This window comes from Mesoplodon bidens, assembly GCF_964165515.1.
Source record: "Mesoplodon bidens genome assembly, contig: HAP1_SCAFFOLD_35, whole genome shotgun sequence".
In the NCBI taxonomy this organism is placed as follows: Eukaryota; Metazoa; Chordata; class Mammalia; order Artiodactyla; family Ziphiidae; genus Mesoplodon; species Mesoplodon bidens.
This window is the reverse complement of record NW_027672525.1, coordinates 2,611,463-2,755,641: the sequence shown is the minus strand read 5'-3', so window position 1 is coordinate 2,755,641 and position 144,179 is coordinate 2,611,463.

Sequence of the window (144,179 nt, the reverse complement as noted above, 5' to 3'; positions counted from 1 at the left end):
GCAATGTGAACCCAAGGTTCATGGAGGATTGTGATGATAATGGTAATGGAGTATTGTGATGACAAGCGCATAGAGCATTGTAATGACAAGGTCATGTAGCATTTTGCTGACAAAGGTATGGAGCATTGTGATGACAGGTGTCATGGCGCACTGTGATGACAAGTGTCACAGAGCATTGTGAATACAGAGGTCATGGAGCATTGGGATGACTAAGGCACGGATCATTTTGATGACAAGGATCATGGAGTTTGGGCTGAATAGATTCATGGAGTATTGTGATGACATGGGTCATGGAGCATTGTGATGACTAGGTAATGGGGCATTGTGATGACAAGAGTCCCGGATCATTGTGTTGTCAGGTGTCATGGAGTGTTGTGATGACAGTGGTCATGGAGCATTGTGATGATATTGGTCATGGAGCATTGCGATGAGAAAGTCATGGAGCATTCGGCTGAAAATGTTCATGGAGTATTGTGATGACACGTGTCATGGAGCATTCAGATGACAAGTTTGTGGAGTACTGTGCTGACAAAGCATGTAACACTGTGATGAGAAGTGTCATGGAACATAGTGATGCCAAGAACTTGGAGTATTGTGATGACCAGGGCATGGAGCATTGTGATGGCAAGACCGTGGAGCATTGTGATGAGAAGGCCATGGATAATTGTGATGAAGAGTGTCATGGAGCACTGTAATGACAAGGGTTATGGAGCATTGTGATGTCAGGGGACATGGAGCATTTTGATGAAAAGGGTCATGGAGCATTTTGTTGACAGGTGTTATGGAACATTGTGATGTCATAGGTCATCGAACATTGTGATGATAAGTGCATGTAGCATTGTGATGACAGGAGTCATGGAACATTGTGATGACAGGGGTGGGGGAGTATTGTGATAAATAGTGATGTAACTTTGTGATGTCAGTGGTGAGAGAGCATATTGATGAGAAGTGCATGGAGCCCTGTGATGACAAGGTTAATGCAGCATTGTGATGACCAGATTGTGGAGCACTGTGATGACAAGCACATGGTGCACTGTGATGACATGTGTCATGGAGCATTGTGCTGACAAGCGCATGGAGCACTGTGATGACAACGGTCATGGAGCATTGTGCTGAGAAAGGCATAGAGTATTGTGATGACAAGGGTCAAAGAGTATTGTGATGAAAATTTCATGGAGCATTGAGGTTAAAAAGGTCACAGAGACTGTTGATGATGAGGGCATGGACCATTGTGATGACAAAGGTCATGAAGCATTGTGATGACTGGACTCACGGAGCATTGTGATGACATGGGTCATGGAGCACTGTGATAACAAGGGCATGGAGCATAGTGATGACAAGGGCTTGGAGCATTGGTCTAATAAGTTTCATGGATTATTGCAATGACATTTGGAATGGCGCATTGTGATGACAAGGGCATGGAGCATTGTGAAGACCAGGTCATGCAATATTGTGAAGACTGGTGTCAGGGAGCATTGTGATGACATATGTAATGGCCCATTGTGATGACAATGGCATGGAGCATTGTGATGCCAAGTATCATGGAGGATTCTGATGACAGATGTAATGGAGCACTGTGATGGCAATGGCTTGGAGCATTGTGATGACATGCGTCATGGAGCTTTGTGACGACAAGGGCATGAAGCAATGTGATGAGAGCGATCATGGATCATTGTGATGACAATGACATGGAGCATTGTGATGCCAAGGGTCATGGTTCTTCGTGATGACAAAATCATGGAGCATTTTGATGACAAGGGCGTTGTGCATTGTGATGAGAAGGGCAGGGAGCATTGTGATGACAGGGTCATGGAACAATTTGATGAAAATGGTCAAGGAACATTTTGATGACAGGGGTTATGGAACATTTTGATGTCAGGGGTCATGGAACACTTTCATGACAGGTGTTATGGACCATTGTGATGACAGGGGAGTGGGGGTATTGTGGTGACTAGAGAGGGAACATTTTGATATCAGTGCTGAGAGAGCATTTTGATAAGACGTGCAAGGAACATTGTGATGACAAGTTTTATGGAGCATTGTGATGACATGGGTCATGGAGCACTGTGCTGACAAGCGCATGATCCATTGTGATGACAAGGGTCATGGAGCATTGAGTTGACAAAGGGATGGAGCATTGTGATAACAAGTGTCACGGAGCATTGTGATGAATAGTTCATGGAGCAATGTGGTGACAAAATTCACAGAGCCTTGTGATGATGAGGGCATGCATCATTGTGATGACACAGGTCATGAAGCCTTGTGATGATTGAGTCACGGAGCATTGTGAGAACTGGTGTCATGGAGCATTGTGATGACAAGGGCATGCAGCATTGTGATGACAGGGGCATGGAGCATTGGTCTCACAAGTTTCATGGATAATTGTGTTGACTGTGGGCATGGCACATTGTGATGACAAGGGCATGGAATATTTTGAAGACAGGTGTCAGGGAGCATTGTGATGACATATTTCATGTACCATTGTGATGACAATGGTATGGAGCATTGTGATGTCAAGTGATTTGGAGGATTGTGATGACAAAGGTAATGGAGCATTGTGATGACAAGGGCTTGGAGCATTGTGATTACAAGGTTCATGGATCATTTTGATGACAACGGCAATTGAGAATTTTGATGAAAAGATCGTGAAGCATTGTGGTGACACAGGAAGGGAGCCTGCTATGACAGGGGTCATAGGGTATTGCGATGACATGTGCATGGAGAATTGTGATGACAAAAGACATGAGCACTGTGATGAGAACTGTCATGGAGCATTGTGATGACAAGGACGTGGAGAATAGTGATGACAACGGACATGGAGCACTGTGATGACCAAAGCATGGAGCATTGTGATGGCAAGACCGTGGAGCATTGTGATGAGAAGACCATGGATAATTGTGATGACGAGCATCATGGAACACTGTAATGACAAGGGCTATGGAGCATTGTGATGTCTTGGGACATGGAACATTTTGATGAAAAGGGTAATGGAGCATTTTGATGACATGGCTTATGGAACATTGTGATGTCATAGGTCGTCGAACATTGTGATGATAAGTGCATGTAGCATTGTGATGACAGGAGTCATTGAACATTGTGATGATAGGGGTGAGGGAGTATTGTGATGAATAGTGATGTAACATTGTGATATCAGTGGTGAGAGAGCATATTGATGAGAAGTGCATGGAGCATTGTGATGACAAGGTAAATGGAGCATTGTGATGACAAGATTGTGGAGCACTGTGATGACAAGCACATGGTGCATTGTGATGACATGTGTCATGGAGCATTGTGATGACAACGGTCAAGGAACATTGTGCTGAGAAAGGCATAGAGTATTGTGATGACAAGGGTCCAAGAGCATTGTGATGAAAATTTCATGGAGCATTGAGGTTAAAAATGTCACAGAGACTGTTGATGACGAGGGCATGGACCATTGTGATGACAAAGGTCATGAAGAATTGTGATGACTGGAGTCACGGAGCATTGTGATAACAAGGGCATGGAGCATTGTGATGACAAGGGCAGGGAACATTGGTCTAATAAGTTTCATGGATTATTGCAATGACAGTTGGAATAGCGCATTGTGATGACAAGTGCATGGAGCATTGTGAAGACCAGGTCATGCAGTATTGTGAAGACTGGTGTCAGGGAGCATTGTGATGACATATATAATGGCCCATTGTGATGACAATGGCATGGAGCATTGTGATGCCAAGTGTCATGGAGGATTCTGATGACAAAGGTAATGGAGCATTGTGATGACAATGGCTTGGAGCATTGTGATGACAAGGGTCAGCGAGCATTGTGCTGGCAAGTGAATGGAGAATTGTGATGACACGGGTCATGGAGCATTTGGATGACAAGCTTGTGGAGTATTTTGATGACAACGGCATGGAGCATTGTGATGAAAATAGCATGGGGCATTGTGATGATAAAGGCATGGAGCCTTTTTGTGCCAGGGTTCAAGGAGCATTCTGACGACAAGAGTCAGGGAGCATTGTGATGACAAGTGTATTGACAATTGTGATGACAAAGGTCATGGAACATTTTGATGAAAAGGGCATGGAGTATTGTGATGACAGGCATCATGGAGCGTTGTGATGACAAGTGTTATGAAACATTGTGACCACAATGATTTGGAGCACTGTGATAACAGAGGTCATGGATCATTTTGATTTCAAGGAGCATGGAGCATTGTGATGACAAGGGCATGAAACAATGTGATCCCAAGGTTCATGGAGGATTGTGATGACAGTGGTAATGGAGTATTGTGATGACAAGTTCTTTGAGCATTGTAATGAGCAGGCCAAGTAGCATTTTGCTGACAAAGGCATGGAACATTGTGGTGACAGGTGTCATGGAGCATTCGGATGACAAGGGCATGGATCATTGTGATGACAAGGGTCATGGAGCATTGGGTTGAAAATGTTCATGGAGTATCGTGATGACAAGGGACATGGAGCATTGAGTTGACAAAGGGACGGAGCATTGTGATAACAAGTGTCATGGAGCATTGTGATGAAAATTTCATGGAGAATTGTGGTGACAAAGTTCACAGAGCCTTGTGATGATGAGGGCATGGATAATTGTGATGACACAGGTCATGACGCCTTGTGATGACTGGAGTCACGGAGCATTGTGAGAACTGGGGTCATGGAGCATTGTGATGACAAGGGTCATGGAGCATTGAGTTGACAAAGGGACGGAGCATTGTGATAACAAGTGTCACGGAGCATTGTGATGAAAAGTTCATGGAGCATTGTGGTGACAAAGTTCACAGAGCCTTGTGATGATGAGGGCATGGATAATTGTGATGACACAGGTCATGACGCCTTGTGATGACTGGAGTCACGGAGCATTGTGCGAACTGGGGTATTGGAGCATTGTGATGACAAGGGCATGGAGCATTGTGATGACACGGTCATGGAGCATTGGTCTGACAAGTTTCATGGATAATTGTGTTGACAGTGGGCATGGCACATTGTGATGACAAGGTCATGGAGTATTGTGAAGACAGGTGTCAGGGAGCATTGTGATGACATATTTCATGTTCCATTGTGATGACAATGGCATGGAGCATAGTGGTGCCAAGTGTTTTGGAGGATTGTGATGCCAAAGGTAATGGAGCATTGTGATGACAAGGGCTTGGATCATTGTGATGACAAGGGTCATGGAGCATTTTGATGACAACGGCCATTGAGAATTTTGACGAAAATGTCATGAAGCATTGTGATGACAGAGGCATGGAGCTTGCTATGACAGGGGTCATGGGGCATTGCGATGACATGTGCATGGAGAATCGTGATGACAAAAGCATGTAAAATTGTGATGAGAACTGTCATTGAGCATTGTGATGACAAGGACGTGGTGAACTGTGATGACAAGGGACATGGAGTATTGTGATGACCAGGGCATGGAGCATTGTGATGGCAAGACCGTGGAGCATTGTGATGAGAAGGCCATGGATAATTGTGATGACGAGCGTCAAGGAGCACCGTAATGACAAGGGCTATGGAGCATTGTGATGTCAGGGGACATGGAGCATTTTGATGAAAAGTGTCATGGAGCATTTTGATGACAGGGCTTATGGAACATTGTGATGTCATAGGTCATCGAACATTGTGATGATAAGTGCATGTAGCATGGTGATGACAGGAGTCATGGAATATTGTGATGACAGGGGTGAGGGAGTAATGTAATGAATAGTGATGTAACATTGTGATATCAGTGGTGAGAGAGCATATTGATGAGAAGTGCATGGAGCATTGTGATGACAATGTTAATGGAGCATTGTGATGAGAAGATTGTGGAGCACTGTGATGACAGGCGCATGGTGCATTGTGATGACGTGTCATGGATCATTGTGCTGACAAGCGCATGGAGCATTGTGATGACAACGGTCTGGAGCATTGTGCTGAGAATGGCACAGAACATTGTGATGGAAAGGGCATGGAGCATTGGTCTAATAAGTTTCATGGATTACTGCAATGACAGTTGGAATGGCGCATTGTGATGACAAGGGCATGGAGCATTGTGAAGGCAAGGTCTTGCAGTATTGTGAAGATTGGTGTCAGGGAGCATTGTGATGACATATGTAATGGCTCATTGTGATGACAATGGCATGGAGCATTGTGATGCCAAGTGTCATGGAGGATTCTGATGACAAAGGTAATGGAGCATTGTGATGACAATGGCTTGGAGCATTGTGATGACAAGGGTCAGGGAGCATTGTTCTGGCAAGTGCATGGAGAATTGTGATGCACACGTCATGGAGCATTTGGATGACAAGCTTGTGGAGTATTTTGATGACAATGGCATGGATTATTGTGAGGAAATGGCATGGGGCATTGTGATGAAAACAGCATGGAGCCTTTCCTTGACAGGTTTCAATGATCATTCTGACGACAAGAGCCAGGGAGCATTGTGATGACAAGTGTATTGAGAATTGTGATGACAAAGTTCATGGAACATTGTGATGACAAGGGCTTGGAGCATTGTGATTACAAGGTTCATGGAGCATTTTGATGACAACGGCCATTGAGAATTTTGATGAAAAAATCGTGAAGCATTGTGGTGACGCAGGAATGGAGCTTGCTATGACAGGGGTCATGGGGTATTGCGATGACATGTGCATGGAGAATTGTGATGACAAAAGACATGGAGCACTGTGATGAGAACTGTCATGGAGCATTGTGATGACAAGGACGTCGAGAATAGTGATGACAACGGACATGGAGCACTGTGATGACCAAAGCATGGAGCATTGTGATGGTAAGACCGTGGAGCATTGTGATGAGAAGACCATGGATAATTGTGATGACGAGCGTCATGGAGCACTGTAATGACAAGGGCTGTGGAGCATTGTGATGTCATGGGACATGGAACATTTTGATGAAAAGGGTAATGGAGCATTTTGATGACATGGCTTATGGAACATTGTGATGTCATAGGTCATCGAACATTGTGATGATAAGTGCATGTAGCATTGTGATGACAGGAGTCATTGAACATTGTGATGATAGGGGTGAGGGAGTATTGTGATGAATAGTGATGTAACATTGTGATATCAGTGGTGAGAGAGCATATTGATGAGAAGTGTATGGAGCATTGTGATGACAAGGTAAATGGAGCATTGTGATGACAAGATTGTGGAGAACTGTGATGACAAGCACATGGTGCATTGTGATGACATGTGTCATGGAGCATTGTGCTGACAAGCGCATGGAGCATTGTGATGACAAAGGTCAAGGAACATTGTGCTGAGAAAGGCATAGAGTATTGTGATGACAAGGGTCCAAGAGCATTGTGATGAAAATTTCATGGAGCATGGAGGTTAAAAATGTCACAGAGACTGTTGATGACGAGGGCATGGACCACTGTGATGACAAAGGTCATGAAGAATTGTGATGACTGGAGTCACGGAGCATTGTGATAACAAGGGCATGGAGCATTGTGATGACAAGGGCAGGGAACACTGGTCTAATAAGTTTCATGGATTATTGCAATGACAGTTGGAATAGTACATTGTGATGACAAGTGCATGGAGCATTGTGAAGACCAGGTCATGCAGTATTGTGAAGACTGGTGTCAGGGAGCATTGTGATGATATATATAATGGCCCATTGTGATGACAATGGCATGGAGCATTGTGATGCCAAGTGTCATGGAGGATTCTGATGACAAAGGTAATGGAGCATTGTGATGACAATGGCTTGGAGCATTGTGATGACAAGGGTCAGGGAGCATTGTGCTGGCAAGTGCATGGAGAATTGTGATGACACGGGTCATGGAGCATTTGGATGACAAGCTTGTGGAGTATTTTGATGACAATGGCATGGAGCATTGTGATGAAAATGGCATGGGGCACTGTGATGATAAAGGCATGGAGCCTTTTTGTGCCAGGGTTCAAGGAGCATTCTGACGACAAGAGTCAGGGAGCATTGTGATGACAAGTGTATTGACAATTGTGATGACAAAGGTCATGGAACATTTTGATTAAAAGGGCATGGAGTATTGTGATGACAGGCATCATGGAGCGTTGTGATGACAAGTGTTATGAAACATTGTGACCACTACGATTTGGAGCACTGTGATGACAGAGGTCATGGATCATTTTGATTTCAAGGAGCATGGAGCATTGTGATGACAAGGGCATGAAACAATGTGATCCCAAGGTTCATGGAGGATTGTGATGACAGTGGTAATGGAGTATTGTGATGACAAGTTCTTTGAGCATTGTAATGAGAAAGCCATGTAGCATTTTGCTGACAAAGGCATGGAACATTGTGGTGACAGGTGTCATGGAGCATTCGGATGACAAGGGCATGGATCATTGTGATGACAAGGGTCATGGAGCATTGGGATGAAAATGTTCATGGAGTATCGTGATGACAAGGGACATGGAGCATTGAGTTGACAAAGGGACGGAGCATTGTGATAACAAGTGTCACGGAGCATTGTGATGAAAAGTTCATGGAGCATTGTGGTGAGAAAGTTCACAGAGCCTTGTGATGATGAGGGCATGGATAATTGTGATGACACAGGTCATGACGCCTTGTGATGACTGGAGTCACGGAGCATTGTGAGAACTGGGGTCATGGAGCATTGTGATGACAAGGGTCATGGAGCATTGAGTTGACAAAGGGACGGAGCATTGTGATAACAAGTGTCACGGAGCATTGTGATGAAAAGTTCATGGAGCATTGTGGTGACAAAGTTCACAGAGCCTTGTGATGATGAGGGCATGGATAATTGTGATGACACGGGTCATGACGCCTTGTGATGACTGGAGTCACGGAGCATTGTGCGAACTGGGGTATTGGAGCATTGTGATGACAAGGGCATGGAGCATTGTGATGACAGGGTTATAGAGCATTGGTCTGACAAGTTTCATGGATAATTGTGTTGACAGTGGGCATGGCACATTGTGATGACAAGGTCATGGAGTATTGTGAAGACAGGTGTCAGGGAGCATTGTGATGACATATTTCATGTTCCATTGTGATGACAATGGCATGGAGCATTGTGATGCCAAGTGTTTTGGAGGATTGTGATGACAAAGGTAATGGAGCATTGTGATGACAAGGGCTTGGATCATTGTGATGACAAGGGTCATGGAGCATTTTGATGACAACGGCCATTGAGAATTTTGACGAAATGGTCATGAAGCATTGTGATGACAGAGGCATGGAGCTTGCTATGACAGGGGTCATGGGGCATTGCGATGACATGTGCATGGAGAATCGTGATGACAAAAGCATGTAAAATTGTGATGAGAACTGTCATTGAGCATTGTGATGACAAGGACGTGGAGAATTGTGATGACAAGGGATATGGAGTATTGTGATGACCAGGGCATGGAGCATTGTGATGGCAAGACCGTGGAGCATTGTGATGAGAAGGCCATGGATAATGGTGATGACGAGCGTCAAGGAGCACCGTAATGACAAGGGCTATGGAGCATTGTGATGTCAGGGGACATGGAGCATTTTGATGAAAAGTGTCATGGAGCATTTTGATGATAGGGCTTATGGAACATTGTGATGTCATAGGTCATCGAACATTGTGATGATAAGTGCATGTAGCATGGTGATGACAGGAGTCATGGAATATTGTGATGACAGGGGTGTGGGAGTAATGTAATGAATAGTGATGTACCATTGTGATATCAGTGGTGAGAGAGCATATTGATGAGAAGTGCATGGAGCATTGTGATGACAATGTTAATGGAGCATTGTGATGAGAAGATTGTGGAGCACTGTGATGACAAGCGCATGGTGCATTGTGATGACGTGTCATGGATCATTGTGCTGACAAGCGCATGGAGCATTGTGATGACAACGGTCTGGAGCATTGTGCTGAGAATGGCATAGAACATTGTGATGAAAAGGGCATGGAGCATTGGTCTAATAAGTTTCATGGATTATTGCAATGACAGTTGGAATGGCGCATTGTGATGACAAGGGCATGGAGCATTGTGAAGGCAAGGTCTTGCAGTATTGTGAAGACTGGTGTCAGGGAGCATTGTGATGACATATGTAATGGCTCATTGTGATGACAATGGCATGGAGCATTGTGATGCCAAGTGTCATGGAGGATTCTGATGACAAAGGTAATGGAGCATTGTGATTACAATGGCTTGGAGCATTGTGATGACAAGGGTCCGAGAGCATTGTGCTGGCAAGTGCATGGAGAATTGTGATGCACACGTCATGGAGCATTTGGATGACAAGCTTGTGGAGTATTTTGATGACAATGGCATGGATTATTGTGAGGAAATGGCATGGGGCATTGTGATGAAAACAGCATGGAGCCTTTCCTTGACAGGGTTCAATGATCATTCTGACGACAAGAGCCAGGGAGCATTGTGATGACAAGTGTATTGAGAATTGTGATGACAAAGTTCATGGAACATTGTGATGAAAAGGACATACAGTATTGTGATGACAGGCATCATGGAGCGTTGTGATGACAAGTGTTATGGAACATTGTCATCACAAGGGTTTGGAGCATTGCGATGACAGAGGTCATGGATCATTTTGATTTCAAGGAGCATGGAGCATTGTGATGACAAGGGCATGAAGCAATGTGATCCCAAGGTTCATGGAGGATTGTGATGATAATGGTAATGGAGTATTGTGATGACAAGCGCATAGAGCATTGTAATGACAAGGTCATGTAGCATTTTGCTGACAAAGGTATGGAGCATTGTGATGACAGGTGTCATGGCGCACTGTGATGACACGTGTCACAGAGCATTGTGAATACAGAGGTCATGGAGCATTGGGATGACTAGGGCACGGATCATTTTGATGACAAGGATCATGGAGTTTGGGCTGAATAGATTCATGGAGTATTGTGATGACATGGGTCATGGAGCATTGTGATGACTAGGTAATGGGGCATTGTGATGACAAGAGTCCCGGATCATTGTGTTGTCAGGTGTCATGGAGTGTTGTGATGACAGTGGTCATGGAGCATTGTGATGAAATTGGTCATGGAGCATTGCGATGAGAAAGTCATCGAGCATAGGGCTGAAAATGTTCATGGAGTATTGTGATGACACGTGTCATGGAGCATTCAGATGACAAGTTTGTGGAGTACTGTGCTGACAAAGCATGTAACACTGTGATGAGAAGTGTCATGGAACATAGTGATGCCAAGAACTTGGAGTATTGTGATGACCAGGGCATGGAGCATTGTGATGGCAAGACCGTGGAGCATTGTGATGAGAAGGCCATGGATAATTGTGATGAAGAGTGTCATGGAGCACTGTAATGACAAGGGTTATGGAGCATTGTGATGTCAGGGGACATGGAGGATTTTGATGAAAAGGGTCATGGAGCATTTTGTTGACAGGTGTTATGGAACATTGTGACGTCATAGGTCATCAAACATTGTGATGATAAGTGCATGTAGCATTGTGATGACAGGAGTCATGGAACATTGTGATGACAGGGGTGGGGGAGTATTGTGATAAATAGTGATGTAACTTTGTGATGTCAGTGGTGAGAGAGCATATTGATGAGAAGTGCATGGAGCCCTGTGATGACAAGGTTAATGGAGCATTGTGATGACCAGATTGTGGAGCACTGTGATGACAAGCGCATGGTGCACTGTGATGACATGTGTCATGGAGCATTGTGCTGACAAGCGCATGGAGCATTGTGATGACAACGGTCATGGAGCATTGTGCTGAGAAAGGCATAGAGTATTGTGATGACAAGGGTCAAAGAGTATTGTGATGAAAATTTCATGGAGCATTGAGGTTAAAAAGGTCACAGAGACTGTTGATGATGAGGGCATGGACCATTGTGATGACAAAGGTCATGAAGCATTGTGATGACTGGACTCATGGCGCATTGTGATGACATGGGTCATGGAGCATTGTGATAACAAGGGCATGGAGCATAGTGATGACAAGGGCATGGAGCATTGGTCTAATAAGTTTCATGGATTATTGCAATGACATTTGGATTGGCGCATTGTGATGACAAGGGCATGGAGCATTGTGAAGACCAGGTCATGCAATATTGTGAAGACTGGTGTCAGGGAGCATTGTGATGACATATGTAATGGCCCATTGTGATGACAATGGCATGGAGCATTGTGATGCCAAGTATCATGGAGGATTCTGATGACAGATGTAATGGAGCACTGTGATGGCAATGGCTTGGAGCATTGTGATGACATGCGTCATGGAGCTTTGTGACGACAAGGGCATGAAGCAATGTGATGAGAGCGATCATGGATCATTGTGATGACAATGACATGGAGCATTGTGATGCCAAGGGTCATGGTTCTTCGTGATGACAAAATCATGGAGCATTTTGATGACAAGGGCGTTGTGCATTGTGATGAGAAGGGCAGGGAGCATTGTGATGACAGGGTCATGGAGCAATTTGATGAAAATGGTCAAGGAACATTTTGATGACAGGGGTTATGGAACATTTTGATGTCAGGGGTCACGGAACATTTTCATGACAGGGGTTATGGACCATTGTGATGACAGGGGAGTGCGGGTATTGTGGTGACTAGAGAGGGAACATTTTGATATCAGTGCTGAGAGAGCATTTTGATAAGACGTGCAAGGAGCATTGTGATGACAAGTTTTATGGAGCATTGTGATGACATGGGTCATGGAGCACTGTGCTGACAAGCGCATGGAACATTGTGATGACAAGGGTCATGGAGCATTGAGTTGACAAAGGGACGGAGCATTGTGATAACAAGTGTCACGGAGCATTGTGATGAAAATTTCCTGGAGCATTGTGGTGACAAAGTTCACAGAGCCTTGTGATGATGAGGGCATGGATCATTGTGATGACACAGGTCATGAAGCCTTGTGATGACTTGAGTCACGGAGCATTGTGAGAACTGGTGTCATGGAGCATTGTGATGACAAGGGCATGCAGCATTGTGATGACAGGGGCATGGAGCATTGGTCTCACAAGTTTCATGGATAATTGTGTTGACTGTGGGCATGGCACATTGTGATGACAAGGGCATGGAATATTGTGAAGACAGTTGTCAGGGAGCATTGTGATGACATATTTCATGTACCATTGTGATGACAATGGTATGGAGCATTGTGATGTCAAGTGATTTGGAGGATTGTGATGACAAAGGTAATGGAGCATTGTGATGACAAGGGCTTGGAGCATTGTGATTAAAAGGTTCATGGAGCATTGTGATGACAACGGCCATTGAGAATTTTGATGAAAAGATCGTGAAGCATTGTGGTGACACAGCAATGGAGCTTGCTATGACGGGGTCATGGGGTATTGCGATGACTTGTGCATGGAGAATTGTGATGACTAAAGACATGGAGCACTGAGATGAGAACTGTCATGGAGCATTGTGATGGCAAGACCGTGGAGCATTGTGATGAGAAGGCCATGGATAATTGTGATGACGAGCGTCATGGAGCACTGTAATGACAAGGGCTATGGAGCATTGTGATGTCATGGGACATGGGGCATTTTGATGAAAAGGGTAATGGAGCATTTTGATGACATGGCTTATGGAACATTGTGATGTCATAGGTCATCGAACATTGTGATGATAAGTGCATGTAGCATTGTGATGACAGGAGTCATTGAACATTGTGATGATAGGGGTGAGGGAGTATTGTGATGAATAGTGATGTAACATTGTGATATCAGTGGTGAGAGAGCATATTGATGAGAAGTGCATGGAGCATTGTGATGACAAGGTAAATGGAGCATTGTGATGACAAGAATGTGGAGCACTGTGATGACAAGCACATGGTGCATTGTGATGACATGTGTCATGGAGCATTGTGCTGACAAGCGCATGGAGCATTGTGATGACAACGGTCAAGGAACATTGTGCTGAGAAAGGCATAGAGTATTGTGATGACAAGGGTCAAAGAGCATTGTGATGAAAATTTCATGGAGCATTGAGGTTAAAAATGTCACAGAGACTGTTGATGACGAGGGCATGGACAATTGTGATGACAAAGGTCATGAAGAATTGTGATGACTGGAGTCACGGAGCATTGTGATAACAAGGGCATGGAGCATTGTGATGACAAGGGCAGGGAACATTGGTCTAATAAGTTTCATGGATTATTGCAATGACAGTTCGAATAGCGCATTGTGATGACAAGTGCATGGAGCATTGTGAAGACCAGGTCATGCAGTATTGTGAAGACTGGTGTCAGGGAGCATTGTGATGACATATATAATGGCCCATTGTGATGACAATGGCATGGAGCATTGTGATGCCAAGTGTCATGGAGGATTCTGATGACAAAGCTAATGGAGCATTGTGATGACAATGGCTTGGAGCATTGTGATGACAAGGGTCAGGGAGCATTGTGCTGGCAAGTGCATGGAGAATTGTGATGACACGGGTCATGGAGCATTTGAATGACAAGCTTGTGGAGTATTTTGATGACAATGGCATGGAGCATTGTGATGAAAATGGCATGGGGCATTGTGATGATAAAGGCATGGAGCCTTTTTGTGCCAGGGTTCAAGGAGCATTCTGACGACAAGAGTCAGGGAGCATTGTGATGACAAGTGTATTGACAATTGTGATGACAAAGGTCATGGAACATTTTGATGAAAAGGGCATGGAGTACTGTGATGACAGGCTTCATGGAGCGTTGTGATGACAAGTGTTATGAAACACTGTGACCACAACGATTTGGAGCACTGTGATGACAGAGGTCATGGATCATTTTGATTTCAAGGAGCATGGAGCATTGTGATGACAAGGGCATGAAACAATGTGATCCCAAGTTTCATGGAGGATTGTGATGACAGTGGTAATGGAGTATTGTGATGACAAGTTCTTTGAGCATTGTAATGAGAAAGCCATGTAGCATTTTGCTGACAAAGGCATGGAACATTTTGGTGACAGGTGTCATGGAGCATTCGGATGACAAGGGCATGGATCATTGTGATGACAAGGGTCATGGAGCATTGGGATGAAAATGTTCATGGAGTATCGTGATGACAAGGGACATGGAGCATTGAGTTGACAAAGGGACGGAGCATTGTGATAACAAGTGTCACGGAGCATTGTGATGAAAATTTCATGGACCATTGTGGTGACAAAGTTCACAGAGCCTTGTGATGATGAGGGCATGGATAATTGTGATGACACAGGTCATGACGCCTTGTGATGACTGGAGTCACGGAGCATTGTGAGAACTGGGGTCATGGAGCATTGTGATGACAAGGGTCATGGAGCATTGAGTTGACAAAGGGACGGAGCATTGTGATAACAAGTGTCACGGAGCATTGTGATGAAAAGTTCATGGAGCATTGTGGTGACAAAGTTCACAGAGCCTTGTGATGATGAGGGCATGGATAATTGTGATGACACAGGTCATGACGCCTTGTGATGACTGGAGTCACAGAGCATTGTGCGAACTGGGGTATTGGAGCATTGTGATGACAAGGGCATGGAGCATTGTGATGACAGGGTCATGGAGCATTGGTCTGACAAGTTTCATGGATAATTGTGTTGACAGTGGGCATGGCACATTGTGATGACAAGGTCATGGAGTATTGTGAAGACAGGTGTCAGGGAGCATTGTGATGACATATTTCATGTTCCATTGTGATGACAATGGCATGGAGCATTGTGATGCCAAGTGTTTTGGAGGATTGTGATGACAAAGGTAATGGAGCATTGTGATGACAAGGGCTTGGATCATTGTGATGACAAGGGTCATGGAGCATTTTGATGACAACGGCCATTGAGAATTTTGACGAAAAGTCATGAAGCATTGTGATGACAGAGGCATGGAGCTTGCTATGACAGGGGTCATGGGGCATTGCGATGACATGTGCATGGAGAATCGTGATGACAAAAGCATGTAAAATTGTGATGAGAACTGTCATTGAGCATTGTGATGACATGGACGTGGAGAATTCTGATGACAAGGGACATGGAGCATTGTGATGACAAGGGCATGGAGCATTGTGATGGGAAGACCGTGGAGCATTGTGATGAGAAGGCCATGGATAATTGTGATGACGAGCGTCAAGGAGCACAGTAATGACAAGGGCTATGGAGCATTGTGATGTCAGGGGACATGGAGCATTTTGATGAAAAGTGTCATGGAGCATTTTGATGACAGGGCTTATGGAACATTGTGATGTCATAGGTCATCGAACATTGTGATGATAAGTGCATGTAGCATGGTGATGACAGGAGTCATGGAACATTGTGATGACAGGGGTGAGGGAGTAATGTAATGAATAGTGATGTAACATTGTGATATCAGTGGTGAGAGAGCATATTAATGAGAAGTGCATGGAGCATTGTGATGACAGTGTTAATGGAGCATTGTGATGAGAAGATTGTGGAGCACTGTGATGACAAGCGCATGGTGCATTGTGATGACGTGTCATGGATCATTGTGCTGACAAGCGCATGGAGCATTGTGATGACAACGGTCTGGAGCATTGTGCTGAGAATGTCATAGAACATTGTGATGAAAAGGGCATGGAGCATTGGTCTAATAAGTTTCATGGATTATTGCAATGACAGTTGGAATGGCGCATTGTGATGACAAGGGCATGGAGCATTGTGAAGGCAAGGTCTTGCAGTTTTGTGAAGACTGGTGTCAGGGAGCATTGTGATGCCATATGTAATGGCTCATTGTAATGACAATGGCATGGAGCATTGTGATGCCAAGTGTCATGGAGGATTCTGATGACAAAGGTAATGGAGCATTGTGATGGCAATGGCTTGGAGCATTGTGATGACAAGGGTCAGGGAGCATTGTTCTGGCAAGTGCATGGAGAATTGTGATGCACACGTCATGGAGCATTCGGATGACAAGCTTGTGGAGTATTTTGATGACAATGGCATGGATTATTGTGAGGAAATGGCATGGGGCATTGTGATGAAAACAGCATGGAGCCTTTCCATGACAGGCTTCAATGATCATTCTGACGACAAGAGCCAGGGAGCATTGTGATGACAAGTGTATTGAGAATTGTGATGACAAAGTTCATGCAACATTGTGATGAAAAGGACATACAGTATTGTGATGACAGGCATCATGGAGCGTTGTGATGACAAGTGTTATGGAACATTTTGATCACAAGGGTTTGGAGCATTGCGATGACAGAGGTCATGGATCATTTTGATTTCAAGGAGCATGGAGTATTGTGATGACAAAGGCATGAAGCAATGTGATCCCAAGGTTCATGGAGGATTGTGATGATAATGGTAATGGAGTATTGTGATGACAAGCGCATAGAGCATTGTAATGACAAGGTCATGTAGCATTTTGCTGACAAAGGTATGGAGCATTGTGATGACAGGTGTCATGGCGCACTGTGATGACAAGTGTCACAGAGCATTGTGAATACACAGGTCAAGGAGCATTGGGATGACTAGGGCACGGATCATTTTGATGACAAGTATCATGGAGTTTGGGCTGAATAGATTCATGGAGTATTGTGATGACATGGGTCATGGAGCATTGTAATGACTTGGTAATGGGGCATTGTGATGACAAGAGTCCCGGATCATTGTGTTGTCAGGTGTCATGGAGTGTTGTGATGACAGTGGCCATGGAGCATTGTGATGATATTGGTCATGGAGCATTGCGATGAGAAAGTCATGGAGCATTCGGCTGAAAATGTTCATGGAGTATTGTGATGACACGTGTCATGGAGCATTCAGATGACAAGTTTGTGGAGTACTGTGCTGACAAAGCATGTAACACTGTGATGAGAAGTGTCATGGAACATAGTGATGCCAAGAACTTGGAGTATTGTGATGACCAGGGCATGGAGCATTGTGATGGCAAGACCGTGGAGCATTGTGATGAGAAGGCCATGGATAATTGTGATGAAGAGTGTCATGGAGCACTGTAATGACAAGGGTTATGGAGCATTGTGATGTCAGGGGACATGGAGCATTTTGATGAAAAGGGTCATGGAGCATTTTGTTGACAGGTGTTATGGAACATTGTGATGTCATAGGTCATCGAACATTGTGATGATAAGTGCATGTAGCATTGTGATGACAGGAGTCATGGAACATTGTGATGACAGGGGTGGGGGAGTATTGTGATAAATAGTGATGTAACTTTGTGATGTCAGTGGTGAGAGAGCATATTGATGAGAAGTGCATGGAGCCCTGTGATGACAAGGTTAATGCAGCATTGTGATGACCAGATTGTGGAGCACTGTGATGACAAGCACATGGTGCACTGTGATGACATGTGTCATGGAGCATTGTGCTGACAAGCGCATGGAGCACTGTGATGACAACGGTCATGGAGCATTGTGCTGAGAAAGGCATAGAGTATTGTGATGACAAGGGTCAAAGAGTATTGTGATGAAAATTTCATGGAGCATTGAGGTTAAAAAGGTCACAGAGACTGTTGATGATGAGGGCATGGACCATTGTGATGACAAAGGTCATGAAGCATTGTGATGACTGGACTCACGGAGCATTGTGATGACATGGGTCATGGAGCACTGTGATAACAAGGGCATGGAGCATAGTGATGACAAGGGCTTGGAGCATTGGTCTAATAAGTTTCATGGATTATTGCAATGACATTTGGAATGGCGCATTGTGATGACAAGGGCATGGAGCATTGTGAAGACCAGGTCATGCAATATTGTGAAGACTGGTGTCAGGGAGCATTGTGATGACATATGTAATGGCCCATTGTGATGACAATGGCATGGAGCATTGTGATGCCAAGTATCATGGAGGATTCTGATGACAGATGTAATGGAGCACTGTGATGGCAATGGCTTGGAGCATTGTGATGACATGCGTCATGGAGCTTTGTGACGACAAGGGCATGAAGCAATGTGATGAGAGCGATCATGGATCATTGTGATGACAATGACATGGAGCATTGTGATGCCAAGGGTCATGGTTCTTCGTGATGACAAAATCATGGAGCATTTTGATGACAAGGGCGTTGTGCATTGTGATGAGAAGGGCAGGGAGCATTGTGATGACAGGGTCATGGAACAATTTGATGAAAATGGTCAAGGAACATTTTGATGACAGGGGTTATGGAACATTTTGATGTCAGGGGTCATGGAACACTTTCATGACAGGTGTTATGGACCATTGTGATGACAGGGGAGTGGTGGTATTGTGGTGACTAGAGAGGGAACATTTTGATATCAGTGCTGAGAGAGCATTTTGATAAGACGTGCAAGGAGCATTGTGATGACAAGTTTTATGGAGCATTGTGATGACATGGGTCATGGAGCACTGTGCTGACAAGCGCATGATCCATTGTGATGACAAGGGTCATGGAGCATTGAGTTGACAAAGGGATGGAGCATTGTGATAACAAGTGTCACGGAGCATTGTGATGAATAGTTCATGGAGCAATGTGGTGACAAAATTCACAGAGCCTTGTGATGATGAGGGCATGCATCATTGTGATGACACAGGTCATGAAGCCTTGTGATGATTGAGTCACGGAGCATTGTGAGAACTGGTGTCATGGAGCATTGTGATGACAAGGGCATGCAGCATTGTGATGACAGGGGCATGGAGCATTGGTCTCACAAGTTTCATGGATAATTGTGTTGACTGTGGGCATGGCACATTGTGATGACAAGGGCATGGAATATTTTGAAGACAGGTGTCAGGGAGCATTGTGATGACATATTTCATGTACCATTGTGATGACAATGGTATGGAGCATTGTGATGTCAAGTGATTTGGAGGATTGTGATGACAAAGGTAATGGAGCATTGTGATGACAAGGGCTTGGAGCATTGTGATTACAAGGTTCATGGATCATTTTGATGACAACGGCAATTGAGAATTTTGATGAAAAGATCGTGAAGCATTGTGGTGACACAGGAAGGGAGCCTGCTATGACAGGGGTCATAGGGTATTGCGATGACATGTGCATGGAGAATTGTGATGACAAAAGACATGGAGCACTGTGATGAGAACTGTCATGGAGCATTGTGATGACAAGGACGTGGAGAATAGTGATGACAACGGACATGGAGCACTGTGATGACCAAAGCATGGAGCATTGTGATGGCAAGACCGTGGAGCATTGTGATGAGAAGACCATGGATAATTGTGATGACGAGCATCATGGAACACTGTAATGACAAGGGCTATGGAGCATTGTGATGTCTTGGGACATGGAACATTTTGATGAAAAGGGTAATGGAGCATTTTGATGACATGGCTTATGGAACATTGTGATGTCATAGGTCGTCGAACATTGTGATGATAAGTGCATGTAGCATTGTGATGACAGGAGTCATTGAACATTGTGATGATAGGGGTGAGGGAGTATTGTGATGAATAGTGATGTAACATTGTGATATCAGTGGTGAGAGAGCATATTGATGAGAAGTGCATGGAGCATTGTGATGACAAGGTAAATGGAGCATTGTGATGACAAGATTGTGGAGCACTGTGATGACAAGCACATGGTGCATTGTGATGACATGTGTCATGGAGCATTGTGCTGACAAGCGCATGGAGCATTGTGATGACAACGGTCAAGGAACATTGTGCTGAGAAAGGCATAGAGTATTGTGATGACAAGGGTCCAAGAGCATTGTGATGAAAATTTCATGGAGCATTGAGGTTAAAAATGTCACAGAGACTGTTGATGACGAGGGCATGGACCATTGTGATGACAAAGGTCATGAAGAATTGTGATGACTGGAGTCACGGAGCATTGTGATAACAAGGGCATGGAGCATTGTGATGACAAGGGCAGGGAACATTGGTCTAATAAGTTTCATGGATTATTGCAATGACAGTTGGAATAGCGCATTGTGATGACAAGTGCATGGAGCATTGTGAAGACCAGGTCATGCAGTATTGTGAAGACTGGTGTCAGGGAGCATTGTGATGACATATATAATGGCCCATTGTGATGACAATGGCATGGAGCATTGTGATGCCAAGTGTCATGGAGGATTCTGATGACAAAGGTAATGGAGCATTGTGATGACAATGGCTTGGAGCATTGTGATGACAAGGGTCAGCGAGCATTGTGCTGGCAAGTGAATGGAGAATTGTGATGACACGGGTCATGGAGCATTTGGATGACAAGCTTGTGGAGTATTTTGATGACAACGGCATGGAGCATTGTGATGAAAATAGCATGGGGCATTGTGATGATAAAGGCATGGAGCCTTTTTGTGCCAGGGTTCAAGGAGCATTCTGACGACAAGAGTCAGGGAGCATTGTGATGACAAGTGTATTGACAATTGTGATGACAAAGGTCATGGAACATTTTGATGAAAAGGGCATGGAGTATTGTGATGACAGGCATCATGGAGCGTTGTGATGACAAGTGTTATGAAACATTGTGACCACAATGATTTGGAGCACTGTGATAACAGAGGTCATGGATCATTTTGATTTCAAGGAGCATGGAGCATTGTGATGACAAGGGCATGAAACAATGTGATCCCAAGGTTCATGGAGGATTGTGATGACAGTGGTAATGGAGTATTGTGATGACAAGTTCTTTGAGCATTGTAATGAGAAGGCCAAGTAGCATTTTGCTGACAAAGGCATGGAACATTGTGGTGACAGGTGTCATGGAGCATTCGGATGACAAGGGCATGGATCATTGTGATGACAAGGGTCATGGAGCATTGGGATGAAAATGTTCATGGAGTATCGTGATGACAAGGGACATGGAGCATTGAGTTGACAAAGGGACGGAGCATTGTGATAACAAGTGTCATGGAGCATTGTGATGAAAATTTCATGGAGAATTGTGGTGACAAAGTTCACAGAGCCTTGTGATGATGAGGGCATAGATAATTGTGATGACACAGGTCATGACGCCTTGTGATGACTGGAGTCACGGAGCATTGTGAGAACTGGGGTCATGGAGCATTGTGATGACAAGGGTCATGGAGCATTGAGTTGACAAAGGGACGGAGCATTGTGATAACAAGTGTCACGGAGCATTGTGATGAAAAGTTCATGGAGCATTGTGGTGACAAAGTTCACAGAGCCTTGTGATGATGAGGGCATGGATAATTGTGATGACACAGGTCATGACGCCTTGTGATGACTGGAGTCACGGAGCATTGTGCGAACTGGGGTATTGGAGCATTGTGATGACAAGGGCATGGAGCATTGTGATGACACGGTCATGGAGCATTGGTCTGACAAGTTTCATGGATAATTGTGTTGACAGTGGGCATGGCACATTGTGATGACAAGGTCATGGAGTATTGTGAAGACAGGTGTCAGGGAGCATTGTGATGACATATTTCATGTTCCATTGTGATGACAATGGCATGGAGCATAGTGGTGCCAAGTGTTTTGGAGGATTGTGATGCCAAAGGTAATGGAGCATTGTGATGACAAGGGCTTGGATCATTGTGATGACAAGGGTCATGGAGCATTTTGATGACAACGGCCATTGAGAATTTTGACGAAAATGTCATGAAGCATTGTGATGACAGAGGCATGGAGCTTGCTATGACAGGGGTCATGGGGCATTGCGATGACATGTGCATGGAGAATCGTGATGACAAAAGCATGTAAAATTGTGATGAGAACTGTCATTGAGCATTGTGATGACAAGGACGTGGTGAACTGTGATGACAAGGGACATGGAGTATTGTGATGACCAGGGCATGGAGCATTGTGATGGCAAGACCGTGGAGCATTGTGATGAGAAGGCCATGGATAATTGTGATGACGAGCGTCAAGGAGCACCGTAATGACAAGGGCTATGGAGCATTGTGATGTCAGGGGACATGGAGCATTTTGATGAAAAGTGTCATGGAGCATTTTGATGACAGGGCTTATGGAACATTGTGATGTCATAGGTCATCGAACATTGTGATGATAAGTGCATGTAGCATGGTGATGACAGGAGTCATGGAATATTGTGATGACAGGGGTGAGGGAGTAATGTAATGAATAGTGATGTAACATTGTGATATCAGTGGTGAGAGAGCATATTGATGAGAAGTGCATGGAGCATTGTGATGACAATGTTAATGGAGCATTGTGATGAGAAGATTGTGGAGCACTGTGATGACAGGCGCATGGTGCATTGTGATGACGTGTCATGGATCATTGTGCTGACAAGCGCATGGAGCATTGTGATGACAACGGTCTGGAGCATTGTGCTGAGAATGGCACAGAACATTGTGATGGAAAGGGCATGGAGCATTGGTCTAATAAGTTTCATGGATTACTGCAATGACAGTTGGAATGGCGCATTGTGATGACAAGGGCATGGAGCATTGTGAAAGCAAGGTCTTGCAGTATTGTGAAGATTGGTGTCAGGGAGCATTGTGATGACATATGTAATGGCTCATTGTGATGACAATGGCATGGAGCATTGTGATGTCAAGTGTCATGGAGGATTCTGATGACAAAGGTAATGGAGCATTGTGATGACAATGGCTTGGAGCATTGTGATGACAAGGGTCAGGGAGCATTGTTCTGGCAAGTGCATGGAGAATTGTGATGCACACGTCATGGAGCATTTGGATGACAAGCTTGTGGAGTATTTTGATGACAATGGCATGGATTATTGTGAGGAAATGGCATGGGGCATTGTGATGAAAACAGCATGGAGCCTTTCCTTGACAGGTTTCAATGATCATTCTGACGACAAGAGCCAGGGAGCATTGTGATGACAAGTGTATTGAGAATTGTGATGACAAAGTTCATGGAACATTGTGATGAAAAGGACATACAGTATTGTGATGACAGGCATCATGGAGCGTTGTGATGACAAGTGTTATGGAACATTGTGATCACAAGGGTTTGGAGCATTGCGATGACAGAGGTCATGGATCATTTTGATTTCAAGGAGCATGGAGCATTGTGATGACAAGGGCATGAAGCAATGTGATCCCAAGGTTCATGGAGGATTGTGATGATAATGGTAATGGAGTATTGTGATGACAAGCGCATAGAGCATTGTAATGACAAGGTCATGTAGCATTTTGCTGACAAAGGTATGGAGCATTGTGATGACAGGTGTCATGGCGCACTGTGATGACACGTGTCACAGAGCATTGTGAATACAGAGGTCATGGAGCATTGGGATGACTAGGGCACGGATCATTTTGATGACAAGGATCATGGAGTTTGGGCTGAATAGATTCATGGAGTATTGTGATGACATGGGTCATGGAGCATTGTGATGACTAGGTAATGGGGCATTGTGATGACAAGAGTCCCGGATCATTGTGTTGTCAGGTGTCATGGAGTGTTGTGATGACAGTGGTCATGGAGCATTGTGATGATATTGGTCATGGAGCATTGCGATGAGAAAGTCATGGAGCATTGGGCTGAAAATGTTCATGGAGTATTGTGATGACACGTGTCATGGAGCATTCAGATGACAAGTTTGTGGAGTACTGTGCTGACAAAGCATGTAACACTGTGATGAGAAGTGTCATGGAACATAGTGATGCCAAGAACTTGGAGTATTGTGATGACCAGGGCATGGAGCATTGTGATGGCAAGACCGTGGAGCATTGTGATGAGAAGGCCATGGATAATTGTGATGAAGAGTGTCATGGAGCACTGTAATGACAAGGGTTATGGAGCATTGTGATGTCAGGGGACATGGAGCATTTTGATGAAAAGGGTCATGGAGCATTTTGTTGACAGGTGTTATGGAACATTGTGATGTCATAGGTCATCGAACATTGTGATGATAAGTGCATGTAGCATTGTGATGACAGGAGTCATGGAACATTGTGATGACAGGGGTGGGGGAGTATTGTCATAAATAGTGATGTAACTTTGTGATGTCAGTGGTGAGAGAGCATATTGATGAGAAGTGCATGGATCCCTGTGATGACAAGGTTAATGGAGCATTGTGATGACCAGATTGTGGAGCACTGTGATGACAAGCGCATGGTGCACTGTGATGACATGTGTCATGGAGCATTGTGCTGACAAGCGCATGGAGCATTGTGATGACAACGGTCATGGAGCATTGTGCTGAGAAAGGCATAGAGTATTGTGATGACAAGGGTCAAAGAGTATTGTGATGAAAATTTCATGGAGCATTGAGGTTAAAAAGGTCACAGAGACTGATGATGATGAGGGCATGGACCATTGTGATGACAAAGGTCATGAAGCATTGTGATGACTGGACTCACGGGGCATTGTGATGACATGGGTCATGGAGCATTGTGATAACAAGGGCATGGAGCATAGTGATGACAAGGGCATGGAGCATTGGTCTAATAAGTTTCATGGATTATTGCAATGACATTTAGAATGGCGCATTGTGATGACAAGGGCATGGAGCATTGTGAAGACCAGGTCATGCAATATTGTGAAGACTGGTGTCAGGGAGCATTGTGATGACATAGGTAATGGCCCATTGTGATGACAATGGCATGGAGCATTGTGATGCCAAGTATAATGGAGGATTCTGATGACAAATGTAATGGAGCACTGTGATGGCAATGGCTTGGAGCATTGTGATGACATGCGTCATGGAGCTTTGTGACGACAAGGGCATGAAGCAATGTGATGAGAGCGATCATGGATCATTGTGATGACAATGACATGGAGCATTGTGATGCCAAGGGTCATGGTTCTTCGTGATGACAAAATCATGGAGCATTTTGATGACAAGGGCGTTGTGCATTGTGATGAGAAGGGCAGGGAGCATTGTGATGACAGGGTCATGGAACAATTTGATGAAAATGGTCAAGGAACATTTTGATGACAGGGGTTATGGAACATTTTGATGTCAGGGGTCATGGAACATTTTCATGAAAGGGGTTATGGACCATTGTGATGACAGGGGAGTGGGGGTATTGTGGTGACTAGAGAGGGAATATTTTGATATCAGTGCTGAGAGAGCATTTTGATAAGACGTGCAAGGAGCATTGTGATGACAAGTTTTATGGAGCATTGTGATGACATGGGTCATGGAGCACTGTGCTGACAAGCGCATGGAACATTGTGATGACAAGGGTCATGGAGCATTGAGTTGACAAAGGGACGGAGCATTGTGATAACAAGTGTCACGGAGCATTGTGATGAATAGTTCATGGAGAAATGTGGTGACAAAATTCACAGAGCCTTGTGATGATGAGGGCATGGATCATTGTGATGACACAGGTCATGACGCCTTGTGATGACTGGAGTCACGGAGCATTGTGCGAACTGGGGTATTGGAGCATTGTGATGACAAGGGCATGGAGCATTGTGATGACAGGGTCATGGAGCATTGGTCTCACAAGTTTCATGGATAATTGTGTTGACAGTGGGCATGGCACATTGTGATGACAAGGTCATGGAGTATTGTGAAGACAAGTGTCAGGGAGCATTGTGATGACATATTTCATGTTCCATTGTGATGACAATGGCATGGAGCATTGTGATGCCAAGTGTTTTGGAGGATTGTGATGACAAAGGTAATGGAGCATTGTGATGACAAGGGCTTGGATCATTGTGATGACATGGGTCATGGAGCATTTTGATGACAACGGCCATTGAGAATTTTGACGAAAATGTCATGAAGCATTGTGATGACAGAGGCATGGAGCTTGCTATGACAGGGGTCATGGGGCATTGCGATGACATGTGCATGGAGAATCGTGATGACAAAAGCATGTAAAATTGTGATGAGAACTGTCATTGAGCATTGTGATGACATGGACGTGGAGAATTCTGATGACAAGGGACATGGAGCATTGTGATGACCAGGTCATGGAGCATTGTGATGGCAAGACCGTGGAGCATTGTGATGAGAAGGCCATGGATAATTGTGATGACGAGCGTCAAGGAGCACAGTAATGACAAGGGCTATGGAGCATTGTGATGTCAGGGGACATGGAGCATTTTGATGAAAATTGTCATGGAGAATTTTGATGACAGGGCTTATGGAACATTGTGATGTCATAGGTCATCGAACATTGTGATGATAAGTGCATGTAGCATGGTGATGACAGGAGTCATGGAACATTGTGATGACAGGGGTGAGGGAGTAATGTAATGAATAGTGATGTAACATTGTGATATCAGTGGTGAGAGAGCATATTAATGAGATGTGCATGGAGCATTGTGATGACAGTGTTAATGGAGCATTGTGATGAGAAGATTGTGGAGCACTGTGATGACAAGCGCATGGTGCATTGTGATGACGTGTCATGGATCATTGTGCTGACAAGCGCATGGAGCATTGTGATGACAACGGTCTGGAGCATTGTGCTGAGAATGGCATAGAACATTGTGATGAAAAGGGCATGGAGCATTGGTCTAATAAGTTTCATGGATTATTGCAATGACAGTTGGAATGGCGCATTGTGATGACAAGGGCATGGAGCATTGTGAAGGCAAGGTCTTGCAGTATTGTGAAGACTGGTGTCAGGGAGCATTGTGATGACATATGTAATGGCTCATTGTGATGACAATGGCATGGAGCATTGTGATGCCAAGTGTCATGGAGGATTCTGATGACAAAGGTAATGGAGCATTGTGATGACAATGGCTTGGAGCATTGTGATGACAAGGGTCAGGGAGCATTGTGCTGGCAAGTGCATGGAGAATTGTGATGCACACGTCATGGAGCATTTGGATGACAAGCTTGTGGAGTATTTTTATGACAATGGCCTGGATTATTGTGAGGAAATGGCATGGGGCATTGTGATGAAAACAGCATGGAGCCTTTCCTTGACAGGCTTCAATGATCATTCTGACGACAAGAGCCAGGGAGCATTGTGATGACAAGTGTATTGAGAATTGTGATGACAAAGTTCATGGAACATTGTGATGAAAAGGACATACAGTATTGTGATGACAGTCATCATGGAGCGTTGTGATGACAAGTGTTATGGAACATTGTGATCACAAGGGTTTGGAGCACTGTGATAACAGAGGTCATGGATCATTTTGATTTCAAGGAGCATGGAGCATTGTGATGACAAGGGCATGAAGCAATGTGAACCCAAGGTTCATGGAGGATTGTGATGATAATGGTAATGGAGTATTGTGATGACAAGTTCTTTGAGCATTGTAATGAGAAGGCCAAGTAGCATTTTGCTGACAAAGGCATGGAACATTGTGGTGACAGGTGTCATGGAGCATTCGGATGACAAGGGCATGGATCATTGTGATGACAAGGGTCATGGAGCATTGGGTTGAAAATGTTCATGGAGTATCGTGATGACAAGGGACATGGAGCATTGAGTTGACAAAGGGACGGAGCATTGTGATAACAAGTGTCATGGAGCATTGTGATGAAAATTTCATGGAGAATTGTGGTGACAAAGTTCACAGAGCCTTGTGATGATGAGGGCATGGATAATTGTGATGACACAGGTCATGACGCCTTGTGATGACTGGAGTCACGGAGCATTGTGAGAACTGGGGTCATGGAGCATTGTGATGACAAGGGTCATGGAGCATTGAGTTGACAAAGGGACGGAGCATTGTGATAACAAGTGTCACGGAGCATTGTGATGAAAAGTTCATGGAGCATTGTGGTGACAAAGTTCACAGAGCCTTGTGATGATGAGGGCATGGATAATTGTGATGACACAGGTCATGACGCCTTGTGATGACTGGAGTCACGGAGCATTGTGCGAACTGGGGTATTGGAGCATTGTGATGACAAGGGCATGGAGCATTGTGATGACACGGTCATGGAGCATTGGTCTGACAAGTTTCATGGATAATTGTGTTGACAGTGGGCATGGCACATTGTGATGACAAGGTCATGGAGTATTGTGAAGACAGGTGTCAGGGAGCATTGTGATGACATATTTCATGTTCCATTGTGATGACAATGGCATGGAGCATAGTGGTGCCAAGTGTTTTGGAGGATTGTGATGCCAAAGGTAATGGAGCATTGTGATGACAAGGGCTTGGATCATTGTGATGACAAGGGTCATGGAGCATTTTGATGACAACGGCCATTGAGAATTTTGACGAAATGGTCATGAAGCATTGTGATGACAGAGGCATGGAGCTTGCTATGACAGGGGTCATGGGGCATTGCGATGACATGTGCATGGAGAATCGTGATGACAAAAGCATGTAAAATTGTGATGAGAACTGTCATTGAGCATTGTGATGACAAGGACGTGGTGAACTGTGATGACAAGGGACATGGAGTATTGTGATGACCAGGGCATGGAGCATTGTGATGGCAAGACCGTGGAGCATTGTGATGAGAAGGCCATGGATAATTGTGATGACGAGCGTCAAGGAGCACCGTAATGACAAGGGCTATGGAGCATTGTGATGTCAGGGGACATGGAGCATTTTGATGAAAAGTGTCATGGAGCATTTTGATGACAGGGCTTATGGAACATTGTGATGTCATAGGTCATCGAACATTGTGATGATAAGTGCATGTAGCATGGTGATGACAGGAGTCATGGAATATTGTGATGACAGGGGTGAGGGAGTTATGTAATGAATAGTGATGTAACATTGTGATATCAGTGGTGAGAGAGCATATTGATGAGAAGTGCATGGAGCATTGTGATGACAATGTTAATGGAGCATTGTGATGAGAAGATTGTGGAGCACTGTGATGACAGGCGCATGGTGCATTGTGATGACGTGTCATGGATCATTGTGCTGACAAGCGCATGGAGCATTGTGATGACAACGGTCTGGAGCATTGTGCTGAGAATGGCACAGAACATTGTGATGGAAAGGGCATGGAGCATTGGTCTAATAAGTTTCATGGATTACTGCAATGACAGTTGGAATGGCGCATTGTGATGACAAGGGCATGGAGCATTGTGAAGGCAAGGTCTTGCAGTATTGTGAAGATTGGTGTCAGGGAGCATTGTGATGACATATGTAATGGCTCATTGTGATGACAATGGCATGGAGCATTGTGATGCCAAGTGTCATGGAGGATTCTGATGACAAAGGTAATGGAGCATTGTGATGACAATGGCTTGGAGCATTGTGATGACAAGGGTCAGGGAGCATTGTTCTGGCAAGTGCATGGAGAATTGTGATGCACACGTCATGGAGCATTTGGATGACAAGCTTGTGGAGTATTTTGATGACAATGGCATGGATTATTGTGAGGAAATGGCATGGGGCATTGTGATGAAAACAGCATGGAGACTTTCCTTGACAGGTTTCAATGATCATTCTGACGACAAGAGCCAGGGAGCATTGTGATGACAAGTGTATTGAGAATTGTGATGACAAAGTTCATGGAACATTGTGATGACAAGGGCTTGGAGCATTGTGATTACAAGGTTCATGGAGCATTTTGATGACAACGGCCATTGAGAATTTTGATGAAAAAATCGTGAAGCATTGTGGTGACGCAGGAATGGAGCTTGCTATGACAGGGGTCATGGGGTATTGCGATGACATGTGCATGGAGAATTGTGATGACAAAAGACATGGAGCACTGTGATGAGAACTGTCATGGAGCATTGTGATGACAAGGACGTCGAGAATAGTGATGACAACGGACATGGAGCACTGTGATGACCAAAGCATGGAGCATTGTGATGGCAAGACCGTGGAGCATTGTGATGAGAAGACCATGGATAATTGTGATGACGAGCGTCATGGAGCACTGTAATGACAAGGGCTGTGGAGCATTGTGATGTCATGGGACATGGAGCATTTTGATGAAAAGGGTAATGGAGCATTTTGATGACATGGCTTATGGAACATTGTGATGTCATAGGTCATCGAACATTGTGATGATAAGTGCATGTAGCATTGTGATGACAGGAGTCATTGAACATTGTGATGATAGGGGTGAGGGAGTATTGTGATGAATAGTGATGTAACATTGTGATATCAGTGGTGAGAGAGCATATTGATGAGAAGTGTATGGAGCATTGTGATGACAAGGTAAATGGAGCATTGTGATGACAAGATTGTGGAGAACTGTGATGACAAGCACATGGTGCATTGTGATGACATGTGTCATGGAGCATTGTGCTGACAAGCGCATGGAGCATTGTGATGACAAAGGTCAAGGAACATTGTGCTGAGAAAGGCATAGAGTATTGTGATGACAAGGGTCCAAGAGCATTGTGATGAAAATTTCATGGAGCATGGAGGTTAAAAATGTCACAGAGACTGTTGATGACGAGGGCATGGACCACTGTGATGACAAAGGTCATGAAGAATTGTGATGACTGGAGTCACGGAGCATTGTGATAACAAGCGCATGGAGCATTGTGATGACAAGGGCAGGGAACACTGGTCTAATAAGTTTCATGGATTATTGCAATGACAGTTGGAATAGTACATTGTGATGACAAGTGCATGGAGCATTGTGAAGACCAGGTCATGCAGTATTGTGAAGACTGGTGTCAGGGAGCATTGTGATGATATATATAATGGCCCATTGTGATGACAATGGCATGGAGCATTGTGATGCCAAGTGTCATGGAGGATTCTGATGACAAAGGTAATGGAGCATTGTGATGACAATGGCTTGGAGCATTGTGATGACAAGGGTCAGGGAGCATTGTGCTGGCAAGTGCATGGAGAATTGTGATGACACGGGTCATGGAGCATTTGGATGACAAGCTTGTGGAGTATTTTGATGACAATGGCATGGAGCATTGTGATGAAAATGGCATGGGGCACTGTGATGATAAAGGCATGGAGCCTTTTTGTGCCAGGGTTCAAGGAGCATTCTGACGACAAGAGTCAGGGAGCATTGTGATGACAAGTGTATTGACAATTGTGATGACAAAGGTCATGGAACATTTTGATTAAAAGGGCATGGAGTATTGTGATGACAGGCATCATGGAGCGTTGTGATGACAAGTGTTATGAAACATTGTGACCACTACGATTTGGAGCACTGTGATGACAGAGGTCATGGATCATTTTGATTTCAAGGAGCATGGAGCATTGTGATGACAAGGGCATGAAACAATGTGATCCCAAGGTTCATGGAGGATTGTGATGACAGTGGTAATGGAGTATTGTGATGACAAGTTCTTTGAGCATTGTAATGAGAAAGCCATGTAGCATTTTGCTGACAAAGGCATGGAACATTGTGGTGACAGGTGTCATGGAGCATTCGGATGACAAGGGCATGGATCATTGTGATGACAAGGGTCATGGAGCATTGGGATGAAAATGTTCATGGAGTATCGTGATGACAAGGGACATGGAGCATTGAGTTGACAAAGGGACGGAGCATTGTGATAACAAGTGTCACGGAGCATTGTGATGAAAAGTTCATGGAGCATTGTGGTGAGAAAGTTCACAGAGCCTTGTGATGATGAGGGCATGGATAATTGTGATGACACAGGTCATGACGCCTTGTGATGACTGGAGTCACGGAGCATTGTGAGAACTGGGGTCATGGAGCATTGTGATGACAAAGGTCATGGAGCATTGAGTTGACAAAGGGACGGAGCATTGTGATAACAAGTGTCACGGAGCATTGTGATGAAAAGTTCATGGAGCATTGTGGTGACAAAGTTCACAGAGCCTTGTGATGATGAGGGCATGGATAATTGTGATGACACGGGTCATGACGCCTTGTGATGACTGGAGTCACGGAGCATTGTGCGAACTGGGGTATTGGAGCATTGTGATGACAAGGGCATGGAGCATTGTGATGACAGGGTTATAGAGCATTGGTCTGACAAGTTTCATGGATAATTGTGTTGACAGTGGGCATGGCACATTGTGATGACAAGGTCATGGAGTATTGTGAAGACAGGTGTCAGGGAGCATTGTGATGACATATTTCATGTTCCATTGTGATGACAATGGCATGGAGCATTGTGATGCCAAGTGTTTTGGAGGATTGTGATGACAAAGGTAATGGAGCATTGTGATGACAAGGGCTTGGATCATTGTGATGACAAGGGTCATGGAGCATTTTGATGACAACGGCCATTGAGAATTTTGACGAAAAGGTCATGAAGCATTGTGATGACAGAGGCATGGAGCTTGCTATGACAGGGGTCATGGGGCATTGCGATGACATGTGCATGGAGAATCGTGATGACAAAAGCATGTAAAATTGTGATGAGAACTGTCATTGAGCATTGTGATGACAAGGACGTGGAGAATTGTGATGACAAGGGATATGGAGTATTGTGATGACCAGGGCATGGAGCATTGTGATGGCAAGACCGTGGAGCATTGTGATGAGAAGGCCATGGATAATGGTGATGACGAGCGTCAAGGAGCACCGTAATGACAAGGGCTATGGAGCATTGTGATGTCAGGGGACATGGAGCATTTTGATGAAAAGTGTCATGGAGCATTTTGATGATAGGGCTTATGGAACATTGTGATGTCATAGGTCATCGAACATTGTGATGATAAGTGCATGTAGCATGGTGATGACAGGAGTCATGGAATATTGTGATGACAGGGGTGTGGGAGTAATGTAATGAATAGTGATGTACCATTGTGATATCAGTGGTGAGAGAGCATATTGATGAGAAGTGCATGGAGCATTGTGATGACAATGTTAATGGAGCATTGTGATGAGAAGATTGTGGAGCACTGTGATGACAAGCGCATGGTGCATTGTGATGACGTGTCATGGATCATTGTGCTGACAAGCGCATGGAGCATTGTGATGACAACGGTCTGGAGCATTGTGCTGAGAATGGCATAGAACATTGTGATGAAAAGGGCATGGAGCATTGGTCTAATAAGTTTCATGGATTATTGCAATGACAGTTGGAATGGCGCATTGTGATGACAAGGGCATGGAGCATTGTGAAGGCAAGGTCTTGCAGTATTGTGAAGACTGGTGTCAGGGAGCATTGTGATGACATATGTAATGGCTCATTGTGATGACAATGGCATGGAGCATTGTGATGCCAAGTGTCATGGAGGATTCTGATGACAAAGGTAATGGAGCATTGTGATTACAATGGCTTGGAGCATTGTGATGACAAGGGTCCGAGAGCATTGTGCTGGCAAGTGCATGGAGAATTGTGATGCACACGTCATGGAGCATTTGGATGACAAGCTTGTGGAGTATTTTGATGACAATGGCATGGATTATTGTGAGGAAATGGCATGGGGCATTGTGATGAAAACAGCATGGAGCCTTTCCTTGACAGGGTTCAATGATCATTCTGACGACAAGAGCCAGGGAGCATTGTGATGACAAGTGTATTGAGAATTGTGATGACAAAGTTCATGGAACATTGTGATGAAAAGGACATACAGTATTGTGATGACAGGCATCATGGATCGTTGTGATGACAAGTGTTATGGAACATTGTCATCACAAGGGTTTGGAGCATTGCGATGACAGAGGTCATGGATCATTTTGATTTCAAGGAGCATGGAGCATTGTGATGACAAGGGCATGAAGCAATGTGATCCCAAGGTTCATGGAGGATTGTGATGATAATGGTAATGGAGTATTGTGATGACAAGCGCATAGAGCATTGTAATGACAAGGTCATGTAGCATTTTGCTGACAAAGGTATGGAGCATTGTGATGACAGGTGTCATGGCGCACTGTGATGACACGTGTCACAGAGCATTGTGAATACAGAGGTCATGGAGCATTGGGATGACTAGGGCACGGATCATTTTGATGACAAGGATCATGGAGTTTGGCCTGAATAGATTCATGGAGTATTGTGATGACATGGGTCATGGAGCATTGTGATGACTAGGTAATGGGGCATTGTGATGACAAGAGTCCCGGATCATTGTGTTGTCAGGTGTCATGGAGTGTTGTGATGACAGTGGTCATGGAGCATTGTGATGAAATTGGTCATGGAGCATTGCGATGAGAAAGTCATCGAGCATAGGGCTGAAAATGTTCATGGAGTATTGTGATGACACGTGTCATGGAGCATTCAGATGACAAGTTTGTGGAGTACTGTGCTGACAAAGCATGTAACACTGTGATGAGAAGTGTCATGGAACATAGTGATGCCAAGAACTTGGAGTATTGTGATGACCAGGGCATGGAGCATTGTGATGGCAAGACCGTGGAGCATTGTGATGAGAAGGCCATGGATAATTGTGATGAAGAGTGTCATGGAGCACTGTAATGACAAGGGTTATGGAGCATTGTGATGTCAGGGGACATGGAGGATTTTGATGAAAAGGGTCATGGAGCATTTTGTTGACAGGTGTTATGGAACATTGTGACGTCATAGGTCATCGAACATTGTGATGATAAGTGCATGTAGCATTGTGATGACAGGAGTCATGGAACATTGTGATGACAGGGGTGGGGGAGTATTGTGATAAATAGTGATGTAACTTTGTGATGTCAGTGGTGAGAGAGCATATTGATGAGAAGTGCATGGAGCCCTGTGATGACAAGGTTAATGGAGCATTGTGATGACCAGATTGTGGAGCACTGTGATGACAAGCGCATGGTGCACTGTGATGACATGTGTCATGGAGCATTGTGCTGACAAGCGCATGGAGCATTGTGATGACAACGGTCATGGAGCATTGTGCTGAGAAAGGCATAGAGTATTGTGATGACAAGGGTCAAATAGTATTGTGATGAAAATTTCATGGAGCATTGAGGTTAAAAAGGTCACAGAGACTGTTGATGATGAGGGCATGGACCATTGTGATGACAAAGGTCATGAAGCATTGTGATGACTGGACTCACGGAGCATTGTGATGACATGGGTCATGGAGCACTGTGATAACAAGGGCATGGAGCATAGTGATGACAAGGGCTTGGAGCATTGGTCTAATAAGTTTCATGGATTATTGCAATGACATTTGGAATGGCGCATTGTGATGACAAGGGCATGGAGCATTGTGAAGACCAGGTCATGCAATATTGTGAAGACTGGTGTCAGGGAGCATTGTGATGACATTTGTAATGGCCCATTGTGATGACAATGGCATGGAGCATTGTGATGCCAAGTATCATGGAGGATTCTGATGACAGATGTAATGGAGACATGTGATAGCAATGGCTTGGAGCATTGTGATGACATGCGTCATGGAGCTTTGTGACGACAAGGGCATGAAGCAATGTGATGAGAGCGATCATGGATCATTGTGATGACAATGACATGGAGCATTGTGATGCCAAGGGTCATGGTTCTTCGTGATGACAAAATCATGGAGCATTTTGATGACAAGGGCGTTGTGCATTGTGATGAGAAGGGCAGGGAGCATTGTGATGACAGGGTCATGGAACAATTTGATGAAAATGGTCAAGGAACATTTTGATGACAGGGGTTATGGAACATTTTGATGTCAGGGGTCATGGAACACTTTCATGACAGGTGTTATGGACCATTGTGATGACAGGGGAGTGGGGGTATTGTGGTGACTAGAGAGGGAACATTTTGATATCAGTGCTGAGAGAGCATTTTGATAAGACGTGCAAGGAACATTGTGATGACAAGTTTTATGGAGCATTGTGATGACATGGGTCATGGAGCACTGTGCTGACAAGCGCATGATCCATTGTGATGACAAGGGTCATGGAGCATTGAGTTGACAAAGGGATGGAGCATTGTGATAACAAGTGTCACGGAGCATTGTGATGAATAGTTCATGGAGCAATGTGGTGACAAAATTCACAGAGCCTTGTGATGATGAGGGCATGCATCATTGTGATGACACAGGTCATGAAGCCTTGTGATGATTGAGTCACGGAGCATTGTGAGAACTGGTGTCATGGAGCATTGTGATGACAAGGGCATGCAGCATTGTGATGACAGGGGCATGGAGCATTGGTCTCACAAGTTTCATGGATAATTGTGTTGACTGTGGGCATGGCACATTGTGATGACAAGGGCATGGAATATTTTGAAGACAGGTGTCAGGGAGCATTGTGATGACATATTTCATGTACCATTGTGATGACAATGGTATGGAGCATTGTGATGTCAAGTGATTTGGAGGATTGTGATGACAAAGGTAATGGAGCATTGTGATGACAAGGGCTTGGAGCATTGTGATTACAAGGTTCATGGATCATTTTGATGACAACGGCAATTGAGAATTTTGATGAAAAGATCGTGAAGCATTGTGGTGACACAGGAAGGGAGCCTGCTATGACAGGGGTCATAGGGTATTGCGATGACATGTGCATGGAGAATTGTGATGACAAAAGACATGGAGCACTGTGATGAGAACTGTCATGGAGCATTGTGATGACAAGGACGTGGAGAATAGTGATGACAACGGACATGGAGCACTGTGATGACCAAAGCATGGAGCATTGTGATGGCAAGACCGTGGAGCATTGTGATGAGAAGACCATGGATAATTGTGATGACGAGCATCATGGAACACTGTAATGACAAGGGCTATGGAGCATTGTGATGTCTTGGGACATGGAACATTTTGATGAAAAGGGTAATGGAGCATTTTGATGACATGGCTTATGGAACATTGTGATGTCATAGGTCGTCGAACATTGTGATGATAAGTGCATGTAGCATTGTGATGACAGGAGTCATTGAACATTGTGATGATAGGGGTGAGGGAGTATTGTGATGAATAGTGATGTAACATTGTGATATCAGTGGTGAGAGAGCATATTGATGAGAAGTGCATGGAGCATTGTGATGACAAGGTAAATGGAGCATTGTGATGACAAGATTGTGGAGCACTGTGATGACAAGCACATGGTGCATTGTGATGACATGTGTCATGGAGCATTGTGATGACAACGGTCAAGGAACATTGTGCTGAGAAAGGCATAGAGTATTGTGATGACAAGGGTCCAAGAGCATTGTGATGAAAATTTCATGGAGCATTGAGGTTAAAAATGTCACAGAGACTGTTGATGACGAGGGCATGGACCATTGTGATGACAAAGGTCATGAAGAATTGTGATGACTGGAGTCACGGAGCATTGTGATAACAAGGGCATGGAGCATTGTGATGACAAGGGCAGGGAACATTGGTCTAATAAGTTTCATGGATTATTGCAATGACAGTTGGAATAGCGCATTGTGATGACAAGTGCATGGAGCATTGTGAAGACCAGGTCATGCAGTATTGTGAAGACTGGTGTCAGGGAGCATTGTGATGACATATATAATGGCCCATTGTGATGACAATGGCATGGAGCATTGTGATGCCAAGTGTCATGGAGGATTCTGATGACAAAGGTAATGGAGCATTGTGATGACAATGGCTTGGAGCATTGTGATGACAAGGGTCAGCGAGCATTGTGCTGGCAAGTGAATGGAGAATTGTGATGACACGGGTCATGGAGCATTTGGATGACAAGCTTGTGGAGTATTTTGATGACAACGGCATGGAGCATTGTGATGAAAATAGCATGGGGCATTGTGATGATAAAGGCATGGAGCCTTTTTGTGCCAGGGTTCAAGGAGCATTCTGACGACAAGAGTCAGGGAGCATTGTGATGACAAGTGTATTGACAATTGTGATGACAAAGGTAATGGAACATTTTGATGAAAAGGGCATGGAGTATTGTGATGACAGGCATCATGGAGCGTTGTGATGACAAGTGTTATGAAACATTGTGACCACAATGATTTGGAGCACTGTGATAACAGAGGTCATGGATCATTTTGATTTCAAGGAGCATGGAGCATTGTGATGACAAGGGCATGAAACAATGTGATCCCAAGGTTCATGGAGGATTGTGATGACAGTGGTAATGGAGTATTGTGATGACAAGTTCTTTGAGCATTGTAATGAGAAGGCCAAGTAGCATTTTGCTGACAAAGGCATGGAACATTGTGGTGACAGGTGTCATGGAGCATTCGGATGACAAGGGCATGGATCATTGTGATGACAAGGGTCATGGAGCATTGGGTTGAAAATGTTCATGGAGTATCGTGATGACAAGGGACATGGAGCATTGAGTTGACAAAGGGACGGAGCATTGTGATAACAAGTGTCATGGAGCATTGTGATGAAAATTTCATGGAGAATTGTGGTGACAAAGTTCACAGAGCCTTGTGATGATGAGGGCATGGATAATTGTGATGACACAGGTCATGACGCCTTGTGATGACTGGAGTCACGGAGCATTGTGAGAACTGGGGTCATGGAGCATTGTGATGACAAGGGTCATGGAGCATTGAGTTGACAAAGGGACGGAGCATTGTGATAACAAGTGTCACGGAGCATTGTGATGAAAAGTTCATGGAGCATTGTGGTGACAAAGTTCACAGAGCCTTGTGATGATGAGGGCATGGATAATTGTGATGACACAGGTCATGACGCCTTGTGATGACTGGAGTCACGGAGCATTGTGCGAACTGGGGTATTGGAGCATTGTGATGACAAGGGCATGGAGCATTGTGATGACACGGTCATGGAGCATTGGTCTGACAAGTTTCATGGATAATTGTGTTGACAGTGGGCATGGCACATTGTGATGACAAGGTCATGGAGTATTGTGAAGACAGGTGTCAGGGAGCATTGTGATGACATATTTCATGTTCCATTGTGATGACAATGGCATGGAGCATAGTGGTGCCAAGTGTTTTGGAGGATTGTGATGCCAAAGGTAATGGAGCATTGTGATGACAAGGGCTTGGATCATTGTGATGACAAGGGTCATGGAGCATTTTGATGACAAGGGCCATTGAGAATTTTGACGAAAATGTCATGAAGCATTGTGATGACAGAGGCATGGAGCTTGCTATGACAGGGGTCATGGGGCATTGCGATGACATGTGCATGGAGAATCGTGATGACAAAAGCATGTAAAATTGTGATGAGAACTGTCATTGAGCATTGTGATGACAAGGACGTGGTGAACTGTGATGACAAGGGACATGGAGTATTGTGATGACCAGGGCATGGAGCATTGTGATGGCAAGACCGTGGAGCATTGTGATGAGAAGGCCATGGATAATTGTGATGACGAGCGTCAAGGAGCACCGTAATGACAAGGGCTATGGAGCATTGTGATGTCAGGGGACATGGAGCATTTTGATGAAAAGTGTCATGGAGCATTTTGATGACAGGGCTTATGGAACATTGTGATGTCATAGGTCATCGAACATTGTGATGATAAGTGCATGTAGCATGGTGATGACAGGAGTCATGGAATATTGTGATGACAGGGGTGAGGGAGTAATGTAATGAATAGTGATGTAACATTGTGATATCAGTGGTGAGAGAGCATATTGATGAGAAGTGCATGGAGCATTGTGATGACAATGTTAATGGAGCATTGTGATGAGAAGATTGTGGAGCACTGTGATGACAGGCGCATGGTGCATTGTGATGACGTGTCATGGATCATTGTGCTGACAAGCGCATGGAGCATTGTGATGACAACGGTCTGGAGCATTGTGCTGAGAATGGCACAGAACATTGTGATGGAAAGGGCATGGAGCATTGGTCTAATAAGTTTCATGGATTACTGCAATGACAGTTGGAATGGCGCATTGTGATGACAAGGGCATGGAGCATTGTGAAGGCAAGGTCTTGCAGTATTGTGAAGATTGGTGTCAGGGAGCATTGTGATGACATATGTAATGGCTCATTGTGATGACAATGGCATGGAGCATTGTGATGCCAAGTGTCATGGAGGATTCTGATGACAAAGGTAATGGAGCATTGTGATGACAATGGCTTGGAGCATTGTGATGACAAGGGTCAGGGAGCATTGTTCTGGCAAGTGCATGGAGAATTGTGATGCACACGTCATGGAGCATTTGGATGACAAGCTTGTGGAGTATTTTGATGACAATGGCATGGATTATTGTGAGGAAATGGCATGGGGCATTGTGATGAAAACAGCATGGAGCCTTTCCTTGACAGGTTTCAATGATCATTCTGACGACAAGAGCCAGGGAGCATTGTGATGACAAGTGTATTGAGAATTGTGATGACAAAGTTCATGGAACATTGTGATGACAAGGGCTTGGAGCATTGTGATTACAAGGTTCATGGAGCATTTTGATGACAACGGCCATTGAGAATTTTGATGAAAAAATCGTGAAGCATTGTGGTGACGCAGGAATGGAGCTTGCTATGACAGGGGTCATGGGGTATTGCGATGACATGTGCATGGAGAATTGTGATGACAAAAGACATGGAGCACTGTGATGAGAACTGTCATGGAGCATTGTGATGACAAGGACGTCGAGAATAGTGATGACAACGGACATGGAGCACTGTGATGACCAAAGCATGGAGCATTGTGATGGTAAGACCGTGGAGCATTGTGATGAGAAGACCATGGATAATTGTGATGACGAGCGTCATGGAGCACTGTAATGACAAGGGCTGTGGAGCATTGTGATGTCATGGGACATGGAACATTTTGATGAAAAGGGTAATGGAGCATTTTGATGACATGGCTTATGGAACATTGTGATGTCATAGGTCATCGAACATTGTGATGATAAGTGCATGTAGCATTGTGATGACAGGAGTCATTGAACATTGTGATGATAGGGGTGAGGGAGTATTGTGATGAATAGTGATGTAACATTGTGATATCAGTGGTGAGAGAGCATATTGATGAGAAGTGTATGGAGCATTGTGATGACAAGGTAAATGGAGCATTGTGATGACAAGATTGTGGAGAACTGTGATGACAAGCACATGGTGCATTGTGATGACATGTGTCATGGAGCATTGTGCTGACAAGCGCATGGAGCATTGTGATGACAAAGGTCAAGGAACATTGTGCTGAGAAAGGCATAGAGTATTGTGATGACAAGGGTCCAAGAGCATTGTGATGAAAATTTCATGGAGCATGGAGGTTAAAAATGTCACAGAGACTGTTGATGACGAGGGCATGGACCACTGTGATGACAAAGGTCATGAAGAATTGTGATGACTGGAGTCACGGAGCATTGTGATAACAAGGGCATGGAGCATTGTGATGACAAGGGCAGGGAACACTGGTCTAATAAGTTTCATGGATTATTGCAATGACAGTTGGAATAGTACATTGTGATGACAAGTGCATGGAGCATTGTGAAGACCAGGTCATGCAGTATTGTGAAGACTGGTGTCAGGGAGCATTGTGATGATATATATAATGGCCCATTGTGATGACAATGGCATGGAGCATTGTGATGCCAAGTGTCATGGAGGATTCTGATGACAAAGGTAATGGAGCATTGTGATGACAATGGCTTGGAGCATTGTGATGACAAGGGTCAGGGAGCATTGTGCTGGCAAGTGCATGGAGAATTGTGATGACACGGGTCATGGAGCATTTGGATGACAAGCTTGTGGAGTATTTTGATGACAATGGCATGGAGCATTGTGATGAAAATGGCATGGGGCACTGTGATGATAAAGGCATGGAGCCTTTTTGTGCCAGGGTTCAAGGAGCATTCTGACGACAAGAGTCAGGGAGCATTGTGATGACAAGTGTATTGACAATTGTGATGACAAAGGTCATGGAACATTTTGATTAAAAGGGCATGGAGTATTGTGATGACAGGCATCATGGAGCGTTGTGATGACAAGTGTTATGAAACATTGTGACCACTACGATTTGGAGCACTGTGATGACAGAGGTCATGGATCATTTTGATTTCAAGGAGCATGGAGCATTGTGATGACAAGGGCATGAAACAATGTGATCCCAAGGTTCATGGAGGATTGTGATGACAGTGGTAATGGAGTATTGTGATGACAAGTTCTTTGAGCATTGTAATGAGAAAGCCATGTAGCATTTTGCTGACAAAGGCATGGAACATTGTGGTGACAGGTGTCATGGAGCATTCGGATGACAAGGGCATGGATCATTGTGATGACAAGGGTCATGGAGCATTGGGATGAAAATGTTCATGGAGTATCGTGATGACAAGGGACATGGAGCATTGAGTTGACAAAGGGACGGAGCATTGTGATAACAAGTGTCACGGAGCATTGTGATGAAAAGTTCATGGAGCATTGTGGTGAGAAAGTTCACAGAGCCTTGTGATGATGAGGGCATGGATAATTGTGATGACACAGGTCATGACGCCTTGTGATGACTGGAGTCACGGAGCATTGTGAGAACTGGGGTCATGGAGCATTGTGATGACAAGGGTCATGGAGCATTGAGTTGACAAAGGGACGGAGCATTGTGATAACAAGTGTCACGGAGCATTGTGATGAAAAGTTCATGGAGCATTGTGGTGACAAAGTTCACAGAGCCTTGTGATGATGAGGGCATGGATAATTGTGATGACACGGGTCATGACGCCTTGTGATGACTGGAGTCACGGAGCATTGTGCGAACTGGGGTATTGGAGCATTGTGATGACAAGGGCATGGAGCATTGTGATGACAGGGTTATAGAGCATTGGTCTGACAAGTTTCATGGATAATTGTGTTGACAGTGGGCATGGCACATTGTGATGACAAGGTCATGGAGTATTGTGAAGACAGGTGTCAGGGAGCATTGTGATGACATATTTCATGTTCCATTGTGATGACAATGGCATGGAGCATTGTGATGCCAAGTGTTTTGGAGGATTGTGATGACAAAGGTAATGGAGCATTGTGATGACAAGGGCTTGGATCATTGTGATGACAAGGGTCATGGAGCATTTTGATGACAACGGCCATTGAGAATTTTGACGAAATGGTCATGAAGCATTGTGATGACAGAGGCATGGAGCTTGCTATGACAGGGGTCATGGGGCATTGCGATGACATGTGCATGGAGAATCGTGATGACAAAAGCATGTAAAATTGTGATGAGAACTGTCATTGAGCATTGTGATGACAAGGACGTGGAGAATTGTGATGACAAGGGATATGGAGTATTGTGATGACCAGGGCATGGAGCATTGTGATGGCAAGACCGTGGAGCATTGTGATGAGAAGGCCATGGATAATGGTGATGACGAGCGTCAAGGAGCACCGTAATGACAAGGGCTATGGAGCATTGTGATGTCAGGGGACATGGAGCATTTTGATGAAAAGTGTCATGGAGCATTTTGATGATAGGGCTTATGGAACATTGTGATGTCATAGGTCATCGAACATTGTGATGATAAGTGCATGTAGCATGGTGATGACAGGAGTCATGGAATATTGTGATGACAGGGGTGTGGGAGTAATGTAATGAATAGTGATGTACCATTGTGATATCAGTGGTGAGAGAGCATATTGATGAGAAGTGCATGGAGCATTGTGATGACAATGTTAATGGAGCATTGTGATGAGAAGATTGTGGAGCACTGTGATGACAAGCGCATGGTGCATTGTGATGACGTCATGGATCATTGTGCTGACAAGCGCATGGAGCATTGTGATGACAACGGTCTGGAGCATTGTGCTGAGAATGGCATAGAACATTGTGATGAAAAGGGCATGGAGCATTGGTCTAATAAGTTTCATGGATTATTGCAATGACAGTTGGAATGGCGCATTGTGATGACAAGGGCATGGAGCATTGTGAAGGCAAGGTCTTGCAGTATTGTGAAGACTGGTGTCAGGGAGCATTGTGATGACATATGTAATGGCTCATTGTGATGACAATGGCATGGAGCATTGTGATGCCAAGTGTCATGGAGGATTCTGATGACAAAGGTAATGGAGCATTGTGATTACAATGGCTTGGAGCATTGTGATGACAAGGGTCCGAGAGCATTGTGCTGGCAAGTGCATGGAGAATTGTGATGCACACGTCATGGAGCATTTGGATGACAAGCTTGTGGAGTATTTTGATGACAATGGCATGGATTATTGTGAGGAAATGGCATGGGGCATTGTGATGAAAACAGCATGGAGCCTTTCCTTGACAGGGTTCAATGATCATTCTGACGACAAGAGCCAGGGAGCATTGTGATGACAAGTGTATTGAGAATTGTGATGACAAAGTTCATGGAACATTGTGATGAAAAGGACATACAGTATTGTGATGACAGGCATCATGGAGCGTTGTGATGACAAGTGTTATGGAACATTGTCATCACAAGGGTTTGGAGCATTGCGATGACAGAGGTCATGGATCATTTTGATTTCAAGGAGCATGGAGCATTGTGATGACAAGGGCATGAAGCAATGTGATCCCAAGGTTCATGGAGGATTGTGATGATAATGGTAATGGAGTATTGTGATGACAAGCGCATAGAGCATTGTAATGACAAGGTCATGTAGCATTTTGCTGACAAAGGTATGGAGCATTGTGATGACAGGTGTCATGGCGCACTGTGATGACACGTGTCACAGAGCATTGTGAATACAGAGGTCATGGAGCATTGGGATGACTAGGGCACGGATCATTTTGATGACAAGGATCATGGAGTTTGGGCTGAATAGATTCATGGAGTATTGTGATGACATGGGTCATGGAGCATTGTGATGACTAGGTAATGGGGCATTGTGATGACAAGAGTCCCGGATCATTGTGTTGTCAGGTGTCATGGAGTGTTGTGATGACAGTGGTCATGGAGCATTGTGATGAAATTGGTCATGGAGCATTGCGATGAGAAAGTCATCGAGCATAGGGCTGAAAATGTTCATGGAGTATTGTGATGACACGTGTCATGGAGCATTCAGATGACAAGTTTGTGGAGTACTGTGCTGACAAAGCATGTAACACTGTGATGAGAAGTGTCATGGAACATAGTGATGCCAAGAACTTGGAGTATTGTGATGACCAGGGCATGGAGCATTGTGATGGCAAGACCGTGGAGCATTGTGATGAGAAGGCCATGGATAATTGTGATGAAGAGTGTCATGGAGCACTGTAATGACAAGGGTTATGGAGCATTGTGATGTCAGGGGACATGGAGGATTTTGATGAAAAGGGTCATGGAGCATTTTGTTGACAGGTGTTATGGAACATTGTGACGTCATAGGTCATCAAACATTGTGATGATAAGTGCATGTAGCATTGTGATGACAGGAGTCATGGAACATTGTGATGACAGGGGTGGGGGAGTATTGTGATAAATAGTGATGTAACTTTGTGATGTCAGTGGTGAGAGAGCATATTGATGAGAAGTGCATGGAGCCCTGTGATGACAAGGTTAATGGAGCATTGTGATGACCAGATTGTGGAGCACTGTGATGACAAGCGCATGGTGCACTGTGATGACATGTGTCATGGAGCATTGTGCTGACAAGCGCATGGAGCATTGTGATGACAACGGTCATGGAGCATTGTGCTGAGAAAGGCATAGAGTATTGTGATGACAAGGGTCAAAGAGTATTGTGATGAAAATTTCATGGAGCATTGAGGTTAAAAAGGTCACAGAGACTGTTGATGATGAGGGCATGGACCATTGTGATGACAAAGGTCATGAAGCATTGTGATGACTGGACTCACGGCGCATTGTGATGACATGGGTCATGGAGCATTGTGATAACAAGGGCATGGAGCATAGTGATGACAAGGGCATGGAGCATTGGTCTAATAAGTTTCATGGATTATTGCAATGACATTTGGATTGGCGCATTGTGATGACAAGGGCATGGAGCATTGTGAAGACCAGGTCATGCAATATTGTGAAGACTGGTGTCAGGGAGCATTGTGATGACATATGTAATGGCCCATTGTGATGACAATGGCATGGAGCATTGTGATGCCAAGTATCATGGAGGATTCTGATGACAGATGTAATGGAGCACTTTGATGGCAATGGCTTGGAGCATTGTGATGACATGCGTCATGGAGCTTTGTGACGACAAGGGCATGAAGCAATGTGATGAGAGCGATCATGGATCATTGTGATGACAATGACATGGAGCATTGTGATGCCAAGGGTCATGGTTCTTCGTGATGACAAAATCATGGAGCATTTTGATGACAAGGGCGTTGTGCATTTTGATGAGAAGGGCAGGGAGCATTGTGATGACAGGGTCATGGAACAATTTGATGAAAATGGTCAAGGAACATTTTGATGACAGGGGTTATGGAACATTTTGATGTCAGGGGTCATGGAACACTTTCATGACAGGGGTTATGGACCATTGTGATGACAGGGGAGTGGGGGTATTGTGGTGACTAGAGAGGGAACATTTTGATATCAGTGCTGAGAGAGCATTTTGATAAGACGTGCAAGGAGCATTGTGATGACAAGTTTTATGGAGCATTGTGATGACATGGGTCATGGAGCACTGTGCTGACAAGCGCATGATACATTGTGATGACAAGGGTCATGGAGCATTGAGTTGACAAAGGGATGGAGCATTGTGATAACAAGTGTCACGGAGCATTGTGATGAATAGTTCATGGAGCAATGTGGTGACAAAATTCACAGAGCCTTGTGATGATGAGGGCATGCATCATTGTGATGACACAGGTCATGAAGCCTTGTGATGACTTGAGTCACGGAGCATTGTGAGAACTGGTGTCATGGAGCATTGTGATGACAAGGGCATGCAGCATTGTGATGACAGGGGCATGGAGCATTGGTCTCACAAGTTTCATGGATAATTGTGTTGACTGTGGGCATGGCACATTGTGATGACAAGGGCATGGAATATTTTGAAGACAGGTGTCAGGGAGCATTGTGATGACATATTTCATGTACCATTGTGATGACAATGGTATGGAGCATTGTGATGTCAAGTGATTTGGAGGATTGTGATGACAAAGGTAATGGAGCATTGTGATGACAAGGGCTTGGAGCATTGTGATTACAAGGTTCATGGAGCATTTTGATGACAACGGCCATTGAGAATTTTGATGAAAAGATCGTGAAGCATTGTGGTGACACAGGAATGGAGCTTGCTATGACAGGGTTCATGGGGTATTGCGATGACATGTGCATGGAGAATTGTGATTACAAAAGACATGGAGCACTGTGATGAGAACTGTCATGGAGCATTGTGATGACAAGGACGTGGAGAATAGTGATGACAACGGACATGGAGCACTGTGATGACCAAAGCATGGAGCATTGTGATGGCAAGACCGTGGAGCATTGTGATGAGAAGACCATGGATATTTGTGATGACGAGCATCATGGAGCACTGTAATGACAAGGGCTATGGAGCATTGTGATGTCATGGGACAAGGAGCATTTTGATGAAAAGGGTAATGGAGCATTTTGATGACATGGCTTATGGAACATTGTGATGTCATAGGTCATCGAACATTGTGATGATAAGTGCATGTAGCATTGTGATGACAGGAGTCATTGAACATTGTGATGATAGGGGTGAGGGAGTATTGTGATGAATAGTGATGTAACATTGTGATATCAGTGGTGAGAGAGCATATTGATGAGAAGTGCATGGAGCATTGTGATGAAAAGGTAAATGGAGCATTGTGCTGACAAGCGCATGGAGCATTGTGATGACAACGGTCAAGGAACATTGTGCTGAGAAAGGCATAGAGTATTGTGCTGACAAGGGTCCAAGAGCATTGTGATGAAAATTTCATGGAGCATTGAGGTTAAAAATGTCACAGAGACTGTTGATGACGAGGGCATGGACCACTGTGATGACAAAGGTCATGAAGAATTGTGATGACTGGAGTCACGGAGCATTGTGATAACAAGGGCATGGAGCATTGTGATGACAAGGGCAGGGAACATTGGTCTAATAAGTTTCATGGATTATTGCAGTGACAGTTGGAATAGCGCATTGTGATGACAAGTGCATGGAGCATTGTGAAGACCAGGTCATGCAGTATTGTGAAGACTGGTGTCAGGGAGCATTGTGATGACATATATAATGGCCCATTGTGATGACAATGGCATGGAGCATTGTGATGCCAAGTGTCATGGAGGATTCTGATGACAAAGGTAATGGAGCATTGTGATGACAATGGCTTGGAGCATTGTGATGACAAGGGTCAGGGAGCATTGTGCTGGCAAGTGCATGGAGAATTGTGATGAAACGGGTCATGGAGCATTTGGATGACAAGCTTGTGGAGTATTTTGATGACAATGGCATGGAGCATTGTGATGAAAATGGCATGGTGCATTGGGATGATAAAGGCATGGAGCCTTTTGGTGCCAGGGTTCAAGGAGCACTCTGACGACAAGAGTCAGGGAGCATTGTGATGACAAGTGTATTGACAATTGTGATGACAAAGGTCATGGAACATTTTGATGAAAAGGGCATGGAGTATTGTGATGACAGGCATCATGGAGCGTTGTGATGACAAGTGTTATGAAACATTGTGACCACTACGATTTGGAGCACTGTGATGACAGAGGTCATGGATCATTTTGATTTCAAGGAGCATGGAGCATTGTGATGACAAGGGCATGAAACAATGTGATCCCAAGGTTCATGGAGGATTGTGATGACAGTGGTAATGGAGTATTGTGATGACCAGTTCTTTGAGCATTGTAATGAGAAGGCCAAGTAGCATTTTGCTGACAAAGGCATGGAACATTGTGGTGACAGGTGTCATGGAGCATTCGGATGACAAGGGCGTGGATCATTGTGATGACAAGGGTCATGGAGCATTGGGATGAAAATGTTCATGGAGTATCGTGATGACAAGGGACATGGAGCATTGAGTTGACAAAGGGACGGAGCATTGTGATAACAAGTGTCACGGAGCATTGTGATGAAAAGTTCATGGAGCATTGTGGTGACAAAGTTCACAGAGCCTTGTGATGATGAGGGCATGGATAATTGTGATGACACAGGTCATGACGCCTTGTGATGACTGGAGTCACGGAGCATTGTGAGAACTGGGGTCATGGAGCATTGTGATGACAAGGGTCATGGAGCATTGAGTTGACAAAGGGACGGAGCATTGTGATAACAAGTGTCACGGAGCATTGTGATGAAAAGTTCATGGAGCATTGTGGTGACAAAGTTCACAGAGCCTTGTGATGATGAGGGCATGGATAATTGTGATGACACAGGTCATGACGCCTTGTGATGACTGGAGTCACAGAGCATTGTGCGAACTGGGGTATTGGAGCATTGTGATGACAAGGGCATGGAGCATTGTGATGACAGGGTCATAGAGCATTGGTCTGACAAGTTTCATGGATAATTGTGTTGACAGTGGGCATGGCACATTGTGATGACAAGGTCATGGAGTATTGTGAAGACAGGTGTCAGGGAGCATTGTGATGACATATTTCATGTTCCATTGTGATGAAAATGGCATGGAGCATTGTGATGCCAAGTGTTTTGGAGGATTGTGATGACAAAGGTAATGGAGCATTGTGATGACAAGGGCTTGGATCATTGTGATGACAAGGGTCATGGAGCATTTTGATGACAACGGCCATTGAGAATTTTGACGAAAAGGTCATGAAGCATTGTGATGACAGAGGCATGGAGCTTGCTATGACAGGGGTCATGGGGCATTGCGATGACATGTGCATGGAGAATCGTGATGACTAAAGCATGTAAGATTGTGATGAGAACTATCATTGAGCATTGTGATGACAAGGACGTGGAGAATTGTGATGACAAGGGACATGGAGTATTGTGATGACCAGGGCATGGAGCATTGTGATGGCAAGACCGTGGAGCATTGTGATGAGAAGGCCATGGGTAATTGTGATGACGAGCGTCAAGGAGCACCGTAATGACAAGGGCTATGGAGCATTGTGATGTCAGGGGACATGGAGCATTTTGATGAAAAGTGTCATGGAGCATTTTGATGACAGGGCTTATGGAACATTGTGATGTCATAGGTCATCGAACATTGTGATGATAAGTTCATGTAGCATGGTGATGACAGGAGTCATGGAATATTGTGATGACAGGGGTGAGGGAGTAATGTAATGAATAGTGATGTAACATTGTGATATCAGTGGTGAGAGAGCATATTGATGAGAAGTGCATGGAGCATTGTGATGGCAATGTTAATGGAGCATTGTGATGAGAAGATTGTGGAGCACTGTGATGACAAGCGCATGGTGCATTGTGATGACGTGTCATGGATCATTGTGCTGACAAGCGCATGGAGTATTGTGATGACAACGGTCTGGAGCATTGTGCTGAGAATGGCATAGAACATTGTGATGAAAAGGGCATGGAGCATTGGTCTAATAAGTTTCATGGATTATTGCAATGACAGTTGGAATGGCGCATTGTGATGACAAGGGCATGGAGCATTGTGAAGGCAAGGTCTTGCAGTATTGTGAAGACTGGTGTCAGGGAGCATTGTGATGACATATGTAATGGCTCATTGTGATGACAATGCCATGGAGCATTGTGATGCCAAGTGTCATGGAGGATTCTGATGACAAAGGTAATGGAGCATTGTGATGACAATGGCTTGGAGCATTGTGATGACAAGGGTCAGAGAGCATTGTGCTGGCAAGTGCATGGAGAATTGTGATGCACACGTCATGGAGCATTTGGATGACAAGCTTGTGGAGTATTTTGATGACAATGGCATGGATTATTGTGAGGAAATGGCATGGGGCATTGTGATGAAAACAGCATGGAGCCTTTCCTTGACAGGGTTCAATGATCATTCTGACGACAAGAGCCAGGGAGCATTGTGATGACAAGTGTATTGAGAATTGTGATGACAAAGTTCATGGAACATTGTGATGAAAAGGACATACAGTATTGTGATGACAGGCATCATGGAGCGTTGTGATGACAAGTGTTATGGAACATTGTGATCACAAGGGTTTGGAGCATTGCGATGACAGAGGTCATGGATCATTTTGATTTCAAGGAGCATGGAGCATTGTGATGACAAGGGCATGAAGCAATGTGATCCCAAGGTTCATGGAGGATTGTGATGATAATGGTAATGGAGTATTGTGATGACAAGCGCATAGAGCATTGTAATGACAAGGTCATGTAGCATTTTGCTGACAAATGTATGTAGCATTGTGATGACAGGTGTCATGGCGCACTGTGATGACAAGTGTCACAGAGCATTGTGAATACAGAGGTCATGGAGCATTGGAATGACTAGGGCACGGATCATTTTGATGGCAAGGATCATGGAGTTTGGGCTGAATATATTCATGGAGTATAGTGATGACATGTGTCATGGAGCATTGTGATGACTAGGTAATGGGGCATTGTGATGACAAGAGTCCCGGATCATTGTGTTGTCAGGTGTCATGGAGTGTTGTGATGACAGTGGTCATGGAGCATTGTGATAATATTGGTCATGGAACATTGCGATGAGAAAGTCATGGAGCATTGGGCTGAAAATGTTCATGGAGTATTGTGATGACACGTGTCATGGAGCATTCAGATGACCAGTTTGTGGAGTACTGTGCTGACAAAGCATGTAACACTGTGATGAGAAGTTTCATGGAACATAGTGATGCCAAGAACTTGGAGTATTGTGATGAACAGGGCATGGAGCATTGTGATGGCAAGACCGTGGAGCATTGTGATGAGAAGGCCATGGATAATTGTGATGAAGAGTGTCATGGAGCACTGTAATGACAAGGGTTATGGAGCATTGTGATGTCAGGGGACATGGAGCATTTTGATGAAAAGTGTCATGGAGCATTTTGTTGACAGGTGTTATGGAACATTGTGATGTCATAGGTCATCGAACATTGTGATGATAAGTGCATGTAGCATTGTGATGACAGGAGTCATGGAACATTGTGATGACAGGGGTGGGGGAGTATTGTGATAAATAGTGATGTAACTTTGTGATATCAGTTGTGAGAGAGCATATTGATGAGAAGTGCATGGAGCCCTGTGATGACAAGGTTAATGGAGCATTGTGATGACCAGATTGTGGAGCACTGTGATGACAAGCGCATGGTGCACTGTGATGACATGTGTCATGGAGCATTGTGCTGACAAGCGCATGGAGCATTGTGATGACAACGGTCATGGAGCATTGTGCTGAGAAAGGCATAGAGTATTGTGATGACAAGGGTCAAAGAGTATTGTGATGAAAATTTCATGGAACATTGAGGTTAAAAAGGTCACAGAGACTGTTGATGATGAGGGCATGGACCATTGTGATGACAAATGTCATGAAGCATTGTGATGACTGGACTCACGGAGCATTGTGATGACATGGGTCATGGAGCATTGTGATAACAAGGGCATGGAGCATAGTGATGACAAGGGCATGGAGCATTGGTCTAATAAGTTTCATGGATTATTGCAATGACATTTGGAATGGCGCATTGTGATGACAAGGGCATGGAGCATTGTGAAGACCAGGTCATGCAATATTGTGAAGACTGGTGTCAGGGAGCATTGTGATGACATATGTAATGGCCAATTGTGATGACAATGGCATGGAGCATTGTGATGCCAAGTATCATGGAGGATTCTGATGACAAATGTAATGGAGCATTGTGATGGCAATGGCTTGGAGCATTGTGATGACATGCGTCATGGAGCTTTGTGACGACAAGGGCATTAGGCAATGTGATGAGAGCGATCATGGATCATTGTGATGACAATGACATGGAGCATTGTGATGCCAAGGGTCATGGTTCTTCGTGATGACAAAATCATGGAGGATTTTGATGACAAGGGCGTTGTGCATTGTGATGAGAAGGGCAGGGAGCATTGTGATGACAGGGTCATGGAGCAATTTGATGAAAATGGTCAAGGAACATTTTGATGACATGGGTTATGGAACATTTTGATGTCAGGGGTCATGGAACATTTTCATGACAGGGGTTATGGACCATTGTGATGACAGGGGAGTGGGGGTATTGTGGTGACTAGAGAGGGAACATTTTGATATCAGTGCTGAGAGAGCATTTTGAAAAGACGTGCAAGGAGCATTGTGATGACAAGTTTTATGGAGCATTGTGATGACATGGGTCATGGAGCACTGTGCTGACAAGCGCATGGAACATTGTGATGACAATGGTCATGGAGCATTGAGTTGACAAAGGGACGGAGCATTGTGATAAGAAGTGTCACGGAGCATTGTGATGAATAGTTCATGGAGCAATGTGGTGACAAAATTCACAGAGCCTTGTGATGATGAGGGCATGCAACATTGTGATGACACAGGTCATGAAGCCTTGTGATGACTTGAGTCACGGAGCATTGTGAGAACTGGTGTCATGGAGCATTGTGATGACAAGGGCTTGCAGCATTGTGATGACAGGTGCATTGAGCATTGGTCTGACATGCTTCATGGATAATTGTGTTGACTGTGGGCATGGCACATTGTGATGACAAGGGCATGGAATATTGTGAAGACAGGTGTCAGGGAGCATTGTGATGACATATATCATGTACCATTGTGATGACAATGGTATGGAGCATTGTGATGTCAAGTGATTTGGAGGATTGTGATGACAAAGGTACTGGAGCATTGTGATGACAAGGGCTTGGAGCATTGTGATTACAAGGTTCATGGAGCATTGTGATGACAACGGCCATTGAGAATTTTGATGAAAAGATCGTGAAGCATTGTGGTGACACAGGAATGGAGCTTGCTATGACAGGGGTCATGGGGTAATGCGATGACATGTGCAAGGAGACTTGTGATGACAAAAGACATGGAGCACTGTGATGTGATCTGTCATGGAGCATTGTGATGACAAGGACGTGGAGAATAGTGATGACAACGGACATGGAGCACTGTGATGACGAAAGCATGGAGCATTGTGATGGCAAGACCGTGGAGCATTTTGATGAGAAGACCATGGATAATTGTGATGACGAGCGTCATGGAGCACTGTAATGACAAGGGCTATGGAGAATTGTGATGTCATGGGACATGGAGCATTTTGATGAAAAGTGTAATGGAGCATTTTGATGACATGGCTTATGGAACATTGTGATGTCATAGGTCATCGAACATTGTGATGATAAGTGCATGTAGCATTGTGATGACAGGAGTCATTGAACATTGTGATGATAGGGGTGAGGGAGTATTGTGATGAATAGTGATGTAACATTGTGATATCAGTGGTGAGAGAGCATATTGATGAGAAGTGCATGGAGCATTGTGATGACAAGTTAAATGGAGCATTGTGATGACAAGATTGTGGAGCACTGTGATGACAAGCACATGGTGCATGGTGATGACATGTGTCATGGAGCATTGTGCTGACAAGCGCATGGAGCATTGTGATGACAACGGTCAAGGAACATTGTGCTGAGAAAGGCATAGAGTATTTTGATGACAAGGGTCAAAGAGCATTGTGATGAAAATTTCATGGAGCATTGAGGTTAAAAATGTCACAGAGACTGTTGATGACGAGGGCATGGACCATTGTGATGACAAAGGTCATGAAGAATTGTGATGACTGGAGTCACGGAGCATTGTGATAACAAGGGCATGGAGCATTGTGTTGACAAGGGCAGGGAACATTGGTCTAATAAGTTTCATGGATTATTGCAATGACAGTTGGAATAGCGCATTGTGATGACAAGTGCATGGAGCATTGTGAAGACCAGGTCATGCAGTATTGTGAAGACTGGTGTCAGGGAGCATTGTGATGACATATATAATGGCCCATTGTGATGACAATGTCATGGAGCATTGTGATGCCAAGTGTCATAGAGGATTCTGATGACAAAGGTAATGGAGCATTGTGATGACAATGGCTTGGAGCATTGTGATGACAAGGGTCAGGGAGCATTGTGCTGGCAAGTGCATGGAGAATTGTGATGACACGGGTCATGGAGCATTTGGATGACAAGCTTGTGGAGTATTGTGATGACAGTGGCATGGAGCATTGTGATGAAAATGGCATGGGGCATTGTGATGATAAAGGCATGGAGCCATATTGCGCCAGGGTTCAAGGAGCATTCTGACGACAAGAGTCAGGGAGCATTGTGATGACAAGTGTATTGACAATTGTGATGACAAAGGTCATGGAACATTTTGATGAAAAGGGCATGGAGTATTGTGATGACAGGCATCATGGAGCGTTGTGATGACATGTGTTATGAAACATTGTGACCACAACGATTTGGAGCACTGTGATGACAGAGGTCATGGATCATTTTGAATTCAAGGAGCATGGAGCATTGTGATGACAAGGGCATGAAACAATGTGATCCCAAGGTTCATGGAGGATTGTGATGACAGTGGTAATGGAGTATTGTGATGACAAGTTCTTTGAGCATTGTAATGAGAAGGCCATGTAGCATTGTGCTGACAAAGGCATGGAACATTGTGGTGACAGGTGTCATGGAGCATTCGGATGACAAGGGCATGGATCATTGTGATGACAAGGGTCATGGAGCATTGGGATGAAAATGTTCATGGAGTATCGTGATGACAAGGGACATGGAGCATTGAGTTGACAAAGGGACGGAGCATTGTGATAACAAGTGTCACGGAGCATTGTGATGAAAAGTTCATGGAGCATTGTGGTGACAAAGTTCACAGAGCCTTGTGATGATGAGGGCATGGATAATTGTGATGACACAGGTCATGACGCCTTGTGATGACTGGAGTCACGGAGCATTGTGAGAACTGGGGTCATGGAGCATTGTGATGACAAGGGTCATGGAGCATTGAGTTGACAAAGGGACGGAGCATTGTGATAACAAGTGTCACGGAGCATTGTGATGAAAAGTTCATGGAGCATTGTGGTGACAAAATTCACAGAGCCTTGTGATGATGAGGGCATGGATAATTGTGATGACACTGGTCATGACGCCTTGTGATGACTGAAGTCACAGAGCATTGTGCGAACTGGGGTCTTGGAGGATTCTGATGACAAGGGTCATGGAGCATTGAGTTGACAAAGGGACGGAGCATTGTGATAACAAGTGTCACGGAGCATTGTGATGAAAAGTTCATGGAGCATTGTGGTGACAAAGTTCACAGAGCCTTGTGATGATGAGGGCATGGATAATTGTGATGACACAGGTCATGACGCCCTGTGATGACTGGAGTCACGGAGCATTGTGCGAACTTGGGTATTGGAGCATTGTGATGACAAGGGCATGGAGCATTGTGATGACAGGGTCATGGAGCATTGGTCTGACAAGTTTCATGGATAATTGTGTTGACAGTGGGCATGGCACATTGTGATGACCAAGTCATGGAGTATTGTGAAGACAGGTGTCAGGCAGCATTGTGATGACATATTTCATGTTCCATTGTGATGACAATGGCATGGAGCATTGTGATGCCACGTGTTTTGGAGGATTGTGATGACAAAGGTAATGGAGCATTGTGATGAAAAGGGCTTCGATCATTGTGATGACAATGGTCATGGAGCATTTTGATGACAACGGCCATTGAGAATTTTGACGAAAATGTCATGAAGCATTGTGATGACAGTGGCATGGAGCTTGCTATGACAGGGGTCATGGGGCATTGCGATGACATGTGCATGGAGAATCGTGATGACAAAAGCATGTAAAATTGTGATGAGAACTGTCATTGAGCATTGTGATGACATGGACGTGGAGAATTCTGATGACAAGGGACATGGAGCATTGTGATGACCAGGGCATGGAGCATTGTGATGGCAAGACCGTGGAGCATTGTGATGAGAAGGCCATGGATAATTGTGATGATGAGCGTCAAGGAGCACAGTAATGACAAGGGCTATGGAGCATTGTGATGTCAGGGGACATGGAGCATTTTGATGAAAAGTGTCATGGAGCATTTTGATGACAGGGCTTATGGAACATTGTAATGTCATAGGTCATCGAACATTGTGATGATAAGTGCATGTAGCATGGTGATGACAGGAGTCAAGGAACATTGTGATGACAGGGGTGAGGGAGTAATGTAATGAATAGTGATGTAACATTGTGATATCAGTGGTGAGAGAGCATATTAATGAGAAGTGCATGGAGCATTGTGATGACAATGTTAATGGAGCATTGTGATGAGAAGATTGTGGAGCACTGTGATGACAAGCGCATGGTGCATTGTGATGACGTGTCATGGATCATTGTGCTGACAAGCGCATGGAGCATTGTGATGACAACGGTCTGGAGCATTGTGCTGAGAATGGCATAGAACATTGTGATGAAAAGGGCATGGAGCATTGGTCTAAAAAGTTTCATGGATTATTGCAATGACAGTTGGAATGGCGCATTGTGATGACAAGGGCATGGAGCATTGTGAAGGCAAGGTCTTGCAGTATTGTGAAGACTGGTGTCAGGGAGCATTGTGATGACATATGTAATGGCTCATTGTGATGACAATGGCATGGAGCATTGTGATGCCAAGTGTCATGGAGGATTCTGATGACAAAGGTAATGGAGCATTGTGCTGACAATGGCTTGGAGCATTGTGATGACAAGGGTCAGAGAGCATTGTGCTGGCAAGTGCATGGAGAATTGTGATGCACACGTCATGGAGCATTCGGATGACAAGCTTGTGGAGTATTTTGATGACAATGGCATGGATTATTGTGAGGAAATGGCATGGGGCATTGTGATGAAAACAGCATGGAGCCTTTCCTTGACAGGGTTCAATGATCATTCTGACGACAAGAGCCAGGGAGCACTGTGATGACAAGTGTATTGAGAATTGTGATGACAAAGTTCATGGAAAATTGTGATGAAAAGGACATACAGTATTGTGATGACAGGCATCATGGAGCGTTGTGATGACAAGTGTTATGGAACATTGTGATCACAAGGGTTTGGAGCATTGCGATGACAGAGGTCATGGATCATTTTGATTTCAAGGAGCATGGAGCATTGTGATGACAAGGGCATGAAGCAATGTGATCCCAAGGTTCATGGAGGATTGTGATGATAATGGTAATGGAGTATTGTGATGACAAGCACATAGAACATTGTAATGACAAGGTCATGTAGCATTTTGCTGACAAAGGTATGGCGCATTGTGATGACAGGTGTCATGGCGCACTGTGATGACAAGTGTCACAGAGCATTGTGAATACAGATGTCATGGAGCATTGGGATGACTAGGGCACGGATCATTTTGATGACAAGGATCATGGAGTTTGGGCTGAATAGATTCATGGAGTATTGTGATGACATGGGTCATGGAGCATTGTGATGACTAGGTAATGGGGCATTGTGATGACAAGAGTCCCGGATCATTGTGTTGTCAGGTGTCATGGAGTGTTGTGATGACAGTGGTCATGGAGCATTGTGATGATATTGGTCATGGAGCATTGCGATGAGAAAGTCATGGAGCATTGGGCTGAAAATATTCATGGAGTATTGTGATGACACGTGTCATGGAGCATTCAGATGACAAGTTTGTGGAGTACTGTGCTGACAAAGCATGTAACACTGTGATGAGAAGTGTCATGGAACATAGTGATGCCAAGAACTTGGAGTATTGTGATGACCAGGGCATGGAACATTGAGATGGCAAGACCGTGGAGCATTGTGATGACAGGTTCATGGAGTATTGTGAAGACAGGTGTCAGGGAGCATTGTGATGACATATTTCATGTTCCATTGTGATGACAATGGCATGGAGCATTGTGATGCCAAGTGTTTTGGAGGATTGTGATGACAAAGGTAATGGAGCATTGTGATGACAAGGGCTTGGAGCATTGTGATGACAAGGGTCATGGAGCATTTTGATGACAACGGCCATTGAGAATTTTGACGAAAAGGTCATGAAGCATTGTGATGACAGAGGCATGGAGCTTGCTATTACAGGGGTCATGGGGCATTGCAATGACATGTGCATGGAGAATCGTGATGACAAAAGCATGTAAAATTGTGATGAGAACTGTCATTGAGCATTGTGATGACAAGGACGTGGAGAATTGTGATGACAAGGGACATGGAGCATTGTGATGACCAGGGCATGGAGCATTGTGATGGCAAGACCGTGGAGCATTGTGATGAGAAGGCCATGGATAATTGTGATGACGAGAGTCAAGGAACACAGTAATGACAAGGGCTATGGAGCATTGTGATGTCAGGGGACATGGAGCATTTTGATGAAAAGTGTCATGGAGCATTTTGATGACAGGGCTTATGGAACATTGTGATGTCATAGGTCATCGAACATTGTGATGATAAGTGCATGTAGCATGGTGATGACAGGAGTCATGGAATATTGTGATGACAGGGGTGAGGGTGTAATGTAATGAATAGTGATGTAACATTGTGATATCAGTGGTGAGAGAGCATATTAATGAGAAGTGCATGGAGCATTGTGATGACAGTGTTAATGGAGCATTGTGATGAGAAGATTGTGGAGCACTGTGATGACAAGCGCATGGTGCATTGTGATGACGTGTCATGGACCATTGTGCTCACAAGCGCATGGAGCATTGTGATGACAACGGTCTGGAGCATTGTGCTGAGAATGGCATAGAACATTGTGATGAAAAGGGCATGGAACATTGGTCTAAAAAGTTTCATGGATTATTGCAATGACAGTTGGAATGGCGCATTGTGATGACAAGGGCATGGAGCATTGTGAAGGCAAGGTCTTGCAGTATTGTGAAGACTGGTGTCTGGGAGCATTGTGATGACATATGTAATGGCTCATTGTGATGACAATGGCATGGAGCATTGTGATGCCAAGTGTCATGGAGGATTCTGATGACAAAGGTAATGGAGCATTGTGATGACAATGGCTTGGAGCATTGTGATGACAAGGGTCAGGGAGCATTGTGCTGGCAAGTGCATGGAGAAATGTGATGCACACGTCATGGAGCATTTGGATGACAAGCTTGTGGAGTATTTTGATGACAATGGCATGGATTATTGTGAGGAAATGGCATGGGGCATTGTGATGAAAACAGCATGGAGCCTTTCCTTGACAGGGTTCAATGATCATTCTGACGACAAGAGACAGGGAGCATTGTGATGACAAGTGTATTGAGAATTGTGATGACAAAGTTCATGGAACATTGTGATGAAAAGGACATACAGTATTGTGATGACAGGCATCATGGAGCGTTGTGATGACAAGTGTTATGGAACATTGTGATCACAAGGGTTTGGAGCATTGCGATGACAGAGGTCATGGATCATTGTGATTTCAAGGAGCATGGAGCATTGTGATGACAAGGGCATGAAGCAATGCGATCCCAAGGTTCATGGAGGATTGTGATGATAATGGTAATGGAGTATTGTGATGACAAGCGCATAGAGCATTGTAATGACAAGGTCATGTAGCATTTTGCTGACAAAGGTATGGAGCATTGTGATGACAGGTGTCATGGCGCACTGTGATGACAAGTGTCACAGAGCATTGTGAATACAGAGGTCATGGAGCATTGGGATGACTAGGGCACGGGTCATTTTGATGGCAAGGATCATGGAGTTTGGGCTGAATAGATTCATGGAGTATTGTGATGACATGGGTCATGGAGCATTGTGATGACTAGGTAATGGGGCATTGTGATGACAAGAGTCCCGGATCATTGTGTTGTCAGGTGTCATGGAGTGTTGTGATGACTGTGGTCATGGAGCATTGTGATGATATTGGTCATGGAGCATTGCGATGAGAAAGTCATGGAGCATTGGGCTGAAAGTGTTCATGGAGTATTGTGATGACACGTGTCATGGAGCATTCAGATGACAAGTTTGTGGAGTACTGTGCTGACAAAGCATGTAACACTGTGATGAGAAGTGTCATGGAACATAGTGATGCCAAGAACTTGGAGTATTGTGATGACCAGGGCATGGAGCATTGTGATGGCAAGACCGTGGAGCATTGTGATGAGAAGGCCATGGATAATTGTGATGAAGAGTGTCATGGAGCACTGTAATGACACGGGTTATGGAGCATTGTGATGACAGGGGACATGGAGCATTTTGATGAAAAGGGTCATGGAGCATTTTGTTGACAGGTGTTATGGAACATTGTGATGTCATAGGTCATCGAACATTGTGATGATAAGTGCATGTAGCATTGTGATGACAGGAGTCATGGAACATTGTGATGACAGGGGTGGGGGAGTATTGTGATAAATAGTGATGTAACATTGTGATGTCAGTGGTGAGAGAGCATATTGATGAGAAATGCATGGAGCCCTGTGATGACAAGGTTAATGGAGCATTGTGATGACCAGATTGTGGAGCACTGTGATGACAAGCGCATGGTGCACTGTGATGACATGTATCATGGAGCATTGTGCTGACAAGCGCATGGAGCATTGTGATGACAACGGTCATGGAGCATTGTGCTGAGAAAGGCATAGAGTATTGTGATGACAAGGGTCAAAGAGTATTGTGATGAAAATTTCATGGAGCATTGAGGTTGAAAAGGTCACAGAGACTGTTGATGATGAGGGCATGGACCATTGTGATGACAAAGGTCATGAAGCATTGTGATGACTGGACTCACGGAGCATTGTGATGACATGGGTCATGGAGCATTGTGATAACAAGGGCATGGAGCATAGTGATGACAAGGGCATGGAGCATTGGTCTAATAAGTTTCATGGATTATTGCAATGACATTTGGAATGGCGCATTGTGATGACAAGGGCATGGAGCATTGTGAAGACCAGGTCATGCAATATTGTGAAGAGTGGTGTCAGGGAGCATTGTGATGACATACGAAATGGCCCATTGTGATGACAATGGCATGGAGCATTGTGATGCCAAGTATCATGGAGGATTCTGATGACAAATGTAATGGAGCACTGTGATGACAATGGCTTGGAGCATTGTGATGACATGCGTCATGGAGCTTTGTGACGACAAGGGCATGAAGCAATGTGATGAGAGCGATCATGGATCATTGTGATGACAATGACATGGAGCATTGTGATGCCAAGGGTCATGGTTCTTGGTGATGACAAAATCATGGAGCATTTTGATGACAAGGGCGTTGTGCATTGTGATGAGAAGGGCAGGGAGCATTGTGATGACAGGGTCATGGAACAATTTGATGAAAATGGTCAAGGAACATTTTGATGACAGGGGTTATGGAACATTTTGATGTCAGGGGTCATGGAACATTTTCATGAAAGGGGTTATGGACCATTGTGATGACAGGGGAGTGGGGGTATTGTGGTGACTAGAGAGGGAATATTTTGATATCAGTGCTGAGAGAGCATTTTGATAAGACGTGCAAGGAGCATTGTGATGACAAGTTTTATGGAGCATTGTGATGACATGGGTCATGGAGCACTGTGCTGACAAGCGCATGGAACATTGTGATGACAAGGGTCATGGAGCATTGAGTTGACAAAGGGACGGAGCATTGTGATAACAAGTGTCACGGAGCATTGTGATGAATAGTTCATGGAGAAATGTGGTGACAAAATTCACAGAGCCTTGTGATGATGAGGGCATGGATCATTGTGATGACACAGGTCATGACGCCTTGTGATGACTGGAGTCACGGAGCATTGTGCGAACTGGGGTATTGGAGCATTGTGATGACAAGGGCATGGAGCATTGTGATGACAGGGTCATGGAGCATTGGTCTCACAAGTTTCATGGATAATTGTGTTGACAGTGGGCATGGCACATTGTGATGACAAGGTCATGGAGTATTGTGAAGACAAGTGTCAGGGAGCATTGTGATGACATATTTCATGTTCCATTGTGATGACAATGGCATGGAGCATTGTGATGCCAAGTGTTTTGGAGGATTGTGATGACAAAGGTAATGGAGCATTGTGATGACAAGGGCTTGGATCATTGTGATGACATGGGTCATGGAGCATTTTGATGACAACGGCCATTGAGAATTTTGACGAAAATGTCATGAAGCATTGTGATGACAGAGGCATGGAGCTTGCTATGACAGGGGTCATGGGTCATTGCGATGACATGTGCATGGAGAATCGTGATGACAAAAGCATGTAAAATTGTGATGAGAACTGTCATTGAGCATTGTGATTACATGGACGTGGAGAATTCTGATGACAAGGGACATGGAGCATTGTGATGACCAGGGCATGGAGCATTGTGATGGCAAGACCGTGGAGCATTGTGATGAGAAGGCCATGGATAATTGTGATGACGAGCGTCAAGGAGCACAGCAATGACAAGGGCTATGGAGCATTGTGATGTCAGGGGACATGGAGCATCTTGATGAAAAGTGTCATGGAGCATTTTGATGACAGGGCTTATGGAACTTTGTGATGTCATAGGTCATCGAACATTGTGATGATAAGTGCATGTAGCATGGTGATGACAGGAGTCATGGAACATTGTGATGACAGGGGTGAGGGAGTAATGTAATGAATAGTGATGTAACATTGTGATATCAGTGGTGAGAGAGCATATTAATGAGAAGTGCATGGAGCATTGTGATGACAGTGTTAATGGAGCATTGTGATGAGAAGATTGTGGAGCACTGTGATGACAAGCGCATGGTGCATTGTGATGACGTGTCATGGATCATTGTGCTGACAAGCGCATGGAGCATTGTGATGACAACGGTCTGGAGCATTGTGCTGAGAATGGCATAGAACATTGTGATGAAAAGGGCATGGAGCATTGGTCTAATAAGTTTCATGGATTATTGCAATGACAGTTGGAATGGCGCATTGTGATGACAAGGGCATGGAGCATTGTGAAGGCAAGGTCTTGCAATATTCTGAAGACTGGTGTCAGGGAGCATTGTGATGACATATGTAATGGCTCATTGTGATGACAATGGCATGGAGCATTGTGATGCCAAGTGTCATGGAGGATTCTGATGACAAAGGTAATGGAGCATTGTGATGACAATGGTTTGGAGCATTGTGATGACAAGGGTCAGGGAGCATTGTGCTGGCAAGTGCATGGAGAATTGTGATGCACACGTCATGGAGCATTTGGATGACAAGCTTGTGCAGCATTTTGATGACAATGGCATGGATTATTGTGAGGAAATGGCATGGGGCATTGTGATGAAAACAGCATGGAGCCTTTCCTTGACAGGGTTCAATGATCATTCTGACGACAAGAGCCAGGGAGCATTGTGATGACAAGTGTATTGAGAATTGTGATGACAACGTTCATGGAACATTGTGATGAAAAGGACATACAGTATTGTGATGACAGGCATCATGGAGCGTTGTGATGACAAGTGTTATGGAACATTGTGATCACAAGGGTTTGGAGCATTGCGATGACAGAGGTCATGGATCATTTTGATTTCAAGGAGCATGGAGCATTGTGATGACAAGGGCGTGAAGCAATGTGATCCCAAGGTTCATGGAGGATTGTGATGATAATGGTAATGGAGTATTGTGATGACAAGCGCATAGAGCATTGTAATGACAAGGTCATGTAGCATTTTGCTGACAAAGGTATGGAGCATTGTGATGACAGGTGTCATGGCGCACTGTGATGACACGGGTCACAGAGCATTGTGAATACAGAGGTCATGGAGCATTGGGATGACTAGGGCACGGATCATTTTGATGACAAGGATCATGGAGTTTGGGCTGAATAGATTCATGGAGTATTGTGATGACATGGGTCAAGGAGCATTGTGATGACTAGGTAATGGGGCATTGTGATGACAAGAGTCCCGGATCATTGTGTTGTCAGGTGTCATGGAGTGTTGTGATGACAGTGGTCATGGAGCATTGTGATGATATTGGTCATGGAGCATTGCGATGAGAAAGTCATCGAGCATTGGGCTGAAAATGTTCATGGAGTATTGTGATGACACGTGTCATGGAGCATTCAGATGACAAGTTTGTGGAGTACTGTGCTGACAAAGCATGTAACACTGTGATGAGAAGTGTCATGGAACATAGTGATGCCAAGAACTTGGAGTATTGTGATGACCAGGGCATGGAGCATTGTGATGGCAAGACCGTGGAGCATTGTGATGAGAAGGCCATGGATAATTGTGATGAAGAGTGTCATGGAGCACTGTAATGACAAGGGTTATGGAGCATTGTGATGTCAGGGGACATGGAGCATTTTGATGAAAAGGGTCATGGAGCATTTTGTTGACAGGTGTTATGGAACATTGTGATGTCATAGGTCATCGAACATTGTGATGATAAGTGCATGTAGCATTGTGATGACAGGAGTCATGGAACATTGTGATGACAGGGGTGGGGGAGTACTGTCATAAATAGTGATGTAACTTTGTGATGTCAGTGGTGAGAGAGCATATTGATGAGAAGTGCATGGAGCCCTGTGATGACAAGGTTAATGGAGCATTGTGATGACCAGATTGTGGAGCACTGTGATGACAAGCGCATGGTGCACTGTGATGACATGTGTCATGGAGCATTGTGCTGACAAGCGCATGGAGCATTGTGATGACAACGGTCATGGAGCATTGTGCTGAGAAAGGCATAGAGTATTGTGATGGCAAGGGTCAAAGAGTATTGTGATGAAAATTTCATGGAGCATTGAGGTTAAAAAGGTCACAGAGACTGATGATGATGAGGGCATGGACCATTGTGATGACAAAGGTCATGAAGCATTGTGATGACTGGACTCACGGGGCATTGTGATGACATGGGTCATGGAGCATTGTGATAACAAGGGCATGGAGCATAGTGATGACAAGGGCATGGAGCATTGGTCTAATAAGTTTCATGGATTATTGCAATGACATTTAGAATGGCGCATTGTGATGACAAGGGCATGGAGCATTGTGAAGACCAGGTCATGCAATATTGTGAAGACTGGTGTCAGGGAGCATTGTGATGACATAGGTAATGGCCCATTGTGATGACAATGGCATGGAGCATTGTGATGCCAAGTATAATGGAGGATTCTGATGACAAATGTAATGGAGCACTGTGATGGCAATGGCTTGGAGCATTGTGATGACATGCGTCATGGAGCTTTGTGACGACAAGGGCATGAAGCAATGTGATGAGAGCGATCATGGATCATTGTGATGACAATGACATGGAGCATTGTGATGCCAAGGGTCATGGTTCTTCGTGATGACAAAATCATGGAGCATTTTGATGACAAGGGCGTTGTGCATTGTGATGAGAAGGGCAGGGAGCATTGTGATGACAGGGTCATGGAACAATTTGAAGAAAAGTGTCATGGAATATTCTGATGACAGTGGTTATGGAACATTGTGATGTCAGGGGTCATGGAGCATTTTGATGAAAAGGGTCATGGAGCATTTTGATGACGGGATTATGGAACATTTTGATGTCAGGGGTCATGGAACATTTTCATGACAGGGTTTATGGACCATAGTGATGACAGGGTAGTGGGGGTATTGTGGTGACTAGAGAGGGAACATTTTGATATCAGTGCTGAGAGAGCATTTTGATAAGACGTGCAAGGAGCATTGTGATGACAAGTTTTATGGAGCATTGTGATGACATGGGTCATGGAGCACTGTGCTGGCAAGCGCATGATACATTGTGATGACAAGGGTCATGGAGCATTGAGTTGACAAAGGGACGGAGCATTGTGATAACAAGTGTCACGGAGCATTGTGATGAATAGTTCATGGAGCAATGTGGTGACAAAATTCACAGAGCCTTGTGATGATGAGGGCATGCATCATTGTGATGACACAGGTCATGAAGCCTTGTGATGACTTGAGTCACGGAGCATTGTGAGAACTGGTGTCATGGAGCATTGTGATGACAAGGGCATGCAGCATTGTGATGACAGGGGCATGGAGCATTGGTCTCACAAGTTTCATGGATAATTGTGTTGACTGTGGGCATGGCACATTGTGATGACAAGGGCATGGAATATTTTGAAGACAGGTGTCAGGGAGCATTGTGATGACATATTTCATGTACCATTGTGATGACAATGGTATGGAGCATTGTGATGTCAAGTGATTTGGAGGATTGTGATGACAAAGGTAATGGAGCATTGTGATGACAAGGGCTTGGAGCATTGTGATTACAAGTTTCATGGAGCATTTTGATGACAACGGCCATTGAGAATTTTGATGAAAAGATCGTGAAGCATTGTGGTGACACAGGAATGGAGCTTGCTATGACAGGGGTCATGGGGTATTGCGATGACATGTGCATGGAGAATTGTGATGACAAAAGACATGGAGCACTGTGATGAGAACTGTCATGGAGCATTGTGATGACAAGGACGTGGAGAATAGTGATGACAACGGACATGGAGCACTGTGATGACCAAAGCATGGAGCATTGTGATGGCAAGACCGTGGAGCATTGTGATGAGAAGACCATGGATAATTGTGATGAAGAGTGTCATGGAGCACTGTAATGACAAGGGCTATGGAGCATTGTGATGTCATGGGACATGGAGCCTTTTGATGAAAAGGGTAATGGAGCATTTTGATGACATGGCTTATGGAACATTGTGATGTCATAGGTCATCGAACATTGTGATGATAAGTGCATGTAGCATTGTGATGACAGGAGTCATTGAACATTGTGATGATAGGGGTGAGGGAGTATTGTGATGAATAGTGATGTAACATTGTGATATCAGTGGTGAGAGAGCATATTGATGAGAAGTGCATGGAGCATTGTGATGACAAGGTAAATGGAGCATTGTGATGACAAGATTGTGGAGCACTGTGATGACAAGCACATGGTGCATTGTGATGACATGTGTCATGGAGCATTGTGCTGACAAGCGCATGGAGCATTGTGATGACAACGGTCAAGGAACATTGTTCTGAGAAAGCATAGAGTATTGTGATGACAAGGGTCCAAGAGCATTGTGATGAAAATTTCATGGAGCATTGAGGTTAAAAATGTCACAGAGACTGTTGATGACGAGGGCATGGACCATTGTGATGACAAAGGTCATGAAGAATTGTGATGACTGGAGTCACGGAGCATTGTGATAACAAGGGCATGGAGCATTGTGATGACAAGGGCAGGGAACATTGGTCTAATAAGTTTCATGGATTATTGCAATGACAGTTGGAATAGCGCATTGTGATGACAAGTGCATGGAGCATTGTGAAGACCAGGTCATGCAGTATTGTGAAGACTGGTGTCAGGGAGCATTGTGATGACATATATAATGGCCCATTGTGATGACAATGGCATGGAGCATTGTGATGCCAAGTGTCATGGAGGATTCTGATGACAAAGGCAATGGAGCATTGTGATGACAATGGCTTGGAGCATTGTGATGACAAGGGTCAGGGAGCATTGTGCTGGCAAGTGAAAGGAGAATTGTGATGACACGGGTCATGGAGCATTTGGATGACAAGCTTGTGGAGTATTTTGATGACAATGGCATGGAGCATTGTGATGAAAATGGCATGGGGCATTGTGATGATAAAGGCATGGAGCCTTTTTGTGCCAGGGTTCAAGGAGCATTCTGACGACAAGAGTCAGGGAGCATTGTGATGACAAGTGTATTGACAATTGTGATGACAAAGGTCATGGAACATTTTGATGAAAAGGGCATGGAGTATTGTGATGACAGGCATGATGGAGCGTTGTGATGACAAGTGTTATGAAACATTGTGACCACAACGATTTGGAGCACTGTGATGACAGAGGTCATGGATCATTTTGATTTCAAGGAGCATGGAGCATTGTGATGACAAGGGCATGAAACAATGTGATCCCAAGTTTCATGGAGGATTGTGATGACAGTGGTAATGGAGTACTGCGATGACAAGTTCTTTGAGCATTGTAATGAGAAGGCCAAGTAGCATTTTGCTGACAAAGGCATGGAACATTGTGGTGACAGGTGTCATGGAGCATTCGGATGACAAGGGCATGGATCATTGTGATGACAAGGGTCATGGAGCATTGGGATGAAAATGTTCATGGAGTATCGTGATGACAAGGGACATGGAGCATTGAGTTGACAAAGGGACGGAGCATTGTGATAACAAGTGTCACGGAGCATTGTGATGAAAATTTCATGGAGCATTGTGGTGACAAAGTTCAGAGAGCCTTGTGATGATGAGGGCATGGATAATTGTGATGACATAGGTCATGACGCCTTGTGATGACTGGAGTCACGGAGCATTGTGAGAACTGGGGTCATGGAGCATTGTGATGACAAGGGACATGGAGCATTGAGTTGACAAAGGGACGGAGCATTGTGATAACAAGTGTCACGGAGCATTGTGATGAAAAGTTCATGGAGCATTGTGGTGACAAAGTTCACAGAGCCTTGTGATGATGAGGGCATGGGTAATTGTGATGACACAGGTCATGACGCCTTGTGATGACTGGAGTCACGGAGCATTGTGCGAACTGGGGTATTGGAGCATTGTGATGACAAGGGCATGGAGCATTGTGATGACAGGGTCATGGAGCATTGGTCTGACAAGTTTCATGGATAATTGTGTTGACAGTGGGCATGGCACATTGTGATGACAAGGTCATGGAGTATTGTGAAGACAGGTGTCAGGGAGCATTGTGATGACATATTTCATGTTCCATTGTGATGACAATGGCATGGAGCATTGTGATGCCAAGTGTTTTGGAGGATTGTGATGACAAAGGTAATGGAGCATTGTGATGACAAGGCCTTGGATCATTGTGATGACAAGGGTCATGGAGCATTTTGATGACAACGGCCATTGAGTATTTTGACGAAAATTTCATGAAGCATTGTGATGACAGAGGCATGGAGCTTGCTATGACAGGGGTCATGGGGCATTGCGATGACATGTGCATGGAGAATCGTGATGACAAAAGCATGTAAAATTGTGATGAGAACTGTCATTGAGCATTGTGATGACAAGGACGTGGAGAATTGTGATGACAAGGGACATGGAGTATTGTGATGACCAGGGCATGGAGCATTGTGATGGCAAGACCGTGGAGCATTGTGATGAGAAGGCCATGGATAATTGTGATGACGAGCATCAAGGAGAACCGTAATGACAAGGGCTATGGAGCATTGTGATGTCAGGGGACATGGAGCATTTTGATGAAAAGTGTCATGGAGCATTTTGATGACAGGGCTTATGGAACATTGTGATGTCATAGGTCATCGAACATTGTGATGATAAGTGCATGTAGCATGGTGATGACAGGAGTCATGGAATATTGTGATGACAGGGGTGAGGGAGTAATGTAATGAATAGTGATGTAACATTGTGATATCAGTGGTGAGAGAGCATATTGATGAGAAGTGCATGGAGCATTGTGATGACAATGTTAATGGAGCATTGTGATGAGAAGATTGTGGAGCACTGTGATGACAAGCGCATGGTGCATTGTGATGACGTGTCATGGATCATTGTGCTGACAAGCGCATGGAGCATTGTGATGACAACGGTCTGGAGCATTGTGCTGAGAATGGCATAGAACATTGTGATGAAAAGGGCATGGAGCATTGGTCTAATAAGTTTCATGGATTATTGCAATGACAGTTGGAATGGCGCATTGTGATGACAAGGGCATGGAGCATTGTGAAGGCAAGGTCTTGCAGTATTGTGAAGACTGGTGTCAGGGAGCATTGTGATGACATATGTAATGGCTCATTGTGATGACAATGGCATGGAGCATTGTGATGCCAAGTGTCATGGAGGATTCTGATGACAAAGGTAATGGAGCATTGTGATGACAATGGCTTGGAGCATTGTGATGACAAGGGTCAGGGAGCATTGTTCTGGCAAGTGCATGGAGAATTGTGATGCACACGTCATGGAGCATTTGGATGACAAGCTTGTGGAGTATTTTGATGACAATGGCATGGATTATTGTGAGGAAATGGCATGGGGCATTGTGGTGAAAACAGCATGGAGCCTTTCCTTGACAGGGTTCAATGATCATTCTGACGACAAGAGGCAGGGAGCATTGTGATGACAAGTGTATTGAGAATTGTGATGACAAAGTTCATGGAACATTGTGATGAAAAGGACATACAGTATTGTGATGACAGGCATCATGGAGCGTTGTGATGACAAGTGTTATGGAACATTGTGATCACAAGGGTTTGGAGCATTGCGATGACAGAGGTCATGGATCATTTTGATTTCAAGGAGCATGGAGCATTGTGATGACAAGGGCATGAAGCAATGTGATCCCAAGGTTCATGGAGGATTGTGATGATAATGGTAATGGAGTATTGTGATGACAAGCGCATAGAGCATTGTAATGACAAGGTCATGTAGCATTTTGCTGACAAAGGTATGGAGCATTGTGATGACAGGTGTCATGGCGCACTGTGATGACAAGTGTCACAGAGCATTGTGAATACAGAGGTCATGGAGCATTGGGATGACTAGGGCACGGATCATTTTGATGACAAGGATCATGGATTTTGGGCTGAATAGATTCATGGAGTATTGTCATGACATGGGTCATGGAGCATTGTGATGACTAGGTAATGGGGCATTGTGATGACAAGAGTCCCGGATCATTGTGTTGTCAGGTGTCATGGAGTGTTGTGATGACAGTGGTCATGGAGCATTGTGATGATATTGGTCATGGAGCATTGTGATGAGAAATTCTTCGAGCATTGGGCTGAAAATGTTCATGGAGTATTGTGATGACACGTGTCATGGAGCATTCAGATGACAAGTTTGTGGAGTACTGTGCTGACAAAGCATGTAACACTGTGATGAGAAGTGTCATGGAACATAGTGATGCCAAGAACTTGGAGTATTGTGATGACCAGGGCATGGAGCATTGTGATGGCAAGACCGTGGAGCATTGTGATGAGAAGGCCATGGATAATTGTGATGAAGAGTGTCATGGAGCACTGTAATGACAAGGGTTATGGAGCACTGTGATGTCAGGGGACATGGAGCATTTTGATGAAAAGGGTCATGGAGCATTTTGTTGACAGGTGTTATGGAACATTGTGATGTCATAAGTCATCGAACATTGTGATGATAAGTGCATGTAGCATTGTGATGACAGGAGTCATGGAACATTGTGATGACAGGGGTGGGGGAGTATTGTGATAAATAGTGATGTAACTTTGTGATGTCAGTGGTGAGAGAGCATATTGATGAGAAGTGCATGGAGCCCTGTGATGACAAGGTTAATGGAGCATTGTGATGACCAGATTGTGGAGCACTGTGATAACAAGCGCATGGTGCACTGTGATGACATGTGTCATGGAGCATTGTGCTGACAAGCGCATGGAGCATTGTGATGACAACGGTCATGGAGCATTGTGCTGAGAAAGGCATAGAGTATTGTGATGACAAGGGTCAAAGAGTATTGTGATGAAAATTTCATGGAGCATTGAGGTTAAAAAGGTCACAGAGACTGTTGATGATGAGGGCATGGACCATTGTGATGACAAAGGTCATGAAGCATTGTGATGACTGGACTCACGGAGCATTGTGATGACATGGGTCATGGAGCATTGTGATAACAAGGGCATGGAGCATAGTGATGACAAGGGCATGGAGCATTGGTCTACTAAGTTTCATGGATTATTGCAATGACATTTGGAATGGCGCATTGTGATGACAAGGGCATGGAGCATTGTGAAGACCAGGTCATGCAATATTGTGAAGACTGGTGTCAGGGAGCATTGTGATGACATATGTAATGGCCCATTGTGATGACAAAGGCATGGATCATTGTGATGCCAAGTATCATGGAGGATTCTGATGACAGATGTAATGGAGCACTGTGATGGCAATGGCTTTGAGCATTGTGATGACATGCGTCATGGAGCTTTGTGAGGACAAGGGCTTGAAGCAATGTGATGAGAGCGATCATGGATCATTGTGATGACAATGACATGGAGCATTGTGATGCCAAGAGTCATGGTTCTTCGTGATGACAAAATCATGGAGCATTTTGATGACAAGGGCGTTGTGCATTGTGATGAGAAGGGCAGGGAGCATTGTGATGACAGGGTCATGGAACAATTTGATGAAAATGGTCAAGGAACATTTTGATGACACCGGTTATGGAACATTTTGATGTCAGGGGTCATGGAACATTTTCATGACAGGGGTTATGGACCATTGTGATGACAGGGGAGTGGGGGTATTGTGGTGACTAGAGAGGGAACATTTTGATATCAGTGCTGAGAGAGCATTTTGATAAGGCGTGCAAGGAGCATTGTGATGACAAGTTTTATGGAGCATTGTGATGACATGGGTCATGGAGCACTGTGCTGGCAAGCGCATGATACATTGTGATGACAAGGGTCATGGAGCATTGAGTTGACAAAGGGACGGAGCATTGTGATAACAAGTGTCACGGAGCATTGTGATGAATAGTTCATGGAGCAATGTGGTGACAAAATTCACAGAGCCTTGTGATGATGAGGGCATGCATCATTGTGATGACACAGGTCATGAAGCCTTGTGATGACTTGAGTCACGGAGCATTGTGAGAACTGGTGTCATGGAGCATTGTGATGACAAGGGCATGCAGCATTGTGATGACAGGGGCATGGAGCATTGGTCTCACAAGTTTCATGGATAATTGTGTTGACTGTGGGCATGGCACATTGTGATGACAAGGGCATGGAATATTTTGAAGACAGGTGTCAGGGAGCATTGTGATGACATATTTCATGTACCTTTGTGATGACAATGGTATGGAGCATTGTGATGTCAAGTGATTTGGAGGATTGTGATGACAAAGGTAATGGAGCATTGTGATGACAAGGGCTTGGAGCATTGTGATTACAAGGTTCATGGAGCATTTTGATGACAACGGCCATTGAGCATTTTGATGAAAAGATCGTGAAGCATTGTGGTGACACAGGAATGGAGCTTGCTATGACAGGGGTCATGGGGTATTGCGATGACATGTGCATGGAGAATTGTGATGACAAAAGACATGGAGCACTGTGATGAGAACTGTCATGGAGCATTGTGATGACAAGGACGTGGAGAATAGTGATGACAACGGACATGGAGCACTGTGATGACCAAAGCATGGAGCATTGTGATGGCAAGACCGTGGAGCATTGTGATGAGAAGACCATGGCTAATTGTGATGACGAGCATCATGGAGCACTGTAATGACAAGGGCTATGGAGCATTGTGATGTCATGGGACATGGAGCATTTTGATGAAAAGGGTAATGGAGCATTTTGATGACATGGCTTATGGAACATTGTGATGTCATAGGTCATCGAACATTGTGATGATAAGTGCATGTAGCATTGTGATGACAGGAGTCATTGAACATTGTGATGATAGGGGTGAGGGAGTATTGTGATGAATAGTGATGTAACATTGTGATATCAGTGGTGAGAGAGCATATTGATGAGAAGTGCATGGAGCATTGTGATGACAAGGTAAATGGAGCATTGTGATGACAAGATTTTGGAGAACTGTGATGACAAGCACATGGTGCATGGTGATGACATGTGTCATGGAGCATTGTGCTGACAAGCGCATGGAGCATTGTGATGACAAAGGTCAAGGAACATTGTGCTGAGAAAGGCATAGAGTATTGTGATGACAAGGGTCCAAGAGCATTGTGATGAAAATTTCATGGAGCATTGAGGTTAAAAATGTCACAGAGACTGTTGATGACGAGGGCATGGACCATTGTGATGACAAAGGTCATGAAGAATTGTGATGACTGGAGTCACGGAGCATTGTGATAACAAGGGCATGGAGCATTGTGATGACAAGGGCAGGGAACATTGGTCTAATAAGTTTCATGGATTATTGCAATGACAGTTGGAATAGCGCATTGTGATGACAAGTGCATGGAGCATTGTGAAGACCAGGTCATGCAGTATTGTGAAGACTGGTGTCAGGGAGCATTGTGATGACATATATAATGGCCCATTGTGATGACAATGGCATGGAGCATTGTGATGCCAAGTGTCATGGAGGATTCTGATGACAAAGGTAATGGAGCATTGTGATGACAATGGCTTGGAGCATTGTGATGACAAGGGTCAGGGAGCATTGTGCTGGCAAGTGCATGGAGAATTGTGATGACACGGGTCATGGAGCATTTGGATGACAAGCTTGTGGAGTATTTTGATGACAATGGCATGGAGCATTGTGATGAAAATGGCATGGGACACTGTGATGATAAAGGCATGGAGCCTTTTTGTGCCAGGGTTCAAGGAGCATTCTGACGACAAGAGTCAGGGAGCATTGTGATGACAAGTGTATTGACAATTGTGATGACAAAGGTCATGGAACATTTTGATGAAAAGGGCATGGAGTATTGTGATGACAGGCATCATGGAGCGTTGTGATGACAAGTGTTATGAAACATTGTGACCACTACGATTTGGAGCACTGTGATGACAGAGGTCATGGATCATTTTGATTTCAAGGAGCATGGAGCATTGTGATGACAAGGGCATGAAACAATGTGATCCCAAGGTTCATGGAGGATTTTGATGACAGTGGTAATGGAGTATTGTGATGACAACTTCTTTGAGCATTGTAATGAGAAGGCCAAGTAGCATTTGGCTGACAAAGGCATGGAACATTGTGGTGACAGGTGTCATGGAGCATTCGGATGACAAGGGCATGGATCATTGTGATGACAAGGGTCATGGAGCATTGGGATGAAAATGTTCATGGAGTATCGTGATGACAAGGGACATGGAGCATTGAGTTGACAAAGGGACGGAGCATTGTGATAACAAGTGTCACGGAGCATTGTGATGAAAAGTTCATGGAGCATTGTGGTGACAAAGTTCACAGAGCCTTGTGATGATGAGGGCATGGATAATTGTGATGACACAGGTCATGACGCCTTGTGATGACTGGAGTCACGGAGCATTGTGAGAACTGGGGTCATGGAGCATTGTGATGACAAGGGTCATGGAGCATTGAGTTGACAAAGGGACGGAGCATTGTGATAACAAGTGTCACGGAGCATTGTGATGAAAAGTTCATGGAGCATTGTGGTGACAAAGTTCACAGAGCCTTGTGATGATGAGGGCATGGATAATTGTGATGACAGGGGTCATGACGCCTTGTGATGACTGGAGTCACGGAGCATTGTGCGAACTGGGGTATTGGAGCATTGTGATGACAAGGGCATGGAGCATTGTGATGACAGGGTCATGGAGCATTGGTCTGACAAGTTTCATGGATAATTGTGTTGACAGTGGGCATGGCACATTGTGATGACAAGGTCATGGAGTATTGTGAAGACAGGTGTCAGGGAGCATTGTGATGACATATTTCATGTTCCATTGTGATGACAATGGCATGGAGCATTGTGATGCCAAGTGTTTTGGAGGATTGTGATGACAAAGGTAATGGAGCATTGTGATGACAAGGGCTTGGATCATTGTGATGACAAGGGTCATGGAGCATTTTGATGACAACGGCCATTGAGAATTTTGACGAAAATGTCATGAAGCATTGTGATGACAGAGGCATGGAGCTTGCTATGACAGGGGTCATGGGGCATTGCGATGACATGTGCATGGAGAATCGTGATGACAAAAGCATGTAAAATTGTGATGAGAACTGTCATTGAGCATTGTGATGACATGGACGTGGAGAATTGTGATGACAAGGGACATGGAGTATTGTGATGACCAGGGCATGGAGCATTGTGATGGCAAGACCGTGGAGCATTGTGATGAGAAGGCCATGGATAATTGTGATGACGAGCGTCAAGGAGCACAGTAATGACAAGGGCTATGGAGCATTGTGATGTCAGGGGACATGGAGCATTTTGATGAAAAGTGTCATGGAGCATTTTGATGACAGGGCTTATGGAACATTGTGATGTCATAGGTCATCGAACATTGTGATGATAAGTGCATGTAGCATGGTGATGACAGGAGTCATGGAATATTGTGATGACAGGGGTGAGGGAGTAATGTAATGAATAGTGATGTAACATTGTGATATCAGTGGTGAGAGAGCATATTGATGAGAAGTGCATGGAGCATTGTGATGACAATGTTAATGGAGCATTGTGATGAGAAGATTGTGGAGCACTGTGATGACAAGCGCATGGTGCATTGTGATGACGTGTCATGGATCATTGTGCTGACAAGCGCATGGAGCATTGTGATGACAACGGTCTGGAGCATTGTGCTGAGAATGGCATAGAACATTGTGATGAAAAGGGCATGGAGCATTGGTCTAATAAGTTTCATGGATTATTGCAATGACAGTTGGAATGGCGCATTGTGATGACAAGGGCATGGAGCATTGTGAAGGCAAGGTCTTGCAGTATTGTGAAGACTGGTGTCAGGGAGCATTGTGATGACATATGTAATGGCTCATTGTGATGACAATGGCATGGAGCATTGTGATGCCAAGTGTCATGGAGGATTCTGATGACAAAGGTAATGGAGCATTGTGATGACAATGGCTTGGAGCATTGTGATGACAAGGGTCAGGGAGCATTGTTCTGGCAAGTGCATGAAGAATTGTGATGCACACGTCATGGAGCATTTGGATGACAAGCTTGTGGAGTATTTTGATGACAATGGCATGGATTATTGTGAGGAAATGGCATGGGGCATTGTGATGAAAACTGCATGGAGCCTTTCCTTGACAGGGTTCAATGGTCATTCTGACGACAAGAGCCAGGGAGCATTGTGATGACAAGTGTATTGAAAATTGTGATGACAAAGTTCATGGAACACTGTGATGAAAAGGACATACAGTATTGTGATGACAGGCATCATGGAGCGTTGTGATGACAAGTGTTATGGAACATTGTGATCACAAGGGTTTGGAGCATTGCGATGACAGAGGTCATGGATCATTTTGATTTCAAGGAGCATGGAGCATTGTGATGACAAGGGCATGAAGCAATGTGATCCCAAGGTTCATGGAGGATTGTGATGATAATGGTAATGGAGTATTGTGATGACAAGCGCATAGAGCATTGTAATGACAAGGTCATGTAGCATTTTGCTGACAAAGGTATGGAGCATTGTGATGACAGGTGTCATGGCGCACTGTGATGACAAGTGTCACAGAGCATTGTGAATACAGAGGTCATGGAGCATTGGGATGACTAGGGCACGGATCATTTTGATGGCAAGGATCATGGAGTTTGGGCTGAATATATTCATGGAGTATTGTGATGACATGGGTCATGGAGCATTGTGATGACTAGGTAATGGGGCATTGTGTTGACAAGAGTCCCGGATCATTGTGTTGTCAGGTGTCATGGAGTGTTGTGATGACAGTGGTCATGGAGCATTGTGATAATATTTGTCATGGAACATTGCGATGAGAAAGTCATGGAGCATTGGGCTGAAAATGTTCATGGAGTATTGTGATGACACGTGTCATGGAGCATTCAGATGACCAGTTTGTGGAGTACTGTGCTGACAAAGCATGTAACACTGTGATGAGAAGTGTCATGGAACATAGTGATGCCAATAACTTGGATTATTGTGATGACCAGGGCATGGAGCATTGTGATGGCAAGACCGTGGAGCACTGTGATGAGAAGGCCATGGATAATTGTGAAGAAGAGTGTCATGGAGCACTGTAATGGCAAGGGTTATGGAGCATTGTGATGTCAGGGGACATGGAGCATTTTGATGAAAAGGGTCATGAGCATTTTGTTGACAGGTGTTATGGAACATTGTGATGTCATAGGTCATCGAACATTGTCATGATAAGTGCATGTAGCGCTGTGATGACAGGAGTCATGGAACATTGTGATGACAGGGGTGGGGGAGTATTGTGATAAATAGTGATGTAACTTTGTGATATCAGTGGTGAGAGAGCATATTGATGAGAAGTGCATGGAGCCCTGTGATGACAAGGTTAATGGAGCATTGTGATGACCAGATTGTGGAGCACTGTGATGACAAGCGCATGGTGCACTGTGATGACATGTGTCATGGTGCATTGTGCTGACAAGCGCATGGAGCATTGTGATGACAACGGTCATGGAGCATTGTGCTGAGAAAGGCATAGAGTATAGTGATGACAAGGGTCAAAGAGTATTGTGATGAAAATTTCATGGAGCATTGAGTTTAAAAAGGTCACAGAGACTGTTGATGATGAGGGCATGGACCATTGTGATGACAAATGTCATGAAGCATTGTGATGACTGGACTCACGGAGCATTGTGATGACATGGGTCATGGAGCATTGTGATAACAAGGGCATGGAGCATAGTGATGACAAGGGCATGGAGCATTGGTCTAATAAGTTTCATGGATTATTGCAATGACATTTGGAATGGCGCATTGTGATGACAAGGGCATGGAGCATTGTGAAGACCAGGTCATGCAATATTGTGAAGACTGGTGTCAGGGAGCATTGTGATGACATATGTAATGGCCCATTGTGATGACAATGGCATGGAGCATTGTGATGCCAAGTATCATGGAGGATTCTGATGACAAATGTAATGGAGCATTGTGATGGCAATGGCTTGGAGCATTGTGATGACATGCGTCATGGAGCTTTGTGACGACAAGGGCATGAAGCAATGTGATGAGAGCGATCATGGATCATTGTGATGACAATGACATGGAGCATTGTGATGCCAAGGATCATGGTTCTTCGTGATGACAAAATCATGGAGGATTTTGATGACAAGGGCGTTGTGCATTGTGATGAGAAGGGCAGGGAGCACTGTGATGACAGGATCATGGAGCAATTTGATGAAAATGGTCAAGGAACATTTTGATGACATGGGTTATGGAACATTTTGATGTCAGGGTTCATGGAACGTTTTCATGACAGGGGTTATGGACCATTGTGATGACAGTGGAGTGGGGGTATTGTGGTGACTAGAGAGGGAACATTTTGATATCAGTGCTGAGAGAGCATTTTGATAAGACGTGCAAGGAGCATTGTGATGACAAGTTTTATGGAGCATTGTGATGACATGGGTCATGGAGCACTGTGCTGACAAGCGCATGGAATATTGTGATGACAATGGTCATGGAGCATTGAGTTGACAAAGGGACGGAGCATTGTGATAACAAGTGTCACGGAGCATTGTGATGAATAGTTCATGGAGCAATGTGGTGACAAAATGCACAGAGCCTTGTGATGATGAGGGCATGCATCATTGTGATGACACAGGTCATGAAGCCTTGTGATGACTTGAGTCACGGAGCATTGTGAGAACTGGTGTCATGGAGCATTGTGATGACAAGGGCTTGCTGAATTGTGATGACAGGGGCATTGAGCATTGGTCTGACATGTTTCATGGATAAATGTGTTGACTGTGGGCATGGCACATTGTGATGACATGGGCATGGAATATTGTGAAGACAGGGGTCAGGGAGCATTGTGATGACATATTTCATGTACCACTGTGATGACAATGGTATGGAGAATTGTGATGTCAAGTGATTTGGAGGATTGTGATGACAAAGGTACTGGAGCACTGTGATGACAAGGGCTTGGAGCATTGTGATTACAAGGTTCATGGAGCATTGTGATGACAACGGCCATTGAGAATTTTGATGAAAAGATCGTGAAGCATTGTGGTGACACAGGAATGGAGCTTGCTATGACACGGGTCATGGGGTAATGCGATGACATGTGCATGGAGAATTGTGATGACAAAAGACATGGAGCACTGTGATGAGATCTGTCATGGAGCATTTTGATGACAAGGACGTGAAGAATAGTGATGACAACGGACATGGAGCACTGTGATGACGAAAGCATGGAGCATTGTGATGGCAAGACCGTGGAGCATTGTGATGAGAAGACCATGGATAATTGTGATGACGAGCGTCATGGAGCACTGTAATGACAAGGGCTGTGGAGCATTGTGATGTCATGGGACATGGAGCATTTTGATGAAAAGGGTAATGGAGCATTTTGATGACATGGCTTATGGAACATTGTGATGTCATAGGTCATCGAACATTGTGATGATAAGTGCATGTAGCATTGTGATGACAGGAGTCATTGAACATTGTGATGATAGGGGTGAGGGAGTATTGTGATGAATAGTGATGTAACATTGTGATATCAGTGGTGAGAGAGCATATTGATGAGAAGTGCATGGAACATTGTGATGACAAGTTAAATGGAGCATTGTGATGACAAGATTGAGGAGCACTGTGATGACAAGCACATGGTGCATGGTGATGACATGTGTCATGGAGCATTGTGCTGACAAGCGCATGGAGCATTGTGATGACAACGGTCAAGGAACATTGTGCTGAGAAAGGCATAGAGTATTGTGATGACAAGGGTCAAAGAGCATTGTGATGAAAATTTCATGGAGCATTGAGGTTAAAAATGTCACAGAGACTGTTGATGACGAGGGCATGGACCATTGTGATGACAAAGGTCATGAAGAATTGTGATGACTGGAGTCACGGAGCATTGTGATAACAAGGGCATGGAGCATTGTGTTGAAAAGGGCAGGGAACATTGGTCTAATAAGTTTCATGGATTATTGCAATGACAGTTGGAATAGCGCATTGTGATGACAAGTGCATGGAGCATTGTGAAGACCAGGTCATGCAGTATTGTGAAGACTGGTGTCAGGGAGCATTGTGATGACATATATAATGGCCCATTGTGATGACAATGGCATGGAGCATTGTGATGCCAAGTGTCATAGAGGATTCTGATGACAAAGGTAATGGAGCATTGTGATGACAATGGCTTGGAGCATTGTGATGACAAGGGTCAGGGAGCATTGTGCTGGCAAGTGCATGGAGAATTGTGATGACACGGGTCATGGAGCATTTGGATGACAAGCTTGTGGAATATTTTGATGACAATGGCATGGAGCATTGTGATGAAAATGGCATGGGACACTGTGATGATAAAGGCATGGAGCCTTTTTGTGCCAGGGTTCAAGGAGCATTCTGACGACAAGAGTCAGGGAGCATTGTGATGACAAGTGTATTGACAATTGTGATGACAAAGGTCATGGAACATTTTGATGAAAAGGGCATGGAGTATTGTGATGACAGGCATCATGGAGCGTTGTGATAACAAGTGTTATGAAACATTGTGACCACTACGATTTGGAGCACTGTGATGACAGAGGTCATGGATCATTTTGATTTCAAGGAGCATGGAGCATTGTGATGACAAGGGCATGAAACAATGTGATCCCAAGGTTCATGGAGGATTGTGATGACAGTGGTAATGGAGTATTGTGATTACAAGTTCTTTGAGCATTGTAATGAGAAGGCCAAGTAGCATTTGGCTGACAAAGGCATGGAACATTGTGGTGACAGGTGTCATGGAGCATTCGGATGACAAGGGCATGGATCATTGTGATGACAAGGGTCATGGAGCATTGGGATGAAAATGTTCATGGAGTATCGTGATGACAAGGGACATGGAGCATTGAGTTGACAAAGGGACGGAGCATTGTGATAACAAGTGTCACGGAGCATTGTGATGAAAATTTCATGGAGCATTGTGGTGACAAAGTTCACAGAGCCTTGTGATGATGAGGGCATGGATAATTGTGATGACACAGGTCATGACGCCTTGTGATGACTGGAGTCACGGAGCATTGTGAGAACTGGGGTCATGGAGCATTGTGATGACAAGGGTCATGGAGCATTGATTTGACAAAGGGACGGAGCATTGTGATAACAAGTGTCACGGAGCATTGTGATGAAAAGTTCATGGAGCATTGTGGTGACAAAGTTCACAGAGCCTTGTGATGATGAGGGCATGGATAATTGTGATGACAGGGGTCATGACGCCTTGTGATGACTGGAGTCACGGAGCATTGTGCGAACTGGGGTATTGGAGCATTGTGATGACAAGGGCATGGAGCCTTGTGATGACAGGGTCATGGAGCATTGGTCTGACAAGTTTCATGGATAATTGTGTTGACAGTGGGCATGGCACATTGTGATGACAAGGTCATGGAGTATTGTGAAGACAGGTGTCAGGGAGCATTGTGATGACATATTTCATGTTCCATTGTGATGACAATGGCATGGAGCATTGTGATGCCAAGTGTTTTGGAGGATTGTGATGACAAAGGTAATGGAGCATTGTGATGACAAGGGCTTGGATCATTGTGATGACAAGGGTCATGGAGCATTTTGATGACAACGGCCATTGAGAATTTTGACGAAAATGTCATGAAGCATTGTGATGACAGAGGCATGGAGCTTGCTATGACAGGGGTCATGGGGCATTGCGATGACATGTGCATGGAGAATCGTGATGACAAAAGCATGTAAAATTGTGATGAGAACTGTCATTGAGCATTGTGATAACATGGACGTGGAGAATTGTGATGACAAGGGACATGGAGTATTGTGATGACCAGGGCATGGAGCATTGTGATGGCAAGACCGTGGAGCATTGTGATGAGAAGGCCATGGATAATTGTGATGACGAGCGTCAAGGAGCACCGTAATGACAAGGGCTATGGAGCATTGTGATGTCAGGGGACATGGAGCATTTTGATGAAAAGTGTCATGGAGCATTTTGATGACAGGGCTTATGGAACATTGTGATGTCATAGGTCATCGAACATTGTGATGATAAGTGCATGTAGCATGGTGATGACAGGAGTCATGGAATATTGTGATGACAGGGGTGAGGGAGTAATGTAATGAATAGTGATGTAACATTGTGATATCAGTGGTGAGAGAGCATATTGATGAGAAGTGCATGGAGCATTGTGATGACAATGTTAATGGAGCATTGTTATGAGAAGATTGTGGAGCACTGTGATGACAAGCGCATGGTGCATTGTGATGACCTGTCATGGATCATTGTGCTGACAAGCGCATGGAACATTGTGATGACAACGGTCTGGAGCATTGTGCTGAGAATGGCATAGAACATTGTGATGAAAAGGGCATGGAGCATTGGTCTAATAAGTTTCATGGATTATTGCAATGACAGTTGCAATGGCGCATTGTGATGACAAGGGCATGGAGCATTGTGAAGGCAAGGTCTTGCAGTATTGTGAAGACTGGTGTCAGGGAGCATTGTGATGACATATGTAATGGCTCATTGTGATGACAATGGCATGGAGCATTGTGATGCCAAGTGTCATGGAGGATTCTGATGACAAAGGTAATGGAGCATTGTGATGACAATGGCTTGGAGCATTGTGATGACAAGGGTCAGGGAGCATTGTTCTGGCAAGTGCATGAAGAATTGTGATGCACACGTCATGGAGCATTTGGATGACCAGCTTGTGGAGTATTTTGATGACAATGGCATGGATTATTGTGAGGAAATGGCATGGGGCATTGTGATGAAAACTGCATGGAGCCTTTCCTTGACAGGGTTCAATGATCATTCTGACGACAAGAGCCTGGGAGCATTGTGATGACAAGTGTATTGAAAATTGTGATGACAAAGTTCATGGAACACTGTGATGAAAAGGACATACAGTATTGTGATGACAGGCATCATGGAGCGTTGTGATGACAAGTGTTATGGAACATTGTGATCACAAGGGTTTGGAGCATTGCGATGACAGAGGTCATGGATCATTTTGATTTCAAGGAGCATGGAGCATTGTGATGACAAGGGCATGAAGCAATGTGATCCCAAGGTTCATGGAGGATTGTGATGATAATGGTAATGGAGTATTGTGATGACAAGCGCATAGAGCATTGTAATGACAAGGTCATGTAGCATTTTGCTGACAAAGGTATGGAGCATTGTGATGACAGGTGTCATGGCGCACTGTGATGACAAGTGTCACAGAGCATTGTGAATACAGAGGTCATGGAGCATTGGGATGACTAGGGCACGGATCATTTTGATGGCAAGGATCATGGAGTTTGGGCTGAATATATTCATGGAGTATTGTGATGACATGGGTCATGGAGCATTGTGATGACTAGGTAATGGGGCATTGTGATGACAAGAGTCCCGGATCATTGTGTTGTCAGGTGTCATGGAGTGTTGTGATGACAGTGGTCATGGAGCATTGTGATAATATTTGTCATGGAACATTGCGATGAGAAAGTCATGGAGCATTGGGCTGAAAATGTTCATGGAGTATTGTGATGACACGTGTCATGGAGCATTCAGATGACCAGTTTGTGGAGTACTGTGCTGACAAAGCATGTAACACTGTGATGAGAAGTGTCATGGAACATAGTGATGCCAAGAACTTGGAGTATTGTGATGACCAGGGCATGGAGCATTGTGATGGCAAGACCGTGGAGCACTGTGATGAGAAGGCCATGGATAATTGTGATGAAGAGTGTCATGGAGCACTGTAATGGCAAGGGTTATGGAGCATTGTGATGTCAGGGGACATGGAGCATTTTGATGAAAAGGGTCATGAGCATTTTGTTGACAGGTGTTATGGAACATTGTGATGTCATAGGTCATCGAACATTGTGATGATAAGTGCATGTAGCATTGTGATGACAGGAGTCATGGAACATTGTGATGACAGGGGTGGGGGAGTATTGTGATAAATAGTGATGTAACTTTGTGATATCAGTGGTGAGAGAGCATATTGATGAGAAGTGCATGGAGCCCTGTGATGACAAGGTTAATGGAGCATTGTGATGACCAGATTGTGGAGCACTGTGATGACAAGCGCATGGTGCACTGTGATGACATGTGTCATGGTGCATTGTGCTGACAAGCGCATGGAGCATTGTGATGACAACGGTCATGGAGCACTGTGCTGAGAAAGGCATAGAGTATAGTGATGACAAGGGTCAAAGAGTATTGTGATGAAAATTTCATGGAGCATTGAGGTTAAAAAGGTCACAGAGACTGTTGATGATGAGGGCATGGACCATTGTGATGACAAATGTCATGAAGCATTGTGATGACTGGACTCACGGAGCATTGTGATGACATGGGTCATGGAGCATTGTGATAACAAGGGCATGGAGCATAGTGATGACAAGGGCATGGAGCATTGGTCTAATAAGTTTCATGGATTATTGCAATGACATTTGGAATGGCGCATTGTGATGACAAGGGCATGGAGCATTGTGAAGACCAGGTCATGCAATATTGTGAAGACTGGTGTCAGGGAGCATTGTGATGACATATGTAATGGCCCATTGTGATGACAATGGCATGGAGCATTGTGATGCCAAGTATCATGGAGGATTCTGATGACAAATGTAATGGAGCATTGTGATGGCAATGGCTTGGAGCATTGTGATGACATGCGTCATGGAGCTTTGTGACGACAAGGGCATGAAGCAATGTGATGAGAGCGATCATGGATCATTGTGATGACAATGACATGGAGCATTGTGATGCCAAGGATCATGGTTCTTCGTGATGACAAAATCATGGAGGATTTTGATGACAAGGGCGTTGTGCATTGTGATGAGAAGGGCAGGGAGCACTGTGATGACAGGATCATGGAGCAATTTGATGAAAATGGTCAAGGAACATTTTGATGACATGGGTTATGGAACATTTTGATGTCAGGGTTCATGGAACATTTTCATGACAGGGGTTATGGACCATTGTGATGACAGTGGAGTGGGGGTATTGTGGTGACTAGAGAGGGAACATTTTGATATCAGTGCTGAGAGAGCATTTTGATAAGACGTGCAAGGAGCATTGTGATGACAAGTTTTATGGAGCATTGTGATGACATGGGTCATGGAGCACTGTGCTGACAAGCGCATGGAACATTGTGATGACAATGGTAATGGAGCATTGAGTTGACAAAGGGACGGAGCATTGTGATAACAAGTGTCACGGAGCATTGTGATGAATAGTTCATGGAGCAATGTGGTGACAAAATGCACAGAGCCTTGTGATGATGAGGGCATGCATCATTGTGATGACACAGGTCATGAAGCCTTGTGATGACTTGAGTCACGGAGCATTGTGAGAACTGGTGTCATGGAGCATTGTGATGACAAGGGCATGCAGCATTGTGATGACAGGGGCATGGAGCATTGGTCTCACAAGTTTCATGGATAATTGTGTTGACTGTGGGCATGGCACATTGTGAGGACAAGTGCATGGAATATTTTGAAGACAGGTGTCAGGGAGCATTGTGATGACATATTTCATGTACCATTGTGATGACAATGGTATGGAGCATTGTGATGTCAAGTGATTTGGAGGATTGTGATGACAAAGGTAATGGAGCATTGTGATGACAAGGGCTTGGAGCATTGTGATTACAAGGTTCATGGAGCATTTTGATGACAACGGCCATTGAGAATTTTGATGAAAAGATCGTGAAGCATTGTGGTGACACAGGAATGGAGCTTGCTATGACAGGGGTCATGGGGTATTGCGATGACATGTGCATGGAGAATTGTGATGACAAAAGACATGGAGCACTGTGATGAGAACTGTCATGGAGCATTGTGATGACAAGGACGTGGAGAATAGTGATGACAATGGACATGGAGCACTGTGATGACCAAAGCATGGAGCATTGTGATGGCAAGACCGTGGAGCATTGTGATGAGAAGACCATGGCTAATTGTGATGACGAGCATCATGGAGCACTGTAATGACAAGGGCTATGGAGCATTGTGATGTCATGGGACATGGAGCATTTTGATGAAAAGGGTAATGGAGCATTTTGATGACATGGCTTATGGAACATTGTGATGTCATAGGTCATCGAACATTGTGATGATAAGTGCATGTAGCATTGTGATGACAGGAGTCATTGAACATTGTGATGATAGGGGTGAGGGAGTATTGTGATGAATAGTGATGTAACATTGTGATATAAGTGGTGAGAGAGCATATTGATGAGAAGTGCATGGAGCATTGTGATGACAAGGTAAATGGAGCATTGTGATGACAAGATTTTGGAGAACTGTGATGACAAGCACATGGTGCATTGTGATGACATGTGTCATGGAGCATTGTGCTGACAAGCGCATGGAGCATTGTGATGACAAAGGTCAAGGAACATTGTGCTGAGAAAGGCATAGAGTATTGTGATGACAAGGGTCCAAGAGCATTGTGATGAAAATTTCATGGAGCATTGAGGTTAAAAATGTCACAGAGACTGTTGATGACGAGGGCATGGACCATTGTGATGACAAAGGTCATGAAGAATTGTGATGACTGGAGTCACGGAGCATTGTGATAACAAGGGCATGGAGCATTGTGATGACAAGGGCAGGGAACATTGGTCTAATAAGTTTCATGGATTATTGCAATGACAGTTGGAATAGCACATTGTGATGACAAGTGCATGGAGCATTGTGAAGACCAGGTCATGCAGTATTGTGAAGACTGGTGTCAGGGAGCATTGTGATGACATATATAATGGCCCATTGTGATGACAATGGCATGGAGCATTTTGATGCCAAGTGTCATGGAGGATTCTGATGACAAAGGTAATGGAGCATTGTGATGACAATGGCTTGGAGCATTGTGATGACAAGGGTCAGGGAGCATTGTGCTGGCAAGTGCATGGAGAATTGTGATGACACGGGTCATGGAGCATTTGGATGACAAGCTTGTGGAGTATTTTGATGACAATGGCATGGAGCATTGTGATGAAAATGGAATGGGACACTGTGATGATAAAGGCATGGAGCCTTTTTGTGCCAGGGTTCAAGGAGCATTCTGACGACAAGAGTCAGGGAGCATTGTGATGACAAGTGTATTGACAATTGTGATGACAAAGGTCATGGAACATTTTGATGAAAAGGGCATGGAGTATTGTGATGACAGGCATCATGGAGCGTTGTGATGACAAGTGTTATGAAACATTGTGACCACTACGATTTGGAGCACTGTGATGACAGAGGTCATGGATCATTTTGATTTCAAGGAGCATGGAGCATTGTGATGACAAGGGCATGAAACAATGTGATCCCAAGGTTCATGGAGGATTTTGATGAGAGTGGTAATGGAGTATTGTGATGACAACTTCTTTGAGCATTGTAATGAGAAGGCCAAGTAGCATTTGGCTGACAAAGGCATGGAACATTGTGGTGACAGGTGTCATGGAGCATTCGGATGACAAGGGCATGGATCATTGTGATGACAAGGGTCATGGAGCATTGGGATGAAAATGTTCATGGAGTATCGTGATGACAAGGGACATGGAGCATTGAGTTGACAAAGGGACGGAGCATTGTGATAACAAGTGTCACGGAGCATTGTGATGAAAAGTTCATGGAGCATTGTGGTGACAAAGTTCACAGAGCCTTGTGATGATGAGGGCATGGATAATTGTGATGACACAGGTCATGACGCCTTGTGATGACTGGAGTCACGGAGCATTGTGAGAACCGGGGTCATGGAGCATTGTGATGACAAGGGTCATGGAGCATTGAGTTGACAAAGGGACGGAGCATTGTGATAACAAGTGTCACGGAGCATTGTGATGAAAAGTTCATGGAGCATTGTGGTGACAAAGTTCACAGAGCCTTGTGATGATGAGGGCATGGATAATTGTGATGACAGGGGTCATGACGCCTTGTGATGACTGGAGTCACGGAGCATTGTGCGAACTGGGGTATTGGAGCATTGTGATGACAAGGGCATGGAGCATTGTGATGACACGGTCATGGAGCATTGGTCTGACAAGTTTCATGGATAATTGTGTTGACAGTGGGCATGGCACATTGTGATGACAAGGTCATGGAGTATTGTGAAGACAGGTGTCAGGGAGCATTGTGATGACATATTTCATGTTCCATTGTGATGACAATGGCATGGAGCATTGTGATGCCAAGTGTTTTGGAGGATTGTGATGACAAAGGTAATGGAGCATTGTGATGACAAGGGCTTGGATCATTGTGATGACAAGGGTCATGGAGCATTTTGATGACAACGGCCATTGAGAATTTTGACGAAAATGTCATGAAGCATTGTGATGACAGAGGCATGGAGCTTGCTATGACAGGGGTCATGGGGCATTGCGATGACATGTGCATGGAGAATCGTGATGACAAAAGCATGTAAAATTGTGATGAGAACTGTCATTGAGCATTCTGATGACATGGACGTGGAGAATTGTGATGACAAGGGACATGGAGTATTGTGATGACCAGGGCATGGAGCATTGTGATGGCAAGACCGTGGAGCATTGTGATGAGAAGGCCATGGATAATTGTGATGACGAGCGTCAAGGAGCACCGTAATGACAAGGGCTATGGAGCATTGTGATGTCAGGGGACATGGAGCATTTTGATGAAAAGTGTCATGGAGCATTTTGATGACAGGGCTTATGGAACATTGTGATGTCATAGGTCATCGAACATTGTGATGATAAGTGCATGTAGCATGGTGATGACAGGAGTCATGGAATATTGTGATGACAGGGGTGAGGGAGTAATGTAGTGAATAGTGATGTAACATTGTGATATCAGTGGTGAGAGAGCATATTGATGAGAAGTGCATGGAGCATTGTGATGACAATGTTAATGGAGCATTGTGATGAGAAGATTGTGGAGCACTGTGATGACAAGCGCATGGTGCATTGTGATGACGTGTCATGGATCATTGTGCTGACAAGCGCATGGAGCATTGTGATGACAACGGTCTGGAGCATTGTGCTGAGAATGGCATAGAACATTGTGATGAAAAGGGCATGGAGCATTGGTCTAATAAGTTTCATGGATTATTGCAATGACAGTTGGAATGGCGCATTGTGATGACAAGGGCATGGAGCATTGTGAAGGCAAGGTCTTGCAGTATTGTGAAGACTGGTGTCAGGGAGCATTGTGATGACATATGTAATGGCTCATTGTGATGACAATGGCATGGAGCATTGTGATGCCAAGTGTCATGGAGGATTCTGATGACAAAGGTAATGGAGCATTGTGATGACAATGGCTTGGAGCATTGTGATGACAAGGGTCAGGGAGCATTGTTCTGGCAAGTGCATGAAGAATTGTGATGCACACGTCATGGAGCATTTGGATGACAAGCTTGTGGAGTATTTTGATGACAATGGCATGGATTATTGTGAGGAAATGGCATGGGGCATTGTGATGAAAACTGCATGGAGCCTTTCCTTGACAGGGTTCAATGGTCATTCTGACGACAAGAGCCAGGGAGCATTGTGATGACAAGTGTATTGAAAATTGTGATGACAAAGTTCATGGAACACTGTGATGAAAAGGACATACAGTATTGTGATGACAGGCATCATGGAGCGTTGTGATGACAAGTGTTATGGAACATTGTGATCACAAGGGTTTGGAGCATTGCGATGACAGAGGTCATGGATCATTTTGATTTCAAGGAGCATGGAGCATTGTGATGACAAGGGCATGAAGCAATGTGATCCCAAGGTTCATGGAGGATTGTGATGATAATGGTAATGGAGTATTGTGATGACAAGCGCATAGAGCATTGTAATGACAAGGTCATGTAGCATTTTGCTGACAAAGGTATGGAGCATTGTGATGACAGGTGTCATGGCGCACTGTGATGACAAGTGTCACAGAGCATTGTGAATACAGAGGTCATGGAGCATTGGGATGACTAGGGCACGGATCATTTTGATGGCAAGGATCATGGAGTTTGGGCTGAATATATTCATGGAGTATTGTGATGACATGGGTCATGGAGCATTGTGATGACTAGGTAATGGGGCATTGTGTTGACAAGAGTCCCGGATCATTGTGTTGTCAGGTGTCATGGAGTGTTGTGATGACAGTGGTCATGGAGCATTGTGATAATATTTGTCATGGAACATTGCGATGAGAAAGTCATGGAGCATTGGGCTGAAAATGTTCATGGAGTATTGTGATGACACGTGTCATGGAGCATTCAGATGACCAGTTTGTGGAGTACTGTGCTGACAAAGCATGTAACACTGTGATGAGAAGTGTCATGGAACATAGTGATGCCAATAACTTGGATTATTGTGATGACCAGGGCATGGAGCATTGTGATGGCAAGACCGTGGAGCACTGTGATGAGAAGGCCATGGATAATTGTGAAGAAGAGTGTCATGGAGCACTGTAATGGCAAGGGTTATGGAGCATTGTGATGTCAGGGGACATGGAGCATTTTGATGAAAAGGGTCATGAGCATTTTGTTGACAGGTGTTATGGAACATTGTGATGTCATAGGTCATCGAACATTGTGATGATAAGTGCATGTAGCATTGTGATGACAGGAGTCATGGAACATTGTGATGACAGGGGTGGGGGGTATTGTGATAAATAGTGATGTAACTTTGTGATATCAGTGGTGAGAGAGCATATTGATGAGAAGTGCATGGAGCCCTGTGATGACAAGGTTAATGGAGCATTGTGATGACCAGATTGTGGAGCACTGTGATGACAAGCGCATGGTGCACTGTGATGACATGTGTCATGGTGCATTGTGCTGACAAGCGCATGGAGCATTGTGATGACAACGGTCATGGAGCATTGTGCTGAGAAAGGCATAGAGTATAGTGATGACAAGGGTCAAAGAGTATTGTGATGAAAATTTCATGGAGCATTGAGGTTAAAAAGGTCACAGAGACTGTTGATGATGAGGGCATGGACCATTGTGATGACAAATGTCATGAAGCATTGTGATGACTGGACTCACGGAGCATTGTGATGACATGGGTCATGGAGCATTGTGATAACAAGGGCATGGAGCATAGTGATGACAAGGGCATGGAGCATTGGTCTAATAAGTTTCATGGATTATTGCAATGACATTTGGAATGGCGCATTGTGATGACAAGGGCATGGAGCATTGTGAAGACCAGGTTATGCAATATTGTGAAGACTGGTGTCAGGGAGCATTGTGATGACATATGTAATGGCCCATTGTGATGACAATGGCATGGAGCATTGTGATGCCAAGTATCATGGAGGATTCTGATGACAAATGTAATGGAGCATTGTGATGGCAATGGCTTGGAGCATTGTGATGACATGCGTCATGGAGCTTTGTGACGACAAGGGCATGAAGCAATGTGATGAGAGCGATCATGGATCATTGTGATGACAATGACATGGAGCATTGTGATGCCAAGGATCATGGTTCTTCGTGATGACAAAATCATGGAGGATTTTGATGACAAGGGCGTTGTGCATTGTGATGAGAAGGGCAGGGAGCACTGTGATGACAGGATCATGGAGCAATTTGATGAAAATGGTCAAGGAACATTTTGATGACATGGGTTATGGAACATTTTGATGTCAGTGTTCATGGAACGTTTTCATGACAGGGGTTATGGACCATTGTGATGACAGTGGAGTGGGGGTATTGTGGTGACTAGAGAGGGAACATTTTGATATCAGTGCTGAGAGAGCATTTTGATAAGACGTGCAAGGATCATCGTGATGACAAGTTTTATGGAGCATTGTGATGACATGGGTCATGGAGCACTGTGCTGACAAGCGCATGGAACATTGTGATGACAATGGTCATGGAGCATTGAGTTGACAAAGGGACGGAGCATTGTGATAACAAGTGTCACGGAGCATTGTGATGAATAGTTCATGGAGCAATGTGGTGACAAAATGCACAGAGCCTTGTGATGATGAGGGCATGCATCATTGTGATGACACAGGTCATGAAGCCTTGTGATGACTTGAGTCACGGAGCATTGTGAGAACTGGTGTCATGGAGCATTGTGATGACAAGGGCTTGCTGAATTGTGATGACAGGGGCATTGAGCATTGGTCTGACATGTTTCATGGATAATTGTGTTGACTGTGGGCATGGCACTTTGTGATGACAAGGGCATGGAATATTGTGAAGACAGGTGTCAGGGAGCATTGTGATGACATATTTCATGTACCACTGTGATGACAATGGTATGGAGAATTGTGATGTCAAGTGATTTGGAGGATTGTGATGACAAAGGTACTGGAGCATTGTGATGACAAGGGCTTGGAGCATTGTGATTACAAGGTTCATGGAGCATTGTGATGACAACGGCCATTGAGAATTTTGATGAAAAGATCGTGAAGCATTGTGGTGACACAGGAATGGAGCTTGCTATGACACGGGTCATGGGGTAATGCGATGACATGTGCATGGAGAATTGTGATGACAAAAGACATGGAGCACTGTGATGAGATCTGTCATGGAGCATTGTGATGACAAGGTCGTGAAGAATAGTGATGACAACGGACATGGAGCACTGTGATGACGAAAGCATGGAGCATTGTGATGGCAAGACCGTGGAGCATTGTGATGAGAAGACCATGGATAATTGTGATGACGAGCGTCATGGAGCACTGTAATGACAAGGGCTGTGGAGCATTGTGATGTCATGGGACATGGAGCATTTTGATGAAAAGGGTAATGGAGCATTTTGATGACATGGCTTATGGAACATTGTGATGTCATAGGTCATCGAACATTGTGATGATAAGTGCATGTAGCATTGTGATGACAGGAGTCATTGAACATTGTGATGATAGGGGTGAGGGAGTATTGTGATGAATAGTGATGTAACATTGTGATATCAGTGGTGAGAGAGCATATTGATGAGAAGTGCATGGAGCATTGTGATGACAAGTTAAATGGAGCATTGTGATGACAAGATTGTGGAGCACTGTGATGACAAGCACATGGTGCATTGTGATGACATGTGTCATGGAGCATTGTGCTGACAAGCGCATGGAGCATTGTGATGACAACGGTCAAGGAACATTGTGCTGAGAAAGGCATAGAGTATTGTGATGACAAGGGTCAAAGAGCATTGTGATGAAAATTTCATGGAGCATTGAGGTTAAAAATGTCACAGAGACTGTTGATGACGAGGGCATGGACCATTGTGATGACAAAGGTCATGAAGAATTGTGATGACTGGAGTCACGGAGTATTGTGATAACAAGGGCATGGAGCATTGTGTTGACAAGGGCAGGGAACATTGGTCTAATAAGTTTCATGGATTATTGCAATGACAGTTGGAATAGCGCATTGTGATGACATGTGCATGGAGCATTGTGAAGACCAGGTCATGCAGTATTGTGAAGACTGGTGTCAGGGAGCATTGTGATGACATATATAATGGCCCATTGTGATGACAATGGCATGGAGCATTGTGATGCCAAGTGTCATAGAGGATTCTGATGACAAAGGTAATGGAGCATTGTGATGACAATGGCTTGGAGCATTGTGATGACAAGGGTCAGGGAGCATTGTGCTGGCAAGTGCATGGAGAATTGTGATGACACGGGTCATGGAGCATTTGGATGACAAGCTTGTGGAGTATTTTGATGACAATGGCATGGAGCATTGTGATGAAAATGGCATGGGACACTGTGATGATAAAGGCATGGAGCCTTTTTGTGCCAGGGTTCAAGGAGCATTCTGACGACAAGAGTCAGGGAGCATTGTGATGACAAGTGTATTGACAATTGTGATGACAAAGGTCATGGAACATTTTGATGAAAAGGGCATGGAGTATTTTGATGACAGGCATCATGGAGCGTTGTGATGACAAGTGTTATGAAACATTGTGACCACTACGATTTGGAGCACTGTGATGACAGAGGTCATGGATCATTTTGATTTCAAGGAGCATGGAGCATTGTGATGACAAGGGCATGAAACAATGTGATCCCAAGGTTCATGGAGGATTGTGATGACAGTGGTAATGGAGTATTGTGATGACAAGTTCTTTGAGCATTGTAATGAGAAGGCCAAGTAGCATTTGGCTGACAAAGGCATGGAACATTGTGGTGACAGGTGTCATGGAGCATTCGGATGACAAGGGCATGGATCATTGTGATGACAAGGGTCATGGAGCATTGGGATGAAAATGTTCATGGAGTATCGTGATGACAAGGGACATGGAGCATTGAGTTGACAAAGGGACGGAGCATTGTGATAACAAGTGTCACGGAGCATTGTGATGAAAAGTTCATGGAGCATTTTGGTGACAAAGTTCACAGAGCCTTGTGATGATGAGGGCATGGATAATTGTGATGACAAAGGTCATGACGCCTTGTGATGACTGGAGTCACGGAGCATTGTGAGAACTGGGGTCATGGAGCATTGTGATGACAAGGGTCATGGAACATTGATTTGACAAAGGGACGGAGCATTGTGATAACAAGTGTCACGGAGCATTGTGATGAAAAGTTCATGGAGCATTGTGGTGACAAAGTTCACAGAGCCTTGTGATGATGAGGGCATGGATAATTGTGATGACAGGGGTCATGACGCCTTGTGATGACTGGAGTCACGGAGCATTGTGCGAACTGGGGTATTGGAGCATTGTGATGACAAGGGCATGGAGCCTTGTGATGACAGGGTCATGGAGCATTGGTCTGACAAGTTTCATGGATAATGGTGTTGACAGTGGGCATGGCACATTGTGATGACAAGGTCATGGAGTATTGTGAAGACAGGTGTCAGGGAGCATTGTGATGACATATTTCATGTTCCATTGTGATGACAATGGCATGGAGCATTGTGATGCCAAGTGTTTTGGAGGATTGTGATGACAAAGGTAATGGAGCATTGTGATGACAAGGGCTTGGATCATTGTGATGACAAGGGTCATGGAGCATTTTGATGACAACGGCCATTGAGAATTTTGACGAAAATGTCATGAAGCATTGTGATGACAGAGGCATGGAGCTTGCTATGACAGGGGTCATGGGGCATTGCGATGACATGTGCATGGAGAATCGTGATGACAAAAGCATGTAAAATTGTGATGAGAACTGTCATTGAGCATTGTGATGACATGGACGTGGAGAATTGTGATGACAAGGGACATGGAGTATTGTGATGACCAGGGCATGGAGCATTGTGATGGCAAGACCGTGGAGCATTGTGATGAGAAGGCCATGGATAATTGTGATGACGAGAGTCAAGGAGCACCGTAATGACAAGGGCTATGGAGCATTGTGATGTCAGGGGACATGGAGCATTTTGATGAAAAGTGTCATGGAGCATTTTGATGACAGGGCTTATGGAACATTGTGATGTCATAGGTCATCGAACATTGTGATGATAAGTGCATGTAGCATGGTGATGACAGGAGTCATGGAATATTGTGAATGACAGGGGTGAGGGAGTAATGTAATGAATAGTGATGTAATATTGTGATATCAGTGGTGAGAGAGCATATTGATGAGAAGTGCATGGAGCATTGTGATGACAATGTTAATGGAGCATTGTGATGAGAAGATTGTGGAGCACTGTGATGACAAGCGCATGGTGCATTGTGATGACCTGTCATGGATCATTGTGCTGACAAGCGCATGGAACATTGTGATGACAACGGTCTGGAGCATTGTGCTGAGAATGGCATAGAACATTGTGATGAAAAGGGCATGGAGCATTGGTCTAATAAGTTTCATGGATTATTGCAATGACAGTTGCAATGGCGCATTGTGATGACAAGGGCATGGAGCATTGTGAAGGCAAGGTCTTGCAGTATTGTGAAGACTGGTGTCAGGGAGCATTGTGATGACATATGTAATGGCTCATTGTGATGACAGTGGCATGGAGCATTGTGATGCCAAGTGTCATGGAGGATTCTGATGACAAAGGTAATGGAGCATTGTGATGACAATGGCTTGGAGCATTGTGATGACAAGGGTCAGGGAGCATTGTTCTGGCAAGTGCATGAAGAATTGTGATGCACACGTCATGGAGCATTTGGATGACCAGCTTGTGGAGTATTTTGATGACAATGGCATGGATTATTGTGAGGAAATGGCATGGGGCATTGTGATGAAAACTGCATGGAGCCTTTCCTTGACAGGGTTCAATGATCATACTGACGACAAGAGCCTGGGAGCATTGTGATGACAAGTGTATTGAAAATTGTGATGACAAAGTTCATGGAACACTGTGATGAAAAGGACATACAGTATTGTGATGACAGGCATCATGGAGCGTTGTGATGACAAGTGTTATGGAACATTGTGATCACAAGGGTTTGGAGCATTGCGATGACAGAGGTCATGGATCATTTTGATTTCAAGGAGCATGGAGCATTGTGATGACAAGGGCATGAAGCAATGTGATCCCAAGGTTCATGGAGGATTGTGATGATAATGGTAATGGAGTATTGTGATGACAAGCGCATAGAGCATTGTAATGGCAAGGTCATGTAGCATTTTGCTGACAAAGGTATGGAGCATTGTGATGACAGGTGTCATGGCGCACTGTGATGACAAGTGTCACAGAGCATTGTGAATACAGAGGTCATGGAGCATTGGGATGACTAGGGCACGGATCATTTTGATGGCAAGGATCATGGAGTTTGGGCTGAATATATTCATGGAGTATTGTGATGACATGGGTCATGGAGCATTGTGATGACTAGGTAATGGGGCATTGTGATGACAAGAGTCCCGGATCATTGTGTTGTCAGGTGTCATGGAGTGTTGTGATGACAGTGGTCATGGAGCATTGTGATAATATTTGTCATGGAACATTGCGATGAGAAAGTCATGGAGCATTGGGCTGAAAATGTTCATGGAGTATTGTGATGACACGTGTCATGGAGCATTCAGATGACCAGTTTGTGGAGTACTGTGCTGACAAAGCATGTAACACTGTGATGAGAAGTGTCATGGAACATAGTGATGCCAAGAACTTGGAGTATTGTGATGACCAGGGCATGGAGCATTGTGATGGCAAGACCGTGGAGCACTGTGATGAGAAGGCCATGGATAATTGTGATGAAGAGTGTCATGGAGCACTGTAATGGCAAGGGTTATGGAGCATTGTGATGTCAGGGGACATGGAGCATTTTGATGAAAAGGGTCATGAGCATTTTGTTGACAGGTGTTATGGAACATTGTGATGTCATAGGTCATCGAACATTGTGATGATAAGTGCATGTAGCATTGTGATGACAGGAGTCATGGAACATTGTGATGACAGGGGTGGGGGAGTATTGTGATAAATAGTGATATAACTTTGTGATATCAGTGGTGAGAGAGCATATTGATGAGAAGTGCATGGAGCCCTGTGATGACAAGGTTAATGGAGCATTGTGATGACCAGATTGTGGAGCACTGTGATGACAAGCGCATGGTGCACTGTGATGACATGTGTCATGGTGCATTGTGCTGACAAGCGCATGGAGCATTGTGATGACAACGGTCATGGAGCACTGTGCTGAGAAAGGCATAGAGTATAGTGATGACAAGGGTCAAAGAGTATTGTGATGAAAATTTCATGGATCATTGAGGTTAAAAAGGTCACAGAGACTGTTGATGATGAGGGCATGGACCATTGTGATGACAAATGTCATGAAGCATTGTGATGACTGGACTCACGGAGCATTGTGATGACATGGGTCATGGAGCATTGTGATAACAAGGGCATGGAGCATAGTGATGACAAGGGCATGGAGCATTGGTCTAATAAGTTTCATGGATTATTGCAATGACATTTGGAATGGCGCATTGTGATGACAAGGGCATGGAGCATTGTGAAGACCAGGTCATGCAATATTGTGAAGACTGGTGTCAGGGAGCATTGTGATGACATATGTAATGGCCCATTGTGATGACAATGGCATGGAGCATTGTGATGCCAAGTATCATGGAGGATTCTGATGACAAATGTAATGGAGCATTGTGATGGCAATGGCTTGGAGCATTGTGATGACATGCGTCATGGAGCTTTGTGACGACAAGGGCATGAAGCAATGTGATGAGAGCGATCATGGATCATTGTGATGACAATGACATGGAGCATTGTGATGCCAAGGATCATGGTTCTTCGTGATGACAAAATCATGGAGGATTTTGATGACAAGGGCGTTGTGCATTGTGATGAGAAGGGCAGGGAGCACTGTGATGACAGGATCATGGAGCAATTTGATGAAAATGGTCAAGGAACATTTTGATGACATGGGTTATGGAACATTTTGATGTCAGGGTTCATGGAACATTTTCATGACAGGGGTTATGGACCATTGTGATGACAGTGGAGTGGGGGTATTGTGGTGAATAGAGAGGGAACATTTTGATATCAGTGCTGAGAGAGCATTTTGATAAGACGTGCAAGGAGCATTGTGATGACAAGTTTTATGGAGCATTGTGATGACATGGGTCATGGAGCACTGTGCTGACAAGCGCATGGAACATTGTGATGACAATGGTCATGGAGCATTGAGTTGACAAAGGGACGGAGCATTGTGATAACAAGTGTCACGGAGCATTGTGATGAATAGTTCATGGAGCAATGTGGTGACAAAATGCACAGAGCCTTGTGATGATGAGGGCATGCATCATTGTGATGACACAGGTCATGAAGCCTTGTGATGACTTGAGTCACGGAGCATTGTGAGAACTGGTGTCATGGAGCATTGTGATGACAAGGGCTTGCAGAATTGTGATGACAGGGGCATTGAGCATTGGTCTGACATGTTTCATGGATAATTGTGTTGACTGTGGGCATGGCACATTGTGATGACAAGGGCATGGAATATTGTGAAGACAGGTGTCAGGGAGCATTGTGATGACATATTTCATGTACCATTGTGATGACAATGGTATGGAGAATTGTGATGTCAAGTGATTTGGAGGATTGTGATGACAAAGGTACTGGAGCATTGTGATGACAAGGGCTTGGAGCATTGTGATTACAAGGTTCATGGAGCATTGTGATGACAACGGCCATTGAGAATTTTGATGAAAAGATCGTGAAGCATTGTGGTGACACAGGAATGGAGCTTGCTATGACACGGGTCATGGGGTAATGCGATGACATGTGCATGGAGAATTGTGATGACAAAAGACATGGAGCACACTGATGAGATCTGTCATGGAGCATTGTGATGACAAGGACGTGAAGAATAGTGATGACAACGGACATGGAGCACTGTGATGACGAAAGCATGGAGCATTGTGATGGCAAGACCGTGGAGCATTGTGATGAGAAGACCATGGATAATTGTGATGACGAGCGTCATGGAGCACTGTAATGACAAGGGCTGTGGAGCATTGTGATGTCATGGGACATGGAGCATTTTGATGAAAAGGGTAATGGAGCATTTTGATGACATGGCTTATGGAACATTGTGATGTCATAGGTCATCGAACATTGTGATGATAAGTGCATGTAGCATTGTGATGACAGGAGTCATTGAACATTGTGATGATAGGGGTGAGGGAGTATTGTGATGAATAGTGATGTAACATTGTGATATCAGTGGTGAGAGAGCATATTGATGAGAAGTGCATGGAGCATTGTGATGACAAGTTAAATGGAGCATTGTGATGACAAGATTGTGGAGCACTGTGATGACAAGCACATGGTGCATGGTGATGACATGTGTCATGGAGCATTGTGCTGACAAGCGCATGGAGCATTGTGATGACAGCGGTCAAGGAACATTGTGCTGAGAAAGGCATAGAGTATTGTGATGACAAGGGTCAAAGAGCATTGTGATGAAAATTTCATGGAGCATTGAGGTTAAAAATGTCACAGAGACTGTTGATGACGAGGGCATGGACCATTGTGATGACAAAGGTCATGAAGAATTGTGATGACTGGAGTCACGGAGCATTGTGATAACAAGGGCATGGAGCATTGTGTTGACAAGGGCAGGGAACATTGGTCTAATAAGTTTCATGGATTATTGCAATGACAGTTGGAATAGCGCATTGTGATGACAAGTGCATGGAGCATTGTGAAGACCAGGTCATGCAGTATTGTGAAGACTGGTGTCAGGGAGCATTGTGATGACATATATAATGGCCCATTGTGATGACAATGGCATGGAGCATTGTGATGCCAAGTGTCATAGAGGATTCTGATGACAAAGGTAATGGAGCATTGTGATGACAATGGCTTGGAGCATTGTGATGACAAGGGTCAGGGAGCATTGTGCTGGCAAGTGCATGGAGAATTGTGATGACACGGGTCATGGAGCATTTGGATGACAAGCTTGTGGAGTATTTTGATGACAATGGCATGGAGCATTGTGATGAAAATGGCATGGGACACTGTGATGATAAAGGCATGGAGCCTTTTTGTGCCAGGGTTCAAGGAGCATTCTGACGACAAGAGTCAGGGAGCATTGTGATGACAAGTGTATTGACAATTGTGATGACAAAGGTCATGGAACATTTTGATGAAAAGGGCATGGAGTATTGTGATGACAGGCATCATGGAGCGTTGTGATGACAAGTGTTATGAAACATTGTGACCACTACGATTTGGAGCACTGTGATGACAGAGGTCATGGATCATTTTGATTTCAAGGAGCATGGAGCATTGTGATGACAAGGGCATGAAACAATGTGATCCCAAGGTTCATGGAGGATTGTGATGACAGTGGTAATGGAGTATTGTGATGACAAGTTCTTTGAGCATTGTAATGAGAAGGCCAAGTAGCATTTGGCTGACAAAGGCATGGAACATTGTGGTGACAGGTGTCATGGAGCATTCGGATGACAAGGGCATGGATCATTGTGATGACAAGGGTCATGGAGCATTGGGATGAAAATGTTCATGGAGTATCGTGATGACAAGGGACATGGAGCATTGAGTTGACAAAGGGACGGAGCATTGTGATAACAAGTGTCACGGAGCATTGTGATGAAAAGTTCATGGAGCATTGTGGTGACAAAGTTCACAGAGCCTTGTGATGATGAGGGCATGGATAATTGTGATGACACAGGTCATGACGCCTTGTGATGACTGGAGTCACGGAGCATTGTGAGAACTGGGGTCATGGAGCATTGTGATGACAAGGGTCATGGAGCATTGAGTTGACAAAGGGACGGAGCATTGTGATAACATGTGTCACGGAGCATTGTGATGAAAAGTTCATGGAGCATTGTGGTGACAAAGTTCACAGAGCCTTGTGATGATGAGGGCATGGATAATTGTGATGACACAGGTCAAGACGGCCTGTGATGACTGGAGTCACGGAGCATTGTGCGAACTTGGGTATTGGAGCATTGTGATGACAAGGGCATGGAGCATTGTGATGACAGGGTCATGGAGCATTGGTCTGACAAGTTTCATGGATAATTGTGTTGACAGTGGGCATGGCACATTGTGATGACAAAGTCATGGAGTATTGTGAAGACAGGTGTCAGGGAGCATTGTGATGACATATTTCATGTTCCATTGTGATGACAATGGCATGGAGCATTGTGATGCCAAGTGTTTTAGAGGATTGTGATGACAAAGGTAATGGAGCATTGTGATGACAAGGGCTTGGATCATTGTGATGACAAGGGTCATGGAGCATTTTGATGACAACGGCCATTGAGAATTTTGACGAAAAGGTCATGAAGCATTGTGATGACAGAGGCATGGAGCTTGCTATGACAGGGGTCATGGGTCATTGCGATGACATGTGCATGGAGAATCGTGATGACAAAAGCATGTAAAATTGTGATGAGAACTGTCATTGAGCATTGTGATTACATGGACGTGGAGAATTCTGATGACAAGGGACATGGAGCATTGTGATGACCAGGGCATAGAGCATTGTGATGGCAAGACCGTGGAGCATTGTGATGAGAAGGCCATGGATATTTGTGATGACGAGCGTCAAGGAGCACAGTAATGACAAGGGCTATGGAGCATTGTGATGTCAGGGGACATGGAGCATTTTGATGAAAAGTGTCATGGAGCATTTTGATGACAGGGCTTATGGAACATTGTGATGTCATAGGTCATCGAACATTGTGATGATAAGTGCATGTAGCATGGTGATGACAGGAGTCATGGAACATTGTGATGACTGGGGTGAGGGAGTAATGTAATGAATAGTGATGTAACATTGTGATATCAGTAGTGAGAGAGCATATTAATGAGAAGTGCATGGAGCATTGTGATGACAATGTTAATGGAGCATTGTTATGAGAAGATTGTGGAGCACTGTGATGACAAGCGCATGGTGCATTGTGATGACGTGTCATGGATCATTGTGCTGACAAGCGCATGGAGCATTGTGATGACAAAGGTCTGGAGCATTGTGCTGAGAATGGCATAGAACATTGTGATGAAAAGGGCATGGAGCATTGGTCTAATAAGTTTCATGGATTATTGCAATGACACTTGGAATGGCGCATTGTGATGACAAGGGCATGGAGCATTGTGAAGGCAAGGTCTTGCAGTATTGTGAAGACTGGTGTCAGGGAGCATTGTGATGACATATGTAATGGCTCATTGTGATGACAATGGCATGGCGCATTGTGATGCCAAGTGTCATGGAGGATTCTGATGACAAAGGTAATGGAGCATTGTGATGACAATGGCTTGGAGCATTGTGATGACAAGGGTCAGGGAGCATTGTGCTGGCAAGTGCATGGAGAATTGTGATGCACACGTCATGGAGCATTTGGATGACAAGCTTGTGGAGTATTTTGATGACAATGGCATGGATTATTGTGAGGAAATGGCATGGGGCATTGTGATGAAAACAGCATGGAGCCTTTCCTTGACAGGGTTCAATGATCATTCTGACGACAAGAGCCAGGGAGCATTGTGATGACAAGTGTATTGAGAATTGTGATGACAAAGTTCATGGAACATTGTGATGAAAAGGACATACAGTATTGTGATGACAGGCATCATGGAGCGTTGTGATGACAAGTGTTATGGAACATTGTGATCACAAGGGTTTGAAGCATTGCGATGACAGAGGTCATGGATCATTTTGATTTCAAGGAGCATGGAGCATTGTGATGACAAGGGCATGAAGCAATGTGATCCCAAGGTTCATGGAGGATTGTGATGATAATGGTAATGGAGTATTGTGATGACAAGCGCATAGAGCATTGTAATGACAAGGTCATGTAGCATTTTGCTGACAAAGGTATGGAGCATTGTGATGACAGGTGTCATGGCGCACTGTGATGACAAGTGTCACAGAGCATTGTGAATACAGAGGTCATGGAGCATTGGGATGACTAGGGCACGGATCATTTTGATGACAAGGATCATGGAGTTTGGGCTGAATAGATTCATGTAGTATTGTGATGACATGGGTCATGGAGCATTGTGATGACTAGGTAATGGGGCATTGTGATGACAAGAGTCCCGAATCATTGTGTTGTCAGGTGTCATGGAGTGTTGTGATGACAGTGGTCATGGAGCATTGTGATGATATTGGTCATGGAGCATTGCGATGAGAAAGTCATGGAGCATTGGGCTGAAAATGTTCATGGAGTATTGTGATGACACGTGTCATGGAGCATTCAGATGACAAGTTTGTGGAGTACTGTGCTGACAAAGCATATAACACTGTGATGAGAAGTGTCATGGAACATAGTGATGCCAAGAACTTGGAGTATTGTGATGACCAGGGCATGGAGCATTGTGATGGCAAGACCGTGGAGCATTGTGATGAGAAGGCCATGGATAATTGTGATGAAGAGTGTCATGGAGCACTGTAATGACAAGGGTTATGGAGCATTGTGATGTCAGGGGACATGGAGCATTTTGATTAAAAGGGTCATGGAGCATTTTGTTGACAGGTCTTATGGAACATTGTGATGTCATAGGTCATCGAACATTGTGATGATAAGTGCATGTAGCATTGTGATGACAGGAGTCATGGAAAATTGTGATGACAGGGGTGGGGGAGTATTGTGATAAATAGTGATGTAACTTTGTGATATCAGTGGTGAGAGAGCATATTGATGAGAAGTGCATGGAGCCCTGTGATGACAAGGTTAATTGAGCATTGTGATGACCAGATTGTGGAGCACTGTGATGACAAGCGCATGGTGCACTGTGATGACATGTGTCATGGAGCATTGTGCTGACAAGCGCATTGAGCATTGTGATGACAACGGTCATGGAGCATTGTGCTGAGAAAGGCATAGAGTATTGTGATGACAAGTGTCAAAGAGTACTGTGATGAAAATTTCATGGAGCATTGAGGTTAAAAAGGTCACAGAGACTGTTGATGATGAGGGCATGGACCATTGTGATGACAAAGGTCATGAAGCATTGTGATGACTGGACTCACGGAGCATTGTGATGACATGGGTCATGGAGCATTGTGATAACAAGGGCATGGAGCATAGTGATGACAAGGGCATGGAGCATTGGTCTAATAAGTTTCATGGATTATTGCAATGACATTTGGAATGGCGCATTGTGATGACAAGGGCATGGAGCATTGTGAAGGCCAGGTCATGCAATATTGTGAAGACTGGTGTCAGGGAGCATTGTGATGACATATGTAATGGCCCATTGTGATGACAATGGCATGGAGCATTGAGATGCCAAGTATCATGGAGGATTCTAATGACAAATGTAATGGAGCATTGTGATGACAATGGCTTGGAGCATTGTGATGACAAGGGTCAGGGAGCATTGTGCTGACAAGTTCATGGAGAATTGTGATGACAAAGGTCATGGAGCATTCTGATGACATGCTAATGGAGTATTTTGATGACGATGGCATGGAGCATTGTGATGAAAACTGCATGGGGCATTGTGATGAAAAATGCATGGAGCCTTTTTGTGACAGGGTTCAAGGAGCATTCTGACGACAAGAGTCAGGGAGCATTGTGATGACAAGTGTATTGAGAATTGTGATGACAAAGGCCTTGGAGCATTGTGATGAAAAGGGCATGGAATATTGTGATGACAGGCATTATGGAGAATTGTGATGACAAGTGTTATGGAACATTTTGACCACAAGTGTTTGGAGCATTGTGATGACAGAGGTCATGGATCATTTTGATTTCAAGGAGCATGGAGCACTGTGATGACAAGGGCATGAATCAATGTGATCCCAAGGTTCATGGAGGATTGTGATGACAATGGTAATGGAGTATTGTGATGACAAGTGCATAGAGCATTTTAATGACAATGTCATGTAGCATTTTGCTGACAATGGCATGGAGCATTGTGATGACAGGGGTCATGGAGCATTGTAATGACAGGGTTCATGGAGCATGGTGATGAGAAGTTCATGGAGCATTGGGCTGAAAATGTTCATGGAGTATTGTGATGACAGGTGTAATGGAGCATTGTGATGACAAGGTACTGGAGCATTGTGATGAGAAGACCATGGAGCCTTGTGATGATATGTCTCATGGAACATTCTGATGAAAATGGTCATGGAGCCTTGTGATTACAGGGGTTGTGGAGCACTGTGATGACAAGGGCATGGAGCATTGGAATGAGAAGGCCATGGAGCCTTGTCATCAAAGGGCTCAAGGAGCATACTTAGGACAAGTGTCAGGGAGCTTTGTGATAACAACGGTTTTGAGCATTGTGGTGACAAAAGTCATGGAGCACTGTGATGAGAAGACCATGGATAATTGTGATGAGGAGCGTCATGAGGCGTTGTGATGATAAGTGTTATGGAACATTTAGATCACAAGGATTTGGAGCATTGTGATGAGAGAGGACATGGAGCATTATGATTTCATTGTGATGCCAATAGCATGAAGCATTATGATGGTGTGCATGGTGCATTGTGAAGACAGGGCTCATGGAGCATTGAGATGAAAAGGGGCATGGATCATTGTGATTACAGGGGTCTTGGGGCATTGTGATGACAGGTGTAATGGAGCATTGTGATGGCAAGGGCATGGAGCACTGTGATGAGAAGGCCATGTATCATACTGATGACATGCATCATGGAGCTTTGTGACGACAACGGCATGGATCAATGTGATGAGAGTGATCATGGAGCACTGTGATGACAATGAAATGGAGCATTGTGATGACAAGGGTCATGGATCTTTGTGATGACAAATTCATGGAGCATTTTGATGACAAGGGCGTTGTGCATTGTGATGAGAAGGCCAGGGAGAATTGTGATGACAGGTTCATGGAGCAATTTGATGAAAAGTGTCATGGAACATTTTGAAGACAGGGTTTATGGAATATTGTGATGTCAGGGGTCATGGAGCTTTTTAATGACAGGTGTTATGGAACATTGTGATGACAGGGGAGTGGGTATATTGTGATGACTAGTGAGGGAACATTTTGATATCAGTGGTGAGAGAGCATTTGGATAAGACGTGCAAGGAGCATTGTGATGACAAGGTTTATGGAGCATTGTGATGACATGGGTCATGGAGCACTGCACTGACAAGCGCATGGAACATTGTGATGACAAGGGTCATGGAGCATTGAGTTGACAAATGGATGGAGCGTTGTGGTAACAAGTGTCACGGAGCATTGTGATGAAAAGTTCATGGAGCATTTTGGTGACAATGTTCACAGAGCCTTGTGATGATGAGGGCATGGATCATTGTGATGACACAGGTCATGAATCTTTGTGATGACTGGAGTCACGGAGCATTGTGAGAACTGGTATCATGGAGCATTGTGATGACAAGGGCATGGAGCATTGTGATGACAGTGGCATGGAGCACTGGTTTGACAAGTTTCATGGATAATTGTGTTGACATTGGGCATGGCACATTGTGATGACAATGTCATCGAGTATTGTGAAGACAGGTGTCAGGGAGCATTGTGATGACATATTTCATGTTCCATTGTGATGACAATGGCATGGAGCATTGTGATGCCAAGTGTTTTGGAGGATTGTGATGACAATGGTAATTGGGCATTGTGATGACAAGGGCTTGGAGAATTGTGATGACAAGTGTCATGGAGCATTTTGATGACAACGGCCATTGAGAATTTTGATGAAAAGGTCGTGAAGCATTGTGATGACAGAGGCATGGAGCTTGCTATGACAGGGGTCATGGGGCATTGCGATGATATGTGCATGGAGTATTTTGATGGCAAAAACATGTAACATTGTGAAGACAACTGTCATGGAGCATTGTGAAGAAAAGGACGTGAGAAATGTGATCACAAGGGACATGGAGCATTGTGATGACCAGGGCATGGAGCATTGTGATGGCAAGACCGTGGAGCATTGTAATGAGAAGACCATGGATAATTGAGATGACGAGCGTCATGGAGCACTGTAATGACAAGGGCTATGGAGCATTGTGATGTCAGGGGACATGGAGCATTTTGATGAAAAGCGTCATGGATCATTTTGATGACAGGGGTTATGGAACATTGTGATGTCATAGGCCATCGAACACTGTGATGGTAAGTGCATGTAGCATTGTGATGACAGGAGTCATGGAACATTGTGATGACAGGGGTGAGGGAGTTTTGAGATGAACAGTGATGTAACATTGTGATATCAGTGGTGAGAGAGCATATTGATGAGAAGTGCATGGAGCATTGTGATGACAAGATTGTGGAGCACTGTGATGACAAGCGCATGGTGCATTGTGATGACGTGTCATGGATCTTTGGGCTGACAAGTGCATGGTGCATTGTGATGACAACGGTCATGGAGCATTGTGCTGAGAAAGGCATAGAGCATTGTGATGACAAGTGCCAAAGAGCATTGTGATGAAAATTTCATGTAGCATTGAGGTTAAAAATGTCACAGAGACTGTTGATGATGAGGACATGGAACATTTTGATGACAAAGGTCATGAAGAATTGTGATGACTGGAGTAACGGAACATTTTGATAACAAGGCCATGAGCATTGTGATTACAAGGGCATGGATCATTGGTCTTATAATTTTCATGGATTATTGCAATGTAAGTTGGAATGGCGCATTTTGATGACAAGGGCATGGAGCATTGTGAAGACCACGTCATGCTGTATTGTGAAGACAGGTGTCAGGGAGCATTGTGATGACATATGTAATGGCCCATTGTGATGACAATGGCATGGAGCATTGTGATGCCTAGTGTCATGGAGGATTCTGATGACAAAGGTAATGAAGCTTTGTGATGACAATGGCTTGGAGCATTGTGATGACAAGGGTCAGGGAGCATTGTGCTGGCAAGTGCATGGAGAATTGTGATGACATGGGTCATGGAGCATTTTGATGACAAAATTGTGGAGTATTTTGATGACAATGGCATGGAGCATTGTGATGAAAATGGCATGGGGCTTTGTGATGAAAAATGCATTTAGCCTTTTAGTGACAGGGTTCAAGGAGCATTCTGAGGACAAGTGTCAGGGAGCATTGTGATGACATGTGTTATGGAACATTGTGATCACAAATTTTGGAGCATTGTGATGACAGAGTCATGGATCAGTTTGATTTCAAGGAGCATGGAGCATTGTGATGACAATGGCATGAAGCAATATGATTCCAAGGTTCATGGAGGATTGTGATGACAATGGTAATGCAGTTTTGTGATGACAAGCGCATAGAGCATTGTAATGACAAGGTCATGTAGCATTTTGCTGACAAAGGCATGGAGCATTGTGATGACAGGTGTCATGGATCACTTTGGTGACATGCATCACTGAGCATTGTGAATACAGGGGTCATGGAGCATTGGGATGACAAGGGCATTGATCATTGTGATGATAAGCGTCATGGAGCATAGGGCTTAAAATGTTCATGTAGTATAGTGATGACAGGGATCATGGAGCATTGTGATGAGTAGGGAATTGAGCATTGTTATGACAAGAGTCCCGTATCACTGTGTTGTCAGCGGTCATGGTGTGTTGTGATGACAGTGGTCATGGAGCATTGTGATGATATTGGTCATGGAGCATTGTGATGAGAAGGTCATTCAGCATTGGGCTGAAAATGTTCATGGAGTATTGTGATTACAGGGGTCATGGAACATTGTGATGACAAGGAAATGTAGCATTGTGAATAGAAGACCATGGAGAATTGTGATGACATGTCTCATGGAGCATTCTGATGAAAAGGGGCATGGGGCATTGTGATTACAGGAGTCTTGGAACATTGTTATGACAAGGGCATGGAGCATTGTGAGGAGGCCATGGAGTATTCTGATGACATGCGTCATGGAGCTCTGTGATGACAAGTGCATGGAGCACTGCGATTACAGGTGTCTTGGAGAATTGTGATGAAAAGGGCATGGAGCCTTGTCATGATAGGGTTCAAGGAGCATACTGATGACAAGTGTCAGGGAGCATTGTGATGACAAGTGTATAGAGCATTGCGATGACAAGGGTTATGGAGCATAGTGATGAGAAGATCATGGATAATTGTGATGATGGGCGTCGTGGGGTGTTGTGATGATAAGGGTTATGGAACTTTGTGATCAAAAGAGTTTGGAGCATTGTGATGACAAAGGTCATCGAGCATTTTGATTTCATTGTGATGACAATAGCCTGAAGCATTATGATGATGGGCATGGTGCATTGTGTTGAAAGGGTTCATGGAGCATTGAGATGAAAAGGGGCATGGAGCATTGTGATTACAAGGGTCTTGGAGCATTGTGATGAGAAGGGCAAGGAGCATTGTTCTGAAATGTTTCATGGATTATTGTGATGAGAGTGGGCATGGAGCATTGTGATGAGAAGGGCACAGAACACTGTGATACATGAGTCAATGAGGTCTGTAATGACAAGGACATGGAGCATTGTGATGAGAAGGGCATCGAGCATCGTGATGACAAGTGTCATGGAGCTTTGTGATGACAATGACATGGAGCATTGTGATGCCAAGGGTCATGTAGTTTTTGATGACAAACGTCATGGAGCATTTTGATGACAAGGGTGTGGTGCATTGTGATGAGAAGGGCAGGGAGTATTTTTGTGACAAGGTTATGCAGGAATTTGATGAAAAGTGTAATGGGACATTTTGAAGACAGGGGTTATAGAACATTGTGATGTCAGGGGTCATGGAGCTTTGGGATGCAAAGCATCATGGAGCATTTTGATGACAGGGGTCATGGAACATTGTGAATATAAGGGGATGTAGAATTGTGATGACAGGGTTCATGGAATATTGTGATTACAGGGGTGAGGGAGTATTGTGACGACTAGTGATGTAACACTGTGATATCTCTTGTGAGAGAGCATTTTGATGAGAAATGCATGGAGCATTGTGATTACAAGGTTTATGGAGCATTGCAATGAAAATAAGTGGACCGTTGTGAGGAAAAGCGTGCGGCACATTGTGATGACAAGGGACACTGAATATTTTTCTGCCAAAGGCATGGAGCATTGTGATGACAATGGTCATGGAGCATTGTGATGAAAAGTTCATGGAGCATTGTGGTTCCAAATGTCACAGAGCCTTGTGATGATGCGGGCATGGACCATTGTGATGGCAAACGTTATGCAGCATTTTGATGACTGGATTCACGGAGCATTGTGATGACAGGGGTCATGGAGCACTGTGATGACTAGGGCATGGAGCATTGTGATGACAGGGGCATGAAACATTGGTCTGACCAGTTTCATAGAGTATTGTGATGAGAGTGGGCATGGTGCATTGTGATGACAAGGGCATGGAGCATTGTGATGAGAAGGTCATGGAGTATTGTGAAGACAGCTGTCAGGGAGCACTGTGATGACATATGTCATGGTCCATTGTGATGACATTGGCAGGGAGCATTGTGATGCCAAATATAATGGAGCATTGTGATGACTAGGGCTTGCAGCATTATGATGAGAATGGCCATTGAGTATTTTTATGACAAGGGCATGAAGCAATGTGATGACAAGCTCCTGGAGCATTGTGATGAGAAAATCATGGAGCCTCGTAATGACAAGTCTCATGGAGCATACTGATGAAAAGGGGCATGGAGCACTGTGATTACAGGGGTCTTGGAGCATTGTGATGAGACGTGTCATGGAGCCTTGTTATGACAAGTCCATGGAACATCATGATGGCAGGGGTTAAGGAGCTTTGTAATGACAGGGGTAATGGAGCATTGTGATGGCAAGGTCATGGATCATTGTGATGAGAATGCCATGGAGCATTCTGATGACATGCGTCATGGAGCTTTGGATGACAAGGGCATGGAGCAGTGTGATTACAGAGATCTTGGAGCATTGTGATGAAAAGGGAATGGATCATTGTGATGAAAACGGTATGGAGCCTTGTCATGACAGGGTTCAAGGAGCATACAGACAACAAGTGTCTGGGAGCATTTTGATGACAAGTGTATTGAGCATTGTGATGACAAAGGTCATGGAGCATTGTGATGAGAAGACCATGGATAATTGTGATGACGAGCGTCATGGGCATTGTGAGGACAAGTTTTATGGAATATTGGGATCACATGGGTTTGGAGCAATGTTATGACAGCGGTCATGGAGCATTTTGATTTCATTGTGATGACAATAGCATGAAGCATTATGATGATGGGCATGGTGCAATTTGATGAGAGGGTTCATGGATCCGTGGGATGAAAAGTGGCATGGAACACAGTGATTACAGGGGTCTTGGAGCATTGTGATGACAAGGGCATGGAGCATTGTGATGAGAAGGCCATGGAGCATTCTGATGACATGAGTCATGGAGCTTTCTGATAACAAGGACATGGAGCATTTTGATTACAGGGGTACTGGAGCATTATCATGCAAACGACATGGATCATTGTGATGAAAAAGTCATGGAGACTTGTCATGACAGGGTTCAAAGAGCATACTGAAGACAAGTGTCAGGGAGCATTTTGATGACAAGTGTATTGAGCATTGTGATGACAAAAGTCATGGAGCATTGTGATGAGAAGTGTCATTGAGCATTGTGATGACAAGTCCATGGAACATCGTAATGGCAGGGGTCATGGAGCATTGTGAGGAGAAGGGATGGAGCATTCTGATGACATGCGTCATGGAGCTTTGTGATGACACGGGCATGGAGCAATGTGATGAGAGCTTTCATGGAGCATTGTGATGACAATGACATGGAGCACTGTGATGCCAAGGGTCATGGAACTTTGTGTTGAAAAGGACATGGAGCATTTTGATAACAAGGGCGATGTGCATTCTGATGAGAAGGGCAGGGAGCATTGTGATGACAGTGTCATGGAGCAATTTGATGCAAAGGGTCATGGAACATTTTGATGACAGGGGTTATGGAACACTGTGATGTCAGGGGTCACGGATCAATTTGATGAAAATTATCATGGAGCATTTTGATGACAGGGGTTATGGAACATTGTGATGTCAGGGGTCATCGAACATTGTGATAATAATTGCAAGTAGCATTGTGATGACAGGAGTCATGGAACATTGTGATGACAGGGGTGAGGGAGTATTGTGATGAATAGTGATGTAACATTGTGATATCAGTGGTGAGAGAGCATTTTGATGAGAAGTGCATGGAGCCTTGTGATGACAAGGTTTATGGAGAATTGTGATGACAAGTTTGTGGAGCGCTGTGAAAACACGCGCATGGCGCATGGTGATGACTTGTGTCATGGAGCATTGTGATGAGAAGACCATGGATAATTGTGATGACGGGCGTCATGGGGCATTGTGATGACAAGTGTTATGGAATATTGTGATCACAAGGGTTTGGATCATGGTTATGACAGAGGTCATGGAGCATTTTGATGTCATTGTGATGACAATAGCATGAAGCATTATGATGATGGGTATGGTACATTGTGATGAGTGGGTTCATGGTTTATTTAGATGAAAAGGGACATGGAGTATTGTGATTTTAGAGGTCTTGGAGCATTGTGATGAGAAGGGTCATGGAGCCTTGTGATGAAAAGGCCTTGGAACATCCTGATGTCTGGGGTCATGGAGCATTGTGATGACGGGGTAATGGAACATTGTGATGGCAAGGGCAAGGAGCATTGTGATGAGAAGGCCATGGAACTTTCTGATGATATGCATCATGGAGCTTTGTGATGACAAGTGCATGGAGCTATGTGATGAGAGCGTTTATGGATCTTTGTGATGACAAAGTCATGGAGCACTTTGATGACAAGGGCGTTGTGCATTTTGATGAGAAGAGGAGGGAGCATTGTGATGACAAGTGCATGAAGCAATGTGATCCCAAGATTCTTGGAGGATTGTGATGACAAGCACATAGAGCATTGTAATGACATGGTCATGAGGCATTTTGTTGACAAAGGCATGGAGCATTGTGATGATAGGTGTCATGGAGCACTGTGATGACAAGCGTCACGGAGCATTGTGAATAAAGGTGTCATGGAGCATTGGGATGATATGGTCATGGATCATTGTTTTGACAAGAGTCATGGAGCACTGGGCTGAAAATTTTCATGGAGTATTGTGATGACAGGAGTCATGGAGCATTGTGATTACAGAGATCATGGAGAATTTTGATTTAATTGTGCTGACAATAGCTGGAAGCATTATGATGATGGGCATGATGCATTTTGATGACAGGGTTCATGGAGCATTGAGATTAAAGGGGCATGGAGCATTGTGATTACAGGGGTCTTGGAGCATTGTGAGGACAAGGGCATGGAGCCTTTTGATGAGAAGGCCATGGGACATTCTGGTGACAGGTTTCATGCAGCTTTTTGATGACAAGGGCATGGAGCATTGTGATGAAAAGGGCATGGAACATTCTGATGACATGCGTCAAGGAGCTTTCTGATGCCAAGGGCATGGAGCATTGTAATTACCAGGGTCTTGGATCATTGTGATGGCACGGGTCATGGAGTCTTGTGATGACAAGGCCTTGAATCATTGTGATGGCAGGGGTCATGGAGCATTGTTATGACAGAGTTAATGGAGCATTGTGATGAGAAGGGTCATGGAGCCTTGTGATGACAAGGCCATGGAACATCGTGATGGCAGGGGTCATGGAGCATTGTCATGACAGGGGTAATGGAGCATTGTGATGGTAAGGGCATGGAGCATTGTGATGAGAAGGGCATCGAGCATTGTGATGACAAGTGTCATGGAGCTTTGTGATGACAAAGGCATGGAGAAATGTGATGAGAGAGTTCATGGAGAATTGTGACGACAGGTGTCATGGAGCACTGTGATGACAAGCCTCACAGAGCATTGTGAATACAGGTGTCATGGAGCATTGGGATGACAAGGGCATGGATCATTGTAATGACAAATGTCATGGAGCATTGGGCTGAAAATGTTCATGGAGTTTTGTGATGACAGGGGTCATGGAGCACTGGGATGACAGAGGTCATGGAGAATTTTGATTTAATTGTGCTGACAATAGCTGGAAGCATTATGATGATGGGCATGATGCATTTTGATGACAGGGTTCATGGAGCATTGAGATTAAAAGGGGCATGGAGCATTGTGATTACAGGGGTCTTGGAGCATTGTGATGACAAGTGTCATGGAGCCTTGTGATGACAAGGCCGTGGAACAATGTAATGGCAGGGGGCATGGAGCATTGTTATGACAGGGATAATGGAGCATTTTGATGAGAAGGGTATGGAGCATTGTGATTCCAAAGTTTATTGAGCATTGCGATGACAAATTTGTGGACCGTTGTGACGAAAAGTGCGTGACACACTGTGATGACAAGGGTCATGGAGCATTTTTCTGGCAAAGGCATGGAGCATTGTGATGACAAGGGTCACGGAGCATTGTGATGAAAAGTTCATGGAGCATTGTGGTGACAAATGTCACAGAGCCTTGTGATGATGCGGGCATGGACCACTGGGATGACAAATGTTATCAAGCATTGTGATAACTGGAGTCACAGAGCATTGTGATGACAGGGGTCATGTAGCATTGTGATGAAAAGGTCTTGGAGCACTGTGATGAGAGCGGCATCGAGCATTTGTCTGACAAATTTCATAGATTATTGTGATGACAGTGGACATGGTGCATTGTGATGACAAGGGCATGGAGCGTTGTTATGAGAAGGTCATGGATTATTGTGAAGACAGGTGTCAGGGAGCATTGTGATGACATATGTCATGATCCATTGCGATGATAATGGCAGGGAGCATTGTGATGCCAAATGTAATGGAGGATTTTGATGATAAATATAATGGAGCATTGTGCTGACAAGGGCATGGAGAATTGTGATGACAAGGGTCATGGAGCTTTCTGATGGCAAGCTTGTGGAGTATTTTGATAACAATAGCATGCAGCATTGTGATGAAAACGGCATGGGGCATTGTGATGAAAACCCATGGAGCCTTTTCGTGACAGGTTTCAAGGAGCATTCTGATGACAATTGTCCGGGAGCATTTTGATGACAAGTGTATGGAGAATTGTGATGGCAAAGGTCATGGAGCATTGTGATGAAAAGGGCATGGAGTATTGTGATGACAGGCATCATGGAGTGTTGTGATGACAAGTGTTATGGAACATTGTGATCACAAGGGTTTAGAGCATTGCGATGACAGAGGTCATGGATCATTTTGATTTCAAGGAGCATGGAGCATTGTGATGACAAGGGCATGAAGCAATGTGATCCCAATGTTCATGGAGGATTGTGATGACAATGGTAATGGAGTATTGTGATGACAAGCGCATAGAGCATTGCAATGACAATATCATGTAGCATTTTGCTGACAAAGGCATGGAGCATTGTGACGACAGGTGTCATGGAGCACTGTGATGACAAGCGTCACAGAGCATTGTGAATACAGGTGTCATGGAGCATTGGGATGACAAGGGCATGGATCATTGTTATGACAAATCTCATGGAGCAATGGGCTGAAAATGTTCATGGAGTTTTGTGATGACAGGGGTCATGGAGCACTGTGATGACAGAGGTCATGGAGAATTTTGATTTCATTCTGCTGACAATAGCCGGAAGGATTATTATGATGGGCATGATGCATTGTGATGACATGGTCCATGGAGCATAGAGATGAAAATGGGCATGGAGCATTGTGATTACAGGGGTCTTGGAGCATTGTGATGACAAGGGCATGGAGCATTGTGATGAGAAGGCCATGGAGCATTCTGATGACATTAGTCTGGGAGCTTTGTGATGACAAGGGCATCGAGCATTTTGATTACAGGGGTCTTGGAGCTTTGTGATGACAAGGGCATCGAGCATTTTGATTACAAGGGTCTTGGAGCATTATCATGCAATCGGCCTGGATCATTGTGATGAAAAAGGCATGGAGCCTTGTCATGACAGGGTTCAAGGAGCACACTGACGACAAGTGTCAGGGAGCATTGTGATGACAAGTGTATTGAGCATTGTGATGACAAATGTGATGGAGCATTGTGATGAGAAGACCATGGATAATTGTGATGATGAGCGTCATGGGGTGTTGTGATGATAAGTGTTATGGAACATTGTGATCACAAGGTTTTGGAGCACTGTGATGACAGAGGTCATGGAGCATTTTGATGTTATTGTGATGACAATAGCCTGAAGCATTATGATGATGGGCATAGTGCACTGTGATGACAGGGTTCATGGAGCATTGAGATGAAATGGGGCATGGAGCATTATGATTACAAGGGTCTTGGAGCATTGTGATGACAAGGGCATGGAGCATTGTGATGAGAAGGCCATGGAACATTCTGATTACATGCATCATGGAGCTTTGTGATGACAAGCGCATGGATCATGGTGATTAAAGGGGTCTTGGAGCATTGTGATGACAATTGTCATGGAGCCTTGTGATGACAAGGCCGTGGAACATTGTGAAGGCAGGGTTAATGGAGCATTGTTACGACAGGTGTAATGGAGCAATGTGATGAGAAGGGCATGGAGCACTGGTCTGAAATATTTCATGGATTATTGTGATGAGAGTGGGCATGGAGCATTGTGATGACAAGGGCACTGAACACTGTGATACATGGGTCATGGAGGATTGTAATGACAAGGGCATGGAGCATTGTGATTAGAAGGACATCGAGCATTGTGATGAAAAGTGTCATGGAGCTTTGTGATGACAAGGGCATGGCGCAATGTGATGAGAGGGTTCATGGAGCATTGTGATGACAATGACATGGATCATTGTGATGCAAAGTGTCATGGAGCTTTGTGATGACAAAGGTCATGGAGCATTTTGATGACAAGTGTGTGGTGCATTGTGATGAGTAGGGCAGGGAGCATTTTGATGACAGGGTCATGCAGCAATTTGATGAAAAGTGTAATGGAATATTGTGATGACTGTGGTTATAGAACATTGTGATGTCAGGGGTCATGGAGCTTTGGGATGAATATGGTCATGGAGCATTTTGATGACAGGGGTTATGGAATATTTTGATGTCAATGGTCATGGAACATTGTGATGATAAAGGGATGTAGCACTGTGATGACAGGAGCCATGGAATATTGTGTTTACAGGCGTGAGGGAGTATTCTGATGACTATTGATGGAACACTGTGATATCTCTGGTGAGAGAGCATTTTGATGAGAAGTGCATGGAGCATTGTGATTACAGGGTTTATGGAGCATTGCAATGACAAGGTTGTGGAATGTTGTGATGAAAATCGTTTGGCACATTGTGATGACAAGGGTCATGGGGCATTGTTCTGACAAAGACATGGAGCATTGTGATGACAAGGGTCACGGAGCATTGTGATGAAAAGTTCATGGAGCATTGTGGTTACAAAGGTCACAGAGCCTTGCGATGACGCGGGTATGGACCATTTTGATGACAAACGTTATGAATCATTGTGATGACTGGAGTCACGGAGCATTGTGATGACAGGGGTCATGGAGCATTGTGATGACAAGGGCATGGAGCATTGTGATGACAGGAGCATGGAGCATTGGTCTGACAAGTTTAATAGATTATTGTGATGACAGTGGACATGGTACATTGTGGTGACAAGCACATGGAGCATTGTGATGAGAAGGTCATGGAGTACTGTGAAGACAGGTGTCAGGGAGCATTGTGATGATATATGTCATGGTCCATTACGATGACAATGGCAGGGAGCATTGTGATGCCAAATGTAATGGAGGATTGTGATGACAAATATAATGGAGCATTGTGATGACTAGGGCATGATGAATTGTGATGACATGGTCCATGGAGCACTGAGATGAAAAGGGGCATGGAGCATTGTGATTACAGGGTACTTGGAGCATTGTGATGACAAGGGCATGGAGCATTTTGATAAGAAATCCATGGAATATTCTGATGACATGTGTCATGGAGCTTTGTGATGACTAGGGCTTGGAGCATTATGATGACAAGGGCCATTGAGAATTTTCATGACAAGGTCGTGAAGCATTGGGATGACAAGGTCCTGGAGCATTGTGATGACAAAACCATGGAGCCTTGTGATGAGAAGTCTCATGGAGCATACTGATGAAAAGGGGCATGGAGCATTGTGATTACAGGGGTCTTGGAACATTGTGATGACAAATGCAAGGAGCATTGTGAGGAGAAGACCAAGGAGCATTCTCATGACATGCGTCATTGAGCTTTGTGATGACAAGGGCATGGAGCATTGTGACTACAGGGGTCTTGGAGAACTGTGATGACAAGCGTCACGGAGCATTGTGAATACAGGGTTCATGGATCATTGAGATGACAAGGGCATGGATCATTGTGATGACAAGGGTCATGGAGCATTGGCCTGAAAATGTTCAAGGATTATTGTGATGAGAGGGGTAATGGAGCATTGTGATGGCAAGGGCATGGAGCATTGTGATGAGAAGGGCATCGAGCATTGTGATGACAAGTGTCATGGACCTTTGTGATGACAAAGGCATGGAGAAATGTGATGAGAGGGTTCATGGAGAATTGTGATGGCAATGACATGGAGCATTGTGATGCCAAGTATCATGTAGCTTTGTGATGACAAAGGTCATGGAACATTGTTATGACAAGGGCGTGGTGCATTGTGATGAGAAAGGCAGGGAGCATTTTGATGACAGGGTCATGCAGCAATTTGATGAAAAGTGTAATGGAATATTTTGATGACAGGGGTTATAGAACATTGTGATGTCAGGGGTCATGGAGCTTTGGGATGAAAAGTGTCATGGAGCATTTTGATGACAGGGATTATGGAACATTGTGATGTCAGGGATCATGGAACATTGTGATGATAAGGGCATGTAGCATTGTGATGACAGGGTTCATGGAACATTGTGATTAGAGGGGTGAGGGAGTATTGTGATGACTAGTGATGGAACATTGTGATATCTCTGGTGAGAGAGCATTTGGATGAGAAGTGCATGGAGCATTGTGATTACAAGGTTTACGGAGCATAGCGATGACAATGTTTTGGACCGTTGTGATGAAACGTGCGTGGCACTTTGGGATGACAAGGGTCATGGAGCACTGTGATGACAGAGGTCATGGAGAATTTTGATTTCATTGTGCTGACAATAGCCGGAAGGATTATTATGATGGGCATGATGCATTGGGATGACATGGTCCATGGAGCATAGAGATGAAAATGGGTATGGAGCATTGTGATTACAGGGGTCTTGGAGCATTGTGATGACAAGGGCATGGAGCATTGTGATGAGAAGGCCATGGAGCATTCTGATGACATTAGTCTGGGAGCTTTGTGATGACAAGGCCATCGAGCATTTTGATTACAGGGGTCTTGGAGCATTATCATGCAAACGGCCTGGATCATTGTGATGAAAAAGGCATGGAGCCTTGTCATGACAGGGTTCAAGGAGCACACTGACGACAAGTGTCAGGGTGCATTGTGATGACAAGTGTATTGAGCAGTGTGATGACAAATGTGATGGAGCATTGTGATGAGAAGACCATGGATAATTGTGATGATGAGCGTCATGGGGTGTTGTGATGATAAGTGTTATGGAACATTGTGATCACAAGGTTTTGGAGCACTGTGATGACAGAGGTCATGGAGCATTTTGATGTTATTGTGATGACAATAGCCTGAAGCATTATGATGATGGGCATAGTGCACTGTGATGACAGGGTTCATGGAGCATTGAGATGAAATGGGGCATGGAGCATTATGATTACAAGGGTCTTGGAGCATTGTGATGACAAGGGCATGGAGCATTGTGATGAGAAGGCCATGGAACATTCTGATTACATGCATCATGGAACTTTGTGATGACAAGTGCATGGATCATGGTGATTAAAGGGGTCTTGGAGCATTGTGATGACAATTGTCATGGAGCCTTGTGATGACAAGGCCGTGGAACATTGTGAAGGCAGGGTTCATGGAGCATTGTTACGACAGGTGTAATGGAGCAATGTGATGAGAAGGGCATGGAGCACTGGTCTGAAATATTTCATGGATTATTGTGATGAGAGTGGGCATGGAGCATTGTGATGACAAGGGCACTGAACACTGTGATACATGGGTCATGGAGGATTGTAATGACAAGGGCATGGAGCATTGTGATTAGAAGGACATCGAGCATTGTGATGAAAAGTGTCATGGAGCTTTGTGATGACAAGGGCATGGCGCAATGTGATGAGAGGGTTCATGGAGCATTGTGATGACAATGACATGGATCATTGTGATGCAAAGTGTCATGGAGCTTTGTGATGACAAAGGTCATGGAGCATTTTGATGACAAGTGTGTGGTGCATTGTGATGAGTAGGGCAGGGAGCATTTTGATGACAGGGTCATGCAGCAATTTGATGAAAAGTGTAATGGAATATTGTGATGACTGTGGTTATAGAACATTGTGATGTCAGGGGTCATGGAGCTTTGGGATGAATATGGTCATGGAGCATTTTGATGACAGGGGTTATGGAATATTTTGATGTCAATGGTCATGGAACATTGTGATGATAAATGGATGTAGCACTGTGATGACAGGAGTCATGGAATATTGTGTTTACAGGCGTGAGGGAGTATTCTGATGACTATTGATGGAACACTGTGATATCTCTGGTGAGAGAGCATTTTGATGAGAAGTGCATGGAGCATTGTGATTACAGGGTTTATGGAGCATTGCAATGACAAGGTTGTGGAATGTTGTGATGAAAATCGTTTGGCACATTGTGATGACAAGGGTCATGGGGCATTGTTCTGACAAAGACATGGAGCATTGTGATGACAAGGGTCACGGAGCATTGTGATGAAAAGTTCATGGAGCATTGTGGTTACAAAGGTCACAGAGCCTTGCGATGACGCGGGTATGGACCATTTTGATGACAAACGTTATGAATCATTGTGATGACTGGAGTCACGGAGCATTGTGATGACAGGGGTCATGGAGCATTGTGATGACAAGGGCATGGAGCATTGTGATGACAGGAGCATGGAGCATTGGTCTGACAAGTTTCATAGATTATTGTGATGACAGTGGACATGGTACATTGTGGTGACAAGCACATGGAGCATTGTGATGAGAAGGTCATGGAGTATTGTGAAGACAGGTGTCAGGGAGCATTGTGATGATATATGTCATGGTCCATTACGATGACAATGGCAGGGAGCATTGTGATGCCAAATGTAATGGAGGATTGTGATGACAAATATAATGGAGCATTGTGATGACTAGGGCATGATGAATTGTGATGACATGGTCCATGGAGCACTGAGATGAAAAGGGGCATGGAGAATTGTGATTACAGGGTACTTGGAGCATTGTGATGACAAGGGCATGGAGCATTTTGATAAGAAATCCATGGAATATTCTGATGACATGTGTCATGGAGCTTTGTGATGACTAGGGCTTGGAGCATTATGATGGCAAGGGCCATTGAGAATTTTCATGACAAGGTCGTGCAGCATTGGGATGACAAGGTCCTGGAGCATTGTGATGAGAAAACCATGGAGCCTTGGAATGAGAAGTCTCATGGAGCATACTGATGAAAAGGGGCATGGAGCATTGTGATTACAGGGGTCTTGGAACATTGTGATGACAAAGGCAAGGAGCATTGTGAGGAGAAGACCAAGGAGCATTCTCATGACATGCGTCATTGAGCTTTGTGATGACAAGGGCATGGAGCATTGTGACTACAGGGGTCTTGGAGAACTGTGATGACAAGCGTCACGGATTATTGTGAATAGAGGGGTCATGGATCATTGAGATGACAAGGGCATGGATCATTGTGATGACAAGGGTCATGGAGCATTGGCCTGAAAATGTTCAAGGATTATTGTGATGAGAGTGGTCATTGAGAATTGTGATGACTAGGGAATGGAGCATTGTGATGACAAGAGTCTCGGATCATTGTGTTGTCAGGTGTCATGGAGTTTTCTGATGACAGTGGTCATGGAGCATTGTGATGATATTTGTCATTGAGCATTGTGATGAGAAGGTCATGGAGCATTGGGCTGAAAATGTTCATTGAGTATTGTGAAGGCAGGGGTCATGGAGCATTGTGATGAAAAGGGAATGGAGCATAGTGATGACAAGGTTCTGGAGCATTGTGATGAGAAGAACATGGAGATTTGTGATGACAAGTCTCATGGAGAATTCTGATGAAAAGGTGCATGGAGCATTGTGATTACAGGGCTCTTGGAGCATTGTGATAACAAGGGCTTGCAGCATTGTGATGAAAATGCCCTGGAGCACTCTGCTGACATGCGTCATGGAGCTTTGTGATGACAAGGGCACGGAGCATTTTGATTAAAGGGGTCTTGGAGCATTGTGATGAAAAAGGCATGTATCCTTGTGATGAAAAAGGCATGGAGCCTTTTCATGACAGGGTTCAAGCAGCATACAGACAACAAGTGTCAGGGAGCATTGTGATGACAAGTGTATTGAGCATTGTGATGACAAATTTCATGGAGCATTGTGATGAGAAGACCATGGATATTTGTGATGATGAGCGTCAGGGTGTGATGTGATGATAAGTGTTATGGAAGATTGTGATCACAAGGGTTTGGAGCATTATGATGACAGAGGTCATGGAGCATTTTGATTTCATTGTGAAGACAATAGCATGAAGCATTAAGATGATGGCAAGGTGCATTGAGATGACAGGGTTCATGGAGCATTGAGATGAAAAGGGGCATGGAGCATTGTAATTACAGGGGTCTTGGAGCATTGTAATGACAAGGGCATGGAGCACTGTGATGAAAAGGGCATGGAACATTCTGATGACATGCGTCAAGGAGCTTTGTGATGCCAAGGGCATGGAGCATTGTGATTGCCAGGGTCTTGGATCATTGTGATGGCAAGGGTCATGGAGTCTTGTGATGACAAGGCCGTGAAACATTGTGATGGCAGGGGTCATGGAGCATTGTTATGACAGAGTTAATGGAGCATTGTGATGAGAAGGGTCATGGAGCCTTGTGATGACAAGGCCATGGAACATCGTGATGGCAGGGGTCATGGAGCATTGTCATGACAGGGGTAATGGAGCATTGTGATGGCAAGGGCATGGAGCATTGTGATGAGAAGGGCATCGAGCCTTGTGATGACAAGTGTCATGGAGCTTTGTGATGACAAAGGCATGGAGAAATGTGATGAGAGAGTTCATGGAGAATTGTGATGACAGGAGTCATGGAGCATTGTGATGACAGAGGTCATGGAGAATTTTGATTTAATTGTGCTGACAATAGCTGGAAGCAATATGATGATGGGCATGATGCATTTTGATGACATGGTTCATGGAGCATTGAGATTAAAAGGGGCATGGAGCATTGTGATTACAGGGGTCTTGGAGCATTGTGATGACAAGTGTCATGGAGCCTTGTGATGACAAGGCCGTGGAACATTGTGATGGCAGGGGGCATGGAGCATTGTTATGACAGGGATAATGGAGCATTTTGATGAGAAGGTTATGGAGCATTGTGATTCCAAAGTTTATTGAGCATTGCGGTGACAAATTTGTCGACCATTGTGACGAAAATTGCGTGACACACTGTGATGACAAGGGTCATGGAGCATTTTTCTGGCAAAGTCATGGAGCATTGTGATGACAAGGGTCACGGAGCATTGTGATGAAAAGTTCATGGAGCATTGTGGTTACAAAGGTCACAGAGCCTTGAGATGATGCGGGCATGGACCACTGTGATGACAAATGTTATGAAGCATTGTGATAAAGGGAGTCACGGAGCATTGTGATGACAGGGGTCATGTAGCATTGTGATGAAAAGGGCTTGGAGCACTGTGATGAGAGCGGCATGGAGCATTGGTCTGACAAATTTCATAGATTATTGTGATGACAGTGGACATGGTGCATTGTGATGACAAGGGCATGGAGCGTTGTTATGAGAAGGTCATGGAGTATTGTGAAAACAGGTGTCAGGGAGCATTGTGATGACATATGTCATGATCCATTGCGATGACAATGGCAGGGAGCATTGTGATGCCAAATGTAATGGAGGATTTTGATGATAAATATAATGGAGCATTCTGATGACAATGGCTTGGAGCATTCTGATGACAAGGGTCAGGGAGCATTGTGCTGACAAGTGCATGGAGAATTGTGATGACAAGGGTCATGGTGTTTTCTGATGACAAGCTTGTGGAGTATTTTGATAACAATAGCATGCAGCATTGTAATGAAAACGGCATGGGGCATTGTGATGAAAAACCCATGGAGCCTTTTCGTGACAGGTTTCAAGGAGCATTCTGACGACAATTGTCAGGGAGCATTTTGATGACAAGTGTATGGAGAATTGTGATGACAAAGGTTATGGAGCTTTGTGATGAAAAGGGCATGGAGTATTGTGATGACAGGCATCATGGAGTGTTGTGATGACAAGTGTTATGGAACATTGTGATCACAAGGGTTTAGAGCATTGCGATGACAGAGGTCATGGATCATTTTGATTTCAAGGAGCATGGAGCATTGTGATGACAAGGGCATGAAGCAATGTGATCCCAATGTTCATGGAGGATTTTGATGACAATGGCAAAGGAGTATTGTGATGACAAGCGCATAGAGCATTGCAATGACAATATCATGTAGCATTTTGCTGACAAAGGCATGGAGCATTGTGACGACAGGTGTCATGGAGCACTGTGATGACAAGCGTCACAGAGCATTGTGAATACAGGTGTCATGGAGCATTGGGATGACAAGGGCATGGATCATTGTAATGACAAATGTCATGGAGCAATGGGCTGAAAATGTTCATGGAGTTTTGTGATGACAGGGGTCATGGAGCACTGTGATGACAGAGGTCATGGAGAATTTTGATTTCATTGTGCTGACAATAGCCGGAAGGATTATTATGATGGGCATGATGCATTGGGATGATATGGTCCATGGAGCATAGAGATGAAAATGGGCATGGAGCATTGTGATTACAGGGGTCTTGGAGCATTGTGATGACAAGGGCATGGAGCATTGTGATGAGAAGGCCATGGAGCATTCTGATGACATTAGTCTGGGAGCTTTGTGATGATAAGGGCATCGAGCATTTTGATTACAGGGGTCTTGGAGCATTAACATGCAAACGGCCTGGATCATTGTGATGAAAAAGGCATGGAGCCTTGTCATGACAGGGTTCAAGGAGCACACTGACGACAAGTGTCAGGGAGCATTGTGATGACAAGTGTATTGAGCATTGTGATGACAAATGTGATGGAGCATTGTGATGAGAAGACCATGGATAATTGTGATGATGAGCGTCATGGGGTTTTGTGATGATAAGTGTTATGGAACATTGTGATCACAAGGTTTTGGAGCACTGTGATGACAGAGGTCATGGAGCATTTTGATGTTATTGTGATGACAATAGCCTGAAGCATTATGATGATGGGCATAGTGCACTGTGATGACAGGGTTCATGGAGCATTGAGATGAAATGGGGCATGGAACATTATGATTACAAGGGTCTTGGAGCACTGTGATGACAAGGGCATGGAGCATTGTGATGAGAAGGCCATGGAACATTCTGATTACATGCATCATGGAGCTTTGTGATGACAAGCGCATGGATCATGGTGATTAAAGGGGTCTTGGAGCATTGTGATGACAATTGTCATGGAGCCTTGTGATGACAAGGCCGTGGAACATTGTGAAGGCAGGGTTCATGGAGCATTGTTACGACAGGTGTAATGGAGCAATGTGATGAGAAGGGCATGGAGCACTGGTCTGAAATATTTCATGGATTATTGTGATGAGAGTGGGCATGGAACATTGTGATGACAAGGGCACTGAACACTGTGATACATGGGTCATGGAGGATTGTAATGACAAGGGCATGGAGCATTGTGATTAGAAGGACATCTAGCATTGTGATGAAAAGTGTCATGGAGCTTTGTGATGACAAGGGCATGGAGCAATGTGATGAGAGGGTTCAAGGAGCATTGTGATGACAATGACATGGATCATTGTGATGCAAAGTGTCATGGAGCTTTGTGATGACAAAGGTCATGGAGCATTTTGATGACAAGGATGTGGTGCATTGTGATGAGTAGGGCAGGGAGCATTTTGATGACAGGGTCATGCAGCAATTTGATGAAAAGTGTAATGGAGTATTGTGATGACTGTGGTTATAGAACATTGTGATGTCAGGGGTCATGGAGCTTTGGGATGAATATGGTCATGGAGCATTTTGATGACAGGGGTTATGGAATATTTTGATGTCAAAGGTCATGGAACATTGTGATGATAAAGGGATGTAGCACTGTGATGACAGGAGTCATGGAATATTGTGTTTACAGGCATGAGGGAGTATTGTGATGACTAGTGATGGAACACTGTGATATCTCTGGTGAGAGAGTATTTTGATGAGAAGTGCGTGGAGCACTGTGATTACAGGGTTTATGGAGCATTGCAATGACAAGGTTGTGGAATGTTTTGATGAAAATCGTTTGGCACATTGTGATGACAAGGGTCATGGGGCATTGTTCTGACAAAGACATGGAGCATTGTGATGACAAGGGTCACGGAGCATTGTGATGAAAAGTTCATGGAGCACTGTGGTTACAAAGGTCAGAGAGCCTTGCGATGACGCCGGTATGGACCATTTTGATGACAAACGTTATGAATCATTGTGATGACTGGAGTCACGGAGCATTGTTATGACAGGGGTCATGGAGCATTGTGATGACAGGAGCATGGAGCATTGGTCTGACAAGTTTCATAGATTATTGTGATGACAGTGGACATGGTACATTGTGGTGACAAGCACATGGAGCATTGTGATGAGGAGGTCATGGAGTATTGTGAAGACAGGTGTCAGGGAGCATTGTGATGATATATGTCATGGTCCATTACGATGACAATGGCAGGGAGCATTGTGATGCCAAATGTAATGGAGGATTGTGATGACAAATATAATGGAGCATTGTGATGACTAGGGCATGATGAATTGTGATGACATGGTCCATGGAGCACTGAGATGAAAAGGGGCATGGAGCATTGTGATTACTGGGTACTTGGAGCATTGTGATGACAAGGGCATGGAGCATTTTGATAAGAAATCCATGGAATATTCTGATGACATGTGTCATGGAGCTTTGTGATGACTAGGGCTTGGAGCATTATGATGACAAGGGCCATTGAGAATTTTCATGACAAGGTCGTGAAGCATTGGGATAACAAGGTCCTGGAGCATTGTGATGACAAAACCATGAAGCCTTGTGATGAGAAGTCTCATGGAGCATACTGATGAAAAGGGGCATGGAGCATTGTGATTACAGGGGTCTTGGAACATTGTGATGACAAAGGCAAGGAGCATTGTGAGGAGAAGACCAAGGAGCATTCTCATGACATGCGTCATTGAGCTTTGTGATGACAAGGGCATGGAGCATTGTGACTACAGGGGTCTTGGAGAACTGTGATGACAAGCGTCACGGAGCATTGTGAATACAGGGTTCATGGATCATTGAGATGACAAGGGCATGGATCATTGTGATGACAAGGGTCATGGAGCATTGGCCTGAAAATGTTCAAGGATTATTGTGATGAGAGGGGTAATGGAGCATTGTGATGGCAAGGGCATGGAGCATTGTGATGAGAAGGGCATCGAGCATTGTGATGACAAGTGTCATGGAGCTTTGTGATGACAAAGGCATGGAGAAATGTGATGAGAGGGTTCATGGAGAATTGTGATGGCAATGACATGGAGCATTGTGATGCCAAGTATCATGTAGCTTTGTGATGACAAAGGTCATGGAACATTGTTATGACAAGGGCGTGGTGCATTGTGATGAGAAAGGCAGGGAGCATTTTGATGACAGGGTCATGCAGCAATTTGATGAAAAGTGTAATGGAATATTTTGATGACAGGGGTTATAGAACATTGTGATGTCAGGGGTCATGGAGCTTTGGGATGAAAAGTGTCATGGAGCATTTTGATGACAGGGATTATGGAACATTGTGATGTCAGGGGTCATGGAACATTGTGATGATAAGGGCATGTAGCATTGTGATGACAGGGTTCATGGAACATTGTGATTAGAGGGGTGAGGGAGTATTGTGATGACTAGTGATGGAACATTGTGATATCTCTGGTGAGAGAGCATTTGGATGAGAAGTGCATGGAGCATTGTGATTACAAGGTTTACGGAGCATAGCGATGACAATGTTTGGGACCGTTGTGATGAAAAGTGCGTGGCACTTTGTGATGACAAGGGTCATGGAGCACTGTGATGACAGAGGTCATGGAGAATTTTGATTTCATTGTGCTGACAATAGCCGGAAGGATTATTATGATGGGCATGATACATTGTGATGACATGGTCCATGGAGCATAGAGATGAAAATGGGTATGGAGCATTGTGATTACAGGGATCTTGGAGCATTGTGATGACAAGGGCATGGAGCATTGTGATGAGAAGGCCATGGAGCATTCTGATGACATTAGTCTGGGAGCTTTGTGATGACAAGGGCATCGAGCATTTTGATTACAGGGGTCTTGGAGCATTATCATGCAAACGGCCTGGATCATTGTGATGAAAAAGGCATGGAGCCTTGTCATGACAGGGTTCAAGGAGCACACTGACGACAAGTGTCAGGGAGCATTGTGATGACAAGTGTATTGAGCACTGTGATGACAAATGTGATGGAGCATTGTGATGAGAAGACCATGGATAATTGTGATGATGAGCGTCATGGGGTGTTGTGATGATAAGTGTTATGGAACATTGTGATCACAAGGTTTTGGAGCACTGTGATGACAGAGGTCATGGAGCATTTTGATGTTATTGTGATGACAATAGCCTGAAGCATTATGATGATGGGCATAGTGCACTGTGATGACAGGGTTCATGGAGCATTGAGATGAAATGGGGCATGGAGCATTATGATTACAAGGGTCTTGGAGCATTGTGATGACAAGGGCATGGAGCATTGTGATGAGAAGGCCATGGAACATTCTGATTACATGCATCATGGAGCTTTGTGATGACAAGCGCATGGATCATGGTGATTAAAGGGGTCTTGGAGCATTGTGATGACAATTGTCATGGAGCCTTGTGATGACAAGGCCGTGGAACATTGTGAAGGCAGGGTTCATGGAGCATTGTTACGACAGGTGTAATGGAGCAATGTGATGAGAAGGGCATGGAGCACTGGTCTGAAATATTTCATGGATTATTGTGATGAGAGTGGGCATGGAGCATTGTGATGACAAGGGCACTGAACACTGTGATACATGGGTCATGGAGGATTGTAATGACAAGGGCATGGAGCATTGTGATTAGAAGGACATCGAGCATTGTGATGAAAAGTGTCATGGAGCTTTGTGATGACAAGGGCATGGCGCAATGTGATGAGAGGGTTCATGGAGCATTGTGATGACAATGACATGGATCATTGTGATGCAAAGTGTCATGGAGCTTTGTGATGACGAAGGTCATAGAGCATTTTGATGACAAGTGTGTGGTGCATTGTGATGAGTAGGGCAGGGAGCATTTTGATGACAGGGTCATGCAGCAATTTGATGAAAAGTGTAATGGAATATTGTGATGACTGTGGTTATAGAACATTGTGATGTCAGGGGTCATGGAGCTTTGGGATGAATATGGTCATGGAGCATTTTGATGACAGGGGTTATGGAATATTTTGATGTCAATGGTCATGGAACATTGTGATGATAAAGGGATGTAGCACTGTGATGACAGGAGTCATGGAATATTGTGTTTACAGGCGTGAGGGAGTATTCTGATGACTATTGATGGAACACTGTGATATCTCTGGTGAGAGAGCATTTTGATGAGAAGTGCATGGAGCATTGTGATTACAGGGTTTATGGAGCATTGCAATGACAAGGTTGTGGAATGTTGTGATGAAAATCGTTTGGCACATTGTGATGACAAGGGTCATGGGGCATTGTTCTGACAAAGACATGGAGCATTGTGATGACAAGGGTCACGGAGCATTGTGATGAAAAGTTCATGGAGCATTGTGGTTACAAAGGTCACAGAGCCTTGCGATGACGCGGGTATGGACCATTTTGATGACAAACGTTATGAATCATTGTGATGACTGGAGTCACGGAGCATTGTGATGACAGGGGTCATGGAGCATTGTGATGACAAGGGCATGGAGCATTGTGATGACAGGAGCATGGAGCATTGGTCTGACAAGTTTCATAGATTATTGTGATGACAGTGGACATGGTACATTGTGGTGACAAGCACATGGAGCATTGTGATGAGAAGGTCATGGAGTATTGTGAAGACAGGTGTCAGGGAGCATTGTGATGATATATGTCATGGTCCATTACGATGACAATGGCAGGGAGCATTGTGATGCCAAATGTAATGGAGGATTGTGATGACAAATATAATGGAGCATTGTGATGACTAGGGCATGATGAATTGTGATGACATGGTCCATGGAGCACTGAGATGAAAAGGGGCATGGAGCATTGTGATTACAGGGTACTTGGAGCATTGTGATGACAAGGGCATGGAGCATTTTGATAAGAAATCCATGGAATATTCTGATGACATGTGTCATGGAGCTTTGTGATGACTAGGGCTTGGAGCATTATGATGACAAGGGCCATTGAGAATTTTCATGACAAGGTCGTGAAGCATTGGGATGACAAGGTCCTGGAGCATTGTGATGACAAAACCATGGAGCCTTGTGATGAGAAGTCTCATGGAGCATACTGATGAAAAGGGGCATGGAGCATTGTGATTGCAGGGGTCTTGGAACATTGTGATGACAAAGGCAAGGAGCATTGTGAGGAGAAGACCAAGGAGCATTCTCATGACATGCGTCATTGAGCTTTGTGATGACAAGGGCATGGAGCATTGTGACTACAGGGGTCTTGGAGAACTGTGATGACAAGCGTCACGGAGCATTGTGAATACAGGGTTCATGGATCATTGAGATGACTAGGGCATGGATCATTGTGATGACAAGGGTCATGGAGCATTGGCCTGAAAATGTTCAAGGATTATTGTGATGAGAGGGGTAATGGAGCATTGTGATGGCAAGGGCATGGAGCATTGTGATGAGAAGGGCATCGAGCATTGTGATGACAAGTGTCATGGAGCTTTGTGATGACAAAGGCATGGAGAAATGTGATGAGAGGGTTCATGGAGAATTGTGATGGCAATGACATGGAGCATTGTGATGCCAAGTATCATGTAGCTTTGTGATGACAAAGGTCATGGAACATTGTTATGACAAGGGCGTGGTGCATTGTGATGAGAAAGGCAGGGAGCATTTTGATGACAGGGTCATGCAGCAATTTGATGAAAAGTGTAATGGAATATTTTGATGACAGGGGTTATAGAACATTGTGATGTCAGGGGTCATGGAGCTTTGGGATGAAAAGTGTCATGGAGCATTTTGATGACAGGGATTATGGAACATTGTGATGTCAGGGGTCATGGAACATTGTGTTGATAAGGGCATGTAGCATTGTGATGACAGGGTTCATGGAACATTGTGATTAGAGGGGTGAGGGAGTATTGTGATGACTAGTGATGGAACATTGTGATATCTCTGGTGAGAGAGCATTTGGATGAGAAGTGCAAGGAGCATTGTGATTACAAGGTTTACGGAGCACAGCGATGACAATGTTTGGGACCGTTGTGATGAAAAGTGCGTGGCACCTTGTGATGACAAGGGTCATGGAGCACTGTGATGACAGAGGTCATGGAGAATTTTGATTTCATTGTGCTGACAATAGCCGGAAGGATTATTATGATGGGCATGATGCATTGGGATGACATGGTCCATGGAGCATAGAGATGAAAATGGGTATGGAGCATTGTGATTACAGGGGTCTTGGAGCATTGTGATGACAAGGGCATGGAGCATTGTGATGAGAAGGCCATGGAGCATTCTGATGACATTAGTCTGGGAGCTTTGTGATGACAAGGGCATCGAGCATTTTGATTACAGGGGTCTTGGAGCATTATCATGCAAACGGCCTGGATCATTGTGATGAAAAAGGCATGGAGCCTTGTCATGACAGGGTTCAAGGAGCACACTGACGACAAGTGTCAGGGAGCATTGTGATGACAAGTGTATTGAGCACTGTGATGACAAATGTGATGGAGCATTGTGATGAGAAGACCATGGATAATTGTGATGATGAGCGTCATGGGGTGTTGTGATGATAAGTGTTATGGAACATTGTGATCACAAGGTTTTGGAGCACTGTGATGACAGAGGTCATGGAGCATTTTGATGTTATTGTGATGACAATAGCCTGAAGCATTATGATGATGGGCATAGTGCACTGTGATGACAGGGTTCATGGAGCATTGAGATGAAATGGGGCATGGAGCATTATGATTACAAGGGTCTTGGAGCATTGTGATGACAAGGGCATGGAGCATTGTGATGAGAAGGCCATGGAACATTCTGATTACATGCATCATGGAGCTTTGTGATGACAAGCGCATGGATCATGGTGATTAAAGGGGTCTTGGAGCATTGTGATGACAATTGTCATGGAGCCTTGTGATGACAAGGCCGTGGAACATTGTGAAGGCAGGGTTCATGGAGCATTGTTACGACAGGTGTAATGGAGCAATGTGATGAGAAGGGCATGGAGCACTGGTCTGAAATATTTCATGGATTATTGTGATGAGAGTGGGCATGGAGCATTGTGATGACAAGGGCACTGAACACTGTGATACATGGGTCATGGAGGATTGTAATGACAAGGGCATGGAGCATTGTGATTAGAAGGACATCGAGCATTGTGATGAAAAGTGTCATGGAGCTTTGTGATGACAAGGGCATGGCGCAATGTGATGAGAGGGTTCATGGAGCATTGTGATGACAATGACATGGATCATTGTGATGCAAAGTGTCATGGAGCTTTGTGATGACGAAGGTCATAGAGCATTTTGATGACAAGTGTGTGGTGCATTGTGATGAGTAGGGCAGGGAGCATTTTGATGACAGGGTCATGCAGCAATTTGATGAAAAGTGTAATGGAATATTGTGATGACTGTGGTTATAGAACATTGTGATGTCAGGGGTCATGGAGCTTTGGGATGAATATGGTCATGGAGCATTTTGATGACAGGGGTTATGGAATATTTTGATGTCAATGGTCATGGAACATTGTGATGATAAAGGGATGTAGCACTGTGATGACAGGAGTCATGGAATATTGTGTTTACAGGCGTGAGGGAGTATTCTGATGACTATTGATGGAACACTGTGATATCTCTGGTGAGAGAGCATTTTGATGAGAAGTGCATGGAGCATTGTGATTACAGGGTTTATGGAGCATTGCAATGACAAGGTTGTGGAATGTTGTGATGAAAATCGTTTGGCACATTGTGATGACAAGGGTCATGGGGCATTGTTCTGACAAAGACATGGAGCATTGTGATGACAAGGGTCACGGAGCATTGTGATGAAAAGTTCATGGAGCATTGTGGTTACAAAGGTCACAGAGCCTTGCGATGACGCGGGTATGGACCATTTTGATGACAAACGTTATGAATCATTATGATGACTGGAGTCACGGAGCATTGTGATGACAGGGGTCATGGAGCATTGTGATGACAAGGGCATGGAGCATTGTGATGACAGGAGCATGGAGCATTGGTCTGACAAGTTTCATAGATTATTGTGATGACAGTGGACATGGTACATTGTGGTGACAAGCACATGGAGCATTGTGATGAGAAGGTCATGGAGTATTGTGAAGACAGGTGTCAGGGAGCATTGTGATGATATATGTCATGGTCCATTACGATGACAATGGCAGGGAGCATTGTGATGCCAAATGTAATGGAGGATTGTGATGACAAATATAATGGAGCATTGTGATGACTAGGGCATGATGAATTGTGATGACATGGTCCATGGAGCACTGAGATGAAAAGGGGCATGGAGCATTGTGATTACAGGGTACTTGGAGCATTGTGATGACAAGGGCATGGAGCATTTTGATAAGAAATCCATGGAATATTCTGATGACATGTGTCATGGAGCTTTGTGATGACTAGGACTTGGAGCATTATGATGACAAGGGCCATTGAGAATTTTCATGACAAGGTCGTGAAGCATTGGGATGACAAGGTCCTGGAGCACTGTGATGACAAAACCATGGAGCCTTGTGATGAGAAGTCTCATGGAGCATACTGATGAAAAGGGGCATGGAGCATTGTGATTACAGGGGTCTTGGAACATTGTGATGACAAAGGCAAGGAGCATTGTGAGGAGAAGACCAAGGAGCATTCTCATGACATGCGTCATTGAGCTTTGTGATGACAAGGGCATGGAGCATTGTGACTACAGGGGTCTTGGAGAACTGTGATGACAAGCGTCACGGAGCATTGTGAATACAGGGTTCATGGATCATTGAGATGACAAGGGCATGGATCATTGTGATGACAAGGGTCATGGAGCATTGGCCTGAAAATGTTCAAGGATTATTGTGATGAGAGGGGTAATGGAGCATTGTGATGGCAAGGGCATGGAGCATTGTGATGAGAAGGGCATCGAGCATTGTGATGACAAGTGTCATGGAGCTTTGTGATGACAAAGGCATGGAGAAATGTGATGAGAGGGTTCATGGAGAATTGTGATGGCAATGACATGGAGCATTGTGATGCCAAGTATCATGTAGCTTTGTGATGACAAAGGTCATGGAACATTGTTATGACAAGGGTGTGGTGCATTGTGATGAGAAAGGCAGGGAGCATTTTGATGACAGGGTCATGCAGCAATTTGATGAAAAGTGTAATGGAATATTTTGATGACAGGGGTTATAGAACATTGTGATGTCAGGGGTCATGGAGCTTTGGGATGAAAAGTGTCATGGAGCATTTTGATGACAGGGATTATGGAACATTGTGATGTCAGGGGTCATGGAACATTGTGATGATAAGGGCATGTAGCATTGTGATGACAGGGTTCATGGAACATTGTGATTAGAGGGGTGAGGGAGTATTGTGATGACTAGTGATGGAACATTGTGATATCTCTGGTGAGAGAGCATTTGGATGAGAAGTGCATGGAGCATTGTGATTACAAGGTTTACGGAGCATAGCGATGACAATGTTTGGGACCGTTGTGATGAAAAGTGCGTGGCACTTTGTGATGACAAGGGTCATGGAGCACTGTGATGACAGAGGTCATGGAGAATTTTGATTTCATTGTGCTGACAATAGCCGGAAGGATTATTATGATGGGCATGATGCATTGGGATGACATGGTCCATGGAGCATAGAGATGAAAATGGGTATGGAGCATTGTGATTACAGGGGTCTTGGAGCATTGTGATGACAAGGGCATGGAGCATTGTGATGAGAAGGCCATGGAACATTCTGATGACATTAGTCTGGGAGCTGTGTGATGACAAGGGCATCGAGCATTTTGATTACAGGGGTCTTGGAGCATTATCATGCAAACGGCCTGGATCATTGTGATGAAAAAGGCATGGAGCCTTGTCATGACAGGGTTCAAGGAGCACACTGACGACAAGTGTCAGGGAGCATTGTGATGACAAGGGTATTGAGCAATGTGGTGACAGATGTCATGGAGCATTGCGAAGAGAATACCATGGATAATTGTAATGACGAGCGTCATGGGGCGTTGTGATGATAAATGTTATGGAATATTTTGATCACAAGGATTTGGAGCATTGTGATGAGAGAGGTCATAGAGCATTATGATTTCATTGTGATGACAATAGCATGAAGCATTATGATGGTGGGCATGGTGCATTGTGATGACAGGGTTCATGGAGCACTGAGATGAAAAGGGGCATGGAGCATTGTGATTAGAGTGGTCTTGGAGCAATGCGATGACAGGAGAAATGGAGTATTGTGATGCCAAAGGCATGGAGCACTGTGATGAGAAGGCCATGGAGCATTCTGGTGACATGGGTCATGGAACTTTGTGACGACAAGGGAATGGAGCAATGTGATGAGAGTGATCATGGAGCATTGTGATGACAATGACTTGGAGCATTGTGATGCCAAAGTCATGGATCTTTGTGATGACAAAGTCATGGAGCATTTTGATTACAAGGGCGTTGTGCATTGTGATGGGATGGGCAAGGAGCATTGTGATGAAAGTGTCATAGAGCAATTTGATGAAAAGGGTCATGGAACATTTTGATGACAGGGGTTATTGAACATTGTGATGTCATAGGTCATGGAACATTTTCATGACAGGGGTTATGGACCATTGTGGCGACAGGGGAGTGGGTGTATTGTGATGACTAGTGAGGGAATATTTTGATATCAGTGGTGAGAGAGCATTTTGATAAGACGTGCAAGGAGCATTGTGATGACAAGTTTTATGGAGCATTGTGATGACATGGGTCATGGAGCACTGCGCTGACAAGCACATGGAACATTGTGATGACAAGGGTCATGGAGCATTGAGTTGACAAAGGGACGGAGCATTGTGATAACAAGTGTCACGGAGCATTGTGAAGAAAAGTTCATGGAGCATTGTGGTGACAAAGTTCACAGACCCTTGTGATGATGAGGGCATGGATCATTGGGATGACACAGGTCATGAAGCCTTGTGATGACTGGAGTCACAGAGCATTGTGAGAACTAGGGTCATGGAGCATTGTGATGACAAGGGCATGGAGCATTGTGATGACAGGGGCATGGAGCATTGGTCTGAGAAGTTTCATGGATAATTGTGTTGACATTGGGCATGGCACATTTTGATGACAAGGTCATGCAGTATTGTGAAGACAGGTGTCAGGGAGCATTGTAATGACATATTTCATATTCCATTGTGATGACAATGGCATGGAGCATTGTGATGCCAAGTGTTTTGGAGGATTGTGATGACAAAGGTAATGGAGCATTGGGATGAAAAGGGCTTGGAGCATTGTGATGACAAGGGTCATGGAGCATTGTGATTACAACGGCCATTGAGAATTTTGACGAAAATATCGTGAAGCATTGTGATGACAAAGGCATGGAGCTTGCTATGACAGGGTTCATGGGTCATTGTGATGTCATGTGCATGGAAAATTGTGATGACAATTGTCATGGAGCATTCTGATGACAAGCTTGTGGACTATTTTGATGACAATGGCTTGGAGCATTGTGATGAAAATGGCGTGGGGCATTGTGATGAAAAAGGCATGGAGCCTTTTCGTGACAGGGTTCAAGGAGCATTCTGACGACAAGTATCAGGGAGCATTGTGATGACAAGTGTATTGAGAATTGTGATGCCAAAGGTCATGGATCATTGTGATGAAAAGGGCATGGAGTATTGTGGTGACAGGCATCATGGAGCATTGTAATGACAAGTGTTATGGAACATTGTAATCACAAGGGTTTGGAGCATTGTGATGACAGAGGTCATGGATCATTTTGATTTCAGGTAGCATGGAGCATTGTGATGACAAAGGCATGAAACAATGTGATCCCAAGGTTCATGGAGGATTGTGATGACAATGGTAATGGAGTATTTTGATGACAAGTGCATAGAGCATTGTAATGACAAGGTCATGTAGCATTTTGCTGACAAAGGCATGGAGCATTGTGATGACAGGTGTCATGGAACACTGTGATGAAAAGCGTCACGAAGCATTGTGAATACAGGGGTCATGGAGTATTGGGATGACAAGGGCATGGATCATTGTAATGACATGGGTCATGGAGCATTGGGATTAAAGTGTTCATGGAGTATTGTGATGAAAAGTGATATGGAGCGTTGTGATGACAGGGGTCATGGAGCATTGTAATGACAGGGGTCATGGAGCATTGTGATGAGAAGGTCATGGAGCATTGGGCTGAAAATGTTCACGGAGTATTCTGATGACAGGTGTCATGGAACATTGTGATGACAAGGTACTGGAGCATTGTGATGAGAAGAATATGGAGCCTTGTGATGATATGTCTCATGGAACATTCTGATGAAAATGGGCATGGAGCATTGTGATTACAGGGGTCATGGAGCACTGTGATGACAAGGGCATAGAGCATTGGGATGAGCAGGCCATGGAGCCTTGTCATCACAGGGTTCAAGGAGCATACAGATGACAAGTGTCAGGGAGCATTGTGATGACCAGGGTATTGAGCAATGTGGTGACAAATGTCACGGAGCATTGCGATGAGAAGACCATGTATAATTGTGATGACGAGCATCATGGGGCGTTGCGATGATAAGTGTTATGGAACATTTTGATCACAAGGATTTGGAGAATTGTGATGAGAGAGGTCATGGAGCATTATGATTTCATTGTGATGACAATAGCCTGAAGCATTATGATGGTGGGCATGGTGCATTGTGATGACAGGGTTCATGGAGCATTGAGATGAAAAGGGGCATGGAACATTGTGATTACAGTGGTCTTGGAGCATTGTGATGACAGGTGTAATGGAGCATTGTGATGGCAAGGGCATGGAGCACTGTGATGAGAAGGTCATGGAGCATTCTGATGACATGGGTCATGGAGCTTTGTGACGACAAGGGAATGGAGCAATGTGATGAGAGCGATCATGGAGCATTGTGATGACAATGACATGGAGCATTGTGATGCCAAGTTCATGGATCTTTGTGATGACAAAGTCATGGAGCATTTTGATTACAAGGGCATTGTGCATTGTGATGCAAAGGGCAGGGAGCATTGTGATGACAGGGTCAAGGAGCAATTTGATGAAAAGGGTCATGGAACATTTTGATGACAGGGGTTATGGAACATTGTGATGTCATGGGTCATGGAACATTTTCATGACATGGGTTATGGACCATTGTGATGACAGGGGAGTGGGTGTATTGTGATGACTAGTGAGGGAACATTTTGATATCAGTGGTGAGAGAACACTTTGATAAGACGTGCAAGGAGCATTGTGATGACAAGTTTTATGGAGCATTGTGATGACATGGGTCATGGAGCACTTCGCTGACAAGCACATGGAACACTGTGATGACAAGGGTCATGGAGCATTGAGTTGACAAAGGGACGGAACATTGTGATAACAAGTGTCACAGAGCATTGAGATGAAAAGTTCATGGAGCACTGTGGTGACAAATTTCACAGAGCCTTGTGATGATGAGGGCATGGATCATTGTGATGACACAGGTCATGAAGCCTTGTGATGACTGGAGTCACGGAGCATTGTGAGAACTGGGGTCATGTAGCATTGTGATGACAGGGGCATGGAGTATTGGTCTGACAATTTTCATGGATAATTGTCTTGACAGTGGGCATGGCACATTGTGATGTCAAGGTCATGGAGTATTGTGAAGACAGGTGTCAGAGAGCATAGTGATGACATATTTCATGTTCCATTGTGATGACAATGGCATGGAGCATTGTGATGCCAAGTATTTTGGAGGATTGTAATGACAAAGGTAATGCAGCACTGTGATGACAAGGGCTTGGATCATTTTGATGACAAGGGTCATGGAGCATTTTTTGACAAGTGCATGGAGCATTGTGATGACAACGGCGAATGAGAATTTTGATGAAAAGGTCGTGAAGCATTGTGATGACAAAGGCATTGAGCTTGCTATGACAGGGGTCATGGGGCATTGCGATGACATGTGCATGGAGAATTGTGATGACAAAAGCACGTAACATTGTGATGAGATCTGTCATGGAGCATTGTGATGAAAAGCACGTGGAGAATTGTGATAACAAGGACATGGAGCATTGTGATGACAGGTGTCATGGAGCACTTTGATGACAGGGTTCCTGGATAATTGTGATGACAAGGGTCATGTAGCATTCTGATGACAAACTTGTGGAGTATTGTGCTGACAAAGCATGTAAGAGTGTGATGAGTAGTGTCATGGAACATAGTGATGCCAAGAACGTGGAGAATTGTGATGACAGGGAACATGGAGCATTGTGATGACCAGGGCATGGAACATTGTGATGGCAAGACCGTGGAGCATTGTTATGAGAAGACCATGGATAATTGTGATGACGAGCATCATGGAGCACTGTAATGACAAGGGGTATGGAGCATTGTGATGTCAGGGGACATGGAGTCTGTTGATGAAAAGTGTCATGGAGAATTTTGATGACAGGTGTTATGGAACATTGTGATGGCAAGACCGTGGAGCATTGTTATGAGAAGACCATGGATAATTGTGATGACGAGCATCATGGAGCACTGTAATGACAAGGGGTATGGAGCATTGTGATGTCAGGGGACATGGAGTCTGTTGATGAAAAGTGTCATGGAGAATTTTGATGACAGGTGTTATGGAACATTGTGATGTCATAGGTAATCGAACATTGTGATGATAATGCATTTAGCATTGTGATGACAGGTGTCATGGAACATTGTGATGACAGGGATGAAGGAGTATTGTGATGAATAGCGATGTAACATTGTGATATCAGTGGTGAGAGAGCATATTGATGAGAAGTGCATGGAGCATTGCGATGACAAATTTAATGGAGCATTGTGATGACAAGATTGTGGAGCACTTTGATGACAAGCGCATGGTGCTTTGTAATGAAATGTGTCATGGAGCATTGTGCTGACAAGCTTATGGAGCATTGTGATGAAAACGGTCATGGAGCATTGGGCTGAGAAAGGCATAGAGTACTGTGATGACAAGGGTCAAAGAGCATTGTGATGAAATTTTCATGGAGCACTTAGGTTAAAAAGGTCATAGCCACTGTTGATGACGAGGGAATGGACCATTGTGTTGACAAAGGTCATGATGCATTGTGATTACTGGTGTCAATGAGCATTGTGATGACATGGGTCGTGGAGCATTGTGATAACAGGGCCATGGAGCATTGTGATGACAAGGGCATGAAGCAATGGTTTAATAAGTTTCAAAGATTATTTCAATGACATTTGGAATGGCACATTGTGATGACAAGGGCATGGAGCATTGTGAAGACCAGATCATGCAGTAGTGTGAAGACAGGTGTCAGGGAGCATTGTGATGACATATGTAATGGACCATTGTGATGACAATGGCATGGAGCACTGTGATGCCAAGTGTCATGCAGGATTCTGATGACACAGGTAATGGAGCATTGTGATGACAATGGCTTGGAGCATTGTGATGACAAGGGTCAGGGAGCATTGTGCTGGCAATTGCATTGAGAATTGTGATGACACGGGTCATGGAGCATTTTGATGACAAGCTTTTTGAGTATTTTGATGACAATGGCATGGAGTATTTTGATGAAAACGGCATGGGACATTGTGATGAAAAATGCATTGAGCCTTTTTGTGCCAGGGTTCAAGGAGCATTCTGACGAAAAGAGTCAGGGAGCATTGTGATGACAAGTGTCATGGAGCAATGGGCTGAAAATATTCATGGAGTATTGTTATGACAGGGGTCATGGAGCATTGTGATGACTAGGGAATGGAGCATTGTGATGACAAGAATCCCGGATCACTGTGTTGTCAGGGGTCATGGAATGTTGTGATGACAGTGGTCATGGACCATTGTGATGATATTTTTCATGGAGCATTGTGGTGTGTAGGTCATGAAGCATTGGGCTGAAAATATTCATGGAGTATTGTGATTACATGGGTCATGGAACATTGTGATGAAAAGGAAATGTAGCATTGTGATTAGAAGACCATGGAGACTTGTGATGACAAGTCTCATGGAGCATTCTGATGAAAAGGGGCTTGGAGCATTGTGATTACAGGTGTCTTGGAGCATTGATATGAAAAGGGCATGGAGTATTGTGAAGAGAAGGCCATGGATCATTCTGATGACATGCGTCATGGAGCATTGTGATGCCAAGTGCATGGAGCATTGTGATTACAGAGGACTTGGAGCATTGTGATGAAGTGGGCATGCATCATTGTGATGAAAAAGTCATGGAGCCTTGTCATGACAGGGTTCACGGAGCATACTGACGAAAAGTGTCAGGGAGAATTGTATTGACAAGTGTATTGAGCATTGTGATGACAAAGGTTATGGAGCATAGTGATGATAAGACCATGGATAATTGTGATGATGAGCGTCATGGGGTGTTGTGATGATAAGTTTTATGGAACACTGTGATCAAAAGGTTTTGTTGCATTGTGATGACAGAGGTCATGGAGCATTTGATTTCATTGTGATGACAATAGCCTGAAGCATTATGATGATGGGCATGGTGCATTGTGATGACAGGTTTCATGGAGCAATGAGATGAAAAGCAGCATGGAGCATTGTGATTGCAAGGGTCTTGGAGCATTGTGAGGACAAGGGCATGGAGCATTGTGATGACAAGTGTATGGAACATTCTGATCACATGCGTCATGGAGCTTTGTGATGACAA